Raw genomic sequence first — 138,391 nt, 5'->3', positions numbered from 1 at the left:
ATAGAGTAACGTGCAGATCAGGTTGAGATTGAAATATCAAGTTCCAGTTCAAACACTGTTTATAAAATGCTAAACTTGCATTTCCAGTGGTCTCCAATTGTATCCGTCATGTGATCTTGTCAACAATGTTTTATGATACACTTAAAGGGTTACTCCACCCCAAAATGAAAATGTTGTCATTAATCCCCCATGTCGTTCCAAACCCGTAAAAGCTTTGTTCGTCTTCAGAACACAATTTAAGATATTTTGGCCCAGAAAAGTTTGAAAAGCATCGTCAAAATAGTCCATCTGCCATCAGTGGTTCAATCTGAACTTTATAAAGTGATGAGAATACTTTTTGTATACAAAGAAAATAAAAATAATGACTTTATTCAACAATTCGTTACATCTGCGTCACAGTAGCGCCATTTTGGAGAATATCCACTGAATGCAAACTGTGTACGCTGTTCTGTGTCAGCCGCACCACACGGATACACTGTTTTTGTTAAATAACGACTTGTTGAATAAAGTTATTTTTATTTTCTTTGACTACAAAAAGTATTCTCATCACTTCATAAAGTTCAGATTGAACCACTGATGGCAGATGGACTGTTTTAACGATGTCCTTATACTACGTTTCTGTGCCTTGATCGTGTACGGACCCTTGCTGTCTATGGAGAGTCAGAAAGCTCCCAGACTTCATCAAAAATATCATAATTAGTGTTGCAAAGATGAACCAAGGTCTTATGGGTTTGGAACGGCATGAGGGCGAGTAATTAATGACAGAAATGAACTAACTTATATAATTTACATTTGCCATTTTCTACACTAGTTTTAATATGCAAATTAAAAACACATTTTAACACTTTATAAGTTAATTATTCACAATATTAAGTTATTTAAAACAAAAATTACCCAAATTGATTAGATGTGTTTAACATGTCCAAGCAAAAACTGTAGCAAAATTATAATTTAAATGCTGTTTTTCCTAAATGCATTTAGACTTAGGGGTAGGACACTTGGGATTGCATTTCCATCATAATACCGCATGATAATTGTAGCAAAATGCAGTGAGAATTTGAGGATGCATTCTGAGCAAAAGGTGCAGCAAAAGGGTAGCAGAATGCTGATTTAAATGTCTTTCATTTTTCTTAAACGCATTGACACTTACATGTAAGACATTTCAATAACATTTTCATTTAATACCCTGCAATGAATAAGTCAATGTGGAAAGCGTTTGGTTGACGGTGAATATTGACCTAGTGTGCGTCCTGTTGCTGAACCCCACCTAACGATTGACAGCTCAGGGGCGTGTTGCATTTTTAAATGCATTTCAAATCCACATTGACTTTAAATTCATAGCGAGGTATTAAATGAAAATGCAATTGAAACATCTTATATGTAAGTGTCAATGCATTTAAGAAAAACAAAAGACATTTAAATCAGCATGTTCCTACCCTTTTGCTGCAGCTTTGGCTCAGAATGCATCCTCAAATTCTCACTGCATTTTGCTACAATTATCATGTGGTATTATGATGAAAATGCAACCCCAAGTGTCCTACCCCTAAGTCTAAATGCATTTAGGAAAAACAGCAATTAAATGATAATTTTACTACAGTCTTGGCTTGGACATATTAAACATATCTAATCAATTTGTGTAATACATTTTCATTTTGCAACTTATAAAGCGTTAATATATGATTTTATTTTGCATATTAAAACTAGTGTAGGAAATGGCAAACGTAAATTATATAATTGAATTTTCATTTTGCACTAAATATTGCACATATGTATGGGAAAATGACAATTTATATACAGAAATACATTGCGATTTTACATATTGCATTGCCATTTTGCATTTCAAATTGAATTTTGCTCCCCATATGCTTCCATAAATAAAACTGTAGTGTTAATAAATAAAACAGAATACAAACCCTTGATAAGAATGCAGGGGGTACTTGGGATGCACAATACAGCAGCAATTACGACCTGTCATTAGAAAAGAAAACAAAAGAAACACAATGAATGTCATGAACTGCTGTCCCTTTAAAACATGACTCACATCTGACACATCCCAACTTTACATCAGTCAAGACATTTTAACTTATTTAAAACTGTCACTAGCCACAAATGGTCATTTTGACATAATTCTGTGTGCTTTTGTCTGTGTAAGAACTCGATGCGCTCCTGACGCGCGGTCTGAAGCGTGTGCGTTCACCGACAGCGTGCCAGTAACTTTACCGAACAAACTTCTCGTGTGTGTGTGTGTAACAAACAAGACAATAAAATGTATAAACCTACCTTTTTTGGCAGAAAAGTTGCGTTATCCTTGAAGAATTCCGCGATGTCAGATCTTCACCTAGTCGTATAATATCTTTTAAAGAATAAAAAAAGTCATAATGGTATCTTCTTTTCTTGACAATTGCTCTGCCAGCTTCTGTTGGAGGCACACAGCCCTTTAAACACAGTTGCACGACACTTCAGATTTAACGTTATCACAGCTGCTTAACATCACCTCAGTAACGTTAACATGCCGGATGCTTTACGGCACGCGCAGTAACAAATAATAAATGTGCAGTAAAAATTGGACAGCAAAGGACAGACTATTTTTCTCAACAGCGAGGAGTGAGACAGGGCTGCTGCCTCAGCCAGACTTTATTTAACATATATATCAATGAATTGGCAGATCTACTGGACCAATCAGACAGTCCAAGACTACAATTATTCGACACAGAAGTCAAATATTTACTGTATGCTGATGACTTGCTAATTCTATCTAAAACACCAGAAGGTCTTCAGAACAACCTTGACATTTTAACTAAATACTGCCACGATTGGAACTTAGAAGTCAACATCCAAAAAACTAAGATTATGATATTTCAGAAAAAACCCAGAAATCTAGAACATAAACATCTATTTACTTTAAACAACACCACACTTCAACATGCTTTACAATATAATTATCTTGGTCTGGTTTTAACTCATTAAAAACATTACTTGTAAAAGCCCGCAGGGCACTGCACGCTATTCAAACAAAATTATTCAAAATAGACATCCCCATCAGAATCTGGACAAAGATTTTCGATAGTGTTATACTGCCTATTGCCCTGTATGGAAGCAAGATCTGGGGCCCAACGAGTAACTACAGCCATAAAGATTGGCACAAACACCCTTTAGAAGCTCTGCATGTAGAGTTCTGCAGAAGCATCCTTCATGTGCACAGAAACACACCTAATAACGCCTGCAGAGAGCAGTTAGGCCGTCTACCCCTGTATCTAATCATTAAAAAAAAAGAGTTTTAAAGTTCTGGATCCACTTAAACTCTAGTTCTGAAGATTCTCTTCATTTTAAAGCACTAAAAACACAAAAAAATTAGTGCTCAAAAAAGTCATCTTTGTGTAATGGTGTCAGATCTGACTAACAAAGCACTCAATATCATTGACCCTGAAAAACCTGGAAGAATCAAAGAAATTATGAATGAAGAGAAGGAGATATACATACAGCATTGGAAAGAACAAACCAAAGACCAAAGTCGTCTCCAATGTTATTTAAAACTCAACAGAGAGTACAGTCTGGCTGACTATCTGGTCTCGGTCAGGAATATAACTCACAGACATTTACTGACGAAGTACAGACTGAGTGACCACCAGCTGGCCATAGAAAGAGGACGACATAAAAAGACGTGGTTACCTAAAGAAGAGCGAATCTGTAGTGAATGTAGATCAGGATCAGTTGAGACGGAGGAATACTTCCTCCTCCACTGCGACAAATACACGTCCTTAAGAGACGCACTGTACTGTCAAATACAGCAGATTATTCCTGAGTTCCAGTCACTCCATGAAAATGACAAACTAGGAATATTACTTGGTGAAGGACCTATTTCCTCTTTGGTTGCACAGCACAACATATTTATAAATGCCATAAACTAAGAAGTAAAGAGTGAACACATCTGCATTAGTAGTGCCATTAATGTTTATATAAATATATATATGGATGTATTTTGTTTTGTTTATTTATGGATGTATATTTGTTTTTTATTCTGTTATGTACAATGCTTTGTGTCACAAGCCGGGCTTGAACTTGGGTCTCTGGTGTGGTGGTTGTGAGATCTACCACTGAGCCACGAGAGTGATAATGTTGGACCCAAACGAAACACTTAAGGCAGTATTCCAGGAAATGAAGGTTTATTTAAAAAAAAAAAAGGTCTTTGCAGGAAAAATACAACAAAAGTTATTCTCGGACCGAGGTATTAATAACATCAAAATGGAAAAAGCCAAAAGAGAAAAACAAAACTCCATGAGGGGAGAAAACAAAGCCAGGGAAAAATAACAATCAAAGAAAGGAACTCAGGATACCTTACTTGGGCTAGCTTAGAGAGGCTTAAGTGAGACCAGGCAGGAAACACAGGGTACAGACTCAAAAACCGAGTGAGGAACCAAGGGAAAAATACACAACTTAAATACACAGGGGGAAACAAGGCACAGGTGAGCTGGATAACGCTAACAAGGCCACACGAGGAAGAACTAAGGCAGAGGAGAACACAGGGGACCTCTAGAGGCACGGAGACAAACTACAGGAGGAAGGATGCTGACAGGACCCCCTCCTCTAGGAACGGCTCCTGACGTTCCTTCCAGAACACCCCTGCCTCCGGGTGCGAAACTCCCGGATCAAACTTGGGTCCAGGATGTCTTTGGCTGGAACCCAGGAGCGCTCCTCCGGCCCGTAGCCCTCCCAGTCCACCAGATACTGCAGTGAGTTCTGGACCCTCCGGGAGTCCAGTATCCGGTGGACTGTGTAGGCTGGCTGGCCATCAATGATCCTGTGAGGTGGAGGGGGTCTGCGTGGGGGGGCAAATGGAGAAGACAAGACAGGTTTTAGCAATGAGACATGAAACGTGGGGTTAATTCTAAGTGAACGGGGAAGAAACAAACGATAGGAAACAGGGTTAACTTTCCTTGCTATGCGAAAAGGGCCAATGTATTTCTGGGAAAGCTTCCTTGATTCGACCCGGAGGGGCAGGTTCTTGGTGGCTAACCAGACTCTTTGACCAGCTCGGAAATTAGGGGCCGTCCGGCGGTGGCGATTGGCCTGACGTTGGTATCTCTGGGAGGTCTGAAGAAGGGCACGCCTAACCTTCCTCCAGGTCTGCCGACAGCGTTGGACAAAACGCCGGGCCGAGGGAACGTCAACCTGTGACTCTACCTCAGGGAACAATGGGGGGGTATACCCGAACTGGCATTCAAAGGGGGATAGCCCAGTGGCCGAGGACTGGAGGGTGTTGTGGGCATATTCTGCCCATATGATGTAGGTAGCCCAAGAGGTGGGGTTATTGGCCGCCATACACCGCAGGGTGGTCTCCAGATCCTGGTTAATTCTTTCCGTCTGGCCATTAGACTCTGGATGGAACCCAGACGATAGGCTGGCTGTGGCCCCAACCAGCTTGCAGAAGGCCCCCCAGAACCGGGATGAGAACTGGGGCCCTCGGTCGGAGACAATATCGAGGGGAATTCCAAACACCCGGAAGACATGGTTCATGAGGAGCTCTGCTGTCTCTTTGGGCGAAGGCAATTTGGGCAGGGGGATGAACCGTGCAGCCTTAGAGAACCGGTCCACAACCACCAGGATGACAGTGTTGCCCTGGGATGGTGGGAGTCCTGTGACAAAGTCAAGAGAAAGGTGCGACCATGGCCTACGGGGAACAGGTAAGGGATGGAGCAGTCCCTGAGGTCGCTGACGTGTAGACTTTCCCTGGCTACACACGGGGCAGGCCTCCACATAAACTTTAACGTCTTCCTTGATGGATGGCCACCAAAACCGCCGCTGAAGGAAGTCAAGAGTGCGAGCATTTCCCGGATGGCACGTCAAAGGAGACTCATGACCCCACTGCAAGACCCAGGCCTGGGCAGATTGAGGGACGTACAGGCGTTCTGCGGGACCACCTCCTGGGTCCGGCTCTTGGGCTTGAGCCTCTTGCACCACCCTCTCCAGTTCCCACTAAAGGGGTGCAACAATCCTAGACCTCGGAATAATCGATGCCACAGGTTTCTCCTGTGTCTCGGGAGAGTAGGCTCGGGACAGGGCATCCGGCTTGAAATTCTTGGTGCCGGGTCTGTAAGACAGGAGAAACTGGAATCGATTAAAAAACAAGGACCATCGGGCCTGCCGAGGATTCAGCCGCTTAGCCTGCTGGAGGTATTCCAGGTTCTTGTGGTCTGTGAGAACCTGGAAAGGGTGCTGAGCCCCTTCAAGCCAATGACGCCACTCCTCCAAGGCAAGTTTAACCACAAGCAGCTCTCGATCCCCCACGTGGTAGTTGCGCTCCGCATCCGACAGGCGACGGGACATGAAGGCGCAAGGGTGTAATTTTCCATCCTCACCCCTTTGCGACAGGATGGCCCCTACGCCCACCTCTGAAGCGTCCACCTCCACGACGAAAGGTCTTTCTGGGTTGGGGATTGAGAGAATGGGAGCGGAAGTGAAGTGGTGCTTGAGCTCCTTGAAGGCCCCTGCTGCCTCCGGACCCCAGTGAATCTTGCCTCCTCCTCCCTTGGTCAACGCAGTCAAGGGGGCCACCACAGAGCTGAAGTTCGTAATGAACCTCCTATAGAAGTTTGCGAAGCTGATGAAACGTTGAACCTCCTTAACTGTGGCAGGAATAGGCCAGTTGAGGATAGCTTCAACCTTCTTAGGGTCCATCTCCACGTGGCCAGGAGTGATGATGAACCCGAGAAACTGAGCCTGGGTAACATGAAACTCACATTTCTCGGGCTTCACGTAGAGATGATTGTCAAGGAGTCTCTGGAGGACCCTGCTGACATGCCCCTCATGCTCCTCCAATGAGCCGAGAAAATGAGGATATCGTCAAGATACACAAAGGCGAATAGATTAAGCATGTCCCGGAGGCGTCATTTATCAGTGCTTGGAATACAGTGGGGCGTTGGTGAGCCCGAACGGCATCACCAGATACTCATAGTGGCCCGTGGGGTGTTGAAGGCCGTCTTCCATTCGTCCCCTTGTCGGATCCATGCGAGATGGTAAGCATTGCGCAGATCCAGTTTAGTAAAATGGAAGCTCCTTGTAGTAGCTCGAAAGCAGTGGCCATGAGAGGAAGAGGGTATCGGTTCGAACCGTGATCTTGTTGAGGCCCGGTAATCGATACATGGCCTAAGACCCCGTCTTTCTTCCCCACAAAGAAGAAGCCTGCCCCAGCCGGGGAAGTAGAGGCGCGGATGATGCCGGCTGCCAAGGATTCCTTAATGTAGGTATCCATAGCTGTGCGCTCTGGGGAAGACCAGGAGAAGATCCGACCCCTGGGAGGGCAAGAGCCAGGGAGTAGCTCAATGGCACAGTCATAGGGGCGGTGAGGTGGTAAGGAGGTGGCCCGGGACTTGCTGAATACTGCCTTGAACTGATGATAGGAACTGGGGACTCGAGACAGATTGATGGACTCTTGAAACTCGGAACTAGGGACTGAGGGACTCAGGCAGGTGAGATGGCAAGTGGAACCCCAGTTTAGAATGGTGCCAGCGGACCAGTCGATGCAGGGATTATGTCTGCGCAGCCAGGGGTGGCCCAGGATAACCGGATATTCGGGAGAGTCAATAAGATAAAAGGTCTCCTCCTGCTTGTGTTGATGGATGGTAAGTTGCAGGGACTGAGTGGCCTCTGTTACTCTGCCCGGTTCCAGAGGTCTGCCATCCAATGCTGTAACTGCCTGGGGATGAGGAAGAAGTTGGGTAGGGATCCCAAGTTCCTTAGCCAAGGATAGATCCAGGAAGTCACCTGCGGCGCCGGAATCAATCATGGCCTGGACCAGATGCTGGTGGCCCTCCCAGGACAGAGTGGCTGGAACAGCTAGAATGGCGTTAGTCGGAGGAGCTCTAATTTTCCCCATCACAGCCCTCCTGCAGCTGGGCGGGGATAACCGTTTCCCGAGAGCTCGGAACAAGTGGAGCGAAAGTGGCCGGAAGCACCGCAGTAGAGACAACGTCGCTCCCTCATGCGACGTTCCCTCTCGCTGGGAGACAGCCTGGAACGACCCAACTGCATGTCCTCCGGGGAATCATGGAGCTGTTCAGGAGCCGGAGAAGCCCTGGATGCAGGAATACGAACTGGGGAAACGGGCCTGCTCACAGGAACTTGGGACTGAAATGCCTTGCGGCGAGCCACCCTCTGCTCTCTCAGACGATTGTCAAGGCGGATGGCCATCGTAATGAGGGACTCGAGATCAACAGCTGGCTCTCGGATGGCTAACTCATCTTGAAGGGGCTCGGACAGCCCTCCCTGAAAGCTGACCATCAACGCCTCATTGTTCCATCCGCTACCTGCCGCGATGGTCCGAAACTCGATGGCAAAATCTGCGGCGCTGCGGGAGCCTTGACTGAGAGTAAGCAGGCGCTTGGAAGCTTCCCGACCACTGACTGGATGATCAAACACTCGCTTGAACTCCTCTTCAAAGGCCGCGTAGGATTCAACACAGGCATCCTGGGATTGCCACACCGCGGAGGCCCAGGAGAGCGCCTTGTCTGAGAGAAGAGTAATTATGTAAGCAATCTTGGAGCGGTCTGTAGGAAAACTTGAGGGCTGGAGCTCGAAGGTCAGGGAGCACTGGGTGAGAAAACCCTGGCAGGAATTAGGATCCCCTGCAAAGGCCTTGGGAGGTGGTAATCGAGGCTCTGCAACTGAAGTAGGCCTGTTGCCACTCGGGGGTGAAGCGCCCGGGAGCCGTTCAAAGAGCTGGCGGATGGAACCCATCAGATCAGCGAGGAGTTGAGAGTGTTTGGCCATTAGCTCCTCCTGATGGCTGAGAACGGCTTCATGGCGCTGAAAAGATGACTCGTGTTGGGCAACCACTGCCAACAGATCCTTTGAGGTGAGTGTTTCTGGGTCCATGGCTGACTCGGTTTTTCTGTCACAAGCCAGGCTTGAACTTGGGTCTCTGGTGTGGTGGTTGTGAGATCTACCACTGAGCCACGAGAGTGATAATGTTGGACCCAAACGAAACACTTAAGGCAGTATTCCAGGAAATGAAGGTTTATTTAAAAAAAAAAGGTCTTTGCAGGAAAAATACAACAAAAATTCTTCTCGGACCGAGGTATTAATAACATCAAAATGGAAAAAGCCAAAAGAGAAAAACAAAACTCCACGAGGGGAGAAAACAAAGCCAGGGAAAAATAACAATCAAAGAAAGGAACTCAGGATACCTTACTTGGGCTAGCTTAGAGAGGCTTAAGTGAGACCAGGCAGGAAACACAGGGTACAGACTCAAAAACCGAGTGAGGAACCAAGGGAAAAATACACAACTTAAATACACAGGGGGAAACAAGGCACAGGTGAGCTGGATAACGCTAACAAGGCCACACGAGGAAGAACTAAGGCAGAGGAGAACACAGGGGACCTCTAGAGGCACGGAGACAAACTACAGGAGGAAGGATGCTGACAGCTTTGGCAATATGTATCCAAGTATGTCATGCCAATAAAGCAATTTGAATTGAATTGAGAATACACCGCATCAACAACAATTAAAAATTAATAAACTTATTTATAAAACTGAAAGTGAGCACACTGTAACTTACCTCCACGTCGAGTGAGATGTGACGGTGTGCTGAAAATGTCAAATGCGACGGCTCCGACATTCATTTGGCAAACAAGGACGACAGCAACTAAGTTAACGTTACAGTTTGTTACATTTAACAAAATATAATTTACCACGGAAGTGTAAGAACGGTTCCTCAAACCCGAAATCTTACTTTAAAATGAAATTTTGACCGATACTATCTCCGTGAATAATGGCGCCTGCTCTAGCACTGGAGCTTCTTGTTCCCACAATGCAAAGCGTAATTTAAAAAATACGGAAAATTCCTTCAAATTATTACGGTATATTGTACTGTATTTTTACGGAATTTTTTTACAGTGTATATTGATATCTCCGCCCCACATGTACGTACACAACCCTGGCATAACAACGATCGCGGAAACAAGCAAAGATGACATACAAGTATATTCAAACAAAAGCCAACACAGATAAGTTGTGTGAAACAATGCAAAATCAACGTTACCCACCTATCAAGAAGAAACAATGCAACCTCGGTGTCCGATTCAAGCCCTTCCCGCTCTTTGAGTTCTCTGCATCGCTGGAAAGCTGCTCCGATATTTACACGGGTCCTACCTCTTGCTTGATTGTAACCCTTCTTTTTAATGTTTTGTTCCTCCGATATTTTCCTCTTTTTTTATCTTCCAATTCTCTCTCTCTATAGTCGATCTGTTAATATCCATCTGTGCGCTCCAACGGAGCATTTCTTCTCTCTATCAGTACAAGACTGCTTACTGCTGATTGGCTGCAAGTGTGTTTTGGGACTCTTTTTGGACGTAGACTTTTTGAAAGAAGTCTCCAATGCTCATCAAGCCTGCATTTAATTGATCAAAAATACAGACAAAGAGAGTCATATTTTGAAATATTATTACAATTTAAAATAATGGTTTTCTATTTTAATGTGCTTTAAAATATAATTGAATTCTGTGATCAAATCTGAATTTACAGCATAATTACTCCAGTTATCAGTGTCACATGATCCTTCAGAAATCATTCTAATATGCTTATTATCGGTGTTGGAAACAATTGTGCTGCTTAATATTTTTTATAACCTGTGATAATTTTAGGATTCTTTGAAGAATAAAAGAACAGCATCTAAGTGTCTGAAGTGGCACAGAGCTGATGAAATGGTGGATTTCAAGCCTGGCTCTTTCAAGAGCGAAAACAACCAAGTCAAAACACACACCCAGATATGTTATCAGAGGTGGACAGTAGGGTACAACAGGGCTAAAGGCACACCTTAAGAAAAAATGTGCTATTCACTGCACGTAAAATGTGTAATTGCAGAAAAAATATATATGTTGTATTGAACATTAATGGAGCAACAGATTGTGTGTTAAAATAAATCATTCAAGTTGTTAATTCAATTCAAGAATAATTAATTTTTGTCATTAAAATGTTAATTTATATTTTAAAATACAGAAACAAAATCATTTTAACAAGAAAAAATTCTGAAAGTATTGAAGGAGATTCTACTGTAAATATATATTCAATTATTATTGTAACAACAAATGATATTTTATTATATGGTATGATTAATATCATGTTTTTAAATATGATGGTTTCATTCTAAACATGGTGATTATCTTTAATATGGACACCCAACATAATATATGATATTTATCAACTGAATCTAACCATGTCATGTCAACAAATGAAAAAGTCAGCCATCTATTAATTATCATGTTAATTACTGTGTGCCTTTAGCCCCAACAGCAGGGGCATTTTTTTTTTACCCCAAATACCATACTTTTACATATTCTTTTGTTATTTAAAAACTGTTTCTTTAATTATCTTAAACAAGACTGAAAATCATAAAGAAGACCTTTGTCTCAAAATATATGCATTAATTTAAGTAATTCTCATTTGCTGCTTAAAGGTGGGGTAAGTGATTTCTGGAAGCCAATGTTGATATTTCAAAAAATTTCAAATAAATCACAGACAGAAAACTGCTGCTGCGTTCTATTTATGACGTGCTGACACAAATTCAAAATCATTTTCAACGGTCGCTTGTCGCATCCGTGTAGACACGGTGTCACTCACTTATCGAGAAGAAACAAAGCAACCTCGGTGTCCGATCGCAGGCCTTCCACTCCTTGAGTTCTCTCCAGCGCTGGAAAGCTGAGCCGATATTTACACGGGTCCTACTTCTTGCCTTATCGTAAACCTTCTTTTGTTCTGCAGACATTTTCCTCTTTTGTTTTTGTATCCACCATCTCTATCTTTCTGTCGTTGCTTGGCTCAGCTAATGTCCGCCATGTACACCGAGCGCTTTCTCCTCCACATCATGAGTAGACACGCCCCTTGCTGCTGATTGGCTACAAGTTTGCTTTAGTACTCGGCCCGACTCAGTTTTTAAAAAAAATACATACCCCACCTTTAAATCTACAACATTAAAAAAACAAAAAAACATACAAGATCAAGTAAGCGCAGAATCAACTTTGCGCTGCTGCGTGCGATCGCACGATCAAGGATCAGACAAATATAGGCTGCTACATATGCACAGTGATGGGAATAACAGCGTAAATAAACGGCGTTACTAACGGCTTTATTTTTTTCAGTAATGAGTAATCAAACGAATTACTGTTTCCCCATTACAACGCTGTTACCGTTACTGACAATAAAATGTAGTTTTACTATATTGTATTATTAGAATTAAATTTTTCAGTTCATCTGAATGGATGCGCAGTGTGTAGCTGTATTTGACGTACCATAAGCTCTAGTGTGAAGCGCACGCCTCGCCGTCGCTTTCTCTCACATACACGCACGCAAAGAAAGATACAGAGCACGAGAGTCTTTCATAACATGCAGGATTGACGCACTATATGTAAACTATATTCTTTGTTGTATTTTCCTGTCAAAATAACGGAGTTCCTTTGGAATTCTTCAGTTTTTAAGAACTGCTGGTTTCTCTGGTAGTGGGCGGAACTAATGCGCAAACGACAATCTCATTGGCTGGCGCTCACCTGTTATCGTCCCTGTTTTGATTTCAGCAAATCAATTCGAGCGAACGCAGACAACATGATTAATATTCATGAACCCAGCAGCTCATTGATCCTTAGTGCGTTTTATATAGACCATTTCAACGGCTATTCGGCTGTTTAAGGAAGTCTTTGGTCCTCGGACGTTTCCGGTTAGTGTTCGAGCGCATTCAAAACAATGGCGGCAGGCGCTTGATACGCAGTAGGATTGCGATAATTTACTTAATCCTGCTGTTTAAATTGTCAAAATTAAAATTGAGATCCTTGTTGCTCAGTGGTTGGGTGCTCTCTCTGGGCTGGAACTAACATTCATTTATAAATAATCGGAAATTAAAGGGTTTAGATTTCCGAGAAACGCGCCTGGATTGCAGCAGTGAAGCCAGAAGCAGAATAGCAACTAGCAGCTCTAGGATATACAGCGAACATTTCCATTCAGGTAAGGAAATATTGTATACTGTAAACTTGAATGTTGTATAGTGTAACAGTTAACTGTAGTTTACAAAAGGTAACGGTAAAAAAAAAAATATCATCACTTATTAAGCTTGTCTAATGTTAATTCCAACATGTACTGATGTATTAAACAATAATAGCATTATTTTAAAATATTGTGCATTAAATTAAATAATTTCTACTTTTGTCTTTAGGAAAACCATCATCTGTAATGTCACTGAGTGCTACAGGGAGACAGGACAGTGCCAAACCACATGTGACCATATGAACACCCAGATGTGTTTGACAACTTGAGGATGAAATGCAATGTAGTACTTAAAGTTACTCATGGCCATTGCCAGATACTGACTGATTCTTTTGATATTGATCACATGTTAATAAATTTGGTGCACAGTAAAACCTCCAGTGTTAAATCAACACTCCCAGTGTATATATAATCCACACTCAGAGTGTTAAAAAAGAAACACTGAAGCAGTGCTAAAGTTAATGAGATAATTAGTTTAGTAATTGAGTGATGATTGAGCATTAATGAAGAACACCTGCTGTTAACAAACTGAATCACTGAATCACTGAAAGAAAGAGAAAGAAGAACAGAAAAAAAGAGACGAGACGAGCAGAAATACAAGAACTACAACTGACTTCAGCCACAGCCTTAGATGAAATCAACACAAGATAAAAGCAATTAAATCTCTCAAGATCTCAGCAGAGGATGATTAAACAACTCCATAAACAGCATCACCAGCGTCACGCGTTACTAACCAGACTGACTTTAGATTTTGATGTTTTAGTTTTGTTTGAATTACCATTATCGAGGTCAGTGTTTGCTTTAGTTGGGCTCTTGACCCTTGACTTAAAACTTTACAATTACTTTAGCTGCTGTAACTGCGTGTTTGTTTAGACATGATAGTTATGGCGAAAAGAAAAAAAGCCAAGCGAAAGTGTGATCAGGAGTTGGTTATGTTACTAAAGACATAATCAGTGTATAGTGGCTTGAATAACTGGTTTTACTCCGAGTATAGTCACTGGTAGATTTATTAATTAATTTTGAGATTGTGTAGTTTAAGACCTGACTGTTTTAATATTAATCTAAAACACTTGAAACTTATTCTGCACTGAAAGTTTACTTTTCTTCATCAAACAGACTTCAAGAATCAGCATATGAATCTCAACAATGGTGACAATCAACATAAAGCTCCATGTTGCAGTGCATTCTGGGAGCACCAATCAAAACTCATCCATGGCTCCCAGCATGCAATGCGAAATGAATAAATTATGCAGCTGTCTTAGTATTTTCTTTTATTCTTACTATTTCCTTTTGTTTTGCTATTTTGTTGTGACTTTTAGTAGCTTGTTTTGTAATGTTCACAGATGATCTTTTTATCTGAATATGTTGATTATCACCATTGTTGAGATTCATACGCTGAGTCTTGATGCCTGTATGATAATGCAGTTTGGACCTTTTATTGCTGATTTACTTTTAAAAGTCTTTCAAATTAATCTTAAAACTGATGGATGAAGCTTTATATTTTGTGCGATCAAAATAAAAAAAAGTAATCAATCAATGACATGCTCTGAATGAAGTGAGTTACAGAAATCACTAAATGCTGGTGATTTCTTTATAGAAGTTTAACCATCAACACCCGAATGCCATAACTAACATGTCTAAACAAACACACTGTTATGGCAGCCAAAGGAACTGTAGTGTTTTAAGTCAAGGGTCAAGAGCCCAACTAAAGCAAACACTGACCTCGATAATGGTAATTTAAACAAAACTAAAGCATCAACATCTAAAGTCAGTCTGGTTAGTAACGTGTGAAGCTGGTGATGCTGTTTATGGAGTTATTTAATAATCCTCTGCTGAGATCTTGAGAGATTTAATGTCTTTTATCTTGTGTTGATTTTATCTAAGGCCGTGGCTGAAGTCAGTTGTAGTTCTTGTTTTTCTGCTCATCTCGTCTCTTTTTTTTCTGTTCTTTTTTCTCTTTCTTTCAACGGTTCAGTTTGTTAACAGCAGGTGTTCTTCACTAATGCTCAATCATCACTCAATTACTAAACTAATTATCTCATTAACTTTAACACTGCTTCAGTGTTACTTTTTTAACACTCTGAGTGTGGATTATATGTACACTGGGAGTGTTGATTTAACACTGGGGGTTTTACTGTGTGGAAACAGTTGAAAGTGAGAGAGGATGTCTTTTGTTTATATGCAGTATTGGTCAAAGTCACACTATACATTACTATTAGTATTAGATTTATTACTATTAGACACATTACTATTTTTAATGTTTTTAAAAGACGTCTCTAATGCTCATCAAGCCTCCATTTTATTTGATCAAAAATACAGACAAAAACTTTAAAAAATCTTTTTAAAGATTTTTCAAAAATGGTTTTGTTTTAATATTCTTTGTATTTATTTTTGTGATGCAAAGCTAAATTTCCATCAGCCTTTACTCGTCTTGTCACATGATCCTTCAGAGATCATTCTAATGTGCTGATTTGATATGGTTATTGTCAGTGTTGGAAAAAATTGTGTTGCTTAATATTGTTTTGGAACCTGTGATACTTTATACAGAATTGATTGATTGAATCCTGGCAGGGATTTTCAAAATATAGAAATCTTTCCTAACAGTATGTCCTTACTATCACTTTTTTAATCAATTTAAAATCCTTGCTGAATACATGTATTAATATTCTTTCAAAAAATAAATAAATAAAAAATACTGACCCCAAACTTTTGAACAGTAGTAGCATGTTGTTACAAAATATTTATATTTTAAATAAATGCTGTTTACCCCAAAGAATCCTAAAATTATCACAGGTTATAAAAAATATTAAGCAGCACAATTGTTTCCAACACCGATAATAAGCATATTAGAATGATTTCTGAAGGATCATGTGACACTGATAACTGGAGTAATTATGCTGTAAATTCAGATTTGATTACAGAATTAAATTATATTTTAAAGCACATTAAAATATAAAACCATTATTTTAAATTGTAATATTTAAAAATATGACTCTTTTTGTCTGTATTTTTGATCAATTAAATGCAGGCTTGATGAGCATTGGAGACTTCTTTCAAAAAGTCTGTTTTGTTTTGTTTTTCTCGTCTGGTCGACGCTACAGAGCTCTGAGCACCAGAACGGCCAGCACAGAAACAGTTTCTTCCCTCAGGCAATCCATCTCATGAACACCTGACAATAATTGTGGAACACACACTATTTATACACTTATACACTTATTTATCGGTAACACTTTACAATAACAGTACATGAATTATCATGTACTAATACCTTAATTAATAATTACTTGACTATGAACTAATGAAGAGTTAAGACATGTATTAATCAAGAACTAATGAAGAACTAACTTAACTACGACATGAGTCATATGAATTACCTCATGAATAACACCACCTTAATTACATGTTAGTTCCTGCATGTTAGTTAATGTATTAATTAACACTTTGGGGTAAACTAAATCAAACATGCTCTAGAAGAAAGATTCATGAAAATGGCACACTGCAAAATTGTTTATAAATTTTCCACCTGCAGCTATGTCACAAACATCAGTGAATGACAGTGGATTTCTAGCAATATTTAAGTTTAACCTAATTCATCCAACGCACAATGATGCATTCATAATTAAAAACAACTTCATCTCATCCTGTTTTGAGTGATTCCACTGCTGCCCTCCTACAATAACGTATTCATTAAACAGATGCGATTTTCCAAATTAAAATCAGTGTTAGCATAGAGATGATGGTTATGTTATGGATTGGTTTACTGTCTTTATATCATAATAATGCACTGAAATCAGACGTTTGTCTTGAGTTCTTGCTCTTCTTTTGGGCCACTATTGCCCCTTCAAAATGTTAACCTTCCTCCTACCGTTCAGTTCCTTCTCCATCCAAATGCAGCCACATGACCTCTGCTCTTCCACTTTTTTACAAACCACCAAAAAACACCAAATATCTGATTTAGATGAGCTGAATATGTATAAAACATGTGGAATTGATAACTTTTTAAAGATGTGCCCTCCAAGACAAGTCATGACATGATACATTGACAACTCATGAATTCATGTTAAGTTATAAGTAATTAATGATGAGTTAATGATATTGTGCCCCAAGTAAAGTCATGACATTATGATACATTAACAAGGCATGAATTAATGTTAAGTTAAATCACTTATTTAACATTGATTCAACATAGAAACATTATCAAATCAATCCTGCTTTTTACTCCTTTCAAATCAGAGAACATGCAGTACTGCAATTAATATGGTTTTAAAATAAAAGTCACTCATAATAAACAACATCAGTCAGTTTACATGCAAAAATATTTATTTTTGCCCCCACACTATTTGAACAGGAAATTAACATTATATTCAAGTAAAACATGTGATTCTTTAAAAAAAAAAAAAAAACACAACTTGGTGACTTCAAAACATAGGCACGGATTCACCGACAGGGCTTAGCTTAAGCCAGAACTAGGCCTTAAATTAGGATACTTAAACAGCTTTATGCAATAAATAAACATTACTGGTGTGCATCTTGAGACAGGCAATGCCAATGACATTAAGATCTGTCAGAGCAAGTTATTTTCAGTTAAGACATGCTCAACTGAATGCTCAAACATGCATTTTAGTCTGGGACTAGCCTTGTGAAACTGGGAGACAGAGCTTAAAATACAATTTACATACAGAATATGGTCAAATGAATGACAAAGTGACTTAATTACATGGAACAGTTCATTCTGAATTTATAAATCAAATGCCAGGAGAAGAGCCTGTAAAACTGACACATATAGGCTAACAAATGCAAACTGCATCTGCAAAATGGAAGTAAATGCAAATGAAAACTCACCATCAAAGGCAGAAACACTAAAGTACTACAGACTGAAACATTACCAGTTTGCTGTTTAGGACTTGAAGCTTTCATGGATTGAAGCTACTTTTCTGATTCAAAAAAGATGTCTTTACTCCTCATTAAACGGATAGTCTGATGAACTCAGGGCTTTCCACCACAAGGCAATGCCCACAAGCCTTTCAGGACCACAACCGAGCCATTTTTGCACCGTCACAGCAGGCCTCCTCTTTCTCAACTTTCCCTTGTTGTTGTTAGGCATCTAAAGTATAAAAACAAACAGGATGTTATACCTGCACAATGTTGCAAAACATTTGATTAGCAGTAGTAGTAGTAGTATATAACTGAAAGAAGGTGGGTCCTAAGTATTTGGAAATGTGACTTAATGTACTACAAAATTAAGTGCAAATTGAAATTTGATAAAAGGTTTACATTCAAGCTAAAACATGGTGAATTCTAATTTAAGACTATTTAATTTTAATATAGAAATTAAGCACCAATAGACATAAGTATTATTTTGAAACCCTTAATATAAAGCATTTTTCATGTTTGGAACAGATTCCTCACAGCAGCTCACTCTGTGCCCTCTATTTTTAAGATGTGCTTGTAATACCAAACTACTGTATATTGATATAAATGGTAATGCCTCATTCTATATTGTTTATAAATTAAATATCATACAAACTCAAAGAGTATATAGTCAATATATAAATGTTCCAAATCTGTATGAGTTTCTTTCTTCTGTTGAACATAAAATCAGATATTCTGAAGAATGCTGGTAACCAGTTGACGGTAGCCATGAACTTCCATAGGATTTTTTCCCTGTACAATGGAAGACAATGGTTTCCGTCAGCTGTTGGGTTACCAACATTCTTCAACATATCATCTTTTGTACAAAAAAAAAAAACAAAATAAAAAATGATACAGATTTGGAACAACAGTTTTGAGTGAACTGAAGGCCTGTTCACACCAAGGACGATAACACTAAAGATAACGATAAAGATATAGTTCTAAAAAGCAGAGTGTGCTTAGAATAAACAGATGAGCATAGTTATCTTTAAAGTTATCGCTCTTGGTCTGAACGGGCCTTAACCCTTAATAATCATATTAGGCCATTTTGCAATTCCTGTTTTTTTTCTGTCTCCAAATTTAAGACCTCTTGAAAACATAACTAAGGCTTTTCTCATTCCATTTAAGATATTTAAGACTTTTAATGGATTTAAATTTGATCAAACTGAATTTAAGACCAAAGGACCCATGTGGAGACTTACCATGCACATCTTGGAGCCTGGTGTCTCTAAATGAGTTTTTTTTGTTGTTGTTCATGCTGATCTTTCGGTCTCCTACTGCCCAGTTCATCTGAGAAGCCAGCTCAATGGTTAGAGTACAGCCCAGCATCCTAATATATGCCTCAACTGATGCTCCTCCAACAGCAAAACAGCCAACCTATAAGTGTCAGGAACATATATTTGCACAAAACATGGATAGGTTACAAATAAATATCATGGGAATGTAGTTTCCGTGTTGAATGAAAAACATGCTTTTATCAATAAATAAATAAATAAAAACAAAAATAAATAAATCTTAAATGTAAATTACCATCACACATCTGTCATCTTCACTTTGAGGAATCCGCTCTGGTAGCTGCGTCTCATGAAACAGACCTCCAGACACTGGTTCAGCCAGTATTACAGTCACTTCAGAATAAACAATGGAAAAGCATTTTGAGAAAAAAAAAAAAAAAACACAATATATCAACAACTTCTATGATACACAGCGTTCATTTTTCATAACCGTTAGTGTAGTTTCTCAGCTCCAGTCCTCAGGCCCCCCTCCCAGAATGTTACAGCTGAACGAACCAGGTGTTTTAATTAGAGAGAAATGGCTTGAGAACGGGAGATGAGACTATAACTCTTTTACTATTTACTGCTGCAGCTTAAATAAATAGCTTAAAATGCCTCTTATTTCCCTTTACAAAATAAAAGATTGTATTAACATTAAGATGCTTTAAGACATATATTTTGTACATTTAATAATGACTTGCCTTTTATTATTAACCTTGATCCAGGAGATTCCATCCTCTGACCTAGATTTAAAAAGGTAAAAGTAAAAGTTTAGAGTATGCAACACCTGTCACAGGTAACAATCAACAGAAGTTCATTCTTACCTGATGTGAGCAAACCAAGGAAATGTCCCTCTGATGGGCTACAAAAAGGGAAAAATGAAGAATGAAAAACATAGCTTAAAACATTAGGTTAACCAAATATTGGTTGTAATTAGTTTTGTGTCTTCTTTACTGTTATACTGGAGAAAGAAAAAAAAAAAGTCACCCACACCTTGGATGACCTGAGGGAGAGTCACACACAGTGTTCAAACACTGCACACTGCACACTCACTATTGTGTCTGGTAGGGTTTGGTGGAAAAACAAAGTGAAATATATTTAATAAATCCTTACCTCGGCCGTTCGTTGGTCTGGACGGCGCGCGCTCATGTGACTCGCAGTTCACTCGGACTTGTCCAGAAAAACACATCAGTTATAACGGAAGATGAATAGTGAAATATACGCGAAATAAAATCACTACTTCTTTTCTCTGAGGTGAATCCGTTGTGTTCGTGAAGGATCAACATCTGTCAACTGTCCTCATACTCTCTGTAAAGAAAGCAACTCAAGTTACAATGATTTTTATATATATATATATATAATTATTTCTATGCGTTATGTTTTATGTCAAGTTTTTTTTTTCTTTTTTTAGTAATCTTTTATTACTTACCTCTAAAAACACTTCGCCGGTCTCCGTCCGTTTCGCATTTGAAATCTGTTCTCCCGCGCTTTGATTTGATTGGCGGTTGGCAGCCAGATTTAGCTGCATTACTGCCACCTGATGGACTGGATTGTGGCGCATGAAAAAACCCTCTGAATTCGCTCTATTCTCCTTAGATTCATTAAATGTATGTAAATTTCACATGATTTAAGTCTAATAATTATAATGAATATATAAATTATAAATAATATAAATATAATTATAATTTAAATGTTTAATTATCATTTTAAAATAAAAATGTTTAATTTAAGTTAATGAACTGGATGACCACAAGAATTATAAGGACATTCGTTGGAGCATTTAGTCATTATCAGTCTCTGGCTGAATGTGCTCCTCTAGCTAGCCAAAAACAGGTAATGAACACATTAATTACTAATGTAAAAACATTACTACTACTGCTGCTTATAACAATAATAATAATATCCAGCTGGTTTATCTGAGTTCTGTCTAATGCTCACAGTTCTTTGTTAATCCACACACCCAGCAGACAGTTTTATTTATTTAACGGTGCTGCTAGTGGTGACGAGTTTACAAAATTTGCAGAATTTGTTGTTTGATGAGCATGTGCTCACTAGGAAAATGTACCATATTTAAGTGCTGAATGAGGGATTGACAGTCTAAAGTTTCACCAGTGAAATGCTGACCAAAAATAAATCAACATTGATTCAATATTTGTCTTTTCAACACTGAAAATCATTGAATTATCAACATTGATCCAATATTATTTAGCATTGAATTTTCAACCTCAACCAAAATGATGATTCTGATGGAATTTCAACATTGAATCAATGTCACCCTACTATCTGGGCAGCTATATTATAACTAGTTACCTAGCTGGGGACTACTTTCAGGCGCTGCGTAATATCACTGCACCTGCTGCGGCCATGGTACGGCAGCAAACTTCCTTGATTATTATGCCGGAATGAGAGTATAGTTCTTAATCATATATATATATAACTATGTATATATATGTGCATGTGTGCGTATGTGTATGCATATATATAGTAGAAACTTAATTTCCTGTAGAGCTGCTTTGCAACGATTGTATCGTAAAAAGCGCTATACAAATAAACTTGAATTGAATTGAAAAACTTGAGTATTATTTTTTTCTGGAAACTTATGACTTTAACTTCACTACATTTGAAAGACAAATATTGTACTTTTCACTCCTCTACATTTCTATCAAGGTCCTCAAAGTAGAAAGTTGTCACTATGTAGCAGCTTTGAAAGTCAGTGGATGATTTTTTTCTTCTCTAAAATGTGATTTTTTTGACAGCCTATCAGTAATCACTCTTCTAGGGTTATGTGAAGTGATTTCCCAGCATTTTTGTGAACACTGACCAGTTGCAAATGTGATATTTATTGACAACAATTCAATAATAATAAGTTAATATTGTGGTACATATTAGACACAATATTACATTGACTTTGCAAGATTGTGTAAATAAAAATGTGATGTATAAAGCCACAGAAGAACTGCTGTGCATCTCCTAATAAAACACAATAGGTGTTTGACTTGAAGCAGCACTGCACAGACCGTTCTGTGTATGACATCAAAGTACTATGAGAGTGACATTTTTGAAATGTTTGTTTTGATGTCAAATAAATCTTGCGGTTTTGCTTTTTTCTTAGAGTAGTGTTGCTGTTGTAAAGTTAAAGCACACTGTAAAAAATTGCTGTAAAATTTACAGTAACTTACTGGCAATTTTGGTTGCCAGTAAGACTGTCAATTTACAAGAGTACTGTAAATCAATAATTACAATTATACTGTAAAAATACAGTAAACTCTTGCATGCTGTAAAATTGTTGCGATGTTGTAAACATTTGGTAAACTTATTTCATTTGATTCTACTAAGAAGGAACGTTTCTTAATATAAAACTGCAAACACTTAATTTATAATAGTAAAGTTACTAAAAACATGACTTTAACTCAAATCGTTGCAGTTTATCATCAGCTATAGCACACATGCATGTGGTAAAGCACTTATCAAAGAGATCATCACTGTATCAGCAACTCTACAGTTACTGTCTTTAAATAAAGCAGCAGAACATCAGTGTTTGTGGCTCATCATTGACTGAAGCACAGGCTCTACTCTCCACCACAATGGTGACCCACAAAACTAAATTAAACTAACAGATCTCTCTTGTGCAAAATAATACAGTTTAGTTAAATATTTACTCTCCTTATAGATAACACCTGCTGTTAACAAGCAGAATCACTGAATGAAAGAGAAACAAGAACTACAACTGACTTCAGCCACAGCCTTAGATGAACTCAACTGAAATACAAGACATCATTAAATCTCTCAAGATCTGATTAAACAACTCCACAAACAGCATTACCAGCTTCACACATTACAATTTGACTTTATTTCTGTCATATGTCTATAAAAATTATTTGAGAATGAACAGAAGTTTAGTTGTTTTATTGAAAACGTTTAGTTTGACCTCACCATTGTGGCGATCAGGGTTTGCTTTAGTTGGGCTCTTGACCATCAAATTTTAATCTTATCTTTTTTTCTGGCTGCTGTAACTGTGTTTGTAAAACTCATTTGTTATAGCAACGCAACCCAGAAAATTTTGTGATTAAGTGCTTCTGATTGATAATGATATAATCATTATCTAGCGGCCTGATTCGCTGATCTCATTCAGAGACTGGTCTTTAAAGACATGGTGTGGATATCTTGAGATGAGATGACAAACTGCTACTAAAAAATTTTAAAACTGTCTTATGCACAAAACTTTTAGTACTACGACAACAATTAGACACACACAGACATCAAGAATCAGTGTATGAATCTCAACAACGGTGACAATCAACAAAATAAATAAACAGATCAACTCTGAACATCACAAAACATGCTACTAAAACTTAACACAAAAAAATAAAAAATAAAAGCACATAGTAAGAATTAAAGACAATAAGTGGACAATTCAGTGGCATAATTTATTCATGCCGCAATGCATGCTGGGATTCATGGGTGAGTTTTGTACTGTGCTGGTACCCAGCATGAATTGCAGCATTAAGCTTTTGATTGTCACCGTTGTTGAGATTCATACACTGATTCTTGATGTCTGTGTGTGTCTAATTGCTGCTGTAGTTTTGTGTATAAAACATTTTTTAAATTTTTCAGTAGCAGTTTGTCATCTCATTCTGGGTCATATAGCAGATGTAAACAACACCAAACTAACAAATAAAAAAATCAACACCATGTCTTTAAAGATCAGAATCAAGCTACTAGATAATGATCACATCATTATCAATAGCCAATCAAAAGCAACTTTTTCTGGGTTTTCTTGCTATAACAAATGTGCTTTACAAACACAGTCACAACAGCCAGAAAAAAGCTAAGATTAGAATTTGATGGTCAAGAGCCCAACTAAAGCAAACCCTGACCGCCACAATGGTGAGGTCAAACTAAACGTTTTCAATAAAACAGCTAAACTTCTGTTAATTATCAAATAATTTTTATAGACATATGACAGAAATGAAGTCAAATTGTAATGTGTGAACCTGGTAATGCTGTTTCTGGAGTTGTTTAATCAGATCTTCAGAGATTTAATGATGTCTTGTATTTCAGTTGAGTTCATCTAAGGCTGTTTCTCTTTCATTCAGTGATTCTGCTTGTTATCAACCATTGTGGTGGAGAGTAGAGCCTGTGCTTCAGTCAATGATGAGCCACAAACACTGATGTTCTGCTGCTTTATTTAAAGACAGTAACTGTAGAGTTGCTGATACAGTGATGATCTCTTTGTTAAGTGCTTTACCACATGCATGTGTGCTATAGCTGATGATAAACTGCAACATTTGAGTTAAAGTCATGTTTTTAGTGACTTTACTACTATAAATTAGGTGTTTGCAGTTTTATATTAAGAAATGTTCCTTCTTAGTAGAATCAAATGAAATAAGTTTACCAAATGTTTACACCATCACAACAATGTTACAGCATGCAAGAGTTTGCTGTATTTTTACAGTACAATTGTAATTATTGATTTACAGTACTCTTGTAAATTTACAGTCTTACTGGCAACCAAAATTGCCAGTAAGTTACTGTAAATTTTACAGCAATTTTTTACAGTGCAGGTTTGATTTTTTTTTCTTATCAGTCTGTATTTACAGTAATTTCACTATCCACTCAGTTGAAATGTGGATGAAGAGCTACACGTAGATGTGTGCACACACTGCCAGAGCTGCGAGAGATCACTACCATCCTGCTTTTGTGGGGGTGGGCAGGGGTGTTCATTTTTATTTATTTTTTTGGTCAACTCACTTGTTTCATTTCTATAAGTTTTTAACATTCTAAAAGCTCTTTACTCCAAAGATACTACAAGTTAGTCAGCGTATTCAGTGGATGTAATGTATTGTACGTTGCTTCAGAGACATAAGGTATTGCAAGTATTACATTCAACAATAATGAAACAGTGCATTGACATAAAAAAGGAATTTTACTTTTGGTACTTAAGTACTTTTAAATGCAAGTACTTCTGTACATCTACTTAAAGGCACAAATACTTAAATATCCAAAAACTACTTGCACAGTGTGATATATTTCATGCAGCTGTGTATTTATGTTATCTCAAAGGTTCCCAAGAATTTGTAAACCCAGAGAAATACCATCTTTAAATAATGACTCGTAGGGTAGACAGTACAGTAGAGACACTTTCTGCTTTTTTCATCACTACACAAAAACTAGATGCTGAAATGAAGTGATTTTTCACATGATATTTATTTTGCTTGTGTTCTAAAATATCATAAATTGATAATAGCCATAAGTAGTTCATATTTTCCACAATTAGCATTTTTGCATTTTTGGTGCATTTTTGTCTCAACTGTACCCATATGATGTACAGTTGAAACAGTAGCATGGTACAGTTGAGAAACCCATTCTTAATGATCTAAAGCTGGTTAACCATTTATAGCAAATGTAATAAATTACAAAATTGCAGTTTTAAATTATTACAGTTTAAAAATAAATGTATTTATTTGCTTTATTTAATTCAGATTCAGTTAAACAAAACAGGAACACATATTTAACACTACAAAAATATATGGCAAACAGTACAAATGTAAACATAACAGTAAAAATAATAATATACATACCCGTATATTCTATAATCCTACCCCTAAACCTACACATCACTCGGATCTTTCTGCCATTTCACATTTTCAATCATTCTGTATGATTTATAAGCTTGTTTCATCATGGGGACCAAAAAATATTCCCATAAAGTGAATTTACTGGTATTACTATATACTCGCTTCACTGCTGCAATCCAGGCGCGTTTCTCGGAAATCAAACTCTTTAATTTCCGATTACTTATAAATGAATGTTAGTTCCAGGCCAGAGGGAGCACCCAACCACTGAGCAACAAGGATCTAATTTTAATTTCTACATTTTAAACAGCAGGATTAAATAAATGATCGCAATCCCACTGTGCATCAAGTGCCTACCGCCATTGTTTTGAATGCGCTCAAACACTAACCGGAAACGTCCGAGGAACAAATGAGGTTGAAATGGTCTATTGTACCTTTAATCTAGGCCATCTATTGGAATATGTGAAGAGATGTTTGTGAAGAGATGAGGCCAGGTTTTTCCATCTCTCACCACTCATTAGAACCCATTTTACACATGGCATATATAGTGCATTATTTAATGTTTCTGTTTTTCTTATATTAGTGTTAATATAATAAGAAAATAAACCAAGGAAATTGTTAATATTTAATATGACTTCAGCTTAACTGATGTCCAACCAAACAAGCACAACTACAAGTGCTAACTGCAGAACATCATAATTATCCACATGGTGTGTAATAATCACTTTACAGACATTTATCTTGATCCACATTCATTTTTCTGAAACTCGTATGACAAACTTACTGCATTCAGTGATGTTAACTTTTAACAGCTGTTTGGAAAGATTCTCACACTGTTTTCTAGTTTGGGAGATAAACTCCTGCAGATATTAGCGGAGGGTTTGGCTCAATTATTTTTAAGTCCTGATATTTTATTTTTATTTTTTTTATTTCTGACTGATAAACTGCATTTTTTCCCCAGAATCTCTTCAGAAATTGTCGGTCTTAGGTTTCTAATGTCTGGACTTTGTTGACACACAGCAGTCTCACAGATCAGTGTCTTTTCATGGGCCCCTGCTATAAGGGGCCCATAATTTTTTACAGTTACTGAGAAACTATTGATCAATCATAAACAATAAATGTTTGATCAAATGACGTCAAACATTCGTCTACTCCTGGGTGGATTTGCATCTTTGGTGTAAGATGTAAAGTAGTGGGCAGATCTGTGTTTATCTTGTCACAGCAGAATGGAAATAAAATGATAAGGTGTTTCTCCAGTCCAAGATGAAGATCTGCTGGGTCCAAAGGTTTTATGCTTTAAAAAGCACGTAAATGTATAGTGTCAAAGTAAAATATAAATAAACTTCACATTCAAATTAAATAAATGGCAATTAAGATCATTTATATACACTGTGATAATCTGCAAAGAGCTAGACTCCCCTGTTTAAAAAAAATAAATAATAAAAATCATTTTCCTCTTTTTATGAAGATCGGCTTTTGATCATCTTGTCCAGCTGATGGATGTGGAGCTGTTGTGCAGCACATGAGACATGTTGACCTTCTTGTGATTGTGTTGGGTTCATATGTATAAAAGCATCTCGGTGTGTATTCTGTCTTTGTGTATAGATTTGAATACAAATTTGAATTTGAGCAGGAGGAGATAACGGTCATATAAACTTCTGACATAAACATGTACATGTAGTCGGGTGAAGATCATATCAAGATAAACCCATACCAGGTAAGATGCTCTTGAAATACATAACCTAAATACTTTGTTAATTGTTTCAAGCTGACCTTTATTAGCTGTTTACGATGAAATCTCGTACAGATACTCATCTAATCACTGATATTCATTATGATGACGAACGATAAACTTTTTCAAAACAAATATACTGCATCATATGTACACTGAACTCATTTTTGTGTTATTTTAAGTCATTACGATAATATTCTCGATATGAAAGAACTGCAATGTTTGCAGACTGAGGACAGGGAGGCAAAATCAGATTGATATCAGATAGACAGAGATCAGTTCACATGAAAACTAAAACAGTCTGCTGAATATCTCTGGTCGAATTAACATGAATAGAATAGAATAGAATATTTATTTTCATGTTAAAGGAACAATGAAAAAATAGTTTAGCTGCTCTTCAACAGCAGAATAACAAACGTTGTAAACATTGGACAGCTGTGAGTGGATTAACACGATGTAAATGACAGAGATGACGGCGTGCTGTACAATATCACTTAACACAGCGGGATTTTTTTTTTTTTTTTTAGTTATTTAAAGGAGTTTTAAAGTTTAACTATTTATGAGGCTATTCATGTGCTAGCTAGCTCAAGATGTCGTGCTCTATAGCCATATTTTCTGTTATCATATGGTCAAAAGTTTGGACACGTTACTGTTTTTAGTGTTTTTGAAAGAAGTCTCACGTTCACTAAGCCTGCATTTATTTGATCACAAATACAGAACAAAACAGTTGTATTGTGAAATATTATTGCAATGGAAAATGCTTTTCTGTTTTAATATATTTTAAAATATAATGTATTTCAGTGCGTCAAAAACGTCCAGTCCTCATCCTCCAGAAATCAGTCCAATATGCTGAGTTATTATCAATTTTGGAAACAGTTTTGCTGCTTAATATTTTTTTCAGGATTCTTTGCTGATTAAAAAGAAAAAAAAGAAAAGAAAAAAAGAACAGCATTTCTTTAAATTACAAATCTTTTTAAAGAATATACTACTGTTCAAAATTTTGGGGTCAGTCTTTTTTTTTGTTGACAGAAAATAATACTTTTATTCAACAAGGGTGTGTTAAATTGATTTTAAAAAGTGATAGTAAAGACTGATTAAAAAAAAATTTGAAAAAATTAATAAAAAAAAAGTAAAACAGAGATAGTAAAACAGCCAAGAGTTGCAAGGGATAATTTTATGACATTTGAATCCTTTTTGTAATAATGCCTTCTTTTGTGATCCAAAAATAAAATAAAATAAGGTAGCCTAATATGGCTTTAGAACAGCATCAGGTTGACTAATTATTTACTTAAATAAACTATAAACTATGAGAAAGAGAGCAAAAGAGCACATATTTTCATTGTGTAGGGGCCTGAAATTAGCGTAGGGCCCCCAAATCACTGTCCGCCCCTGTGCTTACATGCATGTCCTTGTGTGTGTGTGTGTGTGTATGTGCATGCATGTGAGGATAAGTTGCATATTAGGATACGGTTATGGAGATTATTCATGTTTTACCTTGAAACAACACTCATTGTAATTTTTTTATATGATCATTGATATAATGGTTTGGTTATATTTGTGATCCACAAAGGTACAATGTTGCCTGCGAGCAACAGCTGGATATGAATTGTTAGCCTACTTTTTGTTAAATATGAGATGTGTAATACATTAAAAATTAGATAAATCTGGTTGTTCAAGTGTTAGGAAAAAAAAATAATAATAATGTTTTCAATAAATATATTTCTTCTTTTTCTGCATGAAAATGATTCTATTTGTCCGTTGTAGAAAAACGTTGCCTTGAGGCAACCAACTTTTTATAAATAAATATGTTTTAAAATAAAATGTTTATTGATATTGGTATTGTGTCCAATTTAAGCAGGAAAAGCATCACAAACTATTTTTTCCTCATTGATATGATATTGTAAAATAAAGCGGTTAAACGCAAACCCTTGCGCTCTTTTTTCCACAAAAAAAGCAAGATAGAATAGCCTAATAGCGCCACCTTGTGTCTCTAAATTGTTAGTGTTTATAACTCTTACAGCCTAATCTAAATATATAACTGCAGCTGGATTTTGACATGCGTCAATGCCAAAGCTAATTTATTTGTTTGTTTTTCCTCTCTAAACTGCAATGGAAAGTCGTCCTCTGATTATTTAGTTTTGTTTATTTATATATTATTGTTTTGTTTTTTTGTTTTTTATATTATTATAGATAAAGAGATAAAATACACCAGACTGCTAAAATTGACAATGGCTTCCTCTTTTCATAAAGGTGAGTATTTAAAATGTGGTTCTTGATGCCCCAAAAACTGTTATGATATGAACTGCAGCACATTATAAATATAGTTTTCACAATCTCAAAATTGCAATTCAATCCAATACATTTTCATTTGTTTTTATTGATTTTTTCCCTTCATATTTCATGACAGGTTTTATAAGAGCACCAGACATCATTTTGGTTACGCTGTGTAAGTCTGAGCAGTGTTTTTTTGCTTGTCATTTTTGTTGTTGTTGTTGTGAATGTAACACATAAGAAGGCCCACAAAGTGTTTGTTTAATAAATTTAATGACTAATTTTATTAGGTTTTTCTGGTCTGAATATTTTACTGTTTAAATGCTTCCCAAAATGAACACAGAAGATGCTAAATAAGAGTTTATGTTTAGTTCAGACCTGCACAGATTTAATACTAAAATGTAATTTATGATCTTTGGGAGTTAGGACTCAAAATGAATTCATCTTAATATGTGACACACTTCTTTCATTCAGATCCCTGAGCTGTGCATTAATCTGCTGAACAGCCAGGAGTTTAATATTTAATCCAAAATGTTCTGTTTTAAAGATTTGTTACGCTTTTAATGAATTTGAATTCTTTATCATTTATTTTCCAGATGTCTTGACCTGTATAACTGCCACACAAGAGTCGACCCCAGCTGGTAATGTGTTGTGTTGTGGTGTTTTTGATCTGAACAATTTTGAACAATACATTTATTACACTATTTATTAATCGTTGTTAATGTCAGTTAATATAAATACAGCCGTTCATTGTTTGTTGATGTTAGTTCACAGTCATTAACTAATGTTATCGAAAACAACTTGTGATTTTTATAATGCATTAGTAAATGCTTAAATAATATTACCTAAGATTAATAAATGCTGTAGAAGTGTTGTTCATTCTTAGTTGATGTCAACTAATGACCAATGTTAACTAAAGAACCTTATTGTAAAGTGTCACCAATATTTTCATATCAGCTAATCTGCCTGAGCCCTGCTACAACTACACTGTACTGGATGATCCATGGAGAGCCGCCAGCAGTCAGCCATCAAACCCCTCCTACATGTCTGACTGGTCTGTCACCTGGAGCGGCTGGTATCGTCTCTTCATTAACGGTCTGAGCGCTCAGATCCCAGACACGTGTGTTGAAAGGTATAGATGTGGTACTGATATCCCACTGTGGATTCATGGTGAACACCCAAGAGTTCAAGATGGAGTCGTCACTCGAGATGTCTGCGGTCATGCTGCCAATTACTGCTGCTTCTTTGGGTCTTTTCCCATTAAAGTCAAAGCCTGTCCAGGCAATTATTATGTCTATGAGCTGCTTAGACCAACTGTGAGCCGATCAGCCTACTGTGCAGGTGATTATATTCACATGAGCTCGTTCTTCACATTCATAATGTTTATGTCTCTGTTCATTAATCACTATTCATCCAAACTTTCAGGTGTTAACAGCTCTACCACCATCACACCAACAACCATCTCAACTGGTACTGTAACACACTGTGTCTCTATTGACTTGTTTTCTAGCCTGATGACTGTGATGATCTCTGCTGTTAAATGTGTGTGTGTGAGTGAGTTTGTGTCAGTAGGTGATGTTAGACAGGAAGTTAAGGAACTAGTTACTTTGCAAACTATCTTCTCCAACTTCACACAAAGACCACATGAAATGATCATTAAAAAATAAATAATAATAATAATAATTATAATAATAATGCATTTTATTGATAATCACCTTACAAGGCACTCAAGGACACCTTACAAGCAAAAGTTATCTTAAAACATTTCAGAGCATGGCGTATCTAGAAATTGTATATTCATGATGAATAGAGTCTTTGCCAGGTCTGGAAATCACATTAAAAGTAAGCTGCCTCATATATTCAGGTATATTTTGAAAGACAGATTGATGAAGTTGTTTTAATTTATGTTAACGCTTGCTTTGTCGCATAAGTCTAAAGTCATCTTAAAGGGATAGTTCACACAAAAATTTAAATTCTGTCATCATTTACATCATTTACACCGCCTCAAGTTGTTCAAAACCTCAAAAGTGTCATGAATCTGGGTCCACGATGCTCCCTCTCACCACCAGAGGTCACTGTTTCCCGGATTCAATTCTCCAAACTCCACTCACCTCATTATTGTTTAATTTGCCCCAGCTGTGTTCCTGATTGCCGTCCCTACTTAAGCTCCCTGTGTTTTCTGTTCTGGGCTCGTTCGTCTCACTTTTGTGCCAGGTATGCCTGTGATTTATGTCTGCCCTGTGCCTCGTGTATGTCTTGTTTTTAGTGGTTGTGTTTATTCTGGCTTTTTCCCCTTCGGGGTGGTTTCAGTTGTGTTTTTGTTTATTTTGTAATTTGTTAATAAAGAAGATTCCTTTTGCCAGCAATTGAGTCTTCGTTCCTCCCAACCCGTGACAAAAAGTTGTTTGCTGAGACCTGCTGGTTGAGAAGTACTGTTTTAGTGTCATGTAGATTTTTAGCCAAAAAATTAGTTAGAATTTTAATAAAAAGTATTATAACATTGTTTAACAACATTTTTTTAACAGTTCATCCTTCTGTTGACCCCTGCTACAACTACACTGTACTGGATGATCCATGGAGAGCCAACAGCAGTCAGCCATCAAACCCCTCCTACAAGTGTGACCAGTATGTCATCTGGAGCGGCTGGTATCGTCTCTTCATTAACGGTGTGAGCGCTCACATCCCAGACACGTGTGTTGAAAGGTATAGCTGTGGCACTCGTTACCCACTGTGGATTCATGGTGAACACCCAAGAGTTCAAGATGGAGTCGTCACTCGAGATGTCTGCGGTCATGCTGCCAATTACTGCTGCTTCTTTGGGTCTTTTCCCATTAAAGTCAAAGCCTGTCCAGGCAGTTATTACGTCTATGAGCTGGTGAGACCAACTCCCGGTTATGCAGCATATTGTGGAGGTAATAATATCTACATGAGCTCTTTTTTTAGGAATAGTCATAGTGTTTGTCTCTGTGTCTGTATTTAAGGATGAAGAATAGAGTCAATTTCAGGGTTAACACCATTTTCTGCAGTTTACAGAAAATGAAAGCATCCAGGTATAGTTGAGACACTGAATACATACATCAGAACCTAAATAAAAACAAGAATGAATGAATGCAAGTTTAATGTTTTGTAACACTGAGCAGTTTTGCAGCTCCATTTAGACTAGAAAGCATTTATCAGTTTTACTGGAAGAGCCCAAACATCTTCATATTGCTTAGATCTGCATTTATCAAGCTATAGTTTGTGTTATCTGGTTCAAACATGAATTTCTGGAACTGGCTTTTTAATTCAGTCATTTTCAATAACTGAATTATTTGGTGCTCAAGCAGTAGATTCACTAGAGCATTATTGTGTTTTCTTCAGAGAAGTGTAAAACAAATTCAGATTAAAGTGTGACTTGGCAATTTTCATGTAAATCTTGATCAGGCAAATTCACATACTTTGATGGTAAATATATTTAATATTTGCCCTTTATACATTTCAGTATTATTTGTTTGTCAGTTTATTGATTGAGAATGTAAAATTGTTGACTGCTACTAATCCATTAATATAAGCTTAACATAGTAAATTCCTATTGAAATGTAGCTGTTTTGTGAGAATGATTATTTTTAATGAGTTATTACTCGTATTCTGGCTTGTGGTTTATTTTATTACGGTCTTCACACTGATCTCTGTCATTGCAGGTATAAATATAACACTGCCAGAAGAATGCACTGTAAGTTGAGTTATTGAAATTGAGATTTTAGAGGTGGACTCACAGCTTCTGACAATTATAGTCCAAAGTGCAGTGCAATAAGACGTGCATTGTTGATATTTTAAATATGAATGTAACTTTCAATTTATTCTTGATGATTTTGTGCACAAACTGGCTATTATGGACTATTGTAATGGTCTCCTCACTGGCCTTCCCAAGAAGACCATTAGACAGCTGCAGCTCATCCAGAACGCTGCTGCCAGGATTCTGATTAAAACCAGAAAAATCTGAGAATATCACACCAGTCCTCAGGTCCTTACACTAGCTTCTAGTTACATTTAGGATTGATTTTAAAGTACTGAATCACTCAATGGCCAAGGACATCAATACACTGCAGATATGCTCACTGAACATAAACCTAACAGACCACTCAGATCATTATTTAATTTAGAAATTCCAAGAGTTCACTCAAACAAGGAGTCTGCTTTTAGCTATTATATGGTATAAAGAGAAGAGACCAGGGCCTGTAGTCACAAAACATTTTCTCTTACCACAGAGTTCTCCAAAATAGCAGTAAAAGTTTTTAGCTAAGAGTTTTCTCTTATAACCTATTCACAGAGCTGCTTAGACAAACTTTTACTAAGGAATAGAGAGAAGTGTTAAGCTCAGAGTAAGGGGGCGGGGCTGACCTCGTTGCTATGGAAGATGTCTGCATGCTTACTAACTATGCACGCAGTGATTGGTTGAGAGGGGAGGGGTCTCTGTCAGAGATTTATTCATAGAAATATTGTCGAGTGCAATGTTATGTTGCCTCTTACATGTATGCTTCTCAATAACAATTAGCAGATATGCATATAAACAGCCTTTTAACTAACAGAGTAGAATAATCATGGCTGATAACACATGCAAACGTAAAAAAAAAAAAAAAAACATAAATAAATAAAAACTGGATGCAAGAACAGCTGTTACTTCTTGCCCAGCTGGTTAATGAAAACAAGGATATAATCAAAGGGAAATTTGGAGTTGGGGTAACCTCCAAATCCAAAGGTGATACCTTTTAAAAAGGTCATTATCTACAAATGTTTCTAAAATGTTTATGTTCCGAGGCAGATTGCCGCAACAGCTGTTTCAGGAATAGTTTGTGGCTTGGTCTTAGTGACTTAGGAGTCCTCTTCACTACTTCTAATGTTTCACAGATTTAGGAGCTAGTTTTAGTGCTAATACACTTTGTGAAATACTCTTAGAGCAAAACTTTAGGAGTCCTAAATTTAGGATTGACACGCCCATTATTTTTAAGATTTTCTCCTAAATCGTTGAGTTATGAGCTACTTTTAGCCTTAATATGTTTTGTGAATACGGGCCCAGATGTGATAAAACATTAGCCACATTTAAATCCAGACTCAAAACTCATCTGTTTTGCTGTGCATTTACTGACTGAGCACTGTGGTACATCCAAATGATTGCACTGTATTTTATGTATCATATTTTATTCTCAACTGTTTTAAATCATTTCAAATTTTAATTCCTTGCTTTTATTGTTGTGATTACTTTTAGGATTATTTTAATTCCTTTTATGTAAAGCACTTGAATAACCACTGTGTACGAAATGTGCTATATTAAGAAAATTGCCTTGCCTTGCCTATTAATATAAAAACCTGAATCAAAATCAAACTCCACCTTCACAATTGTGATTTCAGAAACAGCTTACTCAAGAATGTCTTCAAAATCTTCTTGAGCAGATGGAGAACATTACAGCTCAAGAGCTTCCTGTGACTGTAAGTCTTCAAGAGAAATATGATAAAATAATCAAATCAAATCTAGATAATTGACATAGCAGTGCAGTCTTATTGGCTTTCTTGATACTAACATGATCATTAACTCTGTTGAACTGTATTTATCTGATCAATGAATTAGACTGTGACGAACATTTTGAATCTGGTCTTCAACACTTTGGAGAAGATTGTAGAGTCATCATCATTATCAAACAAAACTGAACTTGCCTCCTATGGGAACCGTTTGTTAGAAGCCAACGAGAAACTCATTTCTACATTAGTGAAGCCAACAAACACAAGTGACAATGTCAGTTTCACTCTTGCTGCTGTAGGTAAGTGGAGACACTTATTAATGTGAAAGTGAGATTATACATGATGGCAGAGACTTTATAAAGTCTAGAGAGCAGCGGTGAGACACAGGTGAAAAAGCAAAAGTCAGTGCAATTCATGGTAATAATCAGTGACAATGTGTCTTTGTAACAGTGACATCTTTGTTTCCTTATGTTCAATAAACAATTTTGCTGCTTGATATCCAGTGTAAAGTTCAGAATTGATGCTAGTCATGTTATTTATTTGTGTTTGTACATTTATGCAGACTGAATAAACTTTAAAGGGGTCATGACATCGATTTTTAAAATTATTTTTATATGTTTAATGTTAATAAAGCTTTTTTGCACACACACACAAAATGGAAAAATGATTATAGAGTGGGGGAACTATGATGTCACTTCGTAGACGAAAACCCAGAAGCAAGTGCATTCCATTGTTTTAGCACGTCCGGTTCCATCGTCCCAGAGTCAATGGGTTTTTTGAATGGGAGTTTGGTTAAATTCCTTAAATAAGGTCCGTGGTTCACACAAGCTCAAGATACTTTCACGTTTTATTCTACGACATAAAACACACTAGTTACACCACACTCGTGATTTTTTAAAAACTGTTATGTTTCTTAAAAAAGACGGTTGCTAACAAGTTGCTAAATGGGACTACAGGCGCCGTCGGAGACATTAAACGTCATCACACCGAACAGTTTATCAATTTACAGTATTTTCCAGTTGTAGTATAATTTGTAATTCAATTAATTGTACAAAAGATCAAGGCAAATGTGATTTATCATGTCATGACCCTTTTAATAAAAAATAAGAAAAAAAAACCCTTAATGTAGTAAAATAGCACGTAACTGCTTATTTTATTTTATTTATATAAAGGGGCAGAAGTCTTCATGGTTGGACCAGTTGTCACCCTAGAGAAAATCCCTCGACTTGACACGACAAATTCTTCTATGGACATCGATCTCATTGGGATCGCCAAGAACAACAATGAAACAAGTATGTGAAATGTTTTTATGTGAATAAACAAACAAACAAACGAATAAATAAATAAACAAATAAATAAAAACTTTAAAGAAAAAATTGAAGAAAGAGACATACAACTAAATCACGTAGACTACACTTAAAGATTTTCTTTGTTGTTTTTACATTAGAAAAGTGACCATTAATTTGCAAAGTAAAAAAGAAATTGCAGCATTTCACACCTCACAAGGAATAACAGTCAATTTTATTACAGTTACTTTTTCTTGATAGCTTTCGAAATGAGACACAGCTATAATAGTATTGCATGTAAGCTTCTGTTTCTGTCTCACAGGATCAGCTAATGTGGGTTTCATGAGCTTCAACACGATGGAGAATCTACTGAAGTCAGACTTCTTCAACACACCAAACAACACGATTAAAACCATGATGTCTACTGTGATCTCAGCTACTCTTCCCAAAACCACCAACACTAAACTCACCAAACCAGTCAACTTCACCTTCAGACACATCAGAGTGAGAGACTGAGATGTGCTTTTGTTTCATCTGAACACTGATTAACATCTGAAAACATCTACAATTTTAACATTTTCTTCTGTTTGCAGGAGTTTGATCCCAACGGTTCTCTGTCCTGTGTGTACTGGAATATCAGCGAGTGGATTGTAGATGGTTGTTCTGTTTTAAAGACCAATAGCAGCTTCACTGTGTGTTCCTGTGTTCATCTGTCCACATTCGCTCTCATCATGCAAACCAGCCGCCCACCAGAGGTACAGAACATTTCTAGTGAACACTGAAGAGCAGCACAGATGTGGCACTCATGTTCTCTGACATGTTTTCTCAGAGCGACTCACTGCTGGAGCTGATGAATTTGGTGTGTGTGATCGTGGGGCTGGTGTTCTTCACATTGGCCCTGATGACCTTTGCCCTTTGTCAGTGGAGTCCTGGAGTGAATAATGTGGCTCGAATCAACATCTGCATCAGTCTTCTGCTGGCTCACCTTCTGTTCCTGCTCACACAGCGGTTCCTGAGCCTCATACGGCCTCAGCAGGTGAGAATGATGAAGGAGCCCTACAGCTCAGCACAGCCTCACTGAGAATCATCATAACTGTCTCTCATGGTCTCCAGGTGTTGTGTGCCGTGATCGCAGGCCTTCTGCACTTCCTCTTTCTCTCCGGCTTTGTGTGGATGTTCATTGAAGCTGTGCTGCTCTTCATCTGTGTGAAGAACCTATCACAGATCAGCTCCAAAAAGAGGGCGGAGCTTAGAAATGGATTCTTGTGTGTGATTGGATATGTGGTTGCTCTGGTTGTGGTGGGCGTGTCTGTCGGTCTGGTTCCTGACGGCTACGGCAGCGAACAGTGAGTTTAGTGTTTTCTCCTTTTTTCCCCTCAAACTGTATCATTCCTTCATAAACTCCGAACTGTATCTTTTTCCAAACAGCTGCTGGATTAAGATGGATAAAGGCTTCATCTGGAGTTTTCTGGCACCTGTTTGCATCATTCTAGCAGTAAGCATGTTTCATTTTCATGATTTTGATTTGTATTAAAAGGAAAACATGGTGATTAATTATTGATGTTTTTCTACTTTGCAGTTAAACATGATTCTCTTTATCTGCATCATCATCAGTCTAAACTCATCTCTCACAAAACTGAACGCTGAAGTTTCACAGTTGAAAAAAAACAAGTAATCAACATTGTAACGTAATCGCTGAAAGGAAAACCACATTTAGTATTATTATAGTCAGTAAAGATACATTATCTTTTCTCCTTTCTCCCAGGATTATGGTGTTTAAAACACTGGCTCAGTTTGTGGTTCTTGGTTGCCCCTGGATTCTGGGTTTCTTCACTAATGGCAATAAGGTGCTGGAGATCCTCTTCCTGATCTTGAACTCGCAGCAGGGAACCTTCATCTTCCTCATCTACTGTGTCCTCAATCATGAGGTCAGACATCACATACTCAACCAAACAATCAGCTTTACCTACTCTATATTCCGTCCATCTTTTCTTTCTCATCTCCTGAAATTAGCCACTGAATATTCAGTTCTGAATATTACAAACAGATGCAAAATCTATTTCAATATATTACACTGAACAAAATTATAAACGCAACACTTTTGTTTTTGCCCCCATTTTTCATGAGCTGAACTCAAAGATCTAAGACTTTTTCTATGTACACAAAAGGCCTATTTCTCTAAAATATTGTTCACAAATCTGTCTAAATCTGTGTTAGTGAGCACTTCTCCTTTGCCGAGATACTCCGTCCACCTCACAGGTGTGGCATATCAAGATGCTGATTAGACAGCATGATTATTGCACAGGTGTGCCTTAGGCTGGCCACAATAAAAGGCCACTCGAAAATGTGCAGTTTTACTGTATTGGGGGGGGGGGGTCCGAAAACCAGTCAGTATCTGGTGTGACCACCATTTGTCTCACGCAGTGCAACACATTTGATCAGTTGATCAGGTTGTTGATTGTGGCCTGTGGAATGTTGGTCCACTCCTCTTCAATGGCTGTGTGAAGTTGCTGGATATTGGCAGGAACTGGAACACGCTGTCGTATACGCCGATCCAGAACGTCCCAAACATGATCAATGGGTGACATGTCCGGTGAGTAAACTGGGATGTTTTCAGCTTCCAGGAATTGTGTACAGATCCTTGCAACATGGAGCCGTGCATTATCATGCTGCAACATGAGGTGATGGTCGTGGATGAATGGCACAACAATGGGCCTCAGGATCTCGTCACGGTATCTCTGTGCATTCAAAATGCCATCAATAAAATGCACCTGTGTTTGTTGTCCATAACATACGCTTGCCCATACCATAACCCCACCGCCACCATGGGCCACTCGATCCACGACATTGACATCAGCAAACCGCTCACCCACAAGACGCCATACACGCTGTCTGCCATCTGCCCTGTACAGTGAAAACCGGGATTCATCCGTGAAGAGAACACCTCTCCAAAGTGCCAGACGCCATCGAATGTGAGCATTTGCCCACTCAAGTTGGTTACGACGACGAACTGCAGTCAGGTCGAGACCTCGATGAGGACGACGAGCATGCAGATGAGCTTCCCTGAGACGGTTTCTGACAGTTTGTGCAGAAATTCTTTGGTTATGCAAACCGACTGTTGCAGCAGCTGTCTGATTGGCTGGTCTCAGACGATCTTGGAGGTGAAGATGCTGGATATGGAGGTCCTGGGCTGGTGTGGTTACACGTGGTCTGCGGTTGTGAAGCCGGTTGGATTTACTGCCAAATTCTCTGAATCGCCTTTTAGAGACGGCTTATGGTAGAGAAATGGACATTCAATTCACGGGCAACAGCTCTGGTGGACATTCCTGCAGTCAGCAAGCCAATTGCATGCTCCCTCAAAACATGCAACATCTGTGGCATTGTGCTGTGTGATAAAACTGCACATTTTAGAGTGGCCTTTTATTGTGGCCAGCCTAAGGCACACCTGTGCAATAATCATGCTGTCTAATCAGCATCTTGATATGCCACATCTGTGAGGTGGATAGATTATCTCGGCAAATGAGAAGTGCTCACTAACACAGATTTAGACAGATTTGTGAACAATATTTGAGAGAAATAGACCTTTTGTGTACGTAGACAAAGTCTTAGATCTTCGAGTTCAGCTCATGAAAAATGGGGGCAAAAACAAAAGTGTTGCGTTTATAATTTTGTTCAGTGTATTTTACACACTCTCAGAAATAAAGGTACAAAAGCTGTCACTGGGGCGGTACCTTTTCAAAAGGTACACTTTTGTACCTATTAGGTTCTAATATGTACACGTTAAGTACTAATATATACCTTTAAGGTACCAAAATGGACTCTTTAGGTACAGACATGTAACTTTTGAAAAGGTACCACCCCAGTGACAGCTTTTGTACCTTTATTTCTGAGAGTGCAGAGGAATAACTTTTTTATTTCCCTTTTTGGCAAAAAATAAATTGTTAAATTTTGAAGAATTGTTTTAGTCAGTAAATAACTCAAAAGAGCAGTGAGTAATTATTCATTTTCAAAATTACAACATTCTCAAAAGTTAAAGGTGCACTAAGCGATTTTTGCCAAACAATGTTTATATTTGAAAGCACCAAAACAAACACGCCCATACCCCCAATCAACATTACTCACCTATCAAAAAGAAACAATGCAACTTCGATTCAATCCCTTTCCGCTCTTTGAGTTCTCTGCATTGCTGGAAAGCTGCTCCGATATTTACGCCGATCCGACCTCTTGCCTGATCGTAACCCTTCTTTTTAATGTTTTGTTCCTCCGATATTTTCCTCTTTTTTATCTTCCAATTCTCTCTCTCTATAGTCAATCTGCTAATATCCATCTGCACACTCCAACTGAGCATCTCTTCTCTCTATCAGTACAAGACTGCTTACTGCTGATTGGCTGCAAGTGTGTTTTGGGACTCGGTCCGACACTGCGGTCAAAAGCGTTTTTCAAAAATTGCTTAGTGCAACTTTAAGTTTAATGCAGCACCTTTTTTTTTTACTTTTAGATTTGGATTTTTGATTTTAAAATTTAACTTGGACATGTTCTGATTTTTCTTAACCGAGGTTAAAATTTAATCTTGTCTCATTCTTGTCCAGGTCAGGCAGCAGTACAGGAGGTTCTTCAGATGTCTTTGCTGTGCCAAACAACACTGAGAACTACAGCATCATGTTCAGAAAATGAGTGAAGTGACATTATTGTAAAGTGATTCTATCATTATTTAGAAGTTATATTAGCCTATAAATGTCACTACTTTTTTTTTTCTTCTTTTTACAAATGTTTACAAATTCTCTGATATAAACCTATAAAATTACCAATACTTAATGTTTTGGTAAAGTGACTGCCATTATTGTTTTAGAGCCCTGCGTACTTGAAATAATTTCATAGCAAGTTAAAGAATGTAATGTTTTTTAAAAATATTTATTGAAACAGCGTAATTGTAAACGTAACAATTTTTCTTATTTTCTGTTAAGCAATCTATTTATACCCTTTATTAAAAAAGAAAATTGGTACCTTGACACAGTATGCAAAATATTTAAAAGAAAAATGTGCAGCGTTATAGAATAGAAGAAAAAATTCAGAGACAAAAGTCAGAACAATTCATAACAACAGTCAAGAAAACAGAAAAACAGTCCAATGTCACCTTGTATAAGGAATGAACCGACATCAATAATCCTTTTTACTTTACCTTTTTATAATAATAAAATCACATTTCTTCTGTAAATTTGCTGTCTAGGTGATTTCTTGCATGTGCTGATTCACATACTTAGATGAGGGACAATCCAAGCAGGGATCACTTTGGGCCACCACTACATTGTGAATGACTTTTCATGACATTACTAAACGACTCCATACAGGCTGCTTTCACAGAAAGCCTTTCCTGAGGTATCAAGTCAGAAAAGAAACCATACGTATCCCCACACGTCACAACATCCTCTACTGTCCATCTTTGGAACAAGTCAACATTGTAAACTTAGATCTGTGTAGTGCACAACAAAACACTGGCCCAGAGGCCACAGCCGGAGACTTTCTGCTGGACTAGACCCAAAGGAAACTTGTGTTCATGCACATGACATAAATAAACCAGTCCAGTCCAGCTATGTTTTGGTTCAGATAGTCTCTTAATAGCAGTATGTTACAGAATAACAGTTTTGTTTTGCAGCAGCAAATGGGCACCTTATTGGGCTGAGTTCAAATATTCATCTTTAATGCTATGAAACCAAAATCCCCAATGGCAGCGGCTCCAGCGTTGTAATATACGCAGCTCAAGAAGCTGGCAAAACACTTGCGATAGTGTCTTTGGCACTCTGACTCAACCTTTCAGGAAACATGACCTCATATTCGACAACCAAGTCCCCGCGGCGATCTGGGGATTTCGGAAGAGGAAGACCCTCCCCAGTGACATGCCGTTTCATCCCGGGACGAATAATTTCCTGAGTAGGTAACTTAATTTTGCGACCATCCAGTGTTGGGACGTTGACCGTACAACCACAAAGTGCCTGAGAAGGTAGGAAAACAAGAGATTAGAAAGATGCAGAGAGAGTACAAAAGTTTTTGTAAAGAAACTCTTAAAATTAGTCCCTGTCTTACCTCTCGGAGTGTAATTTTTGCGGAAAAATAATGTCTGATCCGTCTCTTTTGTACACGTGATGTGGTTTATCTTTCACTACAAACACAACGTCTGCGGGAATGTTTGTTGGCGTCTCATCACCTTCCCTGGGGAAAGTAATCTTGGTTCCTTCCTTCCAGCCTTTCTTCACCTCCAGTGTAAGAATCTTGTCTTCAGTGCGCGTTGTTCTTCCGTCGGGGTTCAGACGTTTGCGTGAGATTTTCATCTTCTTGGTGCAGCCAGTGAACACTTCATCTAGACTGACCCTCAGGTCGTGGGTCACCGGAGGGTCCTGTTTTTTCTCCAGTCTCTCGCCGTGACCGCGCGTGTTAAAAGAGCGGGGAAAACCACCCATCCCACCCATGCCAAAACTGGCAAACGGGTCATCTGTTTCCATATACTCATCCGTGCCACCGTTGCGTCCAAAAAACTGTTCAAAAGGGTTCCGTCCTCCAAAAAACTCTGCAAACATTGCATGAGGATCGCCTTGGAAAGTGTAGGTGAAATTACCCCCTCCACCTCCACCGCCGGGGATGCCTCCCTTCAGTCCTGTATATGGCGAACAAAGAGGTCACATATTACAGAATTGTATGGTGTTTTATAAAGATCACAGACAACTCAGAAATGCTGCACCAAGGGCCCAAAAGCTTTACTATCCATTAAAACAGTTCATTACATTGATTACCCAACTACTACTCCTCCCAGAAGAGCTGGGAATTTTAATTCCTCCCAGCTGGAATTCACCATAAGTTCCTTTCTATGGAAAATCTTGTCTTTAATAGTCATTATCGTTTGGAGTATACTTTGTATTGTAGGGAAGCGTGGGTCACAAACTAATGTGGGGTTAGTTGTAACACGTGGTTTAAATATTTCCACACATGCTACACTGTTAGACATTTCTGGAATTTCTACAGTTATTTACTGTCTATCGCCCAGTATAATACCGCAAATTCCCTTTACAGTTAATAACTGTAATACTCTTTGCATCATGGGAATTTTCTGTGACGTCAGACCCCAAATACAGAGACTTGCTGTATTTTTTAAAATTGCTGTATACAACATATTTGCCATAACAGACTTTGGCGCCATTTTATTTTCCTCATTTCTTACATTTGGATTGACACGATTTGCCCTGCACCGTGTCTATAATGCCACAACAGCTTGAGACTGACTACACTGGATGTGTTACATCTCTTGTAATAATTGGAAAATCCGTTTGTCCTTCATGTCAGAAACAGCGCGAGCACGTGTAGTACTACTATGTCAGAAATATTACTTTACTGTCCGCATCCACTGTAGATAGTATATATAATGGGTTCTATATTGTCTTTTATCGAGTCGCGCCGCGGAAGACACGGAAGCATTTCTACTACTTGTTTTTCGGAGAAGACATTTCTGCCACTAACAAAGTGGATGGTGGTGGCAATGTTTTGGAGCAGCACATGGGTTTTGCAGATGGCTGTGTATTCTTTGGCTGTTTGTCTTTTTCCCCCCATTATATTTCTGTTGCCTAAATATTCTTTGCGAGGATGAATCCAGAGGACACAACATAATGCACTGCAAAATGTCCTAAGACAGGAGAAATGGTGAAGTTGCACTGTTCCAGCATTGGAAGACTGTATTTTTAAGTGTTATACATGCAATGTTTTAAATAAAGCATTTGATATTTTGTAATTATTGTGTCTGTTTTAATTGAATGCCAGTAGTACCTATGTAGAGTAAAAATAAAATTAAATCTATATTCAAATGAATGAATTAAAAAAATCAAATTCATTAGTATACTACTGTACAGTAATTTACTGTAAAACAGTACAGTTTGCAACTAAATCAAATACAGTTTGCTACTGTAAATCTTAATTACTGTAAAAACCCTTTGAAATGTCTAACAGTGTAGCATAACAAAATTTAAGGTATTTACTTGTTGCCATATCAACACTAGTATTGTCACGGTATCAAAATTTCAGTATTCGGTACCGATACCAGTAAAAATCCACGGTTCTCTGTACCAATTTCGGTACCACGTGCTAATTAAAAAACATACTATTTTTAATAATAAAGTCAAACAAAAATAAAATGAAACACAATTTAAATAAGTATAAAGAATGGCATTGATTTTTGTACAAGTAATAAAAGTATGAAGAACAGTAAAGTTTCACCCAAATTTAATTTGTCTTTTAATTAATGAAATTTAAACATTTTATTGTTTTGGTAAATAAAGGGGATTTACTATTAAAATTAAAATATGGAAGAAATATTGTGTGATTATTTCTTTAAAAAAAAATTTTAACAGTAGTAATAGTATCACATACATTCTACTAAATAATAGTAATATATTTCTGGCACAATGTCTTTAAGATAAACTTTTATTTTGACGTTTTGCCGTGAATACTTTTAAATTTCTGTGTGTAGCTATATGATATGATGCTGGTTTTACTCAATGAAACGGTAAAATGCTTGTGAAGTGACTCTCAGAGCAGTTCTGTAGATGTTGTTTATGTATTTATGTCCTCATTGAGACGGCAGATGCTGAAATCACCGCAAGCGTCACGCGCGCTTCAGTGTGTGTAGTAAAAACAAACAAAAAAAAAAGCGTCTCTGCCATTCATTCATTCACACAGAGACTCGCAGAACATGCAGGATTCATATCTGAATCGACTTTTGCGGCTTAATATTTACAGATACTAGTCCATGTTGCGATTTGATTTAAGTGTAATGACCTATTTTTGATTAATTCATCCAAACTTTGACAAATTCTGTGACATTCCGTACTAAACTGTAAATTCTGTTTTTATAACTGGATTCCGAGATTCCGTCCACGTTTTCTGCATCGCGGAAATCATTGAGCCGTACGTGTCAAGAACCGGGTTGACCAGGTACTCGGTACCACCGGTACGTTTTCATTTTTTTAGTACCGACTTGGTACTGAAGTACCGGGTCTTTTGACAACACTAATCAACACTACGTAGAGAAGAGAAAAAAAATATATAGTGAAAAAAGTGCACCAAAATTAAAAAAATCTTTAAGATATTACTGAACATTTTTACCTTAGTAAAAGTAAATTTCTGTCTTAAGTGAAATTTTTCATCTCAGTTTTTAGTATTCTTTTAAAATAAGACAAATCTGCTAATATTTTAATCTCCAATCTGTTAGATCTACCAGTTTTTTAATACTTCGCTAACTAGCAGAAGACACTAACCGGTTTTAAATTCCAGTTGTGCTGATGGGGAACGTTGCAACACTGCATTACAATGAGCCCCGCTATTATTAAACTATGCTATTCTATGACCCTAGCGATGTAATTTACACTATTTTAATGAGAAACTATGAAAATCTTAAAAACAATATTGGAAAACTGTTAATTATTTTATTTACAAAATATCTGTCTTTGTGTGTGTGTGTGTGTGTGTATAAATATATATTTTTTTTTTTTTTTTTTTTTTTTCATTGGATCAGATAACATTTTAAGCTGTCATATGGTCATGTTACAACATGCCCCTAAGATGTACCCCACCTACGAGGTATGTTGTCACATATCACTTCCTCTTTTTGAGGATAAATAAAGAAAAACGTATCCACCTTTTTCTCCAACGCGGAAGTAAGCCTATGGGTGAGACTTCCGGTTCATTAGCCGCTATAGATAAATAACGAGGAGAACAACAACGTGCAGTAAAGGGTAAAACTGTTTGCACTACAAACCAGTGTGTTCATAATTAAGATAATACATTAAAATAATATGATAAGACACACCAATTTTCAATATCAAGCAGCAAAACGAACTGTTTTGTACAACTAAAAATAGCTGGATGCTGATGAGACCGGAAGCTAGACCCACAGAATTTACAAATGGCCGCGCCCATTTTTACGACAAGAAAAAGGTGGATACAATGCAATTATGAAACATAGTATTTGTACTAGACAGGTGTGAAATTACTGTGAAGAAATAATTATACCATTATACTCTGAATCCCATGTGGATTTACACAAGCTGAGATAGTAAAAATGTGTTAGGTTGGGAAAAAAAAAATCAAACAAAACAAAAAAAAAAAAAAACGACAAGTAGGGTTGCGTCAAAATGTCTGGAATGGGACACAACCCTAGAGCGCACTGGCACTAAACACGCACAGAACTGCTGACAGCACACAAATGCTCCGCCTCTTTCTATCATGTGACGATCAGAATCTTCCAGCAAGCGCGCGGCGTTCCAGAGAGCCCTGCTGAGGTAGCCAATCAGAATGCAGCATATCGGGTCTATTTAACATAACAACCTTATGAACATTACAGTAGTTTCACCAGACTGTTTATCTCAATCGAGAATATTATCTACATACTGCATTAAATATCCCGCACTTTATGCAGAATAGCACACAGATTAAACAACTGATCCAGTCAGTGAGCTCATAATCTTTAGTCGGATAATCTCTGAATAAACATGGACACGATAGTTGAAGATGTTAACAACATGATTTAACACGAATTGCTAAAAGTGTGTCTTGATTTCTCCCCATATCTCTATCTGTGTCATCAGGCATAGCAACAGTTTAGAGTTTAGAAGCACAAGGGTCGCATCATTTTACTCACCTTCTTCACCAAATCTGTCATAAATGTCTTTCTTCTTCGGGTCGCTCAAAACGTCGTAAGCCTCCGCGATCTCCTTGAACTTTTCCTCGGCGCCGGGCGACTTGTTTTTGTCCGGATGGTACTTGAGCGCTTGTTTGCGATAAGCTTTCTTGATCTCATCGTCGGATGCGCCTTTCTGTATCCCCAGCACACTGTAATAATCCTTCCCCATCTTCACCATCGAGCACTTACTTTGAAGGCGATGTTCTCCAGAAGTCAAACAGCCGGGTTCAGAGAAGTCCTGCTCGCGTTGAGGCGGTTATCAGTTGGGTTCAGTTCAAAACAGCCTCAAACAAATCTCTGCAGACAGGTCTTGGGGTGATTTCGTCGGAGACCTGTTGTCCCGTCCACCTGTGGTATTTTATGCCCCTGCATCGCTGCTGAACCGCCCTTATATGAAACCGCGAGGAAAGTTCGAGAAATTTCTCAAAGTCTCTGGTTGTTTCCACACCCGAACCACGTGGATGTGCTGCTGCTCCACCCATAGATCTGTGTTGGGCAGGACACCGATGAAAGATAAACTACATCGTTTCCTACAAGAAACTGTGTCAGCTGAACACACAACATAAACATACGTGCGTGACGTCTTAACGGACGCTTCTCATTTACATAAGCCTTGTTTACAGCCCCTCCAGAAATATTGGTTCACCTTTTTTATGAATGTTACCATTCAAAGACGTTTTGGGGAGACTTATCCTTGTATCTACAAGACAAAAAAAAAAAAAAAAAAAAGGTTATAGTTGTGATCTGACCTCAAAAGATGTTTTACAAAAAGTGTATCTGTTGACTTTATGTTGAATCTTATGATTTTATTTGGCAAATTTCATATTCATAAAAGTAGAAGGAATAATTCTAAACCTTGTGGTTTCTATGGTTGATTTTCATTAAAAGTAAAAAAATGTAAAGATACAATTGTCACACTTTATATTAGGTGGCCTTAACTACTATGTACTTGCATCAAAAAATAAGTATAGTGTATTTATTGTGGTCATACTGTATTGCAAAACACTTTTGCTGTTATTGAGGTGGGATACGGGTAAGGTTAGGGACAGGTTTGGTGGTATGGGTAAGTTTAAGGGTGGGTTAAGGTGTAAGGGATGGGCCAACAGTGTAATTATAAATGTAATTACAGAAATTAATTACAGATGTAATTACATATAGGTATTTTTAAAAATATAAGTACAATGTAAAAACATGTATGTAATCAATAAGTGCATTGTACCAAATTATTAATTCAAATGTAAGTACACAGTAGTTAATGTCACCTAATATAAAGTGGGACCGATTGTATTTGCTAAAGTGTTAAAATGAATTGGAAAGTGAACTGGCTGTCTATGCATATAATATATGCTGTCTTTTGGAGTATTGGCATTTTGGTTGTTGTTTTTTCTCTCCGTATTGTTGTTAAATTGTTTTGCATATTATATCTGAAATGTAAATTGTCAACTCAAATTTATTTTTAGTTATTTTGATGTCTTTTTAGAATTGTATATGTTTCTGTCTTGTTGTAGTTTGTAATTAATATATATATATATATATATATATATATATATATATATATATATATATATATATATATATACACACATATACAGTGGTGTGAAAAAGTGTTGGCCCCCTTCCTGACTTTTTACTTTTTGCATATTTGTCACACTTAAAAGATCATCAAACTAATTTTAATATTACACAAAGATAATGCAAGTAAATACAAAATGCATTTTTAAATGATGATTTCATTTATTAAGGGGAAAAAGCTGTCCAAACCTACCTGGCCCTACGTGAAAAATTAATTGCCCCCTCCTATTAAATCATGAAAGAACTGTGATTAACCACATTATTTTAGAAAGCTGAGTTAAATTTCACTAGCCAAACCCAGGCCTGATTACTGCCAGACCTGTTGAATCAAGAAATCACTTGAATAGAACCTGTCTGACAAAGTAGAGCATGCTTAAAGAGCAACACATCATTCCGCGATCTTAAGAAACTCATAAACAGATGAGAAACAAAATAGTTTACATGTATCAGTCTGGAAAGGGTTATAAAGCCATTTCTAAGGCTTTGGGACTCCAGCAAACCATGGTCAGAGCCATTATCCACAAATGGAGAAAACTTGGAACAGTGGTGAACCTTCCCAGGAGTGGCCGACCTACCAAAATCACCCCAAGAGCGCAATGACGACTCATCCAGGAGGTCATAAAAGAACCCAGAACAACATCTAGAGAACTGCAGGCCTCACTTGCCTCAGTTAAGGTCAGTGTTCATGATTCAACAATAAGAAAGAGACTGGGCAAAAACAGCATCCATGGGAGAGTTCCAAGGAAAAAGCCATTGCTGACCAAAAAGAACACAAAGGCTCTTCTCACATTTGCCAAAAAATATTTTGATTATCCCCAAGACTTTTGGACAAATATTCTGTGGACTGATGCGACAAAAGTAGTGTGTGTCCCGTTACATCTGGCGTAAAACCAGCACAGCATTTCATAAAAAGAACATCATACCAACAGTCAAACATGGTGGTGGTAGTGTGATGGTCTGAGGCTGCTTTGCAGCTTCAGAACCTGGATGACTTGCCATAATTGATGGAACCATGAATTCTGCACTCTATCAGAAAATCCTGAAGGAGAATGTCCGGCCATCAGTTCGTGACCTCAAGCTCAAGCGCACTTGGGTTATGAAGCAGGACAATGATTCCAAACACAGCAGCAAGTCCACCTCTGAATGTCTCATGAAAAACAAAATTAAGGTTATGGAGTGGCCAAATCAAAGTCTGGACTTAAATCCAATTGAAATGCTGTGGCATGACCTTAAACAGTCCATTCATGCTCGAAAACCCTCCAATGTGGCTGAATTAAAACAATTCTGCAAAGAAGAGTGGTCCAAAATTCCTCCACAGCGATGTGAAAGACTCATTGCCAGTTATTGCAAACGCTTGATTGCAGTTGTTGCTGCAAAGGGTGGCCCAACCAGTTATTAGGTTTAGGGGGCAAGCACTTTTTCACACAGGGCCATGTGGGTTTGGATTTTGTTATCCCTTCATAATAAAAAACTTAATTAAAAACTGCATGTTGTGTTTACTTGTGTTATCTTTGATTAATATTTAAATTAGTTTGATGATCTGAAACATTAAAGTGTGACAAACATGCAAAAAAATCAGGAAGGGGGCCAACACTTTTTCACACCACTGTACATATGTATATATATATATATATATATATATATATATATATATATATATATATATATACTTATTTAATACTTATTTATATATTTACAGCTGAGTGGCCTACTCTATCCAGAGAAAGATGCTTGATTCTTTTAGTGCGTACTTTTTTGTCCATGAAATTAATTAATTTATTTACTTATGGGCCCGGTTTCACAGACAGGGCTTAGACTAAGCCAGGATTAGGTCATAGTTTAATTAGGACATTTAAGTAGTTTTTATAAATGTGCCTAAGAAAAAAGAGAAACATTACTGGTGTGCATCTAAAAATAAATCAAAGGCACTGATATATTTTAAGTTAAGTTTCTTTCAGTTGAAACAGCTCAGACTTACATTTTAGTCTAGGACTAGGCTTAAGCCTCGTTTGTGAAACCGGGGCATAATTACTTACTACATAATTACTATAGATTTAATTTTCTTATTTATCTTACATTTTTGTTTTTTCCTCAAATGTATGATGTCAAGTTAATTTGTTGAATAATAATTGTTTAATAACTTAACAACTTAATTACAAGTTACTGAGTTATAAAAATACATTTATTAGAATGCCTCTATTTTGTCTTGCCCCTCATCATTGTCTTCTCCCTGTAATAAATGCTGAAAAATCAGGCCTTCTTCTAATGAATAATAATAATAAAAAAAAAAATGATTTCAAACACATTTTCAATTTGCTTGGTATTTATACACAAATACAACTGTTTATAACAAAGAATCGTTGTCCTCACATTGCTGCTCTCATCATTTCCACACAAAAGCCGCATGTTTTCGCCTCGTATCTCCACTACGCGGCGCTCATGATGTTTATTTAACGCATCTCGCGTCTCCGATTGGTTAGTAACACAAAAAAGGCGTCTCTGATGCGTTTCGCCCAATGAGAGGAAGGAGCGCAGGTCTGTGTCTACTCACCAGTCTCTGCCATTGGATGCGCGGCATCTTCCGTTCCTTTTGATTGGACTTCGCGCTTGTCTCTCACTTGGCTGGGATAAACCATTCAAACTGCAGAAATGAAGCATTACGAGGTAAGGCATTGTTACTGGTTTTCAGATTTCATCAAATCGTATATGCGTTTAGGGACGCTTTTCCTGATGCTCTTCAGATCGAGAAATGATCTGATGACTGAACTGCACGCGTTATTATGACACGACTGAGGCTGCAGATTAGAGAAACACGCTAGATAGTGTGACAGCACTTCGGCCTAACCGGACCGAATCGCTCGGGGTGTAAAATAATGAATCAGACAAGAAAAGCGATCTGTTAGATGACCGATCATGCATACTGGACCTGGAGCAGGGAAGGATTGCAGCCTCGACCCAGAGAGTCATTGCGCATCTCAGCAGACTCTCAGACAACCCCCACATTACAACACAATGAGAATATCGCTTGCAACATAATTCGTCCAGGGAGCAAGTATAAAATAGCAAAGGCCTTTCACAAATGAGCTTTATTTTGAATGGGAACCTCGTGTGCACTTGACTGATTCAACTTCCCCTTGTATTAATTATTTGTGTGTCCGTAAGCACAATTAAGTTATGCTTTCTGACCAAAGTAAAAGTATTTGCTGTGATATGGTGGTAAGTATCGTCTAAATCAATGTTCATGTGTGACTTCGATCGTAGAGAATTAAGTCACAGCTCTGCTCTCCATTAACCCGGAAGTAGTGGATGTTTCTGTGTTAATTTACTATTAGTGCGCATCAAATCTGGCCAGTGAATAAGAGTAGTTTTTAATGACATTTTGCGTGCTGATACTTGCTGACTTGCTTGCTGAACATGTGGAACAGGTTCGGTCAAAGTCGCAAAGTCGCTGTTGATAAAATTGTCATGAGCCATGTTTATGATCTCCACAAGAGGGCACCGAGAGGTTTCTCTCAGGGACGTAAACCGTATAATTCAGAGCAGTTAAGTAACTAATAAATTAAGAAATAAACTAAGAAAGACACACAACCGACTCAAGTACACATATAATAACAAAAATATATACATTTATGCTAGTTATGTCCATGTAAGGCGCGAAAGGCACTCACGCGCTTCTTCAGACAAATTGAGGAGTTGATTGATTGGGGATCTTGTCGTCTCTGGGCGGTATTTCTCTTCAAAGTAAACTTTAAATGATGTTGGTTGTATTCCACGCTGTTTTTTCAGTTGGAGTTTCTCTCATTGGCAGTGGGTATTTCCTCCAGTGTCATCTGCTCATGCCTTTCTAAGTTATTAATAATCTCTGTCTCTCCCTCCCCCCTTTAAACGCGCTGCCCAGAACTGCGCGCGCTACCGACAAACATAGATCATAGATAAAACATAGATAAAAGTAATTTATCACGATTTACAATTGTACAATAGAGTTGTCATTTCAAATAATAATAATGGACGATTTGGTTAATTGTCATGAAAATAAAGAAAATGTGTTTAAGCAATTTATTGATTTTAAGTATTTCTTCTTATTCTTTCTTATTTTTAACAATTTTCAAAAATCATGTTTTTTCATTGTGCATTCAAGTTAATCTCAATCAAACTGCAGTTGGGATATTTTGATTAGGTAAAAAATAACTAAAAAATACAGCTAACTAGCAATAAAACACAATAAAAACATGATAACACACACAAAAAAAACATGCTTTTTGAAAATGTTAAAAGCTAAGTTATCTGCTTTTGCAAATAAACTTTAATTATATATATATATATATATATATATATATATGCATATATATATATGCATATATATATATTACACGTACGTATATGCGCCCAGGTAGTAATTATTTTTTTATGACTATATAGCCGATTTAAAATGGTCTGTAAAGTCACTCTGTATGTGATGTAGTTGGGTTTGTGTAAATATTGGTTGTCTGTAGATGAGGAGACGGCTGGACTCTGTAACGTTTGTGTGTGTGTGTGCGCGCGTGTGCATCCATAAGGCAAGTTATAATTAGCACATATTGGGGAGGGGTCGCGTTTCCTCTGGAGGTTCAGAAGAAAAAGAGAATAAAGTTAATGTGAGTGAGAGAAAGAGATACAAGTATTGTTGATTTGTTTGCGTGTGCTTTTAGGGGGGTTGGGGGCCAAATGTGTCGATGAACAAAAGGGTGACAACACAGACATGGGAGGGTCGAGTTAAAGAAAGAAAGAGAGAGAGGGGTGGGGGCACAGATAGAGAGATTTATTTCCACAGCTGACAGGGAAGCTCCCGCCCCGCACTCGTTTTTGGAGGTGAGAGAGGGACTAAGAGAGGAAAGAAGTTAAAAACTCAGAGAAAGTGGACAAATAAAACAGACAATATGGATACCTTGGCTTTAGAGGCCACACAGCCCAAAAAGCCTCAGAACGGAGCCGTGGCACCAGTGCCCGGACCCCCCACCCCTGCCAAACGCAAACCCGCTAAAAAGACTAAGAAAGCTGTGGTCTTTTTCGAGGTGGAGATTCTGGACGCCAAGACGAAGGACAAGCTCTGCTTCCTGGACAAGGTAGGAAACATTTTTACCTTCATTTAAACTGTATGCATTACCCAACTCTAAATCATCTTAAACTATTTTACACCGCATTTTCTCATGAATAAATATACACATGCAACTTCATCTTAATTAAAAGTCATGGTATGTTTGTGCTGTGAAAATTTTATTTGTGATGCCGCAGCAGTGTTATTTTAGTATCATTAGTATACTGTAGTAATTTTTTGTTTAAATTAGCTTTTCTGTTTTTATTTCTAACTTACATTTTCAGTAATTTAGATGTGTGTTTGTCAGTTTTTTGTTTTTATCAATTAGTTTTATAGTACTTTGACTTAGAAAGGTGGTATTGGCATCCACGTGAAATAAAATATAGTAGTCAACATTTGAAGTGGATCAAAAAAGTTAAGTCGTCCTAAGAACGCATTTTGCTTTTAGGACAACTTTGAAAGGTCTTGCTCCACTTCAAATGTTGACTAGTGTACATTCTTATAAAATACAACGTCAGTTAATGTTTATTTTGAGAAACTGAAATGTTTTAATGGTTTTTAGCTTCAGTTTTATTTAACAGTGAGCTGCAGAGCAATTTAATTTTTAAATTGCAATTAAAAAGTGTGAATGGTTTGAGGTTAAAAACTGTTTCTATTGAGCCAATGTTAGTTATCAACTATCCATTTACAGATACTGCCTTGCAACCATTAGCTTCAGTCAATTTGCTCTTTAATTACTCTTGATCATTTTCAAACGAATGCACATGCTTTTATCACTGTAAAATCCTCATCCCTAGAGTGGTGCTATCTATAGAAACTCAGGGTTGTGGTGTACACTTGCACGCAGCGTCTTCCTGTAAGGAGGTGCCTGTAATGAAGCCTCTAGAATGTCAGGAGCCGCGCTGCGGGATTATCGAGGATTGCGCGCGTATGTCCTCGGATTAGCTGCCGCTTCCCCGGTGATGTCACTGTGTCGTTATGACATCACAGAGGAATGGAAGCGTCTGCTGATGACATCATGCGCAGAAGGAAATGTTCCTGCAGAGTCGCTCCAGACAGCTGAAGATTTAAAGGTGTTTGGAGGGAAAGGAATTATCGGCTCAGCAGATGCTTTAAAGGGTTACTCTGCCCCAAAATGAAAATTTTGTCATTAATCACTTACCCATATGTCGTTCCAAACGCGTAAAAGCTTTGTTCCTCTTCGGAACACAATTTAAGATATTTTGGATGAAAACCGGGAGGAGTCCCATTGACTGCCAAGTAAATAACACTGTCAAGGTCCAGAAAAGTATTAAAAAAACCCATCAGAATAGTCCATCTGCCATCAGTGGATCAACCGTAACGTTATGAAGCGACGAGAATACTTTTTGTACGCAAAGAAAATAAAAATAAAGACTTTATTCAACAATTCTTCTCCTCTGCATAAACGTAGCGCCATTATGGAGAGTATCCGCTGTCAGCCGCACCACACGGATACGCTTTCTACGTTCTTAAGCTTTGATTTGAATGAAATCGGTGTATCCGTGTGGTGCGGCTGACTGCGGATACTCTCCAAAATGACGCTACGTTGACACGCACTGGGCTTCCATCAGTTGTTTATGCGTTTGCTTGCTTTCACATAGTAGTTACTGAAAGAAACGCATAATCATCAGATAAAGCAGTTTCTTGGAGATTTTATAAGGCTGCAGATTTCTAATATCTCCCGGCTGTTTCGGGGGGGACCTCTAGGTCTTTTGGGAGATCTGGTCAGTTGGCTGTGTTTGTGTTGGTGGGTTTGTTTGTTTGGTGTTTTGTGTCTCTCAGAACAGCTGCTGTACTGAAGCCACATCGCCTGGGGATCGTAGCTAAATTTACCCCTCATTTCACACACACACACACACACTCTAAACCAGTGTTTGTGTGTTTGTTTGTTTGTTTGTTTGTTTGGCAGGTTGAGCCCAATGCCACTATTGGGGAAATCAAGTCTATGTTCCACAAGAGTCGTGAGTATAAACGAGTCTCTGATCTTCACTCAGCTAAAGAAGCGGTGTTATTTGATATGTTTAAGGTTTTTTTAAGAGACTAATTTATCAAACTGATGTATTATTAATTTAGCAAGGGAAAGTCACTGGGTAAATGTGCTTGTCTTGAAAATAGAGTTTGTAATGGTACAAAAATAGATCAACCCTGAGATGTGCACTACTGTTCAAAAGGTCACCCGCCCATTTCAAATACATGCTATTTTTTTTTTTTTAGTAGTGACGCTAAAAATAGTCATTTCACAGTATTAGTTTTTTTATTTTTTTTTTATTGTATTTTTGATAAAATAAATGCAGCCTTGGTGAGCTTAAGACATCTTTCAAAAATGCAAAAAATATCTTACCTTACCAAAACATTTGAACAAAAGTGTATATTTAAAATGTGTGCATGTGTATTTACAGTACTGTAATTTGTTTCAGACCCTCAGTGGTATCCGGCCCGGCAATCCATTCGTTTGGATCCCAGTACGTATTAAAACTTGTTTAATATGAGTCCATTATCTGGACACTATCTTTTGGCAGCATAATAAGAGATTCAAGCTGTCAAGTTCCTGCTGTTTCCTTAAGATTATATAAGTTGTTTGTGCTGTAGGTCTCTGTTTTCTAAGATTAGCAGCAAAATCAAAACATTATGGTCCTTGTGGTCAAGTTATTTTAAATCTAATGTAAGGGGTAAAATGTGTTGGAGACATTTCTGTTAGATTTCTGTGGTACACCATTGTACAGTAGATTACGGTTTCTGTCAGATGGCATGTGCTGATGCATTATGGGTTTGTTTTGCAGAGGGGAAATCTTTGAAGGACGAGGACGTGCTGCAGCACCTGCCTGTGGGAACCACAGCAACCTTCTACTTCAGAGACCTGGGGGCCCAAATCAGCTGGGTCACGGTGAGAGACCACACACACACACACACACACACACACACACACACACACACAGCTAATTACCTCATACACATATTTTCCACTAATGACAAGCTACAGAACAGAAGTCAGTCATTTCCAATGGAGAGCAGTATGGAATCTGTATGTAATTCCTACAGTTTGAGCATAAGTTGCATTGAAATACTTTTGTAGCTAGACCATATGCTACCGGATATGATGTATTCTAATCAAAACTATGAGCATGAGATGAGTTACCAGTACTTTTCCACTTTAACATCATGTAAACACTATTTCTGTAACATAATGGTTATGTATAGTCTAATTATGGCAGACATAATTATTACATTAATTAGCCCTACTATGATTTTGTTTTAGACATACTGGGGGTCATTTGTTTTGTATGTATATACAATTTGTTTATAGACCGATTTGAACATTCCATGCGAAATGCGACATGTTGAAGGTAATGGAAAAGCGGCAGCTGACACATTTTATTATTACATTCAGAAATGACGTTAAACACCGATAAATAAAACTAAATGTTTACCAACATTACAAACACTATGAACTTGTAGAATCAGATCTTCTCACCACACAACAAATCCTTTAAATGTTACACAGTATGTAGAACAGAATGGAATAATTTGAATATAAATCAAAGGTAACACTTTAGAATAGGGAACACTTATTCACTATTAACTACAACTTTTCCCTCAATAAATTCCTAATTTGCTGCTTATTAATAGTTAGTAAGGTAGTTAAGTTTAGATGTTGGGTAGGATTAGGGATGTAGAATAAGGTCTTGTAGAATACTTATTTTGGTTAAAAATGATCCGAAATCAATATTTGAGCAAGTACATGACCAGCCAGTGTTCAATTATATCGCCTCACTTTAGCCCGATTCACAACAGTAAGCTTATAATAATGTTTTCTAATTTGAGTGGTCGGGTAGGTTTTCGCGGGAAATTTGTCATTGCATCACGTCTGTAAACATAAAGAAGTTGTCCCGGCTACTAGGCTATCGCATGTGAGGATCCTGCAGGTGGCGAGTCGTTTATAGCCTTTTCTCACAGCAGCTAGAATAATTAAATGTATCATTTTGATGGCGGATTGTAATCCAGAAAGGATTATGTGTTTATGAAACGCAGGTGAATGAAATGAAATTATATTCCAGTTTTAAATGTGCTTCTGATTACAGATAGCCTGGGATTACACAAGATATGTATTTTAAAGAAAACCAGTTCGAAGGGAGAAGAATTTCTTAATATGAAATTCGAATGGCATGACAATTAGATTAAACTGTAAAGAAATTGAAATCTAAACGTTAATACACGCTATACTCATAGTCACGCAATGCTGATGTTAACATTAATCATTTGAGAATAACTTATGCAATAATAATACTTTGCACGGTTAGATGTGATATGAGCTAACCGATCTTTAGGTTAAATCACCATTGGTAGCGTGATTTATTGTAATGCTTTTTTCCTCAGCTGGTCAAAACAAACGTGGCAGACTTTTGTTACTTACTTGTTCAGATGACAATATCCGGTGAAAATTTTTATCTGGGTCATATATTCCAAGACATAGGCTAGAATCTGTGATTACGAAGTACAGTAAACATCCATACCGATACGGTGAGAGACAGCCACACATTCACCTCAAAACATTAGATTCATCCGTGCTGGAGCCGTGCCTATGGTGCCCGCGAGGTGACATGGTTGGTTCACTTAGTTTTGTCGTGGCCACAACATCATAACTCGTGGGAATGTGATATTATGTCGTGGCCACGAGATCATTTTGTCGAGGTAACGACATCCTTATGTCGTGGCCACGACTTCTTATGTTGAGGGAACAACATATTTTTATTGTGGCCACGAGTTCAATGCGTAAACAAACCTGCGTGACCATAGCAACCCGGGATTATCAGAGATGAATTCATTAATATTTTATTTAGAATCAAGAAATTATTATATTAATTATTATAGAAATTACATTATTAAATTATTACCATGGCTACCGGACTGTATTACGTGCCATAGTCAGCATTCACATGAAGTTTATCATGAAATGTTACATAAAGTGCATACAATAAAATAGGCCCACAAGAAAACATTTTTATCCATCCCAGTCTTGTAAATCCATTAACTGATCATCTTTTTCCCGTAATATTTGTATATTATGATTATTATTATTATTATTAATATTATTAGCCTATTATTATTGGTTATTTTGAAATTAGTTTATATTCGTTTTTTCCCTTCATTTCGATCTCTTTACTTAATGTTCTGAATTGTAAATAACAGCCTACTGTAAATGCTCAACATGCCAATGAAGCTTTGCATTACAGTAAAAATTCCAGTCAGCATAATCAGTTTAAATTTAACATATGGTCTATTACTTAGCTGAAATAAAATAAAATATAGCCTAATTACAAATACTATATAGTGTTCCGTTGAGGACTTAATCATTCACGTAATTTCATTTGTAAATGAAAACACAACGCGCTCTTTTATCATCACACACAGGCATAAATACAATCATAAAGTCAAAACTTTATTGGCATAATTGTCAAGCGTTCACAGTGTTTGCAAAATATATGGTAGGCTAGCAAATATTGCATAGTTACACAAAACGTTAACTAGGTAAAGTGATACACAAATTTAAAGGGGAAATATAAGCATATATAACAAACATAAAAATATAACCCTATAAGTTAATGTTATAATAATAATAATAATATCCTATACAAATATTAAATTAAATGTTTAATGTTAATAAAAATGTTTTATGATAATATCTGATAATCCCGGGTTGCTATGGTCAGGCAGGTTTGTTTACGCATTGAACTCGTAGCCACGAGAAATGGATGTCGTTCCTCAACATAGCATCTCGATGCCACGACAAGGATGTTGTTACCTCGACAAAATGATCTCGTGGCCACGACATAATATCATATTCCCATGAGTTATGATGTCGTGGCCACGACAAAACTAAGTGAACCAACCATGTCACCTCGCGGGCACCGTAGTGCCAGACTACAATCCCACGCAAGCGAGCTAATTCCGCAAGCAGCTTGCAATTCCAGGTTTTCAAACATAGATGGCGACAAAGATGCAAAACGTACAGACTGCAGCTTTAATTACTACTAATAAATGGCTAATATTCTAGTAATATGCATGCTAATAAGCAACTAGTTAAGAGACCGTAAAATAAAGTGTTACCAAATCAAACATAAATTTCAGTAATCATTATAAACAACGTTGATCATAATAAGTGCTGTATTGATGTTTTGATTTTTCCTGGCCGCTTTGATAAACTTCAGCGAGAGCTTTGTGTCTAATGTCAGTCTGACTCAATTATGTGTATTATATGTGCTTAATGTTTATCTGGCTGTGTGTTAATCTGTCCCTCTTAACCGGTCCGTTTAGTGTCTGTCACATTATCTCTGTGAGAGCATGAGATATTTATAACCTGGAAACATGAACGTGCTTCCTACAGCAGAGGAACTGAGCATGTAAGAGTTCATGAGTGCATTGTAACGCTTCTGTACTGTCGCTATCACTCTCTCAGGTGTTTCTGACGGAGTACGCCGGCCCGCTGCTCATCTACCTGATGTTTTACTTCCGAGTCCCGTTCATTTATGCACCTAAATATGACTTTACCACCAGCAAACACTGGGTCGTGCAGTAAGTACAGAAGCAATATAAAATGCTTTTTATTTAACATTTTAGCATATACAGTTTAAAGCTGTGTCATGACAATAAAGAAACATCTTTGATCTCTTTAATGCTAATCATAAAAAAATGTAGCATCCTATGTAAAGACAGTTTGTTTAGTGTCTCTTTTGCACAGTAAAATGATTGACAACTTCAGAGGGCTGATGGGTAATTGAGTGTTTTTGTTGTTATAGTTTGGCATGTATGTGTCACTCCTTCCACTACGTGAAGAGACTCCTGGAAACACTGTTCGTGCATCGGTTCTCGCACGGGACTATGCCTCTCCGCAACATTTTCAAGGTGAGAGAAACGGCTTCTTGTAATGGATGTAAATACATCTGCACTGTAGATGCATGCAAATTGAGACATATTGCTGGATTGCTGAGACATAAAGTGTCATCTTTCTTTAGATGTTTTATACACTGACAATGCATAAAACGTCTGACGATGCATTTATATTTGACAAAGAGGAAATTACTAATGACCAACGAAATTGTGCTTTATGCAAAACACGTGCTTTTATTCTTAAAATTGCTTTGAATTTGTTCCAGACAATAACAGGCCACACATCCTAAACTGGACCTGTGCTAAGCATAACAATAATAAGAATAGATGGATGTTTCTAAGAAACCGTCGCAGTAGAAAGTGCTGGCGCTGGAAATAAGTCTTACTGAAACTGGCAATTATTCATGAGCACAAACGAGTGAAATCACAGCTTGAGCATGTCGAGTCATGACTTTTAATATAGTCATAAAATATGTTTTTGAATATAAGTCTAGAAATGCCGCATTTCACATTCAGCCACCCAGACGCTTCTCAGATGTAATTTATGCAGTTTGTTATTTATACAGTGTTTGGTCCAGTGTCTGTTACATATATTTCAGCTCAGTCTTTCTGTGCAGCCTATGTCAGAGTAATATATTTTTTTAGATATTATTGGACCTTTGCAGTAATATTTCATTGTGTGTTTTGCAGAACTGCACGTACTACTGGGGATTTGCAGCTTGGATGGCTTATTACATCAACCACCCGCTCTACACGCCACCCAGTGAGTCCACACGCATTCACACACTTTCAGCTTTGCATCACAGGAATAAATTACACTTCAAAATATATTCAAACTAGTGCTGTCAAACGAATAATCGCGATTAATCGCATCCAAAATAAAAGTTTTTGTTTACATAATATATGTGTGTGCTGAGTATATTTATTATGTATATATAATTACACGCACACACAGTATATATTTTGAAAATATTTACGTGTGTGTGTGTGTATATATGTATGTATGTGTGTATTTATATTCTTATTTAATATATAAAGATAACATTTTTCTTAAATTTATACATGCATGTGTTTGTATTTATATATACATAATAAATATACACAGCAGCATGCACACACGTTATGTTAACAAAAACTTTTATTTTGGATGCGATTAATCGTTTGACAGCACCAATTCAAATACAAAAACATCCTTTCACATAATAATAATAATATTGCACAATATTCTTTCTTTTACTGTAATTTTGATCAAATAAAGTGAATGAACGTCTTTCAGAAACATTATAAAGTGTGTGTTCATCTCCCACTCGTGTTTGTGTTGCAGTCTATGGAGAACAGCAGATCAGACTGGCCCTCATCGTGTTCCTGGTGAGATTTGTTTTTATACAGGATGTTGAATATTGATAAAACAGATCAGAGCTTAAGACTAGCAGGTCTAACGATCTCTTTATGGTCACAGTTCTGTCAGATCGGAAACTTCTCCATCCACATTGCACTGAGAAATCTTCGACCACCAGGTAAGAAATCTGTAACTTACACTTAATCTGTTTATTAACTCATTATTTGATTAGACTGCCAAAAGTCATGCTTTTTTTTTCTTTCTACAGGATCCAAGACCAGAAAGATCCCATATCCAACTAAAAACCCCTTTACTTGGATCTTCCTGCTGGTCTCCTGCCCCAACTACACGTATGAGGTCAGATGCCCACACTCGTCCCGGATGCTGTTTGATTGACAACTGATAATTTTTTTTTCCTCTTGGGTGCTGATTTAGCTTCAGTTTTTCTTTTGTATTCTGAAGAAGATCCTAAATCATTATGCTGAGATGCTCTTATTCTTTAAATTTATTATAACCCTTAGTACAAATTAAATGTAATCTCACAAGTCAAAGTTTGGTTCATAGACAAACTCAAAAAGGTGATGCTCAGAATCAGTCAATTATTTATCAGTAAGACAAACCTTTAAAGAAATTCATATTACTCACCTCAAAATCAAAAGAAAAATTGCACTAATGCAATTATACCATTTTTTATTTTTATGCATTGTGAAACTTATTATATATAAATAAATAAATAATAATTATTGTCAGGATGACAAACCTTTTCCCAAAACTGGTAGCACTGTACAATAACCGTCCTTAGTTAAAGCATTAACTAACAAAAGATCATAAATACTGTAACTTAATTAATGCTAATGTTAGTTAATAAAAATACAGCTGTTCATTGTTAGTTCAAGTTAGCTCAGGTTCATTAAACAATATTAACATATACAGGTTTTGATTTTAAAAATATATTGGTACATGTTGCCATGTATAAGGTGTGTATTTGTACATACCTTATATACGTGTATATATTTCTTAATTTACAAAAAATAAAAAATACATTACTGCAATACAGGGGGAAAAGAACAAAAAATAAATAAAATATATATATGCATGCATATATTAAACTAATGAGGATTGAACAAGAAATGTGCTTAATTATTCTGAAAATAACATGAAAATGCAAAAAAAAAGTCCCAAAATATGCCAAATTTGTGTTAAGGAAATGTTTTATTTTGATTTTTGGGGTGAAATATGACCTGGATCTTTCACCCATTTAAATTTGTTTGGCTGTGATGTGTGTGTTGTGGCTGAAGTATTTTTCATCACATGAACTGAATTTGCTCTGGTGTGTGTGTGTGTGTAAACGCAGCTGGGCTCGTGGCTGGGCTTCACTCTGATGACCCAGTGTCTGCCCGTGGCTTTCTTCACGCTGGTGGGCTTCATTCAGATGACCGTGTGGGCGAAAGGAAAACACCGCAGCTACTTGAAGGAGTTCCGCGACTATCCCACGCTCCGCTCCCCCATCCTGCCCTTCATCCTGTAGTACAGAGTCACGTAGTATTCCCCTCGTCTTTTTAACCTTTTCCTCTTCTCTCGCCCTCCCCTTATCATCTCTTTTATACTGTGTCCATGCCCCGCCTCCGTTTCACATGCATCTTTCCTGCATTTGCTCATCTCCTGGAACGGACTGACTCTGAATAATAAAGTCAGCTCAGATACAAAACCCCCAGAAGTTTCGTTCTAATGGCTCCATATCGCCCTCTGTGGGTTGATGATGTCTATCATCTGGGGAAATCTCATGAAAACGGTCAAGAGCATGTCTGGATCATAATCCAGTCATTCAAAAGAAAGAAATGAGAACTTTTGCACAAAGAAAATTGAGCACATTTTAGGACCATGAAGATTTTTTGACGTTATTTTCATGATTAAACTCCCTCAATTTTCATTGGCTGCTGTGATGTGAAAAAACAAAAACAAATAGTATACAACGTGAACATGTTGCTTGTTGTTCTGGATTGATGATTGTAATAAAATCATTGTGTCTGGACAATGCAATTTTTTTTTTTTTTTTTTTTGGCATTACATTAATGAAAATTTTAAGGGAAATTGAAATGTCAATACCAATCCTTTAATAGTCATCTACTTGTAGCAAAATAATTTCCCCCAGACATGGATGTTTCTTCATTAGATTCCCCCATCTTGTCACGTAACATCTTGAAGAGGTAGTTCCCCTAAAAATGAAAATCAATTTTTCGTCATTTACTCACCCTCAAGTTGTTACAAACAAAAGAATATTGGCAACCAAATAGTTACTGGTAGCCATTGACTTCCATTGAATGTTTTTCCATAAAAGTCAATGGCTACCAGCAACTGTTACCAACATTCTTCTAAATATCTTCTATGTTCAACAGAAGAAAGAAACTCAAGGAATTTTAGAAAAACTTGAGGGTGGGTAAATTTTAATTTTTGGATGAACTATCCCTTTAACAAGCTTTGAGGGGAACTGGTCCTACATATATTACAGTATTTCCTCCTCTGTATCTTGTTTGTGCTCAGCTGCTGGGAATTATTCTGTATTTTGAGTGCACTACATATACTGAGATCTCTGATATGCACTGACAAAGCGATGGCTGTGACTTCAGTAAAGATGTTTTGTTCTGCTTGTCACTCAATAACCAAAACACTAACAAGAGGACCTGAAGGAACCGGTCGAAGACCAGCGACTGTATTCAGCACTGCAGAGACAAGTGTCCTGTGTGCGATTCTTACATGTGAAGCTAAAGGCAACTTGGCGCAGACTGCAGATGTTAGATCTGTTTTGTTAACCTAACAATTTATATAAAATAAAAAACACTGTCATTGGCTTGTGCTTTGTCCATTTAGATTCATAATACATGCTGTGGAATTTGAGAAAAGTGTGTTGCATTTTATTATATTCTGCTAGATTGGTTTTGCAACATAAGTCTGTTCAGTTTCTGGATAAAAGTCTGCATCCCTGCTGTGTGTTTTAAGAAAATGCTCCATTTGTGTTTTGAGAGCTCACAAGATAATCTTTATTATTGAGAGAGCTATTTATATACACATAAACTGATGGAGAAATGAAGACGAGGGAGAGATATTTATGCTGCATTTGCCTCGATCCTCTTTTTCCTCAAGTTCAGTCTTCTCTCTCTCTCGAACTCTTTCATCCTCATCACATAACTGCAAAGAAGAGGAGAAACTCAATAAGACAAAATTAGTTTTGGTGAATTTTTAAAAATATGTTTGAGCAAGCAAAGAAATAGTTTGTTTTTGGCATAACTGGTAATCACCACTGAATGAAATGTGATGATGATTTGGTTGTGGGCCTATTGACAATTACACTTTCAAAACAGGACTTTAGTAATAAAATAAATCATTTAAAATTGATGTTTTAATTAATTTAAAATCTTTTAACTTTTAAGATTTGTATTATTAAAATTGATACATTATTAAGCTTTGGAATGATAGAAAATGTTAGAAAGAATAATATTTATTCAGGAAAATGAAAAAAAACAAAACACTTTGCTCATCTAAATAATTAATCTAACAGGAATTATAATTTCGTTCAAGCCAAATTTAATGGAATTACTATTGGAAGCAAATATGAATTTTCAAGCCTGAGGATGCAACATCAAACTGCTGATATGAAACCCGTTAAAAACAAACCATCTTAGAGAAAGCAGTGACACTGCCTACATCTGCAGTAGTGCAATTAATTGAGTGGATTTGTCTGAAAGTGTGCTGGCTTAAGCAGTATTTCTTACTCCTGATGTTCACAGTTGTCCCAGTCGTGTCTCTCGTGTTTGCAGGCTAGGAAGTTGGGGAAATTGTCTCTCTTGCACTTGAGGAGTTTGAGTAGGTAGTGTGCACAGTAATCGCGCTGCTCCACCGGCAGCATGGCCAGATTCATCTGATCCTGCGTTGCCACCATTTCTAATAACACAACACAATGAACGTGAGTTTCACTAAAAAAAACAACTACAACGATACATCATGTTCATCCTTATAGCATTATTACATTACAGAGTGAACAAGATAGGACAGGTCTAATACACTTATGTAATGTCTATTTGTCAGTCATGCATAAATGAAACGGGTAATATTTATGTAATAGTAGTACTAATAATGCGTTTTAAATACACACCAACCGTGACTATATATATATATTTCTTCAATAAATCTCGTTTCAATCTTATATTTTACGTTCAACAGCTAACCATATTTTAACTTGTACTCTGCACAATGACAATAAAGCTTAATCTAATCTAATCTTTTGACTGAATACATTGAATTGTTTTCACAATAAACTGATTTATGGTGATTCTAAGCAATTGGAATAAATGTATTTTGAACACACAATTACTTAAAATGTACTTTTTTTTAGTTTGTTTCTGATTGATTTTATTTAAGGGTTTTTCATTATTATTATTATTTTCATTTAGAAATATTACCCTTTTCTTGGCTGTTGCATATATTTATGACTGACACATACTTGGGTAAAGTTGGTTTTATATTCACACAGTCACACATTTCTGCGTTCAATAACTTTAAAATGATATGTGCAATAAAGTTATTTTTTGCAAATTCTAAACAGCGACATCATTGTAACCTACTACATTGTTTTTCATAATTGATCAAAATGGCCAAGTATTGTTTTAATGTCATACTTACTTGCGAATGTCCACTGAATGTCCAATGTAGTGTGATTAACAAAGTAATTGAACGCAATAGTCCGAATGTGCGAATATAAAACCAACTTTACCCAAGTCAGGTCTGACACATAGACATCAATTTACTAGTTAATGTTAAAACTGCAATCCAAATAGAAGGAAATTTGATATATATATATATATATATAATATTTATGCAATTTAAATACATCTTAAATGTATATATTTTTTTTTTTATCAAAAAAGTTAAACTAGTACAAACATGGTGTCTGTGTTTATACAACTGGCCCCTGCTAATTTAGTCTACTCTACATGACCGAGTTATAATGAGACGCCAACCTTACAAGAATACAGGTAATAACTTCCATCTAAACAGACACTAAGCTAAACAGACATGTTTTTGTTGAAGCCTCTTGTTTGGATCTGAAGTTCAAAGTCAATCTGAGGAGCTGACGACTCGCAGGTCATGTTTAGAGACCAAATCACGTCTGAAAGTGCCGGATAAAGTTTGAAATGAGCTGCTGAGCGTGTCACCTCTCTCTTTGCGCTCAGTGAAGCCCAGATGAGGGTCGTATTCAGACGGCTTCCTCGGGTCTGGTGTCGTGTCCCTTTCCGTGATGTAACTCCGCACGAGATGTGACCCCATACTGAACTATATCACCACTGACCGCAAAAACTGTTTAACCTCCAACCACTGACAATAATAATTTAGCTTATAATGGAGAAATCAAAGCAATTCTGCACACTGCCATTCGGTCACCTCCAGAAACCCTCTGATGTTTCCGGTCTGCGCCGGAAGTAAACACGCGCAACGAATAACACGCTCCTGAACATCCTGGACACTGATTACTCTGTTCCGCCTCGAGTCATTTTCAGACAGCCTTTAAAGCTTATTTAGAATCTATAAAGTCTTTAAAAAATCGTAAAGCCCAAATAACTGTGTCTCTGCTAAATTAATTTAAAATATGCTTGTGATGCCCTTTTATTTATTTATTTTTTCTCTAATTTTATTTTATTTGTTTTTTATGATTTTGTTTATTTTTAATTATTTTATTTATTTATATTTATTTATTTTATTAAAATGGTCTCCGTTTGTATTTACAAAATGTGTAAATATGAGAAATATGCGAAGAACTTGCTGTTGAATTTTGTAATTTTGAAAGTTCAATAATAAATAAAAAAAATACTCAAAAACAATCAAATCAATCGCTGATATTGCTATTTCATAATTACAAGATGAACCAGCTATATGAAGTAATAGATTAGCTATAACATATATTTTCTGCTTCTCTCGTTAATAAAAAGCAATAAAGTCAATTTATTTAAATTACATTTTTTTATTTTTTATTTTCTTGGTCAGAGACAGACGCCGTATTGACATTATGGCTTTAATTAAATAACATTTAATTTAACTTAATTAATTTCACTAAATTTAACATTTAATAAAGCGAATCAAATATGAGCTTTTATAAACAACCAAAAAAAAAAAAAAATCGTATAAAACTGTTTTCTTCTCCAGCTCCAGCTGAAATCCGCTCGCGCGTCTGGCTTCTTTCGGAGAGCGAGCCCGCCAGAGAAATTCAAAAACTAACGGACAGTCAACTCGCTCTGGTCCATTTCATTTATTTGATGGATTAATGTGTGTATTTATGATTCTTAAAAGATTAATAACACTGTCAGGCCTGGATGCGGACCCGAAGGGAATGTTTATTTATTTATTTTTATTGACATACTAAAACAACTGAATTCATCTGCAAATTTGTTTTGTGGTAAGTAAGACAGATAATGTTTGCTTAAAATAGTATGGTAAATTAAACATAAATTAAGCTAAGTTTGAAAATTAACTTGTTTGAGTAAGTGTCTTCTACTAGAAAGATGGAAATTACATTTTCTTTATTACTGTCTGGCACACATTTCACATCAACACATGTACAGTGAGGAAAATAAGTATTTGAACACCCTGCTATTTTGCAAGTTCTCCCACTTAGAAATCATGGAGGGGTCTGAAATTGTCATCGTAGGTGCATGTCCACTGTGAGAGACATAATCTAAAAAAAAAAAATCCAGAAATCACAATGTATGATTTTTTAACTATTTATTTGTATGATACAGCTGCAAATAAGTATTTGAACACCTGTCTATCAGCTAGAATTCTGACCCTCAAAGACCTGTTAGTCTGCCTTTAAAATGTCCACCTCCACTCCATTTATTATCCTAAATTAGATGCATCCGTTTGAGGTCGTTAGCTGCATAAAGACACCTGTCCACCCCATACAATCAGTAAGAATCCAACTACTAACATGGCCAAGACCAAAGAGCTGTCCAAAGACACTAGAGACAAAATTGTACACCTCCACAAGGCTGGAAAGGGCTACGGAGAAATTGCCAAGCGGCTTGGTGAAAAAAGGTCCACTGTTGGAGCAATCATTAGAAAATGGAAGAAGCTAAACATGACTGTCAATCTCCCTCGGACTGGGGCTCCATGCAAGATCTCACCTCGTGGGGTCTCAATGATCCTAGGAAAGGTGAGAAATCAGCCCAGAACTACACGGGAGGAGCTGGTCAATGACCTGAAAAGAGCTGGGACCGCCGTCATGGTTTGAAATCATGCATGGCACGGAAGGTTCCCCTGCTTAAACCAGCACATGTCCAGGCCCGACTTAAGTTTGCCAATGACCATTCGGATGATCCAGAGGAGTCATGGGAGAAAGTCATGTGGTCAGATGAGACCAAAATAGAACTTTTTGGTCATAATTCCACTAAACGTGTTTGGAGGAAGAAGAATGATGAGTACCATCCCAAGAACACCATCCCTACTGTGAAGCATGGGGGTGGTAGCATCATGCTTTGGGGGTGTTTTTCTGCACATGGGACAGGGTGACTGCACTGTATTAAGGAGAGGATGACCGGGGCCATGTATTGCGAGATTTTGGGGAACAACCTCCTTCCCTCAGTTAGAGCATTGAAGATGGGTCGAGGCTGGGTCTTCCAACATGACAGTGACCCGAAGCACACAGCCAGGATAACCAAGGAGTGGCTCTGTAAGAAGCATATCAAGGTTCTGGCGTGGCCGAGCCAGTCTCCAGACCTAAACCCAATAGAGAATCTTTGGAAGGAGCTCAAAGCCAGAAACCTGACTGATCTAGAGAAGATCTGTGTGGAGGAGTGGGCCAAAATCCTCCTGCAGTGTGTGCAAACCTGGTGAAAACTACAGGAAACGTTTGACCTCTGTAATTGCAAACAAAGGCTACTGTACCAAATATTAACATTGATTTTCTCAGGTGTTCAAATACTTATTTGCAGATGTATCATACAAATAAATAGTTAAAAAATCATACATTGTGATTTCTGGATTTTTTTTTTTTTAGATTATGTCTCTCACAGTGGACATGCACCTACGATGACAATTTCAGACCCCTCCATGATTTCTAAGTGGGAGAACTTGCAAAATAGCAGGGTGTTCAAATACTTATTTTCCTCACTGTATTTAACAACATAATCTTATAGTTTAATATGAGAGTAATAGACATTCAATTGAATTTTTCTGTCACTTTCTGGCAAGAGATTAAAAACTGTCAGAATGAGAAATTACACCGATATTGGTTATTCTATACTAATAATTATCACAATGTGCAGATTTCAGTTGAAAGTGATTTTCATCTCTTCTCTCACTGTCGCAGACGCCAGGTTTTGGGCTGGTAGAAGACAACTGACTTTGATTACTGATAGAGATCATCCTCTCCATCATCTCTGAAATGACCCCCAGAGCCTTGGCCTGACCCCTGACCTCCACCTGATTGAGGTGCTGTAGGAAACCTGCAGATGAGTCAAATAATGAAAGAAAGAGAGGCATTTTACCTTACAAAATGAGGTATGAAGTGGTATGAGGTGCTAGTGATTTGTGTGTTTATGTGTTTGAGTACCTAAAGTTCCCAAATCCACGGCTTTGCTGAAGAGTCTGAGCAAACATCTCATATTTCCGTATGTCATTATCACTGACAGAACGACGAGCAAATCTCATGGCTTCCTCAAAATGATCCTTCCTGATCTCAGGCACCGGGTCATAATCATCATCCTGGAAACAGGTACGAAGGTATGATGCACAGGTTTGAAGTCACCAGGATACATGTTCCTTTTTTAGATTATATCATACTCTAAGTACACAACACAATATACAGTATAAAACATGTTTTAAAACCTTTTTATAACACACGTTTTATAACACAATATAAATCGATATCCCCAATATATATATATATATATATATATATATATATATATATATGTAAGTAATCTAATTTTAAGACGCATCGATATAAAGCTGAGGGTTCTGACCTATCATAAATATGAGGAAAAGATACATATGGTCTGCTCAACATGAGATAAAAGACACAAGGATTGTTGTTCAACATCTGACCTTTGATTAGTAAGACTGAAAACAGCAATACAATCTAACAATAATATAACCAATTTTACTTCTTCAGCTCAAATCACAAACCAAAACTGGATTTTTCAGACTGGTCCAATAAATGCACAAGCACATTGTAGGGTAAACAAACAAAAAAAAAAAACACTGAAAGGAGATATTTCCATTTCTACAACCACCATATTCAGCATGTGTTCTTCTTTATGCATGCGTATTCAGGAACCAGGATTTTACCATTCTCTTTAAATTTGTGTCCAACCCCCCATGGTGCAGTGGCTTTTTCAATCACATACGCACTAACCATAGCTGTCTCTTTCCTGGTTTGGCGTTGTCTCTCAGCACGGATCTCTGCCTCTATAGCTTCTCTTATAGCAAGCTTACAGGCTCTCTGACAGATCTCAGTTAGGTCTGCTCCTGAGAATCCCTCTGTTATACGGGACAGATATGCCAGGTCTACATCCTGAAAAACACACAAAGAAATGCACAGTTAGTGGTGCTTTCATGTGGAGATGCATGCATACATAGTTTGTGTGTAAATTACCTTAGCGATAGGGGATTTGCGGAGGTTGGCGCGCAGGATGGCACTGCGGGAGGCCATGTCAGGTAGAGGGATATAAATCAATTGATCCAAACGACCAGGCCTCAGGATTGCAGGATCAATGATATCAGGCCTAAGAGTGACAGACAGAACTCTGAGCACTTGGCTTCTTCACTTTATCCTTACTTTTAGGCAGTGGCGGTTCTACATTGAATTACTCTCCGGGCGAGACCCCCTCTGAGTAACCGCCCCCCATCCGAGAAAAAAAACAAAAAAACATTTGTAGGCGTTTTTGCAAAATATTTTGCACAAACAGCCATGTTTTACTATAACAATATAAGTGTAAGACAAGCTTATATTTCTCAGTTGCACAAATCCTTCAACAGAACATTTGAAAAACACAATTCTGCACAAAACAGTATAAGTTATCAGAACTTAAATAAATACACTCTATATACATAATAAACACTCTGTGTTTATTTGGCACTCGGCAATCAACAGATTTCCCATCCCCCAACACTGTCACTCACGACCAGAAGTCAAGACTAAACCAATTCCCTTCCACATAATCATTTTGTATTACCTATTTTTATTAGCCATTTCACACAATTCAGAAAAAAAAACAAAAACGTGCAAATTATAGGCCTGTGTTTTAATATTATGAATGAAATGTGCGTTCTTTGGAAGAAAGTCAAGGTGTGACTGACTTTAGCCCACTTGTCCCACTAATTGTCCCTCCCATTTGGGAGAGGTGAACTGTCCCCCGCGCCCCCCTCCCCTTTCCACTTCTCACACAGCTTCTGTGCACAGCACCTTCTCAGCAAGCAGGGGCGCCAATTTGCCAATTCCCCGCACAGTTATATGATAGATAATAGAAATCCGCTTAGCGGCGCAGATTATTATTATTTTTTTTAAGTGCTTGTGCCCCCCCCACGTGTCATGAAAAAATGCCGCCCCGGGCGGCTGCCCGGTTCGCCCATGCCAAAAACCGCCACTGCTTTTAGTCACTCTACCCACTGCCAGCAATTGCAAGCACAAACAAGTTTTTGTCACCTGTTGGTGGCGCCAATGATAAAGACGTTCTTCTTATTGGTCATTCCATCCATTTCTGTCAAGATCTGGTTGATGACCCTGTCAGCCGCACCTCCTGCATCTCCAGCCCCGCCACCTCGTGCTTTAGCAATAGAGTCCAGCTCGTCAAAGAACAGAATGCATGGGGCTGCCTGGCGTGCCTGATACCACAACAACACAAGCAGTGTGTGATATAAATCAGAATGAGATCTGAAAAATTGAAGATTCACACAGGAAGCACATCTGAGGCACATGTTAATACCAAGTATAAACTGCAATATGTCTTGGCTGAAGGATGTTAAAACCAGGTGTAAAAAATGCTATAGTCTTTGACAGCAGTTTGTTCACCTTATCAAACACATCTCTGACATTTGCCTCTGATTCACCAAACCACATGGTGAGCAGCTCTGGGCCTGCAATCAATACAAAATATAGAAAGCAGTGTTTCCCACAGGATTTTGTGAGACTAATTTGTATATTTATGACACAATTGCGTCAAGTTTGCATTTAAGACAAGTTTTGGCACTTCGGATCTGTTCTACTCTCTGAACTGTCAAATACTGTAATATAACTGAATGCCCAATAAAGCTGTTCCCATTTACATATTTTCTGTTGTCATACATAAAACAAGTATAAATAGTTTAGTCAGACCTAGGGGCAGTACAGGCCAAATCTTCCAATTGAATGATAGCTAAGGTTTATCTAAAAAACAGTCGCTAAGTTTGTCAGTATGTACCTTTTATGGAAAAATGTCACTAAAAGGGTCTGAAAATTCATGCTTGTGTGTGTGAGACAGGGAGCTGATGGTAGGGGCGGTGGATATTTGTGGCAGTCAATGTGGATATTGTGACGGGCCGCTACAAATAAATCAATGTATGGGAAACACTGGAAATGATTATACACAAATACACTCACACTCAGCATATTTTTACTTTAACTTTAGTTTCTCTCACAAACACATACCTTTAATAGACACAAAGTTAGCCTGGCACTCATTGGCAATGGCTTTAGCCAATAGGGTTTTGCCGCATCCAGGTGGACCATAGAACAGAACTCCTCGAGATGGAGTCATTCCAAATTTTAGAAATTTATCAGGATACTCCACGGGATACTTAACGCAGAGAGAGAGTCAAAGTGAGTTAGAGAGAGAGTAAATAACCATTTCATACCCGTTTGTATGTTTGAGGTTTTACCTGGACAAGCTCCTGTAATTCTCGCTTCACCTCATCGAGTCCTCCAATGTCCTCCCAGTTTACCTGTGGAACCTCCGCCACCGTCTCCCTCAGAGCAGATGGGTTACTCTGACTCAGAGCCCACTGGAAGAGACAGAAACCAATAGATATAATTCCCAAAGGAAAGAATATTCACAAAAGAGACATCTTTAATATTTCAATGGTTTCTCCTAGACAGGAATAAGATTGAAATAGGAAGCAATTGAGAAGTAAGGTTTCCCAGATTTTTATACAGAAAAAAAGACCCCAGATATCTTGAGGGACATGTCTCCTCAAGAGTTTACATGTGCAATGTTTACGTGTCGTGTGCAGTTGTAATGAAGCTACAGCAGGTTTTTGCATAGTTGCATTACAGCTTTCATCTGTCAGTCCAAGTATACGCAATATCACTATGCATAATTTAATATTAGAAGGATTTGTTGAAGCCAGTAGCCTCATAGGCAGCACTCCAACACAACATTAAATAAGATCAAAAAGATGGTTTATTGTTTGAATTTGTTGGAGAAATATCTGAGAAAAAGCTGAGTTCAGCTTTCAGTTGTGACCAGTGATTGGAAAAATAAATGTGATAGGTTGATAAAAATAGCCTAATAAATCATGGATTCGCTTGTGTTGTCTGCAACGCTATTTACCTCATCTTTGGTGAAGGGCTTCTGCACACAAAAAAGATAAGATAAGCCCTGCATGACCACGCAGAGTAATGAAGCGACTGGCTTTTCCTGATGTATTTGCTGATACATCTTACTGATGTATCATATCTATAAGATGGATTTCTGTGTGCGAGGTTACAAACGTTTGTTCCTTTTCTACATGCGTTTCTTAAAAATGCAATTAACGTGAACACGCAAGTACATATTCGGAAAACTTTATAAGAATTTGGGACTTATCGGGTCTATTTATCGTCTTAATTTGGGTCTTAACGGGACTTCTACCTTGAAGTCATCCATGGTGACGGCCATTGAGTTGAGAAGGTCTGCATCGATGCTGTCGTCCTCCAGATCAATTAGGGTCATCTTTTTGCGGATGGCCTGCAGCGCTGCCTCTGAACACAGAGCAGCCAAATCTGCTCCCACATGCCCGTGTGTTTCAGCGGCGATCTACCATCAACAGAAATGTCCAGTTATTATATATCTGACAAGAATTAGACCCTTCGTCATCTCATCATCCTCACCTGTTCCAGGTCCACATCGTCCGATAGTTTCATATTCTTGGTGTGAATCTGTAAAATTTCCAACCTGCCGGTGGAATCAGGGATGCCAATGTCAATCTCTCGATCGAAACGACCTGCAACACAACTTTTACAATTTACCTTTCTGTAGAAAGTGTATTTTGGTCCATTCATTTGTTGATGCAGATAACTCTCGGCGTGAATGTTATGTATCTGCATATGTGTATGTTCGCACCAAAACGCCGAAGAGCAGGATCCACACTGTTGGGTCTGTTTGTGGCTGCCATAACTACAACATGAACGCGTTGTTTCAAGCCATCCATCAGGGTGAGCAGCTGAGAGACGATCCTCCGCTCAACTTCACCATGAGTCTACAGACATGGCATAACCATCAAACCAGTGACAAACATCAGACTATACACAGTTACGTAACACTCCCGTTTCTCTTCCTCTTCTCCTTACCTTCTCTCGTTTTGGAGCGATTGCATCCAGTTCATCGATGAAGATAATAGCAGGGGCATTTTTTTCAGCCTCCTCGAAAGCTTTTCTCAGGTTGCTCTCAGACTCTCCTGCCAGTTTACTCATGATTTCAGGACCTGGGATACAAAAGTAACAGTGTACGCCACAGGAAATGCATCTTGGAAACTGCATAAAGCCCTGGAAATATATCAGTGTGATTGATACTTGATATCTGGCACAATAATACAATATGACCTGCCAGTTTCTTCAAGAACAAAAATCGTTTTGTCGCAAGGATCATCTGTTTGGCTTTTCAAGGTAAATACATGAAGTGATCTAGAAGTCAATGTAAAAATGTCAATAAGCTGCTTAGTTGCATTCTGTAGTAGAGTTTTAGTGTTTGCAGGCATCTGTTATTACAGGGCAAACAACAGTCGCGGCAGTTTCAGACTGTGGCTTTCAAGTGTGCGTATGTACCATTGATGAGAAAGAAGAAAGCTCCCGTCTCGTTAGCAACAGCACGAGCCACCAGCGTCTTGCCCGTACCGGGAGGACCGTACAGCAGAATTCCTCTCGGAGGCTGAGGAACGACATGCATGTGTGAGAAATCTTTATTTACAAATGAACGTAAAAAAGGCAAATGTCTAGATAAGTTATAAAATGGAGAAACATATTGTTAGATTTGTAGTGTTTGTGTAGTGATTGTGTAGTGATTCTTGCCTTCACTCCGATGGCTTTGAACAGGCCGGGGTGCCTGAGAGGCAGCTCCACCATCTCTTTAATCTGAGCCAGCTGTTTACGACAACCCCCGATGTCATCATACCCGATGTCATTCAGGCTCTCCTCTTCATCCTGGCACCATCAACATATGACAACATGACGGAGTGCAGACATTGAAATGGAGAAACTGTACAGGTATGATGAAATCACACATACCTCTCGTTTGATTGGTTCTCCCTCACAGTGGATGATGGTATCCGGGGCAACAATGCAGTGAGGGGCGGGGTCTGTTTCTATTACTTTAAACTCCACTGCTCTCATACCTCCTCTGACCAGGAAAATATCATCTGCACAAAGCATAATCTTAAAACAAACTAAATTGTGACCATGGACCATAAAACCAGTCATAAGGGTCAATTTTTGGAAATTGAGATTTATACATCATCTGAAAACTGAATAAATAAGATTCCCATTGATGTATGGTTTGTTAGGATCGGACAATATTTGGCTGAGATGCAACTATTTGAATATCTGGAATCTGAGGGTGCAAAAAAATCTAAATATTGAGAAAATCACTTTTAAAGTTGTCCAAATGAAGTTCCTAGCAATGCATATTATTAAACAAAAATTAAGTTTTAATATATTTACGGTAGGAAATTACAAAATATCTTCATGAAACATGATCTTTACTTAATGTCCTATTGATTTTTGGCATAAAAGAAAAATCGATAATTTTGACCCATGCTATGAGTTAGGGATGTCACGGTACCAAAATTTCAGTATTCGGTACCGATACCAGTGAAAATCCACGGTTCTCGGTACCAATTTCGGTACCAAAGCAAAACACAAAAACATGCTAATTAAAAAACACACCATTTTTTTTAAATTAATAAAGTCAAACAAAAATAAAATGTATTAAAATCAGTGCCATTCTTTATACTTATTTAAAATTGTGTTTCAAGTTTTTCCGCAAGTAATAAAAGTATGAAAAACAGTAAACAAATTTCACCCAAATTTAATTTGTCTTTTAATTAATGAAATTTAAACATTTTATTTTTTGGTAAATAAAGGGGATTTACTATTAAAATTAAAACATGGAAGAAATATTGAGTGATTATTTCTTAAAAAATTAAGTTTTATTAATTTTTTCAACAGTAGTAGTAGTAGCCTATCACATACATTCTACTAAATAATAGTAGCCTAATGGTAGCCTACAATGTCTTTAGTTAAACCGAACTTTTATTTTGACGGGTTGCCGTGAATACATTTAAATTGACGCTGGTTTTACTCAATGAAACCGTAAAATGCTCGTGAAGTGACTCTCAGAGCAGTTCTGGAGATGTTGTTTATGTATTTATGTCCTCACTGAGACGGCAGATGCTGAAATCACCGCGAGCGTCACGCGCGCTTCAGTGTATAGTAAACAAAACCGCGCGTCTCTGCCATTCATTCACTCACACAGAGACTCGCAGAACATACAGGATTCACATTTGAATCGACTTTTGCGGCTTAATATTTGCAGATACTGGTCCATATCGCGATTTGATCTAAGTGAAATTACCTACTTTTGATTAATTCATCTAAACTTTGACAAATTCCGTGACATTCCGTGCTAAACTATAAATTCCGTTTTTAATAACTGGATTCTGAGATTCCGTCCGCGTTTTCTGCATCGCGGAAATCATACGCCAAGAACCGGGTTGACCGGGTACTCGGTACCACCGGTACTTAAAACAACTTGGTACCGTGACGTTTTCATTTCTTCAGTACCGACTTGGTACCGAAGTACCGGGTCTTTTGACAACACTACTTGTTGTTGGCTATTGCTACAAATATACTAGTTTTGTGGTCCAGGGTCATAATTGTGAATTTGTAGTTGTTGTCTGTTGCAGTGTTAGCAATCTTAAGCAAAACTAAATCTATTAAAAATAGCTTCTGTTAATTGAGGTAAAGCAATCAAATTATTAGATGAAAAATCTAAACTTGAAAAAAAAAAAAAAGTTGAAATGTTGCCTTGGCAACTAACTGATAAAATAGCTGCAGGTGAAGTACTAAAATCATTAAAAGTAAAACTAATTGATAGATTGTGCAGAATAATAACAGGTCGCAAAAATTGTATTGTTTTCTTTACTTTTTGTGTGTGTAGAATTTCCAGGTGTGGGTGCCCTGCTGAAATGTTTTTTAAAGATTTACAAAATAACCAAAAACGTTAAATCCTGATGTATCTAAACTTACCACACTTAACACTACACCTAACCCAAATGCAAAACCAAACTCCTATATCCTTATATTCAGCACACTGAATGAACATGTGTACCTTTGTGAACAGGTCGGTAGGCCTCCAGGAAGTACGGCTTTAGAAAAACCTCAAACAGGTTGCCCGTTAGCCCCTCGATAGTGTCATCAATGGGTAGAACATGGATGCGCTTCCCATATTTCACATCTGGACAAGCATGGATGCTGTATACACAAGCATATGAGTGAGCACTGCGGTAGATGTGGTTTTGCTTTACCACCAGCAGCAGATAAGGCCTCTAATTTGAAATAAATGTATTTAATGATCCAACAGTAAGACCTTATGTCATCATCACCGCACACCTGATGACATCACCGAGACGCACGCGCAGGTTGTTGCGGGTGACCCTGTTCATGCGCACACGCTCGTTGACACATGTGTCGTCTGTGAGAACGATGCAGACCGTCTGCCTCCTCTTCCGGCCGCGTAACACCACAGTGTCTCCCCGAAACAACTGCAGTTCCTCCATTTTAACCTGTAACACTCATGCAGGGATTTGCAGTACATGCACATGTTTGGGAAACCGGTTTGAAACTGACTGCTTTTGCAATTGGGTGCAGCTAGCGATATAAATTGCACACTGCAATTTCTTCACTCTATCAGATACACACACAAAACTAGATAGATTACCTGTGACAAGCACACAATACTGTTGTCCTCATTGTTGGCTTCGTCCACGATGAGTCGATTCGGTCGAATCTTCTGCTTCAGAATAGCAGTGGAGAAATCCTCCGATTTTGGACTGTTCAACACACACATTATATCAATGCACAATCCAATTTTCCACAACATTAATAATAAACAGTGAAGTACATGCACAGTTCTTCATAAAAGCCAAGTCAGCACATATGTTAAAGCCTACCGCTTATTTATTTTTATTTTTTTTTGCTGCATCTTTCTTCAGAATATATTTATATACACTCCAGAGATATTATAAATCACTGCATATACTTTTTATAATAGCCTGCATAGCAATTGTACACTAAAATAGCACCAAGACTGCATAAAACGTAACATATAGAAATATAGGTATGTTCTAATGAACTTCGAGTTCATGTACATTAAAATTGGGCCATACCAAGGTTTAAAACCAATTTTATAATGGTAACTGAGTTTTAATGAGGAGAATGAAACATGAAAACAGTTCTTGGTGGCACTACTGTGAATACAAATCCACAAACATACACTGCTGTCTGGTCTCCTGTTTCTTCATGTGACACTGATCTGTTTTTAGAACAAAGTTATGTCTACAGCTAAGATCGAACTACTCAGACAAACACAAACACAAACACGTACACATTACTTTTCATGTTATGATAAATATTATGAATTTTCTGAACAAGAGACAAACGCTAACTCTACAATGAACTACAACTGAAAAGTTTATCAACTAAAAAAAAAATTTTTTTTGAAGAATCTTACATATTCAATCTAAACAAACAAACACACACACACACTCAAACCCAAAGCTCAGCAGTTATACTCACTCTGAGGCTCCAGTGGCGGGCATTGCAGATCAGGCTAGAGGTGTTTAACTGAGGAAAAGAGCCAGTGCTGGGACAAAGACGATCAGAAATCAGCCTATCCTTATCCTAGAGGTCAGAAGTTTGTAGTCCAGGTCTAGTCTGTAGTCCTTAGTTCAGTGCAGTGCTGTACAAAGTGTGACGCTGTCCCTGATCGCAGGCTCCATGCCTAGAAAATGTGTTTGTGTGGCAGCCTGCGCTACTCCCTGGACGTCTGAAACCCATCCCCTCACATATAAATAAGATTCTGGCACAACAACCCAAGTTACATGCATATGTACACAAACAGTGAGTATTTATGAATCTTTTTCAGTTTTCCATTGTTTTCAAATGCGTTTGTCGTCTTTCCCACCCGGGCATTGCGTTTCCCACCCAGCTCATTCCAGACATTCCTGTCCTCCTTCTAACGTACATTCACAAACAGTCTAAAGATTCATAAACGTTCATTGATGCAGCCATCTGGAATGTCCTTTTTAATGCGAGTAATCAAAAAGCTTTCCGTTTTCTCTTTACAAAACAACTGAGATAAATAGAAACAGCAAAAAAATAAAATAAAAAGAAATACAGAAACAGTTGCTGTTCATTTCAGTCAGAGTAAGACTTAAGTTACTCAAAATGAACTAGAAAGAGCACAAATGAAGAAACACATGGACAATCAATAACTTACACAATGATTGGACAATGCATTATTCTTCTCAAACTCTTTTCGAGTTCATCAATATGGATGCTGGTCTAATGTTGTAACTTATGGCTGTATGTAAACCTTTACCCTGATGGCATTTACAATTGGATCCAAGACATTTCAATATCCATGTCACCCTCTGCTGGCAAACCATTGAACATTAAATCTCTAACAACAGTTGTAGCTTCTTGTCTTTAATTAGGTCTATCTTTTGCTTTGTGCAGTCTGTTAATGTATTTATTACAAAGACTTGCTAAGAACACAGAAAACTCAGATTTAGGGGTTTGTTGATATTCCTCTTCATTAATAAGTCACTGTAAAAAGGGGTTCATCGTGAAAGGCATGAACAGAAAAACTGCAGGCATTATCAACATTTCAATGAGCTCTATGAAATTTAGAGAAGGTAGTTAACGTCATAAAAATGAAGATAATATTTTATAAACAAACTTACAAAGAAATAAATAAATCAAGACAGTTTGAAGAATTTGAGGTGCTACAATTGTCAGGAAAAACAAAGGAGACTATTATCTGAAATCAGACTGACCTATTGGTTTCTTCACAATGCAAATGAACCTGCCTTTAGTGACAGAATCAGTAACAGTCCCATTTACAAGTGTGATGGCTCCATCTGTATATGCGATCAGTTTAACGACACAAAAGACACTGGAGCTAAAGGGCAGGTTAACAAACATATTAGCAATTCAATGTGTCCAATTTCCACATCCCTTCTCTCACAAGTCAGTTCTTGTATTTTGTTAAATGGACCCTTACGTTATTATTTGATTGTTTTACACAAATTGTTGTCTCAGTTCCCACAATATTCATCTGATGGACTGATACATATATATTTTACAAGCTGTAAAGTTTAAGAGCTGCATGGCTTCGGGCTCTCTGTGCATTTGAGGACATTCAGACACATTCTTCAACTGCTGGTGAAGGAATATCGTCATTGCTTCGCAACTTGGACTTCACCTTAAAAAACTGATTGATATTTACAAAAGTTATGCTCAGTTATCAATGGTGATGTTCCACATGTGGGGCCACAATGTCATGGCTGTCAAATCTGAGATTAAAGGAGTCAGTCACTTTAAAGGGAGATCCTCTGTGAGATGCGCCCACTCGATTGTGTGCAGAAGATCTGCATAAACAGTTTTTTTTTTCTTCTTTTTCTGACATAACGGTGCAAGAGACAAGAAAACTGGAAGGAACATTAGACATTCAAGATCATTTCAATATGTCAGGAAGAAATCATTTAGTCTATCACTGAGGGAAGACAAGGGTTTCAGTGTCATTGCAAAAGTGTTAACAAGTCAAGAACAAAAATCCAATCAGAATTGACTTCTTTCAAACTGTAACCAGACAGTTTTTTTTTTTTTTTACATTGGAGGAACATTTTTAACAAAACGTTCTGTGCGCAGTGGAAACCCTCCAGCCTCCTGTTTGGTTTCAATAGCAATCTTGAAACCAGCGAGGTCACAAAAAATGATGTTCTTTTCCTCCCCCAACTGGACTGAATAAGTACTAAAGAAAAAAATCCACTTGATGAAATTAATTCAGGGTTGAATATCACAATCCAAACAGTGTTATCCATCAGAGCAGCATTAACTGCACAGAACTGCACAGTCTTTTCAAAAAAATGGTTGATGCTTCTTAAAAAAAAAAAGAAGATCTTTTTTCTCTTTTCAGTCCTCCCAAACTTACTCCATTCTTCTACTTAGTTTGATTCATTTTACTCAGGTTTTTTCATTTTACTGATTAAAAAATATATATACATTTGTGTGTGAGGAAAACAAAAACTGTTTCTGTTCAGGAAGTCCTGTACAGTCATACTAAATGTTTTCAGGAATATGCGCGTTTTGGGATGAGTAAATATTGTTTGGTGTATGTACATGCGAGTTACTTTGTCATGTACAATAGCTAATATATATGTGTGTGTATGTGTGTGTGTGTGTGTGCATCAGCAGAAAGCTTCGTCATCTTGGAAATGGGTCCTCTGCAGAACCTTCACGTGTCTTTCATAGATCTTTAGGGCGGGACCAAGTCTGATTGACAGGCCTGTCAGCACATCATTCCTTTGCATCAGAAGGAGGGACTTCCCGTCAATCTCCTGTCAGGAACAACGATTCAGTTATACTTTATATCTATAGCATAACTTCTATCTTAAGTCCAGTAAAGTAACGTCTGAACTCTTCAAGGATCATGCAGTTCAGTTCAGCGCACCTGTGTACTGAAAGCGAGCGCCTGCTCTGGAAATCCAGCCGCGGTGAAGTAGCTGGCCACGTCTGCTACAGTCCAGTCCACCGGGCTCATGCCATTCGTCTCCAACTTCACAAAGCCACCTCTGAGACCGCACAGAAAACATGAATTAATATTTATTCATATAAAAAAAATTCAAATGTACGCTGGAGACACAAAAGATAATTTTATATCATGACTCAAAGTCAACCCTCAATCTTCAGTTTTCATTTCTTTCATTATGACTCAATTCTGGCAATTCCTGTTAGAAGGTCAGTAGGTGTTTTACAGAGACATTTCTTGTTCCCCCCCCCTCAAACAAAGCCTTTTCTCTCTGTGCTACCCTGTCTCTCTCTATCTCACTCTGCTGTTTTGTTTGTGTGGTACTCACATTCCTTCATTCATCCCTCGTTCTTCAGCCGCTCCTGGCGAGGCAGAGGGAGTCAGCAGACATGACGACACTCCCACTTCCAGCTTACAGCCTGAACCTGATAGGCAGACAACACCCACAGCTATATAAAACAAAAAATACACACTCACACACACAAAAAAACACAACTACAATACAATAACAGAATGACACAACACATATAAAACACTATATAAACAAATGCATAAACAAGTATGTATGTGTATATATATATATATATATATATATATATATATATAGACTGATACAACACCTTTTAAAATTTTTGGATCGGTAAGGTCTTTTAAAAACACAGCATAAACAGTAATATTGTTAAATATTAATGAAATTCGAAGTAACTTTTTTTTGTTCTTTTTTTTTCTTTCACATGATCCTTCAGAAATCATTCTTGGCTTTGATGTAAGCAAGCAATTCATGTACACTTCAGGTCAAAAGGTTGAAATAATTACTTTGAAAGAGGTCTCTTTTGCTCACAAAGGCTGCATTTATATGATCAAAAATACAGTGAAGGCGGTAATATAGTTACAACTAGCTGTTATTGCTATGATCAGAGCTGAATTTTCAGCATCATTACTCCAGCCTTCAGTGTCACATGATTCTTCAGAAAGCATTCTAATATGCTGATTTGCTGATTAAGAAACATTTCTGATTATTATCGATGTTGAAAACAGTTGTGCTGTCGACTATTTTTGTGAAAAAAAGTGATAATTTTTTTCAGAATTCTTCGATGAATGGAAAGTTCAAAAGAACAGAATTTATTTATGCTAAATAAAAGTATTAAATTAATTCAAACAAATCTTACTGAAGAGTAGAGCATAAAAATCAAATGTACATGAAACAAAACATAAATATGTCAGTGTTTCCCATACATTGGTTTATTTGTGGCAGCCCACCACAAATAGATTTTCAAAAAGACTTTAACTTAATTGAATAAACATGAGCACTGCACGTTTCAAAATAAAAATGCGGTGCAGGTGTTTTATATGAATGGATTTTTGAAGCGAACCAACTATTTTCAGAAAAGTTTAAATATCATTTTCATTTCATCTTTCCTATATTGTCTGATAAAGTAGCATTCATGAGCACAGCGCTGCTTTGTTCACAGCCGTCACCAGGGATACCGCTATTTTGGCTTTTTCAAAGCACCTCCTGCTGCCAGAGAATGAATTTGCATTTTCTATAAGACCGTCTGCTGTTTTTGTTATGTATATATTTTCCCCAGGAGAAGTGCCACCACACAAAGAAGTCTGTGGGAAACACTGTATGTATATATAAAAACAAATTTAGCTGTTTGGTATCTGCCATTTTTTGGCTAAAGACGCTTTTTGTCTGTCGATTTTAACTAAACTACCACTGCCAGCCGTGCTGTGTTTGGTCTATGCTCGGGAGGCTGCTTTAGAGAACGCTGTCTTGCAGTGTTGCCATGTCCCCATATTTACAAGTGCTTTTAGGCATGTTGTTTGGTCTTAGCTCATAAAGATAGGCACTTTATGGCAGTGTTTCCCAACCATGTCAAAAAATCTTTTTTTAAGATTTTTAAATTGTTAAAATGTTCAAAAAAACATATATTATATGATATCCATTTCTGATGTCACCAATAATTAGAGATGCACCGAAATTCCGGCTGCCGGAAATTAGTTCCCCGCAGGTTTCACTTTCACATGGTGTGACGCTCTGCGTATCATTCCACTCTATTCATGTGCTCACCACTCCAACACCATTCATGCTCATCGGAACAGCAAAGTCAACTCAAATATCGAGCCGACAGGAAACATCTATGTAGTATAGTATTGTTTCTGTTTGCAATAGCCCTACTGTGCTGTAGCATGGTGTGGTATATAGGCAACTCTGGTAACGCTGCCCTCTCATTCATTGATCTGCTAACCATTATGTTATGCTCACATGTTCTGATAATAATAGCTTTCTAGGACTAAACATTATTTGGATAATTGGTAAAAAAAAAAAAAAAAAAAATCTCTTTATAGCCCTACTGTTAGACCGACCTGAAAATTTGTTTTATTTTATTACTGACTGCTTACTTGTCATTTTTTATTCAATTCTAAGTTTGAAATCAAGCTGTCTAGTGCTACTGCAACAAGATTACCCTACTGTAAAATCAAAAATACACTGAGTGAGCAAACATTTGTGAGATAGCTAGTTATAATGGTAATTAAACATAACTAAATGTTTACATATGAATAAAAGCCTACATTAAAATCTTTCATATAAATTGGTCTCTTAATTAGAAATTAGCCTACTGACTGCCACCATTGATGGACAAAAAAAATGAATAATATTAAAAATATCTGAATGACAGTATATTCTGCAGTTCTTCCCTGCTGTACCGAATATCTATAATTTTCAAGGTTTCGTATGGAAGTTAGAAATTCAAGTACTGTGACAAAATTAATTTTGCAGGGTGCCACAAATTTGTTAAAATTTCCAAAGGGTGCCTAAAAAAAAGTAGGGAAACACTGCTTTATGGAGTTAATAAAGTGGTCTGTTGCGAATATGAGATATTATTATTTTATTTTTATTTTTTAGTTATAAAACAAAGCATTTGGGTATTTTAGTGGGGGTTTTTTGTGCTTGTCCTTGTGTGTTGTTTTTTTCTGTGAAGATCTGGCAACACTGACACTACCGCAGGGCTCATGAGCACAACCAGTCCCGTGTCAAAATGTGCTAAGGTTAAGACTTTTTTTCACTGATATTTTCTTGCATCTCACATACAAACAAAGACACATTTCTGATGCATATTCAAATACGTCATTAACAACTAGTTATTCGGTTCCATACACACTGCATAGAATTTCCGTAAATGCGGTTGTCACTACCTGTATTTTTCTGGAGTTTCTGTCACTCCTGTATTTTAGTGAATTATGTGTGTACAGAACACGATTAAGGAGTAAAAGGTGAACTGACAACCGACTTTAGCTGCAGTGTGTACGTGGTCTATTTGAAAGAGAATAACAACAGAATAGTGCGCTACATAAAACACCTTAAATATATATATATAAAACAACAGAATTACATAAAACTATATAAAATCACAGAATGACATTAAACAGCTATATTAAAAACAAACAACAGAATAACACACAGCAATATACATAAACACACAAACATGCAGAGCAATAGACACAGAGTTAAAACACTAAGTGACATGGAGATGCATACATTAACACATACACAAGAGACAGGACACACTGAGGACCCGTCCACACGGAGACACGTTTAGTTGTATACGTAAAAAAAATTTGTATCGTATCGGCGTTTCGTCCAGACAAAATTTTGGGAGCCTATTTTTTTTAAACTGGGTCCCAGGGTGGATAAATCTGAAAACGGCATGTATGTACAGTCAATCTATATTTTGTGAAACGATGATGTCTTCACGATGGTGGACTACATGCTTGTGTTCGTGCCACAGAAGCTACTGAGCCTATTAGCTTTACTAACTTTACTAGCTTTTCTTGTTGTTGTGTTGGGCTTGTATACAGTGTGCAAGGTTTATAGGCATGCTCCAAGTCTAACCCTAACCCGTTTTTAGTGTACCTCTGTGGCAGAATTACAGTGCCACATACTGGTCGTTTCAGTGGTTTCGTGTGTACGCAGATATTTCTTGAGACGACGCCATGTTTATGTAGCCTGGTAATACCAGACTCTGTCTACGAAGCAAAGCGAAGTCTGAAGTTTAAAATCATTGGTGTCCCCGTAAGCCAATCACATAACGTTTGGTTATGATGTATGTTATGCGCCGGCTAAGCCGCCTCGAACTTCCGCTGTATACACAGGTATGCGGCGAAAACAAAACCATCGAGCGAAATACCGGAGTGAAGATGGCTGTGAATGACTTTTGCAGATTATGTGAAGTAAATCTACACATCGCCTTGCCGGACTTTGGCCTCCCCAGTTTCTCGATGACGATCGGTAACAGTTGATAAATTAAACTTTTCCCAAAACCTGTCGGGAGTAGGGCCACAACATCACCTCCATTCAAAATGTGAACCAAACACTCTTGTTCGGGCTTCAGTTGGCAAATGCCGGTAACATTCTCCACAACAGAGCGAATAGCATCCCGTGTCTCCATGTCCACTGTCGTTTTAGATTTCCCAAACCTAAACTACAATCTTAAATTTGGCGCTTAGAGTCTACGTCACGGCTCTCAGCCCACCCTCTGTTCGTTGGTTGGCCCGGCTACTGCTGAGCCGGAGATAAACTGGGAGATGGTTTGCTATATCAGACTGAGTACAGAAGCGAAATGAAATTGAGCGGAAGTACGAAGTCTGACGTAGTCAGGCTAATGTTTATGGATCGGATATAAAGATCGGATAGGGAAAGCTCTGGCTTCGTGTGGATGAGCCCTGACAGACACCAGTACATAAACATATGAACACACTTTATCAGAAAGTAACCTAAATTTTTCTAAGGACTTACAGTTTCTTATAGGTATTGACGATGGAGCCTTTACAGTCTCTGACATCGCAATCACCTGATCCTAAAGGAGAAAGAGGGAGAAAAATAAAAAGAGATGCACTCAGTAAGACTATATTAAAGACTAGGATAAGGGGAAATGACAGACAGAATTGTAAATGTGAAACATATTCTAAATATATTCAGAAAAAAAAAAACAGTTTCCAAAATAGATATTGTAAAACACTCCCATTACCCCTTTGTTTGCCGTTGAACTCATTCATTAAGCCGACAATTGATATGTCAGGCCACTGAGACAAACAGAGCAATGTTGTGATAGAGCCACACTTCAGGAAGTCAACTTACAAATGGCCTACATGTCTCTGCACAGTAAAACTGGAATAGGAGAAAGACATCAGATATTAAAACCTTCAGTAAACTTTGCGCATTACCTCAATGCTGGGATGTAGCTGATCAGCCGCATCTGCGTTTTTCTCAGCACCAGCATCCTCAGGCTCCACAGACATTGTCTGCTCTGAAAGTGTAAGAGAGAGAGATTTTAATGCCATCATTTCTTGTCATGACACAAGACTTCAAACATAGACATTTGTCACACATCTACAGGGAGCCCATGTCTGTGTTCACACAGATTCCTTCAGCACAAATCCCACATCACACACTCAAGCACTCAATTCCAGCACTTGGAATAGCAGTTTTGTTACATACATTCGAGAACACTATTTTAATTGTGGCGCAAAAGTTGTGGGCTCCTTGGCTTCCACATAAAACTTACAAAAATGTTCCATAAAAAAGCCAAAACAGAACTTAAAACCTAGTACTGCTTGATGCTGCACCTGTGGATACCCTGTGCTCACATCCACCTACTGCCTTCAAAAATACCTTCCACATGCACTTTCCAAGCATCTCGCACAGAAACAATTCGCCATCTTCAGCTGTAATGCCATCTGGGCAAAATCATGTTCTAAATGCTTTGGCAGCGTACAGACTGATTTTTACAAACTTGATTAAAATTGGATTTTTGGGAATACATTTCATTCTGAAACTCTAGGTATCATCTGGAGTTATTACTGTGGCAACTGATGTAGATACATCAGATATTGGCTGTCTGAACAAACAGATGTTTTCATCACCTAGCCTGAGTATAAACAACAAATCTGATTTATGTGCAGGGTGAACAAACACCCCTCAAAAAGCACTTATAATAATACTTTCACCCTCCATAGCTTTAAAATATTTAATGACTTGCTCACAGGTACGTCTGCCAATTTCAGAGTTCTACTTCAGAAGGACTTCCCCCTCTGGATAAAGTATTGTTTGTTCAAAAAATCTTATCAAAATATTAGCTTTGATAAGGGCTGTATTAGGTCAACACTTCTGAGCTGTACAGTGCATCAATAAATTCCACTTCCTGTCCCTTAACTTCCTGTGGGGTGTGGCCTATTTAATTCAAATTCTAGCTCAAGAATTGAAAGGGAGCCCATACTTAAACACTGAATGAGTGAATATTAGCAAAAGTGCAACGAGCGTATTAACGCGTAGATTTGTGTGTAACGTTAAAAACCATTGTGGTCAGAAATTCTTGTATTGTTCAAGTTTCATTTAATGATGACTGGTTTTAATTGATTAAAACAAAAGATTTAACAATTTATTCCCACTATATAAACCGTCATTACAATATTGCATAGTTAAGGAAAGTAATGCATTATGTTACTTTTGCGTTACTTTTTGTCACCGGGGCCAGGCTTGCTTATTTACTTTTATTAACAGAAAACCCAAAAGTTATATTTTTGGTGACTGTAAAGGCTCTTTCACACCAAGAGTGAAATTAATAAGCCTCAGGCTGAAGAAAATGCCTGCACTTACTCCCAGTTTCTCTCAGCACAGGGACAGGAAAGGTGTCAGTGAATAAATAGTAAAACAAAGCACATAGATGCAAACTTCTCACCTTTAGGTGACAACTTACTTTTTTGAGATCAAATTAGGTCACCTATGAGATTTGCTTAGATCCAATGAGAAAGAGTGTTTTTTTTGTTGTTGTTGTTATATGAGGGGGGTGTCTTACAAGGGTACTTGAGATCTTACAAGGGTTGGGGCCAGTTGCAGACTGGTCATAATGTTTTATATTCAGTTATGGAAAGGTAGACTGGTCTTATTGGCCAGTAAGCAACTTAGTATTTGAGGTCTGAGATGTGGGAACAGTGAAGAGAGAGGAGGACAATAAAAAAATAATTGTCCATGGGACACCAAATATGTAATTTAATATCTATTCTCCATCTTATTCTAAACAGTTTATCTTATGTTAAGCATGTTTTACTGTAAAACCAGACAAAAATACTTAAGAAAATGTTCCTGTCATGAAACAGAGACAGCGCAAGTACCTTCACTTCCACCCACGTCTACTTCCTGCTGTAAGGAGCACTGGTTTGACGTCTCCAGCGATGAAGATGACTGGGATTTCCCCTCAGATGTCAGTGGTGAGTTGGTGCCATTATCGTTCTCGACCTCCATGTCAGGTGAGGTCGGGTCAGTGCAAGCTTTGACACCTGCGGGACCTTCATCAGTGATGGTGTTGGGAACATCCTCCGCTGAGCCCACTGTGTTTTCCTCTGTGCCATTTTCCTCACTCTCCACCTCCATCCTTTCTTCTTCCTTCACCTCCTCCTGACAAGGGGGAATAGAGACACAGTTTCAAAAAGCTCTAATGGACTTTTAACCAACAGTAGTCATTATAGAGCATTACTGAACGCTTTATTTTACAGATCTCAATGATGGGAATGGATTCAATCGTGACTGTACCTTGCATCACATTAGCTGCAAATGTACAGGAAAAAAGAAGAAGAAAAAAAAATTAAAAAAAACCTACACACTCTCGACGCCTCCACTATTTGAAAAGGCCAAATAGCGGTTACGACGCGTCCCTCGTTTTTTTGTGCGTGTCCTCCTGCGCGACCTCCGTCGTCGGCAGGATTTTACAAATTGCGGTTTTTCCTTAGAACAACACAAACTGCCCAAGCATCCGCCGCAGATTGTCTTGCCAGTGATTTTGATTAGACAGCAGCGATTTGACCACGCACTAAGTAACTCAGTGGGGTTCATAATCAATTTGACCACAGTCCGTAAGTGAGCGGGACAGTGCTTGAGAAATCTGCTCAACGCAGAGAGGATAACAGCGCAAAAAAAAAAAAAAAAAAAAAAAAGAGAACGAAACACGATGAACGCTGATCGCTCAAACTGACTGGATGAGCCGCACGGAACGGAACTAAGAGGCAGGATGCGCTCCGCTTTGGCTCGTCATGCAGCGAATTTCCGCCATCGCAACTGCTTTTACCTCGTATGACCGAAGTATTGCACAGAGCGACGGCTCGCCCGAGAAAACAGACGCGAGCCTAGGGTCCCCCCTCCCTCCCTCCCTTTTACATTTTCCGTGCGCGTCTAACTTAACAGACACCGCCTAGTGAAAAATATCCAGCACAACTTATAACGCAACAATAATCATCGGCCCTGCCTGTGAAATCCTGATGTCGCGCAGTTCACGCAGACATCAGTGTTTTGCAGCGCACTCTCCGCGTCTGATTCTCGACGAGCGCGCTTTTGTGTAACGAGTGTCTGTTAGAGCAGCGGAACAAGAGAAGCGACGGTGTCTCGCACGCACGCGGGCGCTGCCGAGCGCGAGTCCGCACCTTTTGTGCCGAGACGCTGAAGTGAAACAGGGCACGCAGACAGTTGCGTGTCTAGCGGAACACACAATCGAGGTGTCGCTTCTCCCACCGTTTGCACAAAACACGACCTCAGAACAAGCACAAAAACACGCTGTTTGCCGCAGACACACACAGTTTGTATGTTCTGGCGCACAGTTGCACGCGAGAAAAGAGCGGAAATCGGATGGTGCGGAGCTGTTTTTTGTCCTGCGTGTTTTTCTTTCGCTTTTCTCAAAGCACGATCATTTATTTATACGGAGACGGGGTGTAGCGCTGCGCGCTGCGCAGGACGTGTTGGAAATATTAAGTTACCTTTTTCGCGAGATGTCTGTCCTGCAGTGCGCTCTTCAGGAGACGCGCGGACGGCTTGGCCGCCCCCATCCCCCTCGCGGCAAGAGTGATGTGGCCGAGGCGGGTCCTGCGTAGACGACCCCTCTCGATCTCCCGCTCCAGCACCACTTTGACGCGGTTGCGGGTCAGCTTCTCCCCGGGCACCCCTCGCTGCGTGCTGAGGTAGCCGAGGATCTCTTTGAGCCCCGGCGGCGCGTGGCCCCGTGTTGCGGCGGAGCCCCGGTGTCTCTCGGACAGACTTCGCACCGCAGCAACCAGCCTGTCGCCCAGATCAGCGCTGCTCTCATCCGGAGAGTCCGAGCAGCGCGCCCCAGAGCCCTTTGCCCCCACCTTGAGTTTGGGTTTGGGGGACGCGGGGGGCTTGTTTCTCGGAGGCGGACTGCTGGAGCTTGAGCAAGTTTTCTCTTCTTTCTCATCACCATCCTCATCGCTGCCCTCGTGGCCGAGCGTCTCGTCTCCTTCGGCCCGTCTGTTCGCACTTGAAGCAGCATCGCGGTGGGAAGAAGAGCCGCTTGCCCCCGCCTCAGCGACTAAGCTCTTGTCTTTCGATGCACTTGCTTTGACGCTCCCAGCGGAGTAGCCCGTTGCGCCACAACTAACAAAACTGTTTCCGCTAGGTAGTGGTAAAATCTGCTCTTCCTTTTCGAGAGCGGAGGGCGAGATTTGAGGCAGGGGGTCAGGACACGGGCTCGCCCCGCGTTCCTCTGGCTCCTTATCCTCGCACTCTTCATGGTCCGTGAGGCTGAGCGCGCTGTCGCCGTTGTTATTGCAACTGGCGTGTTTGCCGTGCTCACCCAAAGACTCGCCGCTGCCGCTGCTGCTGTCGGGGGTTTGCTCCGTTCTCTTTCTGCATTTTCTTTGCACTTTAGCAGCGTTCCTGTAGGAAATGGACCCCTTGTAGCTAACTTTCAGCACAGTTTGCTCTTGGATCAGTTTTTCTAGTTCAGCCCTGGTTTTGTCCGGGTCTGAGCCGTGTCTTCTTCGGACCATTCGGCAGATTCTTTCCAGGTCCGGTCGCGCTTTTCTCGAGCGCAGGGAGTCGATGGTTTCCAGGATCCATTCTCGGTATTTTGGCTCCGACATGTTGCAGCACTCGTTCCGTTGGCTTTGGCCGAGCGCCTCTCTCTTGTCTCCGAAGTGATCCGCTCCGAGCCCGGCTGGGAATGAAGCGGAAGCCTCGCTCTACGCCTGCGTTTACCCACTATGTGCGCTTAAGGTGGACTACTTTCCGAAGAGAACCATCCGCTTCGCTCCGCGCCTATGCGAGGCGCTTATTTAAGGTGGTATTGCGGAGATACACGTTTTGCGCACCTCGTCGACGGGCTTTTGTTCACGCTCGCGCTGCAGTCAGTTACATCTAACGCAACAGATTTGTCATATGCAATCTCGATGCGAAATTAAATAACAGTTTAAAACGCATCAATGTTTTGGTTGGTTGGATGACAGATGGCTCGCTGGTCGTTACTAAACTGGATGAGTCTAGTCTTATTTAATAACTCCTCACGTCATTGCCAGTTGTAGATAAATCGAAACAAAACTATTATGAAAAATATACTAGTTACATTATCTACAAGTGGTAAGAATAGAAAAGATCAAAAAAGTTGAATCAAAGTGCCTCAATTACAAATCGCACTAATTGTATTGTCAATAACAAGCAGAGTGAAGAAACTAAGTGGAGCTGACCTTCAGAAACCGCTTGTGTCAGACTAAATGAGCAAAAAATGGAAGCCTGGCATGTATAGGAAAAAGTAATTTGAAGAATTATATTCGTTGGATTTCCAAAATTCATACAGGTATGCAGTTGGAGAAAGCCTATTACCTTCCACCTACAACATCAGTTACCAGCCAGTTATTTAAGGATTTCACTGTACTGTCGTGTAATGGTAAAGAAATACAAAGCTATCTTACACAACCATAATGCAAACACTCTCATGGCATACTTAACCTGTTTTGGAGGTTCTGGAGCGGTGGGTGTGAAATAGACCTCCCAACTCTTCCCTCAGTCTTCATTTATGGTGCTCGATCCCACAGTACTCATACAGTTAGATAGCGTCCCAAATAGGACAGAAGCTTAAGACCTCAGTACAATGTTAGGTGTTTCCAATATTACACACAAAGGAACGCCAAACCTGTTTGGTATTTATAGTAATACTTTATTGGAATGATTCTTGTGGTGCAAAATATCACAATTAACTTGAACCATGTCCTCAGGAGTAAGCACTGGTATCCACTGAGTTCACCTCCAGCTTAGGAGATATTTGTAGCCTAGAGAGTTGCGTGTAAGAAATTCTCACCCAAAAAGGAGCCAGATGCACTGCACCCATTCAGAGAGAAGACTTTGCCTATTTAAAAATGCAGAAATGGAAGAATAAAGGGGGAAGAAATGGCGAAAACGGAGAGAGCCATGCGGCGGCTCGCCGGAGAGCATCGACCGCAAGGCTTCGCCGCGTCAATCGCGCACAAAGTGTGTGCAATTTCATCACGCTTTAGAAATGTATAACCCAATGAGAACCGTAACAATTATAATATTAACAATACTAAACAAACAAAACAAAAACATTCATCCCCTCCTCTGCACGAAGGCTTGACGCAGTAAAGGCTGTCGGCCCCGTCATCGCAGCCTTCGGGGCCCGTATTATCTGTCAGCGATAATCAATGAAACAACTGACGAGTCAAAATATTGACACTTGTAGGATTTCATGGCACATTTCATAGGTGAAAGTTCAAAGTTCATCAGTGAATATTTTACAGAGCGCAGTGGACCTACAGCTGAAAGAAGATGAAAAAAAAAAAAGTGGTGCTCATTTGATGAAATCATGGCTTCTTTTCTATGCCATTTTCACTTTGTCATCCCTTCAGTGCATTTTTAAGAATAAAGAAACACATGACAGTATACAGGACCAAAAATATTTTGGTTATTACACAGGAATACAATGTTATTTTTTTTTTCAATCTTTTTTTTTTTCCTATTTTTCTGTATGGTTGTTATGGTGACCTAGTGGAGAATTTGCACTTTAGCGGTAACTGCTCAAGATTAGAGATAATCTCTGAATAGACAATAACTAACCCGTCTGTCTTTGTGCGGCAACAACAATCCCAGTCCACAGGCCAACAATTACACCCTATCAAATCCATCATGATTAATATCACATGAACAGAGATTTTTAAAAAAAAAAAGAGAAAATTACAAACATGATTAAAATAGAGGAGATGATAAAGGCCTCACTGTTTATCCCTGGAGGTCTTCTCTGCACTCTTCCGCTGGTTTCTCTGCTGTTTAACAGGAGGAAGGATCGGTTTTAAGATTCATGCACTTTTTCTCGTTCGCTCTCTCCACCTATATTCCTCTCTCTCTCTGATTTCCATCACTTATTCAACTAGAACTCTGCAAATTCTTTCGCACACTTCTCCGTGAACGACACACGGATCTCTTCCTCCTCGTAGTCGTCGAAGTTGCTGGTGTCCCCAGGACCTCTGCATTTAGGCACAAATGGGGCCTCCACCTGGGAACATGCAAAGAAGAAGAGATAATATTAATATTATTTTACTATATAGTTAGTAGTATTGTGTTTTTTCCACCCGACAGTTTACACTTGAGTATGAAATGCTACCTTTTCCATTTTTAAGTACTCAAAAAATGCAAATGAAGAAATATTGATATTTGTAAGTATGACAATGATCCTATCAATCCCCTTGTATGTGATGCAGCTCTGTGTTTAAATTACAGCAAAATTACACTGAATTTGACACGTTTTTGTTCATCTTTGTCATAATTTGTGCTTGATTAACCCTTAACATGGATCGTAAAATATTTTCCTAATTGCCTAATATAAAGTTTTACACGTGTGTGTATTTTTAAAAATACACACACATGTATATTAATGTGAAGTAGGTCACAAATGTTGATATTTGCTTTTAAAATTTAGGAAGGAAGTTCAAATGTTACAAATTATGTTATTGATCATGCTAATTATTTAAGAATGGAAGTCCAAAGTTCTTCATATTAATTTCACACAGTAACTCAATGTTAATGATATTAAATTATATTATGAAGTTACAATGAATATGATATGTTTCTGTTGACCTAATACAACATTTGTCATAATTTAGGCTTGATTTACCCTTGACATGGGTGATAAAATATTCTCCAAAATGCTTTACATTGATTATTGAAAAAAAGGAGTGTATTATATGTAATATGTATATTAATGTAAAGTAGTTCACAAATGTTGATATTTGCTTTAAACCATACTCTTATTCTTATTGATACTCAGACAATTATTATTTTTAAGAATGACACTAATAATAATACTATTGAGGGTAAAGTTAATTTTAAAAGTAATGCATTACAATATTGCGTTACTCCATTAAAAAGTAATTAAATGCATTACTTAGTTACTTTTTTAAATATTATTTTAATTTAATAATTTAATAATTTATTACTTTATTTAAATGCATTGCATTTCCTGGGCTAGGCTTGCTTATTTATAACACAACTGTAAATAATAAAGCAACTATAAAGGCCCTTTCACACCAAAAGTGAAATGAATAAGCCTCAGGCTGAAGGAAGTGTCTCTCAACACGTGGACAGGAGAGCTGTCCGTCAATAAATGGGAAACATAGTAACTTGTGTTGCATATTTGAAAAAGTAACTGCTGAAATATTTGATTTATCTTATAGAAAACAAGAAGACACTTTGCATGTTTGTGAAAGTTAGTTTGCCTCTTATGTGAACTGGGTGCATTTAGAAGGCCTCAAGGCCAAACTAACTGACTGTGTAGGCCTCATGGTCTACATGACTGCGCTTATGAATAGAGAATACAGAAGTACCGGAGATGGGAGATGCCATAGGATGAGATAGTGTGGAAATATATAATGTGTACAAATCCTAAAATGTATATGCCTTTGTAACCTTGAGCAGCCAAAACCTTGTAGATAAGAGAGGTTATTTTGAAAAACAGACTAGCTGGTGTTTTTCTACAATGAAAGCAAGCATTATGAAAACTGATAAACAATTGTGGAAAAGCACTGGGAATGACGTGTCAACAAGTGTTCTGTACGCTCATTGGACAGCGATGATAACGAAATTGTATAAAGATGGTATCCTGGACAAAGAAAGATTCGGATGTCCTCTAGGCATCTCGGCTTTGATGTTTTCTTGCAATAAAGTTAGAGAATAATAAAGATAGAGAACACTTTTCTCTATGACATAACTCAGATACTTTCTTGTAGGGGTGGGCGATATGGCAAAAATATCATATCACAATTTTTTTTGAAATTTCACGATTTTATCACGATTCTTTGTCATGTTGGTTTTACTATGTTGTCTGAGCAGTGCAGCCTAAATAATTTCCCTATTATAAAGACAAAGCCTTTCAAGGTAACAAAATATAAAAAAGAATGGTGGATATTTAGGCCAAAGTGGGCGAAGATAAAAATCTTTGTCATTATTTTATCTTTGTTATTAAAAATAAGAACAAAGATACACATTACAAATACACATAATATACAAATAAAACAAACAATGCTTTATTTTCAGGTACAATAGGTGTATTTAGCAGGAGCATTCAAGAAATTTAATGAACAAATATAAAAATAAAACACTTTATAGATTGATTCCTATTAAAGCAACTGCATTTTGTTGTTTTAACATTAAATAATAAAAATTATGTCATCTGTCTGTCAATTCTGGCATAGTGTTTTATTTTTATACCATCATTTACAAAATTAGTTTTAAACCTGAATGAGTTTCTTTCTTCTGCTGAAAATAAATGCTATTTTGAAGAAGGTGGAAAACCAAACAGTTGCTGGTCCACAGTGACTTCCATAGTATTGTTTTCCTTCTATCAAATTCAATGTGGACCAGCAACTGTTTGGTTAGCCACATTCTTCAAAATATCTTCTTTTGTGTTCAGCACAAGAAAGAAATTAATACAGGTTTGGGACAACATGTGAGTGAATAAATAATGACAGAAATGTAATTTTAGGGTAAACTATCCCTTTAATTACAGTCGGCAGCATGTTTAGTACTGTCCCTTTAAAGGGGTGGTTTACTGCGATTTCACTTTTTTCATTTTAAATAGTGTGTAATGTTGCTGTTGGTGCATGAACAGTATCTGCAAAGTTGCTGCGCTGAAAGTTCAACGTAAGCGGAGATATCGTCTTTTAAAAATCAGGAAGTTTAATGCCTACAAAAACGACTCGTGGGACTACAACGAGATACTTCCCGGGTTGCATACGTAAAAAACCCATAAATTTGCATCAACCCCTCCCTCCGGAACATGCAAAAAAGGGGGCAAGGCCATGTTCTGCGGCTTTGTCGAAGAGGAAGAGTTATAGTGGAGAGTTGTAGCCATGCCGTCGAAACGGTGTTATTTTCACCCAGCTGTCAGGTCTTCTGTGTTCGGGCTTCCTACGGATGCTGTAGTTCGTCAACAATGGTTAAAATTTATGTTTGATTATGTTCCTGACAATTACAATCCTAATTTAGCTCTCTGTGCTGCGCATTTTACGGAAGACAGCTTCCAGAATCTACACGAGTTCAATGCCGGATTCACACAGAAACTATTACTAAAACATGCGGTTCCAACTTTAAAAACAGAGGCAGCAGTTGTTGGGCCACAACCTGTAAGTAAGATTTCATCATTTTAAATGTATTTGCATGTATAATTTCAGACGTAATGTTTTAGTTTTATCAAGGACGTAAATAAATGCCAACGCTGGCTTTAGTAGCCAGTTAGTTAAATGCTATTTCGTGTGTCTATGACAAACGCGTATAAACATTTTGGACCCGAATTTGTAATTATGTACTAATTTTGTAAATGTATTTTCCATGTATACTTTATGACGTAATTTTTCGATTTGATCAAGAACGTAAACACAAGCCAACGCTGTTTGGTTATAGTAGCCAGTTAGTTCGATGCCATTTTGTGTGTATAAGACAAACGTGTACGAACTTCAAAAAATTATATGTAATCACGACAGCAAACTTCATTCAGAAACGTTTGTAAGAGCCGTGTTTGCGGAAGACTCTCTTCATTACCGCTTTCTGGGTCTGATTCTGGCTCAAACTGATACGGCAATATTGACACCATTATTTACATTTGACCGGAGCACATGCAGCTGTCGCCCGTGAAGGTAATGGGCGTGAAGTTTCCGGACAATGTGCAGTACGCAGTTTAGCCAGTCACAACACACCGGCCCAACTAACCAATCTGAGCCCATTGCCTGTTTCTGAGGGAGTGGTTTCATAGAATCAGGAAGTCAACCGGTCGTTCAAATGACAGAGGAGAAAGCGGCTTACAATAAAGGTGAAATATATGAAAAATAAGGCGTTTTTTAACAAACGAAACATGAAGACATGTTATATTGCACCCCATAAACACAATCAAGTAAAGAAAAAAAAGCAGTAAACCACCCCTTTAAGACCTGCACGCATCTAATATACAGGCACGCATATGTTTTTCTCTCAACTGTTTACTTTCATTTTAGACATAACCAACTGTGTCTATATGTAAACCTTGTGTGTTTTGACAGTATTAGCGCAAAAGATAACTTAGTCCAGTAATCAGGCGCTGTTTAACAGGCTTTTTAGTACGTACGCTTCAGGTGTACGGGCTCAGAAAAAGCGCACGTCAGACGAGAGTGTGAATGAAACGTTAAACTTTAAAGGCTTTAAAAGACTTATAATGTAAATAATGTACTTTTGTGATTGCGAATACGTGCAGTGTCCCGTGAGAGTAACTCTACCGCTGAGTTAGCACTGATGTGAATGTATGTCGCGCTGTACAGTATATTAATACGGCGGTGCCAGAACTGCAGCTGATAGAATGTGCGCTGTAGCATGATACTACGATATTTCTTCAAAAGCAGATTGTGGAGACATTTTTATCGTCCATGATCAAAAATCGTCATATCGCACACCCCTACTTTCTTGTAAATTTAAATGTAATGCATTACTTTACTAGTAACTTGAAAGAAGTAATCTGATTACATAACTCATGTTACTTGTAATGCTTTAAGGCCCCGATATATATTTGAAACGAAATCGAAGAACGAACTGATATGGCGTCATTTCGAACAAAAACAGGCCGAAGCAAAGTTAGTTTTGAGTTCGTTTCAGCAATTTGAAACAACTGACCAAAGCGAACTTTCTGGGGGAGTTTGTTTTGGCTCCTAAACACCTTTGAGCTACCATTGGTCCGTGGCGATTACGCAATCGGTGGGTGTGTTCTGGAACTCAACCTTCTTTGACGTGCTTATTTTTTTTTCCCAGTTCGTTTCTCTTTCAACGGAGGTCAGGCATGAGAACAACATCTCCAAGTCACTATCAACATAAATACACTGTGTCGAATAGCTGAGCTGCCACAAATATATCCGCACCTGTACAATCGCTCAGAGAGACTTTAAAGGTTCAGAGAAAGCATTTAATTCCTAGAAAGAAATTGCAACGAAGCTTGGTGTCGACGACCCGGAGTTATGCAAAAAGCGACGCAAAAAAAAAAAAAAAAACATCAGATGGAAGGAAAGAGTAAAGGTATAAGGTAGAAAGTACCAAATACATGTGTTTCAAATTTCAAAAAATGCCAAAAGAACATACAATAACAAACCTTTGATTGTATCAAATCATGACACCACATAAAATATAAAAAGGTGTAATAATTTATCCAGTTTAATAAAATAAATGAACACTAATAAAATAAAGTAACAAACAGGTTTGTGTTATTGAGAATATTTTTTCCCACATCATGCTAAAGTTTTCAGACTATGAGCCATTCACACTTAAAGGACTTATTATGGAAATGGAATGGTTGTTTTGTTTTGCAAACATGCTACTTGACTCTGAACTGCTGCTAATCATTACTCTTTTGTCTGTAATGATCTGACCATCGATACCCGTCTCACAGCTAGATAACACCATCATTGCATCGTTGCTGTGTTTAGGGCATACGCGCAAGCGTTGCAAGACATGTTTACATTAATCTGGAATAATTGGAATGTTTGAAAACAGTATACCGTCGCTCAGTCTTTTCGAACGTCTTTTTGCCCCCAAACGAAGAATGAAAACGAACTTCGTTTGAAGTATATCAGGGCCTTTACCCCCAGCAGTGCTAGAGATAATACTAAATGACATCCAGTATAATATGAGAGCCCTACTGCCCTACAAGCCCTACTGATTGAGCGTTGGGGGCAAAAGCACTGAATACATCAGATCACTATCAGTGACGAAAGGGACTGTGTGTGTTTCTCACCCTCCGCTGGTAAATGGCTATCCAGTCAGTAGTTGAGAACCACTTGTGTCCTTTGATGTCGTTAACTCCGTTTTTAAGGTTGCCGTAGCGTTTGGTGAGATCCACCTGCAGCAGGTTTCTCAACAGGTCCTTCAGGTCGGAGCTGAAGTGTGATGGGAATCGTACCTGTGAAAAGACAAGTAAAGTAAAGTAAACTGCGGTGGGTTGATGACAAGAATCTCAGATGTTGCAGAGACATTCGATTAATTTTCAGTCTAAAGGCTAGAGTTTTGTTATTTCCTGGCAAAATTACCTTTCCTGAGACAATCTTTTCATAGATCTGAATGGGTTGATCGGCAAAAAATGGAGGATAGCCGGCAGCCATCTCGTACATCAGCACACCCAGAGCCCACCAGTCCACAGCCTTATTATAACCCTATGAGAGAAAACACTTCAGGATGAGTTAAAGAGAATATTAAGCCTCTGCAAACTTGCATGTTTCATGAATGGAGCAAATGGTAGTTGAGCTACAACTGCGTATATTTATGTCAAGAAACAAAATATTTAAATGAATAGGCAAGAGATCAGAAAACTCCAAAGTTTAGTGTGATACAAGTGAAATACATAAAAGATAAAATGAATAACAAGCAATTTTTATACTGTGAAATATATTTTTTTAATGTTTTTGAAAAGTATGTTCTGCTTCACCGACGTTGTATTTATTTGATCAAGAATACAGTAAAAAAACAGTAATATTGCTACAATTTAAAATAACTGTTTTCTATGTGAATATATTGTAAAATGTAATTTATTCCTGTGATGTAAAGCTGAATTTTCAGCATCATTACTCCAGTCTTCAGTGTCACATGATCCTTCAGAAATCATTCTAATATGTTGATTTGCTGCTCAAGAAACATTTCAGTGTTGAAAACAGTTGTGCTGCTTCATATATATATATGTATACATATATACAGTATATATCTTTTTTATATATTTTACTCAATTGGCGCAGAAATTTCTTCATATTTGACATTTTTTGTGGAAATCGTAAAACACAACAAATCAAGTTTGGTGTAAGTAAAAGAGTTTAAAAAAAAAAAAAAAAACAGACAGAAATTAATTCTTTTAATTAACAAGGATGCATTAGATTGATCCAAAGTGACAGTAAATGCATTTATAATGTTACAAAATATTCCATTTCAAATAAATGCTGTTCTTTTGAACTTTCTATTCATCTGTGAATTCTGAAAAAAAATGAAATGTATCAGTTTCCAAAAAAATTTGAATGTCACGTCATGTGACACTGAAGACTGGAGTAAAGATGCTGAAAATTCAGCTTTGGTCACAGAAATAAATTACATTTTAATATAATATATTCACATAGAGAACAGTTATTTTAGATTACTGTTTTGCTTGTATTTCTAATCCAATAAATGTAGAACTGATGTGCACAATAGACTTCTTTCAAAAACATGAAAAAAATCATAAATATTTCAAACTTTCAACTGGTAGTCTATTTTATATTTAGAGTAGCTGTGCAGCTGAAAGCGAGTTGCATGATCAGACGCTTCATTAATTACACTGGGACTGCTGTCGTTTAGCTGCATTCACTGTAGACACGTCTCAGTCTCTTCAGAGAAACTAGGACAGCAAGGCTCACCTTGCTGAGGATGATCTCTGGGGCCAGATACTCCGGGGTGCCACATAATGTCCACGTGCGACCCTTGACCCGCTTCGCGAAACCAAAGTCTGTCACCTGAAACACAGGTCCCACAGATGATGCTGTGATATATGCACAGAACATGCATGCTTCGTCCCAGAAGCATTTCATAATGTCATTATCAAATTAGCCATGAGGGGGCAGTAATGATGAGAATATAGCATCCATGGAGCTGCTTACATCACAGACACACTTTTAGATACATTTTACATTGCAAATGAATGGGACCCAAATCAGAAAATAAATTACAGAAAAATAAATATTAACACTTATACACAATACAATACACTTAATTTGACATGTTTCTGTTTCATCTAACACAACATGTGGCATAATTTGTGCTTGATTTACCTTCGACATGTAAAATATTCTCCAAATTGCAAAGTAAATATTTTGTTTAAAATGTATATTAATGTACAGAAGGTCAAAAATGCTCATATTTGCTTTAAACAGTAACAATAGAAGTTCAGATGTTACTCATTTTAATGTTAATCAATTAATGCTAATTTAAGACAAGAATTCCTTCCTTAATATGAAAGTTCTTCATATTAATTTCATACAACTAAATATTCTAATATATGATATTATACTTAGTGCTGTTACTTAGAAACAACAAATACAGTATATTTTTAATATTTGTCTAATGGCATCTAAAGGCGAGTATCACTGATAACAATACTATATTGATGTCTCTAGGAAATTGTTCTTTTTTTCTTAATATTTAACCATTGATTATAGTCATTCAACATTGCAGTATAATTGAGAGCTATCAATTTGAACATTTATTAGACTTTAAAAAATAACTTTTAATTCAAGTAAATTTAAAACAATCTTCACATAAACCCATTATGATATATATATTTTCCCTTCAGCAAGTAGGAAATATACAGCAATTGATGAAAGTTATCAAACACTAAATTCTAAATTAAATATAGATGAATCCTTAAAGCTACAGAAGGTATTGATTTCCTCTTTTTCTTTTGCTCTTTAATTAACAGATGTCACAGCAGCTGAGTTATTAGGTTGTGTTGGCTGCTGTAACTTTAAGAGCTGCCGCTGCTGAACGTGATGCAGATCTGACACGCATGCTCGTAGTTTTATTCGCACTTTAATATGAAATGATACAGGCTGTAGCGCACGCCATCACATTTGTGCATGCAATTGAAGAGCACGCGCTACGAGCACAGTATAACGGCTGACAGGACAGGAAAATTAGTTTTTACTGAATTATGGCCTGACAACATCTCATCTGACCACAAGCTCCTCGTCACCTGTAACATTTCCATGCTCACTCGTGAAGTGGAGTGCGCGTCTAAAAATCTCCTGTTTGATGTGGTTGTAAGGATGTTCTACGTTTAAATAAACACAATTCTTGTAAAGAAAAAAGAGACAAAAGCAGCAGTTGTGAATGGGGTGGCAAACCCTAGCTCCGCCCCTGCGTTAAATATTTTTAACGCCGTCAAACTGGGAAAAACGAATCGCCTGCGTTAACGCACTAATTTTCACAGCACTAATTATAATTTTTTATAAATTTGACTGGATGGTAATGGATTTCTGGAATTGACACGTTTTTCATATTATTTTACATAATAACTAAATATTATAACATATTATGATGTTGTGAAGTTACAATGTTTCTGTTCATCTAACACAACATTTATCATCATTTGTAAGATATTTTCCAAATTGCACTTGGAAAAGTATTACAAAGGTGCAAAAATATCGGTTTAAAATTCATATTGACATTATTAATGTCACAACAAAAGTTTGAATGTTACTAAATATGTTATTAATCACGCTATGCTAATTAATAGCTGATTAATGCTAATAGAGAAATTCAAGCCTTAAAAGAGTCCAAAGGCCTTTATATTATTTTTCATCATTTTAAATGAGGTTTGATAAGTTTCTGTTCATCTAACACAACAGTTGTCATTTGTGCTTGATTTACCCTTGACGTGGATCATAAAATATTGTACAAATTGCACTGTATTAAGTTTTACAGAAAAAAACAAACAAATATTAATGATAGAAGTTTGAAAGTTACAAATTGGTATTAATCATGCTAATTAATTGTCTATTAATGCTAATTCAGAAATTTAAGACTGGAATACCAACGTGCATTCAATAACTAAACATTACATGTTTATATGTGACCCTGGACCACAAAAGTCTTAAGTGTCAATTTTTCCAAATTGAGATTTATACATCATCTGAATGCATGGTTTGTTAGGATGGGACAATATTTGGCCGAGATACAACTATTTGAATATCTGGAATCTGAGGGTGCAAAAAAATCTAAATATTGAGAAAATCGCCTTTAAAGTTGTCCAAATGAAGTTCTTAGCAATGCATATTACTAATCAAAAATTAAGTTTTTTTATACATTTACGGTAAGAAATTTACAAAATATCTTCATGGAACATGATCTTTACTTAATATCCTAATGATTTTTGCCATAAAAGAAAAATTGATAATTTTGACCTATACAATGTATTTTTGGCTATTGCTACAAATATACCCCAGCGACTTATGACTGGTTTTGTGCTCCAGGGTCACATATGTAGTTGTGATGACCATTCAGACATCATAACATAACGAGCAACTTAAAAAATGCTTGTGCACATTGTGCACTTTAACCTGCAGTGTGAACACAGCCTAAAAAAACCTCAAAATTGAATCAAGTGAATACAAATAAGTGCTAATTTGTCTCACCTGCAGGTAGTCATATCAGTGAGTGTTGTTTCTATTTCAAACGGTTAATTCACTAAGCCTGATGTATTTGAATGTAACTCAGTCACGTGTATGTGTTTATTACCTGTATATAGCCCTGCTGATCGATGAGGAGGTTCTCTGGTTTGAGGTCTCTGTAGATCAGGTCAAGGGCATGCAGATATTCAAATGTCAAAACTATTTGTGAAGCATAAAATCGCGCATGGGGTTCACTACATGAGAGAAAGACAGCAAGAGAAAAACAAAGAGAAAAGATAGTTACAAGAAAGTTGTTGAAAACAACAGCACAGCAGGGCTAAAATAATAAAACAGATTCATGCAAATATGAACAGAAACAGCACAAACACGCTTTTCACCATTCATCAAAACGACGTTTGAAAGCAGCAGATACAAAAATGATGAAGAAAACTGAAGTGGAAAAACTCCAACAGCATGACAGTCGCTTTGATATTCTGTTGTTTTCTAATGAAACAACATTCATACATTTTTAAATGCAACCTTACATGTTGATGCTGCTAAGTGGTTCATTTTAGTACACCAACAAATAAATATTAAGCATCGAGCATCTTTACACAACCGAGATGAAACCACGGTCTCACATTATGTGCATTAACACACAGCTTTCAGGACAAACAGCTTTGGATTTCACTGCTGCTGAAATGGAAGTCATCTTTCGCTTCTCTAAACCCAATGCTTGTTTTGTGTATATTTAGCTAGACGAAAATGAGCCAAAGAATACAAGCACAAATATGCAGACTGCTGGGACGACTTGGTATTATTACGTCTCATTTCTTATGTAAATTAAAAAACAAAAACAGATACATATCAGCTAAAGTACATATACTGCAAGAATTGTCCGATGTCCAGATGATCAAACTGCGCATTTGGAATCACATTTTAAAGTGGCCTAAAACTCAATAAATAAATAAGTAAATAAATAAAACTAACAAAAAAGTGACATCAGGTTTTTTTTTTTTGACATTTACACACATGCAACAAGATTCAATTTGTGGCACAAAAAAAGCCTTTTTATTATTATTTCATTGCATTTAGTCTTTTGTAGTTACAAGCCAGAAGTTCACACACATTTGACTGACTTTATGTTTATGGATATTAAAACGTTTTGATATAAAGGCTTCTAGAGCTGGAATCTAGATTGCGGTTTTCATTTAATTAATATATTTTCACCACAAAATCATTCCCATATGTCCTATGTTTCTATTGTTTCATCAGTACTGGTACAGTACAGTACAGTCCACCCATCAAAAAAGTATAATGTTAATATTTTGGATAAAATAAAATAATGTTTTGGATAAAAATGGATATAACCTGTCGTTCACAAGCTGTGTGTGCAATAAAGCCAAGTTTTTAACTGGCCTAGAGTTTTTGAAGTGATGATGTAAACCAGTGTTGCTTAAGTTACTCTAAGAAAGTTATTAATTACTAGCATTACATTCTCAACAGTGTAATCGGATTACTATTCTAATTACTCTCTCTAAATGTATTGCATTACTTATTACCAGGGTTTGAAATTAACACTCGCAAACCCGCCAAATGCGGGTAAATATCAGCTGTGGTGCATAACATTGTCAAATCACTAGCCAGTTTGGTGGGTTACTTTTTGCAAATTATGTTCACTCATAATTTTTTGGGCAAATTCATTTAAGCCAAATCTGCGCAGATTTAGCGCAAATACTGAACTTGTGAGTCATCATTATATATTAAATACAACTTTATTGCACAGTATCTGCACATATCTAGCTTACTTGAACATACCCGACAAATAACAGTGCGGCTGGCGCGCTGGTTTCCTTTGCATTGAAGCAATAATGAATAGTCGTAAAACGACTGAAGACTCACACAGTGTGTACATCGGACGCGAGCGGCGCAACAAATTACAATAGAACCCATTATGATCAGTGATGCTGTCTACACTGCATGCAGCGCAACACGACAAATCCCCGACAGTAAACTGATGCCTCACTCTGTTTATGACTTCCTGACACTAAGTTCAAGTGATTTGCCAGTGTGGACAGCACACTGTTTTTTTTGGCTAGTAGAAGTTATGAATGGCCAGTAACTTAAAACTTTAGTAGCCACATTGGCTGGTGAGTGAAAAAGGTTAAATTCAAACCCTTCTTAATGCTAATTACTTTCTAAACCCCCCTCACATCTTCAACCAGTTGAATAATACAAGAATAGACATGAATTCTTTTAATTCTTTCAAATGAATAATATAAAATTGTTTTAAATATAACATAAAATGTAAAAATTAATATAAAATTATCAAACTGGCCAAACTATTTAAAGGGATAATTTTACATCAAAAACATACATTTTATAGATACAGTATTTAGGGCAATTACTTCAGAAGTAACTATAATTAAATTACAGAAAAAAAAAAAATCCCTTACTTTACTTTTTCAAGTGAAAAGTAATTATATAACAGTAATTAATTACTTAGTAATGTATTACACCCAGTACTGTAGTAAATGTAAATCTGAAGCAAATAATTTACAGTTGGTTTCAAATTAAAGTGTGTATATATATATATATATATATATATATATATATTAGTGCTGTCAAACGATTAATCGTGATTAATCACATCCAAAATAAAGGTTTTTGTTTACATAATGTATGTTTTTACTGTGTATATTTATTATGTATATATTAGGGGTGGCACGGTACATGTATTCGTTTGGTGCATGAGGCCTTACGACGAATACAGGCGATTCACCCCCAATCCAGAAGGGGGCGCCCGCAGTAATATAGCGCTGTTTGATAACCATCAGCACCAGCAGAAGAACAGCGAATGCCATGAGTTGTGCACTTGAAAACAAAGCCCCCAGACAGTGACCATGTGCTGATTCTGAACGTGTCTCTCACATAGACTGACAAGGGAGTATACTTTAAAGGCTTGCGCACTCAACTGTTTGCGAAATGGGGCTTTGAGCTCGTGTATCCTACCTCTCTCATTCGGCACAAATCCAAATATTCCATAATATTTCCATATTTGCGATGTAACGTATCTGAATGCTAAACTATTATTTATTATGTAAATTACAGGCTTTGTACTTCAGTCGTGTTCCAACGGTGACACAGAGGCGCGCGTGCTGATGTTTGGTTCACTGTATTTTATTTTGATAAAGTACCAACTGCGCTGTCAAGTTAGCAATGCTGGAACTGATGTGTGTTTTTGTGTGTGTGTGTGTGTGTGTGCGTGTGTGCGTGCTCCGGCGCAATCACTTCAACTGTGTCCTTATACTAGCAGAATCAACTTTAAACACATATTGTCTCATTAATAATCACTGTATAAAGGTCTGCTTTTATTTGTGTACACTCACAATGAAAACAAAACAGTTCTTATATATATAACATGTAATAATATTTAGTATTTTCACATCTAGATGGATTTTTTTAAAATTTGCACTACTGTCTGTTAAAAATAAATGAAAAGAAACTGAGCATAGTAGATTTCTTTTTCCCCCGTTTTACCGAAATCGTATCAAACCGTGACCCCCGAACCGAGGTATGTACCGAACCGTGACATCTGTGTACCGTGCCACCCCTAATATATATATATATATATATATATATATATATATATATATATACAAACATATGCATGTATATATTTACAAAATGTTATGTTTATATATTAAATATATTTATATATAATATAAAATGTAAGAATATGAATATATTTAAATTTATATACATGTACATATTTTCAAAATATATACTGTATGTGTGTGTAATTATATATACATAATATACACAGTACACACTAGGCATGGGACGAGAACCGGTGTCAAGGTATACCGCGGTTTGGAAAATTCACTGTTTCAGAACCACTATACCCTTCCTGCGGTATGCGCAATTTTTTACGTGTCGTCAAAGACAGAAAGTGCATTTATGGGTATATCAGACTAAAGTACTACGTTTCTCCGATTTAGTACAATAATTAAAATTAGCTGGTATCACGTCTATAATTTTAAGCCTCCTGCCATTGTTTACATCTGTTCAAAATCACGTCATTTAAAAAAAATAAAATAAAAAACTGCTGGCTCTCAGGTGTCTTTGCCACTGTTTGAGTGTTATACCCATAGACTGTAAAAAAGATGGACGACGCGTCTCCGCTTCCTTCCACAATAGAAAAGTGTAGCGAATACATCTCAGTATGGCCGCTACCATCTTGAGTAAATGACGTCATTTGGTGCCCGAGTCTGTGCAGTACAGTCGTGAGGTGGTGCTGTGGAATCAAATTCCGCCCAAACTCCTGCAGACCCAATCAACCATAACGACACGCCCCGTTTTTATAGCATAAAATTACTAGCTAAAATCAAACGTATCACAAAAACGAACAATTGAACATATATCAGCATGATAACAACTACCTTAAATTACCAAAACCATATTTCGGAAAATTGTATTGGAAGTGTAATTTATTTTTTTATTTTGACTGAACTCCCATTCGTTTACATGGAGAGGGCGGGGTTTATGACGTGTACTGCAGCCAGCCACCAGGGGGCGATCAAAGAGCCCGCAGCTTCACTTTTCAGGACGAGTGAGACACACCCGGTTATACTGGAGAGAGACCCTGTGTGTGTGTGTGTGTGTGTGTGTGTGTGACACACTCACGCTCTCCTCTTTGTACCTCACCACTCATAACTTGGACTGAAAGATGAATGTGTAGAAAGTGAGCATGTCTCCAAAAACCTTGCTGAGCTGCAGGTTTAATGACTGCATTTTTTTTTTTTTTTTTAACAGAAATTGTTTTTATTTATGTTTTTGATTATTGAGCTGTAGGTTTAGGTTAAGTGACTGCATTTTTTTTCCATTTAGAAGGATTTTTTTTTTTTTTTTTACAGAAAATAATTTATTTATGTTCTGATTATTGTTGAGCTGCAGGTTTAGGCTCACTTAAGTGACTGCACTTAATTTAATTAACAAGAATTCAATTATTTATTTTAATTATTTAGCCTGACATGTTTACCGTTCCAAAATGTTCTATATGTTTCTTAAAAATAAAATATATTGTGTTCAGTGGAAAAAACATTGTTGTTTTTTACCCAGACATTTAAAAATAACATATTTTAGAGCTGTAATCACAATACCGTGACACTTTTTTATCTAAGGTTATAATACCGTCAGAATCTCCTACCTGCCCATGCCTAGTACACACACATAAATTATGTAAACAAAAACTTTTATTTTGAATGCGATTAATCACGATTAACCATTTGACAGCACTAATACATACATATATATATATATATATATATATATATACACATTTACAGTAAAATTTACAAAATATCTTCATGGAACATGATCTTTACTTAATATCCTAATGATTTTTGGAATAAAAGAAAAATCAATAATTTTGACCCATACAATGTATTGTTGGCTATTGCTACAAATATACCTGTCCTACTTAAGACTGGTTTTGTGGTCCAGGGTCACATGTAGTATGTGCTGTGTATGTTGTATGTTACTGTGCACTGCGTTTTCCTTCAGGCACTAATAAAGCACATCTGGAATGTAAATATATTCACCTGAATCTGCCGATTCTGCGCAGGTGTGAAAACATCTCTCCTCCCTGAACGTACTGCATCACCATGTAGAGATTAGTGTTGTCCTAAAACAAACACACGTTATCAAACACGTCCTTTACACGCGGCACACCATCATCCAGCTATTGATATGTCAAACAGCATTCACCTTGAAGGAGTATTCCAATCGCACTAAGAAGGGGAAGCTGACGGCCTGCAGTATCCGCTTCTCGTTGAGAGTGTGTTCAATCTGCTTCAGCTTCACAACCTAAAGAGAAGCGATGAGAGGACATCATGACGTCGCCGTGTCTCACTGTGATGCCACGGCTTAGGCATTAGCCCCGCCCACCTTCTGTTTGTTAAGGATCTTCATGGCGTAGTGCTGCCCGGTCTCTCGGTGTCTGACCAGCATCACGCGACCGAATGAGCCCGTGCCCAGAGTCTTCAGCCGGTCAAAGTCCTCCAGACTCGCTGTGTTCTGAGGCACAGACCAACATTTAAAACACGCAGCTACGTTCACATTTGTCATGCTTGCTGTCCAGTTTCAAAATGTTATGAGTGGCTTTACAGCACATTGCTATGCTTTCAAATAGTAATAGTTTTGTATCATTCAGAAACTATTATAGTTTTTGATGATATTTTGAATTAGATTTTTTTTTATAGTTTCTGCATTTTATGCAAATTTTACACATATATATATATATATATATATATATATATTATTATTTATTTTTTAAATATAATTTTGCAGTTTGTTTTGTTGTTTTCTTAGTTTTTGTTGTTTTTAACTCTTTCCCCACCACTAACAGAATTTTCTGGCTTTCCGTGTTTTCACTGTTATACAGTAGGTGGCGCTATTACACATAATCTGAAAGAGTACAGAATCTCAATTTTTTTTTTTTTTGACAAAAACACAATTTTCTCAGCTTTTTATCCAAATAGTAGCTTTTTTCCCAGATTTAAGTGTTGAAAAAAAAAAAAAAATGCATGAATAGAATGTTTTGTGTTTGTGTGTGAGCAGAGGCTCTGTTTTTTCCTTTGACTTATTGCATTTTCAGATATTCGTACAACAAAATATTCTGAGGGCCATGAAAATTTTGTGAAAATTATCAAAAATGCTGGCAGTGGCTGGCAATTAAAAAAACAAAACAAAAAAACGCTGGTGGCAAAGAGTTAGATATGTCTATATAGTTTTAAGTTTTATTGCAGCTTTAACTATTTTGGTACATCAAGTTAAACTAAATGAAAATGATAAATGCTGAACTCAAAACTAGCTGAAATAAAATGTTTATTCTTTTATATTTTATTTTATTAACGTTAACATCTAATTTATTTCAAGAAGCGAATGTGTATTTCATGGTTTTAGTTTTAGTTAACTATAAATGTTTGCTGTGCACTTGAATCATGCCAAACTGTCTTTTTAAGGCACAATATGTAAGATTTTAATAATAAAATATCCAAAACTACTTGCACAGTGTGATATATTTCATGCAGTTGTGTATTTATGGTATCCCAAAAGTTCCTAAGGATTTGTAAATCCAGAGAAATACCAATTTTAAATAATAACTCGTCTCTGGTCATTGTCGCCGATCAATGACGTAATATCCACATATCCTCAGTTTCCACTTGTAGAAACTATGGCAACACACGGACACAAATGCTGCTGTACAGTTAAACTACATCCATTACGGCTGTCGCGAATAAAATTAAGAAAAGATTTGACCGCAGCATTAAATTTAGATCTGCTCAATGTTGCGCCATGATTTTTTTTACACGTTTTTAGTGTTGCGCATTATAACCAATCACACACGAGTGTGTTGAACTTTTGAATGCAACGGCCAATCAGAGGCCTTCAGATGAGTTTTTTGTTCACTGCATGCGCTCGCTGACTGAATTCAGCTCTCACGCGAATTCTCTCATCATAAACAACAAAGTGCAGATGTACGTATGATGTAAGAGATTCATTCATTAAACCGTGTATAGACAGATGTATTGAGTATAAGGGGAGTTTTTTTGAGAGTGCTTAAACTTAAAAAAGCCAGCCATTATGTTCTTTGACAAAAGAACAGTTGTTTGCTTGCATTCTCTGTATAATTTATTCACTTTTTGAATAACTGTGGAAGGTACACCTCATCCATGAACATCCTCATTCATAGCGTCATCAAGCTTCGCCTTTGTTATCGTTTTGAAAATGCGACCGAAAAGTGGCGAAAACGTACAAATTGTGCCTTTAAAGCAGTGTGTGAATGATTCACTGCTTGATTTGCTTTGAGATTGTGTTGACAAACGTCAAAAAAGTTTACGATCTGCTGGATTTGTTCAAATGGCCACAGCAAACAGCACTGATTATTATATATATATATATATTATTATATATATATGTTATAATAATTCTACTGTGATTTTCAAAGTGCACCTGAGAGCATACAAACCTGCTTTAAAAGACTCATTTAACATTTCTTGTACTGGTGAACACAATGAACCAGCTCTGAGATCTATTTCAAATGAAACCTCAAATCCTCACTTCTGTTTTCTCTTTCTTTACTCGAATTCAACGTGCATCCCTCCTCTAGTCCTCGTACCTGTGCAGGATTCTCCCATTTCCTGAGGAAATCTTCTCTGGCGAAGGCCAAAAACTCTTTGACTGTGGGAAGAGACATAGAGCACATTAACTTAACCTTACATGCAGCAACGTCATATTTTATTTTTCTTTGGCCCCTAAATGATCGACGTGATAAAAATATCGCTGAAACCTGTTGTGCACAATCTACTACATACCTTCTTTTTAGCAACTAAAGGGCCTTTTCTAAAGGTTGTGATTCATGGGCATTTTTGCGGTGAAATCTTTACTAATTTGTAAAAAGTAATCATTAGAATGACTTTGATATTGCTGGTAATATTTCAAGATGATAGTGGACCGAAGCAGCTTAGCTTTACTTGATTATCCAGACATAAAAAATGTTGAAATGTGAGTATCAAATATAATCATCAGGGTTTTGAGGAATGTTTCTTTGTTCATCTCTTAATCATCAATGTATTGCATTGCATTATATGTTTTGAAATGACAGAGCTTTGATCAGAAAACTAAATATAAACTATTTATACCATTTTATCTAAGTTATACTGTTATAAATATCTCATTGAATTACATTACAAGTAAATATAAGGAAATGCACCTAATTGGACATTTTTGTTCAGTTTGGACTCCCAATAAAACTGAGGTATTTCTTCCTTAATGTTCTCACTGTATCATACTATATGAACCATAATGGCCTGATGGATCAAATATAATGCTCAACAACAACAAAAAAAAGTTTATTTATTTATTTATACCGTTTTAGTTTTTTATATTTTGTCTAACGTTTCAACAGATTTTCCTAACTATTATTCCATATGTCAAGCATTACAAGGTTAAACTTGATAACATGCCAAACTCAGCAGTGCAAAACGTTCAATGTTTTCAATGTTTTGGTAGATTTCATTATGGCTTCAGCTTCCAATAAGAGTGCAGTATCTCAGCTCCATTCATTTCAGCATTTTCAAATCCACTCCGCAAATTTTTCCACATTTTCAGTGCAGAAAAAATAAGCAAAAAGCCAAGCAAAAAGAAAAACAAAAATTTGTTGCACAACAAACGGGAAGGTATAGTATCTTCATATCTTCATGCCTTAGAGTCTGGGCGATGATATACTTCACATTGCGTGACGTTACAAGCAATCAAGCAAGATTTGCTAAATATTATATATATATATATATATATATATATATATGTATATATCACTTTACACGAGTAGCACACTCACTTAAAGTGATATGATATTTAGCAAATACGGATAAAGTTGAACTCGCTTGTATTATATCCACATTTATATTAGGAGCTGGGCGATAATACAGTTTTGCAACGATAATGTAACTTGTGTAATGCAATGTAACTTGCATGCAAATAAAGATGAATATAGCCTTTTAACCCCGGGTTAAGGCAATGTTAAGGCCACTTTTATCCCTGGGTTAGTTTCACATTTGCCTTTTCAAAGGGGGTTGACACCAATTTTGCGCTGCCAAAGGTATTTGTTTGAGTTGTTTCGCAACAGAAAAAACAATCGTAAACGAAAGATTTCTTGCCACGTTAAATATGCATGCGTTTTGTGCAGTCACAGAAACTTTGAAGCGCCAGCATTTGAGGGAAACGGTTAAAGATCGTGAGTGGTTTCGGTTCCTGTTTTGACACATTTCATACTGAAACAGGAAGGTGGGGTGGGACATAATCGAGGGACTTATCTAATATTTATTTATTAATGTGAACACCAGTAGCCAATTGTTTCAATAACATCTGTGAGCCATGATTTGATCCTTCCAGAGAGCATTTTATTAGACAAAAAAACGATGGTCTCAATCATTTTGGTTTGTTTTTCAAAAGACTCTTTAAAAATGTCAAACAGTGAAGGACTAGCGTTAACTGAACCAGAACGTTATTAAAACAGACTCCTTCAAATCAAAGGAACACTGTTAATATGAAAAATAACAAAGTCATCCTGGGATTTGCACGAATAAAGCGCAAAATCACAAAACCTGACAACCTAAAACCTAAGTGTATGTTAGTATGAATCCTGGATTACTTAATCCTGGGTTAAACAAGCCCAAGTGTGAAAACCCAACCGTCGAGACTCCAGCAAGGCCGTAACCATCACAGACACTGAGAAGGACACATAGTGGTCAAATATTATGGTTGTTTTCAATGGCAAGATTGTTAAATTGCTATATTTAGATCTCAGCATGTAGGTTTTGGTTCTCGCCGTTTTCTTCAGACCTTCCACACATCTGTCCTTCCCCAGACCCATCATAAGTTCACAAATAGACCCTTTTCTATCTACTAACCAACCATCCTTGGCATGTTAGTTATATTCAGGGTGCAGCATAAACACGCACGCACAAACCCCTCAAACGAAGCGCAGCTCGCTCTTATTAAAGCATCAACACATTGTTTGAGCCTGTGATCGCCATGACAGCATCAGCATCCTCTCTGCTGCTGAAGCCTCGCACATGCACGACCGTATTCCCGAAGAGCATCTGAGGATGCCGATCGCCATGATCGATGATGATGATGATGACTAAACAGAATGACTGGGAAGCGTTAAAGACACCCACCGCTTTCCATCTCGTTGCCCCGTTTGGCGGCCGGCGTGTTGCCCATGACTCTGGGCCTGTCAGGCGCTGGAGAGCCGCAGGTAGGGAGGGATGCTGCCGCGCCTGTCGCGCTTCGCCTCTCACGGTCCGTTCGTGCGATTGGCGTCCACCGATCGGCTCTGAATGTGAAAACGGGGGACGTTGACGCGTCCGATGGCTTCTCGGATGAACGGCGATCCCTTATGAATGCAGCAGCAGCAGCAGCATCCGCGTTTAAAGGGCGGACGGGCCGCCAGCATCAAACCGGACTCGGACGTCCTTTCCTGGCCTGGCTCTTCGCCGCTCCTCCGCGGCCCCGCAGTCCCGTCTCTCGCCTCCCCGCGAGGGTGTTCCGTGAGCGGCGCTCGCAGGGGAAATTGCGGCGGAAAAACACGGATGCAGCTTCGGCGAGATCTTTCATGCAGCTGCGCTTCCCGTGGCCATCGACACTGACTCCGCCCCCCGGACTGAGCCCGCCCACCACGCCACCCCATTGGTCAGACGCAAGAAGACGGACAGATGTGCGAATGATTGACACTAATGAAGCGGTTATGAGTTGTGATCGTGATTTCTCGATATCGAAACATGGTTTCTTTTCATGTTCCCAACGGACGGAGCATGTTTGAGTGGATTAAACTTTGTATTGTGTTATAAAGTAAACATGTATTGTACGTAAATTGAATATTTCCACTGTTGTCCAGAAATAAAAAAACAACAACAAAAAAAAAAAAACACATTATTTGGCTCCAATAGAAGGCCATTTTTATCACTCAATGTGGTGTAAGTTATCACATTTGAAACTGGATTTTATAGGCTTTTCCCGAAACATTTGAACAGTAAGACAAATATGAAGCACAAAACTTTTTTTTTTTTTTTTTTTTTAAAGAAATTCAGCGAAAATGCAAGAGGGTAACATACGAAACGTTACTTAACATAAATTTCTTATTTTCATAATATTTCTTATTTTTATTTAGTCTAACTTGAACAGAGGTGTAAAAAGTTCTCAAAAATTAAAAGTATAGATACTCAGTGAAACTTTTACAATATAAAGTACAACTTTAAACTGTACTCAAGTGGTAAAAAAAAGTTTTTTTTGTTTGTTTTTCAAAGTAAAAAGGAATGATTTTCTTTTAGTTTAATTTGATGTACCTGAAATAAAATATTATACAAATATTAAAATAAATATATTTTACTAACTACTATACAGATCTATGTATGATACTGAAACTAAAATTAAAATGGAAGATATAAAAAAATCATAAAAACTATAAAAGTATTTGAATTAAATTAAAACTTTAAAACATTTTAACTTGTAAAAATAAAATAACTGAATCTGAAATTGAAAATGAATGAAGAAATAAAGAACAATACACACTTACAGTATATATATATTACTAAAATCTAAGTAAAATTAAAATGAAAACAATATATTAAAAAAACATTCAAAATATAAAAACTATAATAGTACTTCAGTGAAGTATTAAAACACTCCCTGTACTGTAATCTGTATAATAATCCTACAAAAAAAAAAAAAAAAAAAAACTCTACACATAAAGCACAAAGACTCTACATTTTTTTGCATTGTTTTATTTAAACGTGCTTTCTTAACATCCATCAAGTGATTCTTCTTCCACAGCAGTTTGAGATGCCAGTGTGTTTGGTTTGGTTCGGTGTGTCCGTCGCCCCTCTGACCCACGGTGTGCATATTTCCACAGGCCCAGATCAGAAGACAGAGAATAGAGGGAGGCCAAATGAAACTATGGGATGAGAGCAGAGGGAGCGATGGAGGGATGAAAGGAAGAGTAGTTGTCTGATGTGATGTGTGGATCAAAGGTGGAGCAGCCCAAAGTGCCATCTCTAATAGCTGTTGCTTAGCAACATCATAAAAAGGCACACATAGGGCGTGTATCCGTACAAAAGAGCCAGAAGAGGAGAGAGACCAAAGACAGTTTTACAAAGACAAAAGTTCATATTTATTAAATCTAAGACTTTTCATTAACAAATATCACATGGAAAGAAAAAAAAGGCAACGAAAGAACCAACTTGTATTCAGATTAAAACAAAACAAAAATTTTCTAAACAATCTCACATCCCAACAAAACAGAAACAGAGCTAGAATTGTGACGAGTTCCAAATACTGATCATATCCGAACAAAATATTCCCAAAAAATAGCTTTCTAAGATTTCTGACCATAAAGTATCACAGGATGAATCTCACAAGAACACATCAAGGTCACATTTAAAAAAAAAAGAAAAACATTTTTTTGGAGGGGTAATTCCTATTAATCTCAGCGGTAATTCTCAACAGTAATTTAATAAACACAACCATGATGTATGAATAATTTACACTAAATTTTATTATATCATTATTATAAACCACTTTGCATTACAGCAATGAGAATTAGCTTTGTTTTTTTGGATTATAGTAATGACAGTTTGGGGGAAAACATTTGTGAACAATCTCAAAACACAAACATACTTTGTTTTTTATGCAAAATATAGCTTCTGTTTTCTAAGAAAATGCGAACCGAACATGTTTTTATGGGATTCACCTCAATAGTGATGTGCACCACAGAAAAACAGAAGAGAACAGTCCATGTCTGCTGGTGCTGCAGGTTTGGCCCCCTGCTGTTCAGGACAGGGAGTGCAAGACAAAGTCCCACCACTGCCTGAGCGCTTCAGGTGTGTGTGATCAGAGCAGTAAGTGCCAGAGGATTGAGATGAGTGTGTGTGTGAGTGTGTGTGTGTGTGTGTCCAATCACAACCGTAAGAACATGTAGGTGTATAAATACAAAATAACACATTTATTACTTTATGTGTGAGGTTGTTGTTGTGTTCAGGCTCTATAAGCAGTCCATAGAGTTGTCAGGCATGAGTCCAAGAGGCGGGGCTTTGCCGGGCATGGAGGTGGGCGGGAGCATGGCGTTGGGGGCGGGATCTACATTCTCCGAATCCTCCATCTTGTCCATAGTTGCCTCCCAGTTAATGTGGAAACGGGTCACGCGGGGGTTAGACGCCAAGATGTTCCTTTGCAGCTGTGAATCGGCACAAAAAAACGACGATGAAAAATTTAAAAGAACAATAATTAGAATTGTTTGGATTTGAATCCGTCATTGTAAAGACTTGATGCTAACATTACTCCTCAAAATATAATTTACACTTGACAACTAGGTCCCATTAGTTAATTTTTTGTTAATGCAATTAATGAGCAAGACATTTGTTACAGTATTTATTAATTTTGTTAACGTTAGTTATTAAAATTATGTTACACTTTATTTTAAGGTGTCTTGTTACAGTGTAATTATACATTTAAGTATTGAGTAATATAATTAACCACATGTACTTACTATATGGTTAGGATTTGGCTTAGGGTTACTTGCATGTAATTATGCATAATTAATTGTTATTATAATAGTAAGTACATGTAATATGTGTAACAAGGACACCTTAAAATAAAGTGTTACCAAAATTACAAGTGTTGATTTTAATAACGCATTCACAAATGTTGAAATCAACATCAACTAAGACTAATAATTGTTTTAGAAGTATTTTTAATTGTTCGTATAAACTAATGTATTTAACTAATGTTAACATGAAATCTTATTGTAAAGAGTTAACAATATATTATCATAATATATTTCAATAGTCATGACATCTCTATGCTTAAAAACACTTTAATGTGTCGAATGAGAACTGAGTTTTACATATTCAACAAGAGGTTTAAGAATCTCTCGATTCGCCGCAGAATGAATGCGTGGAAATACGGGATCCTGTAGCAACACGCACAATGGCAGCGACCCGGAATCGTTTAGCAGAATTAATGAATTACAAACGATACTGGACTATAAACGGCAGCCACCTGCCTCTTTGATCTGACCGGCATTACCACATTTCAAATGCAGCAGATCTGTGTTACACAAATACACTCTCAATACATAACATGCATAATGTCTACTGAGTGTTAATGGGCTTCCTGGCCTAAATTCAGTTTCCCCTTCATATCTCTATTCCAATTCACCAGTTATAGATTCAATATTTAGTCAATTTAACTATATTCGTATTAATATTAATCCTTAATCGATTAATCTAACTGTGCTGTATAGGCCTGGGTGATAAAACGGTAACGGTATTTATGGATGGTACACTTTCATTGTTAATGATAGAAAAAACGTTCGGTATAGCGCACAATATAGGCGCCGGCACAGCACTCACGTTACAATTTTAACGTGTTTGTGTGTTCTGAAGTAAATGCATTCTGTGTAATCGGCGCTTAGGCTTTTTGTATTAAGCCAAGCAGAGATGCATGATGCTGTTTTGTTCATAACTATTTATGCAACTTACAAAATTATATTTGATTTATACATGTTAGTTTAGACGTTATGCACTTTTTTTTATAGATCATAAATTTCATTGCATTGAATAAACAATTTAATGTGGTGCATTATTTTGCTCATTGCGCCCTATCTGCATATAAAATATAAGAAAGGAGATATTTGTTTAAATCTTATTTTGTGTTTGACTGTTAAAACTAAAATAAATTCTTGTTTGTCTTAATAAACTAGGTAAATAGTGGTTAAATTTAAACCTTTTTTATTCTGCTCTTTGTTTATAAAAGGTAATACTTTTTTTTCAATAATTACTGATTCCAACTGATATGAGACATATATATATATATATATATATTTTTTTTTTTTTTTTTAACTAAAGCACAGCATGTATGTACGGTCTTACCTGTGTGTAGTCGGGTTTGACAGGCGGGTTTTCCCGTAGCTCAGGGTCTGTGTACTCATTGTTTACATAGTAACCAATGCGAATGAATTCCTGTCCCCGATATGTGCATGTGATCAGCACTACAGTCACGCCAACTGCATCGCTCTCGGGGATCAGCCCTGTGTTTGGAGCGTCCGCCTGTCAATCAAGTCAAGAGAGACAAAACAGAAATTTGAATGCTGTTTCTTGGTCATCTTTGGAGCTTGCAGTTTGTAAATGTTCTTGTATCTACAAATGACCCTTTGAATTTCATGACTAATCCAAGGTATGCATTTGTCTATGCTTTGAACTCTGTCCAGAGGACCAATGTGCCATTGTTTTTGCACTTTTTCAGGAACAGAGATGAGATGAGCACACATCTTACAGCAATTTGTGTAGGCTATTGGACTTGAAATTTACAGATGTACTTTCTCCATTCATCTCTAGGTGGCAGTGCACTGCAATGTATTTACTAAAATGGTATTATTTATATGGGTTAGAACTGAGATTGGAAGGAAGTCCATCATACTGCTCCGAACCAGGAACAAGTATTTCCCAGATAATAACCCACCTGAAAGACAAACATATGTCTGCCTGCAGGAACTGGGCCGACCAGAACCGAGTCCAGGACCTGGTCGTACTCCTCACTCTCAGCTGAGCCCACATAGATGATCTTCCACTCTAGATCTGAGAGAGAGGCAGAAACCAAGGGATGAGCAATTATTTTTTCTAACAGTAAATAGACAGAATTACAATACTATACAATGAGCATTTAGTGCAAAATTAAAAAGGATGCGAGTTCACATGCTTGAAAAACTGAAAATCCTTTGTATTTGTCCTTATATTTGTATTTCAAGTTTCATATTTAATTATGAGGATAAACATCTGAGGTTTTTTAGAACAAAATGTGACTATTTCTTATCTCAATGTTAACCAAAAACCTTATTTTTTATTTATAAATCAAAACTGCTCTTGGCTTGGTTCAATAGATATCATGACTGAATTCTGTAGCAAGAATTTTACTGGGATTTTTTAAGTGTAATATTACTAACCGTCGGTAAATTAATGGGTGTAACGATTAAATAAAATTGTCATTTTATCAAGTTAGAGAAAACAGTGTGGAAACATGCCTAGGTAAAAAGTTTTCTTTCTACTTAGACCATGATAACTATGCAATAACTGAATAAATAAATTCTTCATAATATTTTTATTGTAAGGAATGGCAAAAATATTTGCCATTATAGCCGACATGTATAAAATAAAACAAGTTCCAATTAATCAGAAATCTAGTAAAACTTAGCAAACAAAACAAAAAGACACCTATAAATTTAATTGTTTTAGCTTATTTTTGTTCATTCCATAAAATCGTTACAGCGCCTCCCGACACGTGACGTCACGAGAAATCCAACCAATCGGAGAGGGCACAGACACATTGTTCACGCCCCGCGTCCGCTATCGGACTAATCAGGGAAGGAGGCAGGGTTGCCAGATTTTCAGAACAAAACCCGCCCAATTGCTACTCAAAACTAGCCCAAAACAAACCCAATCGAGTTTCGAGGGGGTCCGGTCCACTGGTAAAAATGGTGTTCGAGTGGGGTAAAATACACGTTTTTTGAACGTGGTAAGACTCGCATTTTAGGGGCTAAATATCACGTTATCGGGGTCGCTTAAACCCGCGGCAAGAGTGTTAAAGTAGCTCTATTGTGCGGGAAACCCGCGGACTTGGCAACGCTTGAAAGAGGGGCGGCCTCGCGCTGTCATCGAACTCCCCGCCGGCGCCAAAATATTAGCGCGTAAACATTAACAGCTGATAATAAGACTTTTCCTGCTTAAATCACCACAAATATCCCCGTGATTCCTGATGAGGTGTAAGACATAATGACATTGTAAAACATATTTAAAGCCTTCAGTATTTCAGTATTAACGAAGTAATTGCAGAATTCGTGCATAAACAGTGTTAATTTGTGAAATCTCTCACCTTCAGGAAGGTCCTCCATACATTCAAACGTGATTTCGAATTGAAACGGGTTTCCAAAAGGACTGGGATTATCCAGAACAGCCACGTTTAGCACCTGCACTTTAGCCATGATGGCTCACAAGGTTTGAGCAACAGAAATCGGCCTTGTGTTTGTTGAAGAGAGCTTCTTAAAAACTGTCCAGGTCACTGTAAATCTGAAGTAAATCCAGCGAAAGTGTGAAACCGTTGTCAGATTTACAAAACGATCTTCTGTTGAAGCAGGTGAAGCGGTAGCGTTTTCTCTTGATGGGGTTACTTTGTACTTTTTAAACTAATCAGATGCTCGCCGTACATCCATTTTATTTACTGCTGGAATATCCTGTAGAACATGTCTTTTAGTGCAGGTTTTGCGTGAACGCGGTTTTAAACAACCAAATAAAAGAATCAAATTCAGTCCTTTCCACGGGATCCTGAAGGAAAAACGTCCCTAAATGCAGCAAAGACACTGAATGACAGCAGCAAGTGCTCTCAACCTGATGTTTTTCTTCTTCAGTCTGATAAACCTGCTCTCTGCTGCATCCTACTGAACTGGAGGAATTCTTCTTCTGGGTTTTACGGCAGCTGGCATCCAATTTGTTGCATTACTGCCACCTACTGTACTAAATGTCCTTTACACCATATTCTCTTGTCCAGTCCAGTTTTTTTTCCAAAAACCTAATAAATATTTCCTGCACATTCTAAAATACTTTTAACATTTCCCTCTACTCGTCCTACACTCTGTAACTGGGTCATCATTTCTGGTCTTTCTTGAGTAAATTTTCCGCAAGAGATTAGAACATGCTCAACCGTCTCATACTCCTGACACTATCATACTCCATTAGGGTTGCTGTGCCCCATTCTCATTCTGCTTAAAATGACTTATTTCCTACTCATACACTGTCTTGATACACCCACTCTGTTTTGTATTAAACTATAAATGCCTCTCCTTTGTTTCTTCATGCCACTGCTGCTGCCATTTGTCCATTATTTCATTCCCCCCCATGCTCTTTCCCTCTGATTTAGATAACTTAATATTAATTTCATTTTTGCTAGTTTGTCTGCCCCTTCATTGCCTGGAATACCTGAATGAGCCGGGACCCACATGAACGCAATATTCTTCCCCAGCCTAACTGCTGTTAATGAAATATCAGAGCAGGCCCTGATGATTTGTAGCTGTGCCTGATTTAATGCTCATAAGAGCAGATACAGCGTCACTACATATTAAGAAACCGTTGGCACCACTTTCTACAATCCACTCTACTGCTTCCAAAATGGCAACTAACTTTACAGCATATACACTTAAATAGTCAGATGTTATTTTACTAATATCCACCTTATACCTTTGCACAGTTCTGGAGGAAATCTCTCCATAGTCAGGTGTCAAATACAGTGAAGCAGATGCACAAGAATATGAAATGAAAACAAAAATGCTGTGCCAATACAGTCAATCAACAGTTTTATTAAAAAAGAAAGCAATGTAAATCAAAAGCAGTTGCACAGACACTTAATATCAGCATAATCGGACGAATAATTGCAACCTCAACACTTCAGACCAACAAATGAGACTCAGCTGAAATAAGGACATATATTAACATGCTGCTATAATGGAGCAACACATAAGAGGTTTGTTGTGCCATAGTACCCAGCCGTTAATATGATGAAATAAACTAAAACAGACAGTAAACTCAATCAGAAATGATACATTCTCATATCACAATAAGAATGACTCCATACGATAATACTGAGAAATACATAGGCTTGTCATGATTTTACTTGTATTTCTCACAAATCCCTTTTCGTGTGTTTGAGCATGACAGATCATTCCAGTTGCTCAGGATAGGTTTTTCAGGATTCAGTTCAATACAGTCCTCATATCCACCAAGGTTATTTGGCTCACCCTTGACCCAAAACCTGGAGAAAATGTGTCAGATGTTCAATCATATCAGCCCCAAAGTTTTTACTCTTTCAGCAACTAACAACTGAGGAGCATCACAAGCATTTCATGAATCAACAATACAAACAGTACCGCAAAGTTTAGAGAGTAAACTAAAGAAGACTGAGCAGAAGTGGAAGTGCAGAAAACTAAAATAGAGAAGTTCTGTTAGATTTATTTTCCCCAATGGGGAGTCCCTTGAATTGTGGTTGTTGTCGTGATTGCGTTCGTGGAAGAGCAGAGTCTTCTGACTTTTTTTTTTTTTTTGAAGGTTTCAAAAACAAAAAATATTTCTGTGTTTTTAGCACTTACCCTTGTTTCAGTGGTGAATTATCCACCCATGTCATGTTGCCCTCGTTCTCTGTGTCAGACAAACCAATCCAAACACTCTCTGTGGTGAATGAAGATATGAGTCTCTGTGTGAATAAAATCAGGAATAAGTGTGATTCCTCTCATTCATTAACAGAAACCTCAACTTATAGGGATAGTTCACCCAACAACAAAACAATTTGATGTTTATCTGCTTACCCTCAGGGCATCCAAGATGTAGGTGACTTTGTTTCTTCAGTAGAACACAAACAAAGATTTTTAACTCAAACCGTTGCAGTCTGTCAGTCCTATAATGTCAGTCAATGGCTCACGGCTTTACACAGAACATACACAGACAAAACCAAATTAAACCCTGCAGCTCTAGAAATTAAACCGTATTTATATTGTTTTTTTACTGATCAGCTGCACGATCCAACTGTCCTGAGCGCGTTCACACAACAGCCGGCACGCGTCGTCCGCGTCTTCTTCTTCTCGTTTAATGGCGAATCGCAGACTTATAAGTGCATTACTACCACCTATCTCTCAATGGACCATTGACACTCCTAATTGAGATTGTTGATAGAGTGTCAATGGTCCATCTGAGAGATAGGTGGCGGTACTGAACTTACAAGAGTACGAGCTGCCATAAAGCAAGAAGAAGACGACGACGCGTCAGCTGCTGTGAACGTGCTCAGGACAGTTTGGGCGGGCAGCGGATCAGAGGTAAAAGAAACAATATAAATACTGTTCAGTTTCTTGCACAGACCGATCGTTTTGTGTCATTAGACCTCAATGTATCGCCACGAGCCGCAGGGTTTACTTTGGTTTTGTCTGTGTATGTTGTTTTTTTTCTTCTCTCAAAGCCATGAGTCGCATTGACTGACATTATAGGACTGACAGACTGCAACGGTTTGAGTTAAAAATCTTTGTTTGTGTTCTACTGAAGAAACAAAGTCACCTACATCCTGGATGCCCTGGGGGTAAGCAGATAAACATCAAATTTTCATTTTTGGGTGAACTATCCCTTTAACACAAATTCACCTGCTTCTCTTCAGTGTTGATAATGACCAGATCAGCACCACGATCCCTGCAGTACTGCCTGCTGTCAGACCAGTTCTTGAACTCATTGGACATAAAAAACCAACCTAAAACACAGATTTTCATACATAAACACTTTTCAAAGCGATACAAAAATATGCAGGAAAAATGATATAAAAACGGATTTGATCCAACTTCGTTTAGATGCTGCCTTCTTCAGTTCATCACTCAAAGACAAGACTCCACTTTCTAACTTACCTTTCTTCTGCATTAGATCCGTGTTATTGTCCTGTAAGCTCTTCATCAGGTCTCTCTCTGCTGTGATGGTGATGTGCTGCAGTATGATGAAGACCAGCAGAAGAACACAAATGAGCCCGAGACCCACTGTGATCAACACCAAACATCTACTTCCTCCTGACAAACACGAACAAAACACTCAAATATCAGTTAATAACAATTTGCTGAAAAGTATTAGACATGTAAGTAAAGTGTATGTTTATTTAAAACGACAAACATCTGCATTCCTATAAAGTAAAATATGCATTCAAAAACATAGGCTGAAAAAGTAAATAGAAAAGCAAGTATATTAAATTGTTAATAAACTTACTGCATTTTTGAGTTTGTCCTTCTGCCTGCCTGGGATTCTGTGTTTGAGGTCCAAATGTGTCCTTAATGTCTTTGTGTTCAACATTTTGATAAACATCCTCGTCCTCCATTAGTCACTGTGGATGACAGTCTTCACAGATGAGTTGTGATCTTTAGCACGTTGCCTATAATGTGTCAAACACCCTAAACCTACAGAGGAGTGATTTCAATCCCTAAACTGGTTACAAAAACATAAGACGTTGTGACAGATGATGTAATCTTTATGTTTCTATTGCATGTGCATTTAATTCTTTGAATCATAAGGGTCAGCAAAATGTATGCAAACGTATACTTCTGACAAATGAAAACCACAACAGTCATGTTTTAAGAAACTTGTAAAATATTTTAGTGAAGTATTTAGTTCCATCACATGTCTATGTCAGTAAAGAGCAATTATCAATTAACAACATTTCACTCTATGTTATTCAATATAACATTTGAAATCAGCCTTCAATCCACTTTGGCATATTTAGATAATATAGAGCTTTAAAAAGTTTTCTTTCAAAAGGACAAACATAAGTCAAATTCAAACAAGAACATAAAACAGGAAAAATAATTCCATGTTAATACACTTTATAAAAGCAGAAAAAACAAGTTAATGTGCCTCATCTTGTATATACATCAATGCTTGTTGTATATACACTTTCTATATTTCAGTATGACTGAAACAACACGATATAGTCAAGATGAGGCACATGTATGTTACGCAATTGTTTTGATAGAGGGAAACAAGCTACATTTCTAATTCTAACATTATTTATTCTTCAGACAGTCCCTGTTAAATACAAGCATCTGTTGTAAGCAGTGTTGGAAAGGTTACTTTGGAACTGTAATAGGTTGCAGATTACAAGTTACCCTACTTAAAATGTAATAAGTAGTGTAACTTTTCAATTACTTTATTAAAGTAATGTAACTGATTACTTTTTGATTACTTTTCTAAATTTCTAATGTTTTCAACTGTTAATCATTTTCAAACATGTAAAGCAAGCAGGGTTAACCTTACAGTACTACTCAACACTGATTTCTGTCAGACTTTTGAAATCCTTTATCACTTGAATTTTAACCAATGTATGTTGCAGGCCTTTCATGAAGACCCTAAAGAATCATACCAACTTGTGGAAGATCAATGTCCCCTTTGAAGCACAGCCACTGCAAAATCAGACTTACTTTGAGATCATTCTGAGGTTAAATACATATTTAAAATCATAACTAGAAATATTTTATTGTCTATGATACTGTTTTTTAAATCAAATCTTTGCGCTATGACAGGAAACACTGGAATCTAACAATGCCTTGGAAAAAACAGTTAATCTTTAAAAAATGAAGCATAGCTATACATAAACCCATATAGGAAATAAAAGAGTTATCGAATAAGCATGTTCTAAACTCCTGAAACATTGGAGTTTCATAATTTAGAGCAGTTACTGCAATTTATGAAAGAAATCAATTAAATCTGTATGTGGGTAATTCCGTTACGTGTAACTAGTTACTCCCCAACACTGGTTGTAAGTGACCCACATTTGGCTTTTGACCACTAAAAATGGGTAGAATTCAACAATCTGGATACGGGCCTTGAAAATTAAGATTAATATATAACAGCAGTAAGAAAACATATTTATAAGGCGTTAAGCTTTTAGTTTATGCGTGGGAGCTATTTGTGACACTCTCTGTGTAGTACATTTACAATCGAGAGATGGACTAAATAGCATATGCTTCTATATTTCGGTTTCAACAGGTGTACAAATTATAAAAAAATAAAATAAACAAATAAATTAAATAAATACATAATCAGTAATGATCTTTAGCGCCCTCTAGTGTATGAAATTTTCTAGCACTGAGCTAAAAGGTGGTTTTTATTGCGACACATGAGCTGCTTCTCATTTCATAAACTGCACATCCTCGTTTCATTTCTTTACTTCATTTTCTCATATCTTCTAAACATGGTGAAATGCTGCCTCGTGATCCCTGATGCTCTGAAGTTCCCCTGATTGTACTGTAAAAGATTCAATGCCTCGGAGTACCAATAACAGCGCCATCTGCTGGCTCGTGAAATTTACAACAGCTATAAAGCCTGGAAATACACCAAAGGGAACTAAAATGTCCTTTGAAATATATTTTGTTTTGAGAAAGAACTCCACTGCATCGACCTCCAAAAACAAATCTTCAGTCTCAGTTGATTAATGGAATTGTTTCCGGGTGTTTTATTTGATTTTTAACCACGGGATGTTTTGAGGCTAAATAACTTGTAGTTTTTATTTGCTGATAGCTGAAATCAATTCAAGTACTACTAAATGTAGGTTATTTCATTAGTGTCGAATATACATATAATATGTAAAAATCTATCATTTGGAAGCATTACGCCCGTTTCACACCGCAAGCGTGAGCGTCACGGCAGCGTCAGACGCGTCAGAGTCGGAAGCGTTTGTTCAGCGTCACAGCAGCGGCTCCAAAGCGACATAATTCTTTACAAAGACAACTATACATTTGTTTTTAGAAGTTGGTTAGTTATAAACTTGAAAGTTTTGAAGTCTTGGGGATTCGCTTGTAAATATTAAACAACGAAAACCGCTTATATCGTGTTGTTTCAGTCATACTCAAATATAGAAAGTGTATATACTGTTTTTTTTCATAATCTCCATTTCTTATAGAAGCTGTCAATAATGAATGAGTAATTAATTTATTATGTAGGCCTACTGTATATACTCCATTGTAACTTAAGATCCTGAGCAAGATGAATTGTTCGTTGTGAGTTTGATAAAATGCTTTAAGTTATAATTTGCTTATGGCAATTAAAAATGAAAAAAGTTAAAATGGGTAAATCTTCTATACATATTTTTGATTGTTCATTTTCTTTCCTGACATACTCCAATTCGTCTTAAACACACTAGACATGCTTATTCTGTGCATTTTTAGCACGTTTTGTGTGAAATCATATTTATTTTGTCCATCAAAAGTGTGCTGTCGGCTCAGTCACTACATCGGTGAGAAGATAATGGGCCAGAGCCGCGCCGACTCTATTTAATTTATTTAATGATCAATCTAGTGTTGTTTGATGTTTAAATGCCACGAAGAGTATAGTTTTTAGATGGTTTCTGTTAGGTTTGCGATGATAATAGCGTCAGAAAAATAATTCGGTCCCGGATATATTGAGTGTTGATGAGTAACTTAGCCTAACTGTCAGGCGCGGTCTCTTTAGGAAAACAATATATAATTTTTTAATATGAAAAACCGATGAGCTGTATCCAGTGCACGATAATGTTAGGTAATTAAGTTAATTGAGTTAAATTCTATTTTGTTTGCTAGAATTCATTCGATTCTTTTTTTTTAACGAGTGATTGCTATTGAATCAAAGGAGTCGGACCGCGCTGGTGGCGCCATAAACATACGAGTGACTCTCTGATTCGATTCACTTAACCATTCAAATGAGTCATTTGTTTGTGAATCAAAATGAGCACGCTGTTGTAGCATTACACCTGCTAAGACAATTCAATATGTGCAATCTGAATTTAATAATATTTATTTTGTGGTAACTGCCGTGTGGGAAGCTCTGACAGAGAAAAACACTATAGATACGTAAGAGAGAGCCGTAAAATGTAAGTGCATCATCTTTTGTTCTTGAATGGAGGCCTAATCTGTCTGCTGCACTTGAGCAGGTTCAGTTTTTAGAGCGAATGAAAACTTTTGAAGCATAGATATGCCGTATGATGTGATTAAAATCTTACTTATTTTACTCTGGTGGGGATTATTATGAGCAAACAAACTTAAAAGTTTAATCTGAACACTATATATATGTAATCTGACTTTTTTTTTTTTTTTTTACAGAAATTCTGAGCTGCTGCATGAACATTCATCAAACATATAAGGCGCGAATTCTGGGTCTGGTCCTAATGATTGTAAAAAACTGTAATGCTTAAGATTAAATAATTACCTTACAATATATATTTATACATATTTCAAGGCTGCAATTTGGAAAAAAAACTTTCAAGCTAATGCTGCTGAAATGAAGGTCAGGGGGACTATGAAGAGGTGGCTCTAGCTGGCAGATCAAAAGGGAGGACTTTGGGAGGCAGACACACTCTTTGAGTTTAAATGTCCCATCTCTTTAACCTTCCATACACATGACACACTATCACATTTCTATATTTCAAATCCCTTAAAGTCAAGTCAAGTCAAGTTGAGCTTTATTGTCATTCCGCTACATGCGGGGGCATACAGTGGAACGAAATGTCGTGCCTCACAGGACCACGGTGCTACATAAATACAGGCATACAACAATGGAGTAAGACAATATAAACCTATACACAACTATCCTACTGATAGATTTTGACTATAAATATAAATATACAATCTATAAAAAAGTACCTATACAAACTAAAAAATACAAACTATACAAACTATACGAATGCTTCAGATAAGTACTGTACATGTGCAAGGAGAAACATTGAGTTCAAGCAGCTGGCTGGGGAACAGTGCAGGAGGATTTGTAGTGCATGAGCATGTAAACATACATATGTTACGGAGTTCTTTTTGTGGGATTTGTGTACACAGCAGTGTGTGTGAAAAGTGACTAGTGCGCATAGAGGAGGAGAGTGTGCTACTACAGGTGGTTTGTACAGGCCCACTCACCTGTGTGTAGCACACTTCGAATTGCACGTTACATGTTACAGGAGGTAGGGGGTTTGTATGGGGGTTCAGAGAGGCGGGGTGATTTGAGTTCAGGGCTCTCACAGCCTGGGGGAAAAAGCTGTTGAGCAGTCTGGCAGAGCGGGCTCTGATGCTCCGGTACCGTCTTCCTGATGGTAGGAGCTGGAAGAGACTGTGGGAGGGTGTGTGGAGTCCTTCACGATACTATTGGCTTTGCTGGAGCATCGTGTGAGGAAAATATCCAGGATGGAGGGAGAGGGCACCGATGATCCTTGCAGCGGTGTTCACTGTCCGTTGTAGGGTCTTGTGGTCTGCTGCAGTACAGTTCCGTACCAGACAGTGATGCAGCTGGTCAGCACACTCTCAATGGTGCCCCTGTAGAAAGTGGTGAGGATGGGTGGAGGGAGACTTGCTCTTTTCAGCCGGGCGGAGGAAGTGTAGGCGCTGTTGTGCCTTCTTGGAGAGTGACATGGTGTTGGTGGACCAGGTGAGATCCTCTGTGATGTGCACCCCAGGAATTTAGTGCTGCTGGCTCTCTCCACAGGCGAGCTGTCGATGGTCAGTGGGGGGTGATCACCGGAGTTTCTCCTGAAGTCCATCACAACCTCCTTTGTCTTACTCACATTGAGGGACAGGTTGTTAGTGCCACACCATTCAGCCAGCTGTGCCACTTCCTCTCTGTAGTGCGTTTCATCGTTGTTGCTGATGAGGCCTACCACTGTTGTGTCATCAGCGAACTTGATGATGTGGTTGGAGCTGGACTTGGCAGTGCAGTCGTGGGTCAGCAGCGTAAAGAGCAGCGGGCTGAGCACACAGCCTTGTGGGGCACCTGTGTTCAGTGTGGTAGTGCTCGAGGTGTTGTGGCCGACACGGACTGACTGAGGTCTTCCGGTTAGAAAGTCCAGGATCCAATTGCAGAGGGAATTGTTAAGGCCCAGCAGGTTGAGTTTATTTATGAGCTGTTGTGGGATTATTGTGTTGAATGCTGAGCTGAAGTCAATGAACAGCATTCTAACGTAGGAGTCTTTATTTTCTAGGTGGGTAAGAGCCAGGTGGAGAGTGGAGGAAATTGCATCGTCCGTAGAGCGGTTCGGACGGTATGCAAACTGGAGCGGATCGAGTGTGTTGGGGAGGCTGGTTTTGATGTTGTGCATGACTAACCTCTCAAAGCACTTCATTATGATTGGAGTCAGTGCTATGGGACGGTAGTCAAGGATCTTTATGCTGCACCAATTAGTGTAAGCAGCAACACTTGGCAACACTTCCCATAATATCTAATGTACTTGATAATTTGTAAGAAGAATGACATCAATGCTTATATTAGTTGCTTATCTACTGTCTCACCCTTATCCCTAGGTTACAGTAATCAGCTGATCCAGTCTGTATCCAGACCAGACGGTGGACCTGCACCCAGGAACGACCACAACACATCCCTGACTGTCAGCGGAGACCATGTCAGCTAGATGACAGATCCCTGTGAAGATGGCCCCAGCACAGATCCTCAGCAAAGACTACGAGAACCAGACAAGCCCTCTGCACAGACCCTTTCTATCAGCTTCACCTGCTGGCGTGATGTTTCTTCAAGCAGAAGAAGTTGGATGAAATATTCTGAATATCATCAATCCACAATCTGACTTGTGATGCAGCCTGGAATAATCACACCACGTTGATTCGTTTGGCCAGACGAGAACTGGTTTCCTGACTGAGCCGGGTCTTGTTTGGGTTCCTTGTCACTGTTGCCTTTTGTCTTGCTTTGTTGAAGAGACGCAATATTATTGACTTGACTGCACTGACACCATTTGATAAGAACTGAACTGAATTATGACACACAATGTTTCATATATGAAGAGTTTATTTGCAAAAACAGATAACTCCTTTTTTAAAAATCATGTTTTTGTTTTATTGTATTAGTTAGCTAGTATTTATTAGTTATTCTTTACCTAATCAAAATAACCTGAATGCAGTTTGATTGAGATTAATTGGAATGCACAATGAAAAAAAACAAACATGATTTTTAAAAATTGTTAAAACGAAGTTATCTGTTTCTGTAAATGAACTCTTCATATATATATATATATATATATATATATATATATATATATATATATATATATATATATATATATATATATATAATATACAGTAAATATAATTTATTTGTTACTTTGTGGCTTAAAAAGTGAGCCTGTTTATACTGTAGTGCATTTGTTCATATATATTTATATTAAAGTATTTGGTCATTTTATAATTAAAGCCTTTTTAATGTTTTTAAATGGTTGTATTTGTGTTTCATTGCTGAATTACATTTAGCAGTTTCTGGGCCACATTCGGCCCGGGGACCAAGCCGAGTCTCAGCCAGATCTGGCTTAAAGTGTCTGGGCCACATAAAATAATATTAGTCTCTATAGTATGCGTCCGGTTTAGACGTGGTTCACTGTTCCGCCACCAAGCAAGCGGGCGCGTTAACTCCTCGTCTGCGCGCCCGCTCTCTGTGGAATAAGAATCGCGGCATATGTTGCCATATTACTTGTTAGCATCCATTTACCATTGTCTCGTTCGTATTTGACCAGTTTGGAGAAAGCCTCACCAATACAAACCTGACCAGCCGGGCACTGTTAATTTCGTCGACGAAGACGAAAAATACTCGTCAACGAACCTTTTTTCTGTGACTAAGACGAGACGTTGACGAGCTAAAATTAATATCTGATGATAAAAACTATGACGAAATTTATGCCGCGTCTTCATTAACAAGACGAGACGGGACTAAAATGTTATTTGAGGACTACCGGACATTCAAAATACATTCTATAGGCTAAGTTAACTGTATTGTCTTTCAAAATGTGCGTCTCTGTCATTGGATTGCATTCAGATGAGGGGCGTTTATATAGTCAGTCAGTTGGCAGCCGCAGCGGACGGATAGGCTACCAAAACGCGAACTAGCGATCTGAAACAATGGCCTCTGCACCAGAAGGGATAGGGTGGCCAGACGTCCCGTTTTTCCCGGGAGTCACAGTTTGTTGTCGATTAACTTAAAGTTAGTGACGGCGGAATCGCGCTGATAGAAGCGTCCTCCCTCGCGCACGCTCCACTTCTTCAGTTCTCATACTGCGCGCGATCAGTTCTCGGTGCTCAAATACACACACAGCAGTTTAAATGTCTATTGTGTAAAGTATCTCACATAAATACAGTCAGTTCTAGCTTAAGTGAGCATAAACAGGTGGGTGAAAACTGAATGTGTGTCAGTATTACATGCATGCCTTCCGTCTTAAAGGGACAGCATTCCTATCCGTGTTAACCAACAAAAGATGTTAAATAAATGTATAATTAAGTAAAGCTACTGTATCTGAAAAATGAGTTTAATTTGTATCTCTACCAAAAAAATTAAAATTTATTCCAGTTTTTCCAAATTCAATCCTTGATTCAAATTTCTCATAAGTTTAATTGATTTGGTCTAAAGAGAGAAGAATTTATGCCTATTTTTGTTTGAATACTACATATAAAATAGCTACCAAAATAAATGTTAACGGTACTTTGACTAAAAGTAATGACTAAAAGTTGACAAAAATACAATGAATTTTCGTCGACTAAAACTATGAAAGACTCAAATGACTAAAATGTGACTAAGACTATTAAGCATTTTCGTCTCAAGATAAAGACTTAAGACTAAATCAAAAATGCCTGCCAAAATTAACACTGCATGGCGTTTGAGGTAATTAGTGAATTAGCATAGATTTATAGTCTAAATAAAACAATCTGCAACTGTATATTATTACACTTGTATAGAAAACTTTGTATTATGCTTGTTATAGAGTGTGTGACGTCACGTGCACTACCGCCGGTGGCAATAGACAACCGCGGTCACAACCGACCATCACGGTGATGCGGTTGTCACGGCGACCGTCACAGCCCTACCTGCCATATGTTTATTCCACCCATGAACTCAGCACCTGATTTCACCAGAGGAGGAACCGAGTCATTCCTTTCAAGTCACAAGCAAGTCTCGAGTCATATCCTAAGTCCTCAAAGAGTTAAAGTTAATAATATAATTATGTGACTAATTAAATGTTGATTGTGCATTAGTGATGAACACCTGCTGTTATTGAGAATTACAGAGGATCAGATGTTGATGTTTTATTGGTTAAATGATGCCACCATCATGGAGATCATCTTGGCCCTTTTAATAACTAAAAGTGGTTTGCTTTTAAGGAATTACAATATTGCTTCATAACAAACATTTGTGCATTTGCACATTGCTGAATTAAAATCTTGAAAAAGCGGATGAATTTACACTTTCTGCCTTTAAGTCACTTGAATGAACATCAAGGTATCTCCCTTTGTTTATTAACTAACATTCAGCTATTACAGAAACGCAAAAAAAAGTCCTACACTGTAAAAAAATTCCGTAAAAATACAGTACAATATACCATAATAATTTGAAGGAATTTTCCATATTTGGTTTTTACAGGTGTTTTTCCGTTTTTTAATTACGCTTTGCATTGTGGGAACAAGAAGCTCAGTCGATTATCGGCGCAAAAACAGTGCTAGAGCAGGCGCCATTATTCACAGAGATAGTCTCGGTAAAAATTTCATTTTAAAGTTGGATTTCGTGTTTGAGGAACCGTTCTTACACTTCCGTGTTAAATTATATTTTGTTAAATGTAACAAACTGTAACTTTAACTTAGTTGCTGTCTTCCTTGTTTGCCAAATGAATGTCGGAGCCGTCGCATTTGACATTTTCAGCACACCGTCACATCTCACTCGACGTGGAGGTAAGTTACAGTGTGCTCACTTTCAGTTTTATAAATAAGTTTATTAACTTTTAATTATTGTTGATGCGGTGTATTTGTTAAGCAGCTGTGATAACGTTAAATCTGAAGTGTCGTACAACTGTGTTCAGAGCGCTGTGTCCTTTATGCCAGGAGTTATGTAAATGAAAAACGAAGTCGAGATGGATATGAAGCTTGAGTCTTAGACCTTTTTAATGATGTATAGTTTGTGAAGTTAATTGCATTATTTTACATTAAAACTAGCAGTAACTCTGAACTAATGTAAACAAAGAGCGCTGTGCACAGGTTAAGAGATTTTAAACAAGCACTATTAATGCACATTTAGTTAACCAGATGAAACAATACACATTTTAATGCTATAAAAGTGTGCACACATTGAGAGAAATAAACAGCAGATGTTCATATTAACAACTTCTTTAACTTGAGCAAACGCTGCTAATACACATATACATTTGTTAATAAAATGAAAACATGCATGTTTTAAAGCTAGTGAATAAAAGGAAACGATCCGCCCGCATGCCTCTGCTCAGTGAAGGTGCCTGGATCAGCTGTGATCTGCGTCTCGGGCCGATGACGTCACTTCCAGGGAGGCATGCCCAGGCCTGTTGGACACGCCCCCGTCCCCTGACTCCACCCCCATGTCAAAACAGCGCCACAAAGTGAGACGCGCAGAAACGTGAAGCGCAAAGGGAAAACGGTATCGCAAGCTCAAACTTGACTGAAACGCAAAATAAAAGCTGCATTGCAAATAAATTAGTAGATATGGCCATGGAAAATATGTATTGCAAAATCATTGCTTTTGCTCTGTTTTATTTATCTATTTTGCAATTCTTTATTTTTATTTGCAAAACTTATTTTCATTTTCTTTTGCATATATATGCGGCATTAAATTGACTCCATATGAGCACACTGTAACACGTAACTTACCTCCACGTCGAGTGAGATGTGACGGTGTGCTGAAAATGTCAAATGCGACGGCTCCGACATTCATTTGGCAAACAGGGAAGACAGCAACTAAGTTAATGTTACAGTTTGTTACATTTAACAAAATATAATTTACCACGGAAGTGTAAAAACGGTTCCTCAAACCCGAAATCCGACTTTAAAATGAAATTTTTACCGAGACTATCTCTGTGAATAATGGCGTCTGCTCAAGAACTGTTTTCGCGCCGATAATCGACTGAGCTTCTTGTTCCCACAATTTCTTTTACAGTGTGATGGTGGCATCATTTTAACCAATAAAACATCAACATCTGATCCTCTGTAATGCTCAATAACAGCAGGTGTTCATCACTAATGCACAATCATCATTTAATTAGTCACTTAATTATCTCATTAACTTTAACACTTTGAGGACTTGAGATTGTGACTTGAAAGGACTGACTTGGCTCCTCCTCTGGTGAAATTAGCTGCTGAGTTCATGGGTGGAATAAACATATGGCAGGACTTTTACTTTCTGACCCCTGGACTTTACACCTCTGTCCAAGTAGTCGTTGCTGCAGCCTGGAGACCTGCAAGTGGGAGGAGCTTATGCCGCAAGTAGGCGGGATTTCATCTTAGTTTTAAAAATGATAGAAATATAACGCATTTCCATAGTATTTTAAATTGAAATGTATAGTTTTGTCATCATTGTGTATCCAATATCATTCACTGTCAATATAGAAATCACATCTTTACACCTTGCCATTGTCTTGATGGTGTCATTTTAAATCCTTTAACTGTAATGTAATTCAAGCATATTTCTGGATATTACATTTTACTTCTACAAT

At 37.5% G+C, this 138,391-nt stretch overlaps 9 protein-coding genes and 2 long non-coding RNA genes across 26 annotated transcripts; 4 read left to right on the top strand and 7 right to left on the bottom strand.

The window, feature by feature from the left end:
- The first annotated feature begins 31,027 nt into the window (after positions 1–31,027).
- Positions 31,028–41,324, top strand: LOC131525289 (adhesion G protein-coupled receptor E3-like). Of its 7 annotated transcripts, XM_058752751.1 has the most exons (16): positions 31,028–31,131; positions 31,216–32,004; positions 32,137–32,219; positions 32,316–32,702; positions 33,471–33,502; positions 35,179–35,256; positions 35,396–35,585; positions 36,459–36,578; positions 36,895–37,076; positions 37,166–37,327; positions 37,402–37,608; positions 37,686–37,918; positions 38,001–38,067; positions 38,152–38,243; positions 38,338–38,500; positions 41,162–41,324. In XM_058752751.1, the coding sequence occupies exons 2-16, from the start codon at positions 31,823–31,825 to the stop codon at positions 41,216–41,218; spliced, it is 2,235 nt and encodes a 744-aa protein (XP_058608734.1). In that variant the 5' UTR covers positions 31,028–31,131; positions 31,216–31,822; the 3' UTR covers positions 41,219–41,324. The 7 variants fall into 7 exon arrangements, with proteins under 7 accessions (XP_058608734.1, XP_058608821.1, XP_058609160.1 ...); XM_058753177.1 differs by lacking the exon at positions 31,028–31,131 and having other exon boundaries at positions 31,980–32,004; positions 32,154–32,219; XM_058752838.1 differs by lacking the exons at positions 38,152–38,243; positions 41,162–41,324 and having other exon boundaries at positions 38,338–38,483.
- Positions 41,325–41,736: 412 nt separating this feature from the next.
- Positions 41,737–53,167, bottom strand: dnajb1b (DnaJ heat shock protein family (Hsp40) member B1b). Its single transcript, XM_058753598.1, is given in 6 exon segments — positions 41,737–42,562; positions 42,654–42,682; positions 42,685–43,221; positions 47,251–47,992; positions 51,416–51,505; positions 52,533–53,167. Coding segments are annotated over 4 exon segments (1,020 nt in total). The 5' UTR covers positions 47,471–47,992; positions 51,416–51,505; positions 52,533–53,167; the 3' UTR covers positions 41,737–42,328.
- tecrb (trans-2,3-enoyl-CoA reductase b) lies at positions 51,427–65,030 on the top strand. Of its 2 annotated transcripts, XM_058753475.1 has the most exons (12): positions 51,427–51,528; positions 53,916–53,966; positions 55,869–55,920; positions 56,377–56,421; positions 56,740–56,843; positions 60,414–60,529; positions 60,754–60,859; positions 61,535–61,607; positions 62,169–62,212; positions 62,304–62,361; positions 62,452–62,540; positions 63,538–65,030. In XM_058753475.1, the coding sequence occupies exons 1-12, from the start codon at positions 51,514–51,516 to the stop codon at positions 63,709–63,711; spliced, it is 927 nt and encodes a 308-aa protein (XP_058609458.1). In that variant the 5' UTR covers positions 51,427–51,513; the 3' UTR covers positions 63,712–65,030. The 2 variants fall into 2 exon arrangements, with proteins under 2 accessions (XP_058609458.1, XP_058609375.1); XM_058753392.1 differs by lacking the exon at positions 51,427–51,528 and having other exon boundaries at positions 53,637–53,966.
- A 110-nt stretch (positions 65,031–65,140) lies between these two features.
- Positions 65,141–67,689, bottom strand: ndufb7 (NADH:ubiquinone oxidoreductase subunit B7). The gene is made up of 3 exons (XM_058753720.1): positions 67,394–67,689; positions 65,954–66,122; positions 65,141–65,369 (listed from the first exon to the last, which is right to left on the bottom strand). The coding sequence occupies exons 1-3, from the start codon at positions 67,503–67,505 to the stop codon at positions 65,288–65,290; spliced, it is 363 nt and encodes a 120-aa protein (XP_058609703.1). The 5' UTR covers positions 67,506–67,689; the 3' UTR covers positions 65,141–65,287.
- Positions 67,690–68,546: 857 nt separating this feature from the next.
- Positions 68,547–80,630, bottom strand: zgc:136908 (Transitional endoplasmic reticulum ATPase). Its single transcript, XM_058774158.1, has 19 exons — positions 80,257–80,630; positions 79,400–79,511; positions 79,072–79,244; positions 78,791–78,933; positions 76,690–76,820; positions 76,474–76,605; positions 76,231–76,333; positions 75,757–75,890; positions 75,530–75,665; positions 75,298–75,410; positions 75,059–75,223; positions 74,088–74,210; positions 73,858–74,005; positions 73,243–73,307; positions 72,877–73,055; positions 71,827–71,956; positions 71,587–71,745; positions 70,783–70,934; positions 68,547–70,675 (listed from the first exon to the last, which is right to left on the bottom strand). The coding sequence occupies exons 1-19, from the start codon at positions 80,277–80,279 to the stop codon at positions 70,579–70,581; spliced, it is 2,418 nt and encodes an 805-aa protein (XP_058630141.1). The 5' UTR covers positions 80,280–80,630; the 3' UTR covers positions 68,547–70,578.
- LOC131539558 (uncharacterized) lies at positions 70,590–90,569 on the top strand. 4 transcript variants are annotated; one of them, XR_009270905.1, is made up of 5 exons: positions 70,590–70,730; positions 70,862–70,952; positions 76,176–76,353; positions 76,498–76,668; positions 90,434–90,569. It is a non-coding gene; the product is annotated as an uncharacterized LOC131539558 (long non-coding RNA). The 4 variants fall into 4 exon arrangements; XR_009270903.1 differs by lacking the exon at positions 90,434–90,569 and adding an exon at positions 82,939–83,068; XR_009270906.1 differs by lacking the exons at positions 70,590–70,730; positions 70,862–70,952; positions 90,434–90,569 and adding exons at positions 75,897–76,071; positions 82,939–83,068.
- On the bottom strand, positions 80,751–93,396 carry samd1b (sterile alpha motif domain containing 1b). Of its 4 annotated transcripts, none has more exons than XM_058774168.1 (7): positions 92,081–93,379; positions 90,449–90,731; positions 88,502–88,584; positions 88,074–88,134; positions 83,601–83,721; positions 83,195–83,315; positions 80,751–83,081 (listed from the first exon to the last, which is right to left on the bottom strand). In XM_058774168.1, exons 1-7 carry the CDS (start codon positions 93,200–93,202, stop codon positions 82,932–82,934), a joined length of 1,941 nt encoding a protein of 646 aa, XP_058630151.1. In that variant the 5' UTR covers positions 93,203–93,379; the 3' UTR covers positions 80,751–82,931. The 4 variants fall into 4 exon arrangements, 3 of the variants coding, with proteins under 3 accessions (XP_058630151.1, XP_058630158.1, XP_058630169.1); XM_058774175.1 differs by having other exon boundaries at positions 83,601–83,697; positions 92,081–93,376; XR_009270901.1 differs by lacking the exon at positions 80,751–83,081 and having other exon boundaries at positions 83,196–83,315; positions 83,601–83,767; positions 92,081–93,396.
- An 855-nt stretch (positions 93,397–94,251) lies between these two features.
- prkacab (protein kinase, cAMP-dependent, catalytic, alpha, genome duplicate b) lies at positions 94,252–117,172 on the bottom strand. 2 transcript variants are annotated; one of them, XM_058776090.1, is made up of 10 exons: positions 116,503–117,172; positions 113,940–114,001; positions 111,707–111,835; positions 111,527–111,625; positions 111,361–111,443; positions 105,885–106,011; positions 103,010–103,105; positions 101,663–101,785; positions 101,371–101,535; positions 94,252–95,622 (listed from the first exon to the last, which is right to left on the bottom strand). In XM_058776090.1, exons 1-10 carry the CDS (start codon positions 116,546–116,548, stop codon positions 95,497–95,499), a joined length of 1,056 nt encoding a protein of 351 aa, XP_058632073.1. In that variant the 5' UTR covers positions 116,549–117,172; the 3' UTR covers positions 94,252–95,496. The 2 variants fall into 2 exon arrangements, with proteins under 2 accessions (XP_058632073.1, XP_058632080.1); XM_058776097.1 differs by lacking the exon at positions 116,503–117,172 and having other exon boundaries at positions 113,882–114,001.
- Positions 117,173–118,127: 955 nt separating this feature from the next.
- asf1bb (anti-silencing function 1Bb histone chaperone) lies at positions 118,128–123,834 on the bottom strand. The gene is made up of 4 exons (XM_058792667.1): positions 123,248–123,834; positions 121,841–121,956; positions 121,252–121,428; positions 118,128–119,555 (listed from the first exon to the last, which is right to left on the bottom strand). Exons 1-4 carry the CDS (start codon positions 123,354–123,356, stop codon positions 119,364–119,366), a joined length of 594 nt encoding a protein of 197 aa, XP_058648650.1. The 5' UTR covers positions 123,357–123,834; the 3' UTR covers positions 118,128–119,363.
- Positions 123,835–124,712: 878 nt separating this feature from the next.
- On the bottom strand, positions 124,713–128,117 carry si:ch73-343l4.8 (CD209 antigen-like protein D). Of its 2 annotated transcripts, none has more exons than XM_058751219.1 (5): positions 127,153–128,117; positions 126,804–126,956; positions 126,549–126,652; positions 125,511–125,614; positions 124,713–125,176 (listed from the first exon to the last, which is right to left on the bottom strand). In XM_058751219.1, the coding sequence occupies exons 1-5, from the start codon at positions 127,259–127,261 to the stop codon at positions 125,035–125,037; spliced, it is 612 nt and encodes a 203-aa protein (XP_058607202.1). In that variant the 5' UTR covers positions 127,262–128,117; the 3' UTR covers positions 124,713–125,034. The 2 variants fall into 2 exon arrangements, with proteins under 2 accessions (XP_058607202.1, XP_058606456.1); XM_058750473.1 differs by having other exon boundaries at positions 126,804–126,959; positions 127,153–128,113.
- LOC131525647 (uncharacterized) lies at positions 126,153–126,689 on the top strand. Its single transcript, XR_009267314.1, has 3 exons — positions 126,153–126,230; positions 126,371–126,487; positions 126,563–126,689. It is a non-coding gene; the product is annotated as an uncharacterized LOC131525647 (long non-coding RNA).
- Positions 128,118–138,391: the final 10,274 nt, after the last annotated feature.

Source organism: Onychostoma macrolepis, chromosome 01, assembly GCF_012432095.1.
Source record: "Onychostoma macrolepis isolate SWU-2019 chromosome 01, ASM1243209v1, whole genome shotgun sequence".
Taxonomy (NCBI): domain Eukaryota; kingdom Metazoa; phylum Chordata; class Actinopteri; order Cypriniformes; family Cyprinidae; genus Onychostoma; species Onychostoma macrolepis.
The sequence above is the reverse complement of the archived record's forward strand: the minus strand, read 5'-3'. Positions and strand labels throughout refer to the sequence as shown.

Bases quoted from the DNA above. Each gene is read 5' to 3' on its own strand.
- LOC131525289 (XM_058752751.1), top strand. From the start codon at position 31,823: ATGAATCTGGGTCCACGATGCTCCCTCTCACCACCAGAGGTCACTGTT. The intron at 37,077-37,165 runs GTGAGAGACTGA...TTCTGTTTGCAG, and splicing joins TCACCTTCAGACACATCAGA to GAGTTTGATCCCAACGGTTC. The intron at 37,919-38,000 runs GTGAGTTTAGTG...TTTTCCAAACAG, and splicing joins GACGGCTACGGCAGCGAACA to CTGCTGGATTAAGATGGATA.
- tecrb (XM_058753392.1), top strand. From the start codon at position 53,781: ATGGATACCTTGGCTTTAGAGGCCACACAGCCCAAAAAGCCTCAGAAC. The intron at 61,608-62,168 runs GTGAGTCCACAC...TTTGTGTTGCAG, and splicing joins CCCGCTCTACACGCCACCCA to TCTATGGAGAACAGCAGATC. The intron at 62,362-62,451 runs GTAAGAAATCTG...TTCTTTCTACAG, and splicing joins GAGAAATCTTCGACCACCAG to GATCCAAGACCAGAAAGATC.
- ndufb7 (XM_058753720.1), bottom strand. From the start codon at position 67,505: ATGGGGTCACATCTCGTGCGGAGTTACATCACGGAAAGGGACACGACA. The intron at 66,123-67,393 runs GTGACACGCTCA...TTGTGTTATTAG, and splicing joins CACTGAGCGCAAAGAGAGAG to AAATGGTGGCAACGCAGGAT. The intron at 65,370-65,953 runs GTAAGAAATACT...TCTTCTTTGCAG, and splicing joins GACAACTGTGAACATCAGGA to TTATGTGATGAGGATGAAAG.
- zgc:136908 (XM_058774158.1), bottom strand. From the start codon at position 80,279: ATGCCCGCCACTGGAGCCTCAGA. The intron at 76,334-76,473 runs GCAAGAATCACT...GTCGTTCCTCAG, and splicing joins TCAAAGCCATCGGAGTGAAG to CCTCCGAGAGGAATTCTGCT. The intron at 70,935-71,586 runs GTTAGTGCGTAT...ACCTGTTTCCAG, and splicing joins CCAGGAAAGAGACAGCTATG to GATGATGATTATGACCCGGT.
- samd1b (XM_058774168.1), bottom strand. From the start codon at position 93,202: ATGTCGGAGCCAAAATACCGAGAATGGATCCTGGAAACCATCGACTCC. The intron at 88,585-90,448 runs GTACTTGCGCTG...TTACACTTTCAG, and splicing joins AGACGTGGGTGGAAGTGAAG to AGCAGACAATGTCTGTGGAG. The intron at 88,135-88,501 runs GTAATGCGCAAA...TTTCTCCTTTAG, and splicing joins AGCTACATCCCAGCATTGAG to GATCAGGTGATTGCGATGTC.
- prkacab (XM_058776090.1), bottom strand. From the start codon at position 116,548: ATGGGCAACACGCCGGCCGCCAAACGGGGCAACGAGATGGAAAGCG. The intron at 114,002-116,502 runs GTGGGTGTCTTT...CTCTTCCCACAG, and splicing joins GGGCAACGAGATGGAAAGCG to TCAAAGAGTTTTTGGCCTTC. The intron at 103,106-105,884 runs GTAATAAACACA...CCTGTGTTTCAG, and splicing joins ATCAGCAGGGCTATATACAG to GTGACAGACTTTGGTTTCGC.
- asf1bb (XM_058792667.1), bottom strand. From the start codon at position 123,356: ATGGCTAAAGTGCAGGTGCTAAACGTGGCTGTTCTGGATAATCCCAGT. The intron at 121,429-121,840 runs GTGGGTTATTAT...CTTGATTGACAG, and splicing joins GACATATGTTTGTCTTTCAG to GCGGACGCTCCAAACACAGG. The intron at 119,556-121,251 runs GTAAGACCGTAC...GCCGATTCACAG, and splicing joins TCAAACCCGACTACACACAG to CTGCAAAGGAACATCTTGGC.
- si:ch73-343l4.8 (XM_058750473.1), bottom strand. From the start codon at position 127,261: ATGGAGGACGAGGATGTTTATCAAAATGTTGAACACAAAGACATTAAG. The intron at 126,960-127,152 runs GTAAGTTTATTA...CGTGTTTGTCAG, and splicing joins AGGACAAACTCAAAAATGCA to GAGGAAGTAGATGTTTGGTG. The intron at 126,653-126,803 runs GTAAGTTAGAAA...TCTGTGTTTTAG, and splicing joins GGATCTAATGCAGAAGAAAG to GTTGGTTTTTTATGTCCAAT.